The sequence below is a fragment of the Nyctibius grandis genome, chromosome 14 (genome assembly GCF_013368605.1).
Source record: "Nyctibius grandis isolate bNycGra1 chromosome 14, bNycGra1.pri, whole genome shotgun sequence".
Classification (NCBI taxonomy): domain Eukaryota; kingdom Metazoa; phylum Chordata; class Aves; order Nyctibiiformes; family Nyctibiidae; genus Nyctibius; species Nyctibius grandis.
In genome coordinates this window covers 3,625,383-3,767,270 of record NC_090671.1, presented here as the reverse complement: position 1 = coordinate 3,767,270, position 141,888 = coordinate 3,625,383, and the positions used below count along the sequence as shown (strand labels likewise).

At 54.1% G+C, this 141,888-nt stretch overlaps 1 protein-coding gene across 1 annotated transcript; it reads right to left on the bottom strand.

Annotated features, from left to right (window-relative positions):
• Nucleotides 1-42,296: 42,296 nt before the first annotated feature.
• RBM19 (RNA binding motif protein 19) lies at nucleotides 42,297-113,520 on the bottom strand. The gene is made up of 25 exons (XM_068412455.1): nucleotides 113,371-113,520; nucleotides 112,402-112,584; nucleotides 111,693-111,824; nucleotides 111,417-111,455; nucleotides 110,120-110,336; nucleotides 108,749-109,017; nucleotides 108,159-108,233; nucleotides 107,812-107,890; nucleotides 106,987-107,058; nucleotides 106,088-106,288; nucleotides 104,752-104,882; nucleotides 104,223-104,344; nucleotides 103,381-103,477; nucleotides 102,746-102,856; nucleotides 102,052-102,252; nucleotides 101,435-101,540; nucleotides 98,763-98,929; nucleotides 97,483-97,543; nucleotides 95,978-96,057; nucleotides 94,696-94,751; nucleotides 93,089-93,205; nucleotides 65,850-65,955; nucleotides 59,000-59,120; nucleotides 51,408-51,520; nucleotides 42,297-42,657 (listed from the first exon to the last, which is right to left on the bottom strand). The coding sequence occupies exons 1-24, from the start codon at nucleotides 113,404-113,406 to the stop codon at nucleotides 51,429-51,431; spliced, it is 2,871 nt and encodes a 956-aa protein (XP_068268556.1). The 5' UTR covers nucleotides 113,407-113,520; the 3' UTR covers nucleotides 42,297-42,657; nucleotides 51,408-51,428.
• Between the last annotated feature and the right edge of the window lie 28,368 nt (nucleotides 113,521-141,888).

The following is a 141,888-nucleotide window of genomic DNA, read 5'->3' as shown; positions in this document are numbered from 1 at the left end:
CCAGGGATGGGGCTGGGCAGGATGGCTGTGCAGAAGAGAGGACCAGCATGGCCCCATCCACACGTGGCCATGCCCAGCCCAACAAGGACAGGGATACAGGCTGCCCAGGAGAAAGCTGGCAGCGCTGCCTGGCCCAGGATACCCCTTGCCACAGCTGTAATGAGTTTGTTGGGTCTCAGATGGGAGTAGCTGCACGGAGCTGAAGTGGGCTCCCAGCAGTGGGAGGACAGTGCCCTCAACTCCCCCCTCAAGCATCCCTTGTTTTGACTGTGCTCTGCCCACCTTCCCCTCTGTTTTTTTTTGTGGAGTTGGGGGTTCTTGGAGCAGATTGGCGTTCAGGGCTTGCTCTGCCCACCACCCAAATTCAGCCCCTGCTGCCTGGTGCATCTCACCCACGCTGGCACCTCAGGGGACAACCAGCTGTGTGTTTGGATGGGAAAAATTACAACTTGAGAGTTTCCAGCTGGATTTGTTAATTTGAGCCAAAGGTTAAAACATGTATTGGAAAAACATGCTTTTTCAGGTTAATTTGCATTTGTTTGTTTGTTTGCATTCTGCAAAGACTGTAATTCCCTTTGGAGGCAACGAAAGTGCCAAGTTTCACACCTTTGCTGGAGGTGAAAATTTCTCACGTCGGTAGCAAACCCACAGATTGGTTTGGGGAGAGGGAGAGGAGGGGGGAGAGCAGCGGGGCTGGGTTTCCTTCCACTTTCATCTGCTTCTGCAAGGATGAAGGGGAAAAATGATTAACAGTTGCACCGGAGCTGCCCATCCTTCCTCTAAAACTGGAGGGGGCCAGAGGGATGTGGTAGGGGACAAGGTGGGACATCCAGAGCGATGGGCACAGAGAGCCTCATGGGCAGGTTCTCATCCCAACCTCTCTGTCCTGCTGTGGTGTGGGGCTGGAGGGATGCCCTGACCCCCTTGGTGCTGCCCAAAACCTCTCGCTGTTGACTTTGACGCTTGTTTCAGCCACTTGAATGCCGGAGGCAGGGAGTGGGTTAAATCTAAATAAATGTTAAATGCCAAATAAATAAATAAAAGCAGCTCTGGGGTGGGGTGCTGTGCCCGTGTCTGGCAGGCCTGCGCTCCCCCCAGCGTGTCTTGTCCCCCCCAGCACTTCGATTGCTTTTTTTGATGGCTTCTAAATAGAGGCACCCGATCGCATCTGGGAGGAAAATGAAACAGATTTCATTTTTCACACGCGGCACAATGGCCGCGCTGACAAAAGAGGAAGGCGGCCCATTGTCCCGCTCTGCATCTTCACATCCTACCTCTGTCCCCCGAATTAACCCCTTTCACCTCCGCCTTTGTGGCGACACCACTTCGGAGCTGCCGAACAAAGGCGGCAGAAAGCCCTCGCCGTGTACCGGGGGGACGGGCGGTGGGAGGGGGGGACAGCAGGCTGAGGCACGTTGGTGTCCCTCATCTCGCTCCCCAGGGCCGGTGGTGGCTGTCCCTGTCTCCTTCCCATCAGTCACTGGCCAAGCAGGACCTTCTCCATCAGGTCCTATCAGCATCCCTGGCTGGAAGGGGCGAGGAGGGGGCATTTCTTGCCCCCACACCTCCTCTTCCACCAGGACGGGGTGTTTGCAGCAGCAGGAGCAGACCCAGAGAGCAGCTTCACCCAAGGAGCCCTGGGGAGCAGGATGCTTTCAGCAGCATCATGGCCCCGATTGTGCCATGTGGTTGGATGGCTCCTGGCTCCCTGCACTCCCCCTCCACTGCCGGGTGCTGAGACCTTCTAGACCAGGACCCAGAGCTTTGGTTACCCCATTAACCACATCCTCCTTTTGCACATTAAGGGTTCATCGAGATTTTTTGTTTCTTCCATAGCTTTTCATTACCAGCTCTGGGATGATTTGACTTATCATGCTTAGATCCCAGCAGTGCAAAAATGCAAAGCTAAGGGGGGAAAAAAAAGAGCAAAGCACTTTAGAGCAAAGCTCAGAAGCATTTGAGGTTTGCTTGGGCTGGTTTTGATCTGAGCCTCGTGCCTTCGAGGAGAGCGCAGGAGGGCTGGCGCGGCTGCGGAAGCCAGGACACAGTTACACACCAGCGGGGTTTTAAGTCCATGGGAAAGTGATTTCAGAGATTTCAGCGTTTCTTGGAGCCAGGGGAAATCTTGGGATTTCTCTCCCCGACCTGTTGGTTTATCTCCTCAAGGTCTCGTTTCGGGGAGATGCCGTATTTTGTTGCGCCTGATCGTTTTGATTCCCACGCTCGCATCTATGTGACAAGCCGCTCTGTTCAAAGATGACACTGCTGTGATGAAGCCAGTGATAATTCCCTCCAGCCCCACAATCAATGCCCTCTCGCCAAAGGCTGCCTTCAGCCGCAGCGGTATTTTTAGATGAGGAGAGAAAAAAAAAAAAAATCATACCCAGAGATGTGTTTTTCCCTTGCTCAGCTCAGGGTTCGCTGCGCTCAGCGGCTCGTGGTGGGGCCCCATGGCTACTTTCTGCCTCTTTGGGCTTCCCCAGCTGGGATGGTCTCTTGCATTTGAGTAGGACGAGGGGGAAAGGTCAGGCCAGACAAATACGTCAGGAGGGATTTTGCTAGCAGTGGGATTTCCTTTCCCCAAGCTGAAGGTCACCATGTGCATTGCAGAGCGGACAAGGACCTGGCCAGCCGTGTCCCCAGTGGTACCCGGGGCTGCGCGGTCCCTCTCTGCGGCTGCCTCGTGCAGTTCCCCACTGCAGCATCCCTTTAAATAGCACGGGACTGCACTCCCGCCCGGGGCCTGCAGAAGGTTAGATAAGAGAATACAAACCACAACGCTTGCCCTTTTTTTTTTTATCTTTCCTTTTTTATTATCTTCTTATGGCTTTAGAATTATCTTCACAGACACTACATGAATTTAGTCAGGGCAGGTAAGGTCACACACAGACACAGTTGCTCATATTTATGTATATTCACCAGGCAAAGGAGATAAATGGGAAAACAGGCGCAGAGGGGGACAGGGAGGGGAGGCAGGCGGGGGGGAGGATGGGATGCACCAACCCCAGGGTAGGATGGGGAGGGGCAGCAAGCAGACATGGGCATCAAGGCCGTGACTAAGGTGGGGTTGAGCAGGGTACCATGGCGTGTGATGGGAGGGGAGCTGGACAACAGCCAGGAGGAGGGGGAACAGAACCTGGGCAACGGCAAGGCCATTTCTTGTGCTGTGGTGTTAGAGGCTGTGATGGGACAGCAGACAGGATTTCCTGGAAGGCTGGTGGAAAATCACCCTGGAAAGTCTTGGGGGTTTGGTCAACCCTTATCTCCTGCACATTTGTGACCACAGCAGTCAAGCCAACCACCTCATGGTGGGCTCATAACGTAGGTCTCAGCTAGTTCAGGCTTTGATAGCTCACTTAGGACACCAAAAAGGTAAGTGAGATGATTCTTACTCCTGGTCCTTGGCACAGAAGACTGTGATGGGTGATGTGTCTGGGCTCTGGCTTCCAGGTCAGATGACATCGTGGAGAGGTGGAGATGACCATGCCATGGCGAGGGGGGCACCTTGTGACCTCACACCGGCTGTGGCTGGAAGGCAGGTCATGGCAGAAGGGTGTGAGCAGTGGTGAGCTGCCGCGCTTGGTCTGGGTCTGGGAAGCACAGAGAGGGAGCTGATGGTGCGAGTGCTGCTCCATGCTGAATCGTGGTACACCCGGGGCATGGGAAGCCTGAGCTGGGGTCTGACAGGTGATGAGATCTAGCTGTGCGCCCTCCCCAGAGACATGGGGATGGTATACTGGGGGCTGCTGCAGCTTGGGAAGCAGCTGGGATGGAGTGAGCACAAAGCCAGCTGGAAGATCCTTCCTCCTGAACCGCTCCTTGCGTCTCCCAGGGACATGGAGCAGCACCTTCTGCCTGCTGCCCTGTGCAGGGCAGGCTGGGGGGAGCTGCGTGTGTGGGGCCTCGGAGGTGACAGAGCTGCTGCAGCAACAGGTCCCCTTCCTCAGGAAGCCCTATCGTTGCCGGGTGTGTGGAGAGGGAGCTACCTCCGTCCTGAGCAATTGCAACCTCACGTGTGGCAGAAGGGATCTCGCACGCATGGGCAGGGTGACAGAGAGGAGCTGGGGGGGCTGATTTAACCCAAGACCCAGCCACGGACATTTGTAGAGCTACTGAGGTGACCAAAACACTGACCTGAGCACAAAGTGACCCGACACCAACTTGCTGGCAACTTTTCAGGAGAAGAAAAGCAGACTGAGAGACTTAAAGGGCTGCTGAAATCAGGGTCAGCTTGTCCATCCCTTACTCACGCCGGGTGGCACCTACCCATGCAAGCCTTTTAACCATGAGTCGTGGCCTCACCCACCCCTGGTGTCCATGAGCATCCCGAGGGCTGAGCATCGTCTGTCTCCCGCAGGCAAAACTTCCCATGGGCTCCAAGCTGTGAGCCCACAAACCAGGAGGTGTTGGGCCAGCTGTCAGAGAAATACAATGACAAAGGTGACTTTGCAAAGGTCCCTTTGTAGAGACCTGGGTGGGAGGGGATGTATAGGGCAGGGACAGGGGGCTGGGGCTGGGCATCAAACCGTTAACGGCAGGAGCCTCTCTGGGAAGCTGGGCGTGATGCTCCTTCAGGGAAAATATATAATGCACCTAAAGAAATCGTACAGAAATTGCAAACAAAGCATGCACGGGAGGATATAAAATACCGAGTACAAGGGCACCCACCGATTATAACTTGATTTAAAACCACTTAATTCACTAAATAATAAATGCAGATTTACCAGAGGTGTCAGGACTAAAAGCATGCCTAACAATGCGTTTATTTAATAACTGTTTGCTCTCAATGTCAGGGCTCTGTGTCTAGAAAATACGTGTAGACAACGAAAGGCTGTGAGTTTTCTTTTTCCCAAGGCCTGGTATGTGGAGGGGAGAGGGGAAAAAATCAAGAAAGAGAAGTCAGAAATTGTAATGATCCAGCCGAGATGAAACCTGGCTTCCCTTTACCCAGGGAAAGAGCAAACCCTGATGGGAAGTGGGAAGGAGAACAAATCAACCGAGTGCGTAATTCTCTGCCGGTGTCGGAAGGCACAAAAGGAGGAGAAAGAGGTGCTGGTGTAAGCGAAGCCTTCCTAGGTGAGCATCAGCCGAGGGAAACGGTCGCATAAATGGCTTCTTGCTTCACAAATGGGAAGATGATTTGTAATATCAAATCAGATTTGGTTTTGCCCAGGAAAACTGAAGGATCTGCACGGTCTGCTGATGACTTGTAGCTGCTGTTGGGGTGGTATGAAGTTATACAAATGCTTTGTGGGACTGGTTTGTCCCCCATGGTGTTTTGAGCAGTAATTTCTAGTGGACTGGGGGACCACGGACCTGTATTGGCTCTGCACTGGCAAGATTTGGACTGCCACCCACTAGGATTTGGGGAAAAGAGAACTGGGGGGGGGGGGTGTTGACCTAGCAGAGTATTTTGCCAACACACCCAAGCTGAAGGAAGGTCTCGGGGTCTTTGGGGGGTTCAGCTCCACCTGGGGAAGCCCCATGCCACCAGCGATGTCCTGGGCTCTGGGTTTTTAGCCATTAAACAAGCACGTGGATCACTCCATGTATTGCATGATTTTTCAGCTCAGTACCATGGGGTGCTGAGACAGGTTCTTGGAGAAACATACGGACCAGATTCCACCGCTTGCCAACCTGTAGTTTAGCCTGTAGAAAATAATAAAAGCCAAGAAGACCTTGTTCAGGAAGACCTGTCTTCTGCAAAGCTTGCTGAGAGGCGTTTGATGGAGCTTCGCATCAACGTGTCTTAGTAAAACCAAAGCAAGCAACTCCCCCACCATGACCACCACCACTTGCATTCTGCTCCATGCCCAGCCCTGCTCATCATGCTTGGGAAATTCAGGCTCATTGCCTTCTCCATCCTCCTTTTTTGGTCTTTATATATAAATTCAGTTGCTACCATGCTGGTGAACGTCAGCTGCTCCCTGCCAAGGTCTTCGTCCCCCGGGTCTAGCCTCGTGGCTCTCTGAGGTTCACACAGGGCAATTTTCAACAGCTCCCCAGGTTCCCCAAGCCCTTACTCTTCAAGTTGATGTTGACAAGAGTGTCAGGCTTTGCAAAAATAGCCCCGTGGTGGTATTAGTAGGTGGTGCCCACTTCTGTGGGCAAAACCTGAAGGACTTGGCCGGGCTATGATGAGACTGGTGAGCCTGAGTCAGCGGGTGACCCTGCTTTGCTCATCTGAAGGGGGCTCAGCATTGAAGTAGGCTGTGCCAGGGCAGAAGAAGGTATATTAATGAATTTAGCCAGATGGAAACCCACAATCCTGAACCAAATGAACTTAATGAACTTTTTGTATAGAGATGAATCATAAACTAGTGATATGTGTATATATATTTGAAAATGAAAAGGTAGTGGTGATCTGAGTATGACGTGAATGGTATGGAATAAGGGGTGGAATGTCCTGGTTTGGCCCAAACCAGGCCACCTTTGAAAAGCCTAAGGCTGGTTTGTGGTTTACCGCAGGAGCTACTCCACGTGCAGGGTGGTGCATCTCCGAGGCCATCTTTGACCCTTGCTTTGGGAAAAACAGCGCATGTGAAATCTTTGCTCCCTGTAACACCTTTCTGCTCAGTGTGGTGTTGACATAAAACCTTAGGGCTGGGTGCAGCTCTGTTGTGCAAGTGTTGAAGTGGGGGGACCGGTCCCTCAAGAAGCAGAGGAGCTGTGAATGAGCTGACCCGGTGGGATGCTTTGCTGGGTGACTCTCCGGCTCTGCCTGGCTCTGCCATTGGTGATGCCGGAGGGATGTGGCATGATGTGATAAGCAGAGATGATACTTTGCTTTTGAGTGGTTAAATCAGGGAAAATGAATCTCTGAAGTCGAATCCTAACATGGCAGCGCTCCCTGGCTGCACGTGGGTTTCTCCAAGCCCACCCTTTTCCTTCCCATGGAAACATTGCTCCCACGGCGCTGGCGGCATTCGTACCTCTCCCAGCACCCCCGAGCACTGCGGGTTTGGTGGAGGGGCACGGAGACTCTGGCACACCCCTCACCGATGCCCCCCAGGGTGTCCGTCACCCCGGAGAGCTGCCCCTTCTCCAACGAGGACAGCCCCTGCCCTCCGTAGCAGTGAGGTTCAGGGAGGGGAAAGAGAAGCCCACGTTTCTTCATGCTCTTTCTTAGTGACGCATGTCCCTGGAAAGCCAGTTATCCTCCCCAAATCCTGCGCCTGTCAGGGCAGCGACGCACAAAGAGCCCCCAGCCCCTTCCAGCACTGCGTCGAACCCACGGCGGAGGTCTCTGCTGGGCTCCCCTTCCTTATTCCCTCCCTTTGCCCCCCGCCTCCCCCACCACTGTCTCCCAGCCTTATCTTCTGTTGTCTTCTTGTGGAAGAAGAGATAAAAGTAATTCTTATGGATGCTTCTCCAGCGAAGGCTTGCCTCCTTCCCCCCTCGCCTCCCCCAGCATCTCCCTGCTCCGTCCAGATAAAGGGTGAGGACCAAGCACATGTCATTTTCTTTGTGCAAAATCAATATTCAGCAAAGTTTATCTGTCCGACATAGCAGGAAGCGCTAATTTCATCCGCGTCAATTACTTTGATGAACGCTCATACTGTTCAGGGTGCGAGAACAAGATAAAAGAATTACTGAAATAAAAAGCAGACACCCACAAACGCACCCCCTCCACCCCCCTTCTGCTCTCCCCCCACCCCAAATCACCCCTCCTGGGGTTGTGTGGTGCAGAGCTGGGCTGGGGGTGGCCACCGATGCTGAGGAGCGAGGGTCTGGGATGCCAGCGGAGAGGCTCGGGCAGCGTGTGCAGCCTGCCTCTATAGGACCGAGCCTGATTTGGGTGAAAAAAGCCATGGTTTGGGTTGGGTGAGAAGTCAGAGCCCCCCCTGCTCTGGGTATATGGGCATCGCTCAGCAGCAGACACATCCCGCGGGGGCTTGCATGTTTGTACGTGCAGAGAGGAGGTCATGGGCATTTCCAAGGTTTTCTAATGTGCTGCTGCTTTCCCCTGGTGATGGTCTCAAAGCAGATTGCAGCGAGGTGCCCGTGTGCCTCGTCACGCCCGGCCGGACCCGAGCGTGGTGATAGAAATGCCAGGGCAAGTCACTGGGCAGAGCGTGGGTGGGAGGGATGGGTGGGTGGGTGGATGGATGGATGGATGGATGGGTGGGTGGATGGATGGATGGATGGGTGGGTGGATGGATGGATGGATGGCAGCCCAAATCAAGGCTTGGAGATCCACCTGGAGAGGGTGAAAGCTGTTGCTGAGGTTACCCAGGACAAAAACTGACTCTGATGCTGCTGCACATGAGAAATGACCCCAGGGCAATAAGGTGAGCCCCTTCTGCCCAAAGCCCCCGGCTTCTCCGGCTGCTGCCTCAGCCCCTGCGTGTGAATGGTGTGTGACAATCTCATAGTGGTGCTACTGCAGAACGGAATAAGCAGATCTTGGGGACCAAGTCTTTGCTTAACCAGCCAGGCTCGATTTTCCAGCAGGGCTGAACGCACTCCCATGCTGTCACGCTGACAGTGTGGCCCAGACCTCGGAGACATCCGCTCTCCCCCTCCTCTGCAAAACCTGCCTGCTCATGCCTGCAGGTGCCAGCCTGGCCCTGCCACTCATGTCCCCAAACCCGGGGTGGCAGAAGGGACACCCCAGGCTCAGGGTTCAGTCCTTGGAGGAGAAGGTGGTTGGTTTACTTAGTTCCTAGAAGCTCATCCCATCAGCTGGGCTTTGGTGGACCTCCACAGCATCTCCTTCATCCCTAGCTCAGTGGGAATGGCTCCTGGTCAAGTCGAGCGTGATCCCTCCTGTCTCCACTTGCTCAGCAGCCTGGTAGAAACGTGTACAAATGGCTCTTTCAAATATCTCTGACGCCGTCCGTCCCAGGCAATCTGTCAGCCCTTGGGCGCACGGAGCAGCACGAGCTCTGCTGCCGGGGTCCCAGGCGGGATGGACATTTTCCATGGGGATGCCTCAGGTTGTTGTCTCGGGAGACATAAGCTGGCACAGCTCTGGGGGAAGTTTCATCCTGGGTTAGAGCTGTCTGAGTTTTGCCCCATTTTCTTTTGGGAGGCATCACCCTCTGTGCCAGGAGCAGCTGCCCCAGGCAGGCAGACCTTGTCCCTGCCCAGAGCAACCTGGTAGCAAAGCTTCCCCTCCCCGAAGCACCCCACAAGCCTAAAGCAAATAAAGAGCAGGATGGGATGGGGGGGTTCTGCTCCAAAATCACTGTGCTCTACAAAGCCTTGATTAAGTCACGTGAGGCATAAAGAGATCCTAGAAAATCCCAACGCCCCCGGGGTCGGGTGAGGATGGACCCACGAAGGACAGGCTGGACCCAGCTCCCTGTGCGCTGCGAGGGGATGGGCAGAGGCTGGCAGTGGGGTGCAGCCAAGGCTGGGGGGTACCTGGAGGTGCAGGGCCATGTCCCCACTGCCAGACCCCAGCTCCCGAGGTGGGTAGCATTGGCAGGGGGGGATCGCTGATCGCCAGCCCCTGCAGCCAGGTGACCCTTTGGGCACATTGCAAGTGGCAGAGGAAAATGTGGCTTAAGCAGCACTGCTGCCTGCACGTGTGCAGGGGGCTGGGAACGTGCACTGGAGCGATTTCCAGAGCTCAGCTCGGCAGCGGGAATTTGTTAAGTCACGGCAATTTGCCAGCTCGCGGTGGTGTGATGGAGAGGCTGTCCCCATTTCCTCGCTGGCTGTGCTCGGCCCTGCCATGCCAAGGCTCCCGGAGCATCGTGCTGGCACCCACAGCGCCAGGATGGCCCCTCGCCCGCGCCGCAGGGCATTTCTAGCCCAGCTCGGTGTTGAAGCAGATCTGTTAGGTCCTGTCTGAGAGCACAAGTGTCCCCCCAGCCCACGTGTCGGTGTGGCTGTGGTCCCCCCCAGTTGCACCCTGTGCCCAGCTGGGCACAGCTCTGCTGGTTGCTCACCCCAGGGAGGATGCTCTGTGGTGGGGCAGGCGGGGGATGTCCCCAAATGAGGCTTTTGGGGACCAACGTGAACTGGCGGCATCTCAGAAGCAGGGGGACGGTACCTGGGCTGGCAGGGGACGGGGGAGCCCTGGCTCACCCGGCTGGCAGCCGGGCACCCCTCTGCTCGGGGGGCCGGGGGTGCCTCTCTCTCCACTGGCTACAGGGGGAGCCAAGACATCGAGCTAAGCTGAGATGCGCGTTTTATCCACGGCTGAAGGTAGGTGAGGCGTGTGGTGAGGACGGGATCCCGCAGGTCCCAAAGTCACCTGTGGCATAGCCAGAGGAAATATAACCCAGATGCAGGGCAGAATCCTGACCTCCTGTCCCCCCCAGCCTTCCCTCATCATCCTCCAGCCCAACCCAGCAGATGTCCTTGATGCCGTACCAAGCATCCATGTGCTTTTGTGCAGCAAAAAGAGACCCCAAATAGATGAACCGAACTAAGAACGAGCTGCGTGACTAAGTCCTCACAACCAACACAATTGCTGCAGGCTGCTGTCCTCCCCAAACAGCAAACCCACCACCAGCCAGAGGCAAACACACAAGCCGCAGCCTTAAAAAGTGCCCAGTGAGGAATGATTTAATTTTGGAGATTATTTTGAATCACCTGACTATTTACTTGGGGTTTTTTTTTCATCTGTCTTAAATTAGATGTTGTTAACTGCGCTTCAAGGGTCTTACTGTGGGTGCCAAGTGAAAAAGTCTGTCTAATGGGTAATACTTTGTTTGGGAAGAACGATGCTGTTCCATGAGTGTTTGGAACATGCAGACGGGCTGTGTGAGTGTGTGTGTGCGAGAGGGAGAGCCCAACCTGCCAGCTGAATTATGCACCTAAATAGTCCAAGGTGGATGTCAGGGCATGAGGCTCCGATTTAAGCGCGCGCATGAAGTCGGGTTTAGCTTTAATCCGGGCTGTCCGGGCGCTGCATGAGCTCGGTGCCAATTTGTCCCCCAAAAGTCTTTATCACCCCAACGGGGTGAGGAGGGACAGGGCTGTGCCAGCTCAGGATGAAGCCCCGCCGAGGAGGTGTTGGTGCAGGATACATCCCCCCACTCCGAGCCTGCCCCATCCCCCTGCCCCCCCACTCCCTCCCCACTCTCTCCTAGAGAACACAAAGCTGAGACCTGGATTATCTTCATTTCCATATGGAGAGCGATGTAAGCCCGTTCAATGCATGGCCGGTCATTTTGTTCACAACTTTACAGCAAGCGGGAGCAAAACCCGCTGGGGAAATCAGCTATTCAGCTCCTCTCACCTTGTGTGCACACACACGGATCAGGCAGCGCAGGAGCCTGGGTGAAAAAAAGCCGCCTCCCTGGGCTGGCCCTGGCCACCCTGGGGCTCTTGGGGCTTTTTTTTGGGTTAAACTCCACCCTGGGGAAGCCACCCGGGCCCCGATGGGGGACAGATATCTCTGCTGGGGACGGTGTTTCTCGGTGAGGGGTGGCATTGCTGCCATCGCATCCCTGGATGCTGCTGCCCTCCGTGCCCCTTGGCTGCATCCCAGCCTCAGGGCAGACCCAGGCCCCTGTCCCCCCTGCAGCCCTGAGCTGCTCCAGGCCTGTCCCCACTGGTGTCCCCCGCCATGTCCCCGCTCCTCCTGACCTGCAGCCCCCTCTGCCGTCCGCCGCTCCCGGGACACATCCTGCAGGCAGCACACGGCCCACCCTGCGCCACCCCTCTCCAGCAGCCCGGTGGGCTCCTGGGGGCACTGGCCCCGCTCTGTCCCCTCCGTCCCCACTTTTTCTCAGGGGATGGAGGCATGCCATGGAGCCCCAGTGCTCCCTCCCTGCGGCCAGCATCCCTCTTGCGTAGCCGGCGGTGTTGGCACACGCAGCACAGAGCTGATTTTTTGGGCCTGCGGTGTGAGGAGGGCAAGCGAAAGCGCCAAACTCCAAAGAATTCAACCCAAAACCTCTCCCTTCTGTGCTCTTTGGGGAAAGGAGGCGAGCTCAGGCAGCAGGGACCAGTCAGGCCGGTGACCAGCCCCTGCCTGGCCGCAGGGATGCTGGGGGCACAAATGGGGCTCTGTGGGGAGGCCGTGCCCCCCCTGGCCCCCTGGCTGCGGGGCAGAGCCCAGCCTGGCTCGGGACACTGTCCCCAGTCCCCAACATGGAGCCCCCGAGCGGCTCAGCCACAGCAGGGGTTGGGGTTCCAGCCCTGAGGCCAGCCCCTAAGGACACCGGGAAGGGCGTCTGCTGGCCGTGTGAGGAGTCTTGACATTTCTCTGCCACAACATTTTATATCGGGCACTAAGGCCTCATTAACGGCTGCGGGATAATTACGTGTGCTCCGGGGGGCAGGCGGAGCCCCCATCACAGCGCGCCGAGCGGTGCGGGCAGCACAGAGCCATCCCCGGGGCCACTTTGCTGCCCTCTGGTCGGTCTTGAAACCACGCTCCCCTCCCCGGGTTTTCAGTTGTTGCCTTAGACACCAAGTTTCACCCCAAACCGGAGCCCGAGCACCTGCCGGGCTGAGCCGGGGGTGAAGCCGGTGATGGGGACGTTGGCCGTGGAGGTGACGGACTTGAGGGCAAGAGGCTGCTGCTCTGCCAGGGGGTGCGGGGAGCTGGGAGCCCCGCGGTACCGGCTGGGTGCCCCGGGGGGACCGAGGGGACCGGAGCTGCTCGGCCTGGGATGGGTCATCGCCCAGGCAGTGGGACAGGCCTGCACCTCCTCCTGCTTTGGGGTTTTTCCTACTTTTTGGGGGTTTTTTTCCTCCTTTTTGTTTTTTTTTTCCTTCCTTTTTTTCCTTCTTTTTTTCCCTTCTCTTTTCCTTCTTCTTTTTTCTTCTTTTTTCTTTTATTTTCCTTCTTCTTTTTTCTTTTATTTTCCTTCTTTTTTCCTTCTTTTTCTTCCTTTTTTCCTTCCTTTTTCTTTTCTGTTTTCCTTCTTTTTTCCTTCTTTTTTTCCTCTTTCTTTTTTCTTCCTTTTCCTTTTTCTTTTTTCCCTTCACTTTTCCTCCTTTTTTCTTATTTTTCCTCCTTCCTTTCATTTTTTTCCTTCTTTTTTCTTTGTCTTTCTCCTTCTTTTTTCCTTATCCTTTTTCCTTGTTTTCCCCCCCTTTTTCCTTCCCTTTTCCCTTCCTTTTCCTTCTTCTTCTTTTCCTTCTTTTTTCCTTCTTATTTTTCTTCCTTTTTTCTTTCTTATTTTTCCTTCTTTCTTTCCTTCTTTTTTTTTATCTATTTTATTTTTCCTTATTTTTTCTTCTTTCTCCTTTTTTCTTTTTTCCTTCCTTTTTCCTTCTTTTTTCCTTGTTTTTTCCTTCTAAAAAAAGGTGAAAAAAACCTTATTTTTCCTTCTTTTTCCCTTCCTTTTCCTTCTTCTTTTTTCCTTCTTTTCCCTTCTTTTCTTCTTTTTCTTTCCTCCTCCTCCTCCTTTTTTTTTTCTTTCTTTTTTTTTTTTCCCTTTCCCATCCCTTTCCCCATTCCCCTCCCCTTCCCCGCTGCTCTCCCCTGGTGTCAATGCAGCCCGGGTGATAGGACACGGTGATAGATCTGCCTCGGCCACCCCCTACAATAGCTCTCAGACAGTCTATTAGTCAGCAATTGTCTGCCCGGCAGCCTGGCCCGGCCCGTGTGCCGCAGCTGATAATGGCAAAGAACAAAGATGGCAGCTGCTTTGGAGAGGAACAGATTTGTGGCAAATCGAGATAAAATAAAGAGGAAAGAGAAAGCAGTGTAAGGGGGAAAAAAAATCATAGAGAAAGGGAGAAAGGAGGGAAGAGGAGCAAGCGGCGGGGGCTGGGGAGGGAGGATGCTGCGTGGGAGCTGTCAGGCTGCGGGAGCATCGCTGCGCTCCGACCTGCTGCGGTTACGGGGAGGGGAGGAAGGAAAAACACCACAGGAGAAATAGAAAGGCTGGCGTACATGGAAAAAAAATCATTTTCAGGCTCCTGGTGTCAGAGGTGCAGATAAGCACAGACACGGAGGTTATCAGGCGGCGGGGCTGGGGGATAATGTCTCCGGCTGCGTATCTCTGCCTGTATCTTAGTGTGTGTCCGTGGGTGTGTGTGTGTGTGTCCCCATGAGGAGCAGGGCGATGCCCGGGCAGCAAGGACCATGGCATGGGGCATGCCAGCACTGCCTTTGCTTCCCAACGTCCGTGGGGGCAACCCCAGCAGCACTTGGTCCCTTTTGGGGCATGGAGAGCAGGGGCTTAGCTTGGCTGGGGGGGGGGTCACCACCCCACCAAGCATTGCTCCTGCGGGATGGGGTGCAGGAGGGTCACCCAGCGCTGACACGGGGCAAAGGGAGGGACATGCCTAGGGACTGCTTTACATCTCTGTACCTGGGGTGGGGGAAATAGAGATGGGGCTGAGAGCAACTCACGTGTTGGCTTTCCTGGCTGCCAAGGGTTTGCACACAGGGGTGGGCGTGCAAGGGTGCAGGAATCGCATGCAAGGGTTTGCACCCACCGATTTGCAGGCAAAGGTTCGCATGCAGGAGTTCACACGCCCAAGGCTGCCCAGGGAACTGGTGGAGTCACCATCCCCGGAGGTATTTAAAAGATGAGTAGATGTGGTGCTGAGGGACATGGGTTATTGGTTGACTTGGTAGTGTTGGGTTAATGGTTGGGATTGATGATCTTAAAGGTCCTTTCCAACCCAAACGATTCTGTGGTTCTGTGCAGAGTTTGCACGCAGGCATCTGCCAATCCAACTCTGCTGAGCCACTGGAGCTCCTCCAGCAGCTGGCAACTGCTGCTCTCCCTCGCAAATCTGGCCCATGGATGTGGGTCTAAGGGAAATGCAGTGCCCGGTGGTGAGGGATGGTGGCTTGAGGCTGGCCTGGCTCTTCCACCAGCAAGGGGTGGCTGACCCCAATGACCACAGTCACACCAGGGATGTTCAAAGACTGTTGCTTATCATTCTGAGCAAAGGGTGGACCAAAATCAATTACAAAAAAGAAATTAAAAGGTGGATGTTTTAATTAAAAAATCCGATTTTTTTTTTTTTTTTGTTGAAGCTGAATTCAAATGAAATACTTTTTGCCTTAAAAACTTAATCGAATTAAAATTAAAGTTAACATTATGGTAAACCTATGTTAAAGCCTAAATTGAGTATAATCTATTCACATTTAAATTATATATATACAATTTTATGCACATGTATAAAAAGTTAGCTGTACATATTTGCTGTTGAAGTTTTAAAGAAAGTTCCATTACTGAACCACCGAAAGTCAAGCAACTAAAAGCTTAAACCCTGAATTACTGGATTGGTTCTTGCTAACAGCAGCCCATGTGCAAAGAATGGTTTCATTTCCTTTGGGTTTTCTCAAGTGGCGCAGCTCAAAGAGTGGTTTGTCCAAGTCGGGAGAGTAATTAGAAGGTTGAAGGCAGGAAAGCATGGTTTTGTCTTCCCACTTCTGCAGGATAAACCCACCTGAGAGGTGAAGTTTGCTGAGGGTTCAGGTCCCTCGCTGCAGACAGCACCTCCAGTCTTCCAAGAGCCTGTTTAAGAGGGAAAAATAATGTATAGGAAATGCAAGACCTTCTTACGTATTCAGCTTATTTAAGGTTTTGTTAAGGTATTAAAAAAAGGTTGTGCAGTCCCATTTCCGTACGTGTTTAATTGAATTCTGGTTCCCATCTAGCTAGTGCTCGATACGATGGAAAAATCAATAATCATGGAATGGTTTGGGTTGGAAGGGACCTTAAAGATCATCTAATCACCCATGTGATCCCTTCTGCTCTCCGTGTTTGGGGAGGAAACCCCAGGTCTCCCCACAGTCACCCAGCACTGAGCTGGGGTGTCCAGCGCCGGGCGCAGCCATCACAGTGCCAGTGGGACCCCCGGGGAGCGATGCCTTGTGTGAGGGGAACCCGGTGGGGTGATGCGGGGGGGTGTGTATGGCCAGGCTGACCCATCCCAATGCCAACGGATGCTGAATTTCCCCATCCCACCAGCTTTCCCAGCATCCCATCCTGATGATGGAGGCTCCCTCCACGCCTTAGCCATCATCCTCGGAGCATCCTGAGCTGCCGTTTGGGATGGATCCCCGTCATTCCCACTTTAGCAGGAGGGAGCAGTTGGGTCACCACTGCTGGGGATGCGGACGCCGGGCATGGACCGGGTGATGTGAAAGTCCCCGGCTGACGGCAGCATCGCTCTCATCCATTTCCTTCCCCCCCACCTCGTCCCCGCTTTGTCCCGGGAGCCTCCCCCAGGGCCCGGCTCTGGGTTAGTTCAAGTCTAGCCTATTTAGATAACCTTCTGGTGGGTCTATAGAGAGCCGAATATCCCTGCTGCAGGATCTCGCTACAAATGAGCCAATCCCCCTAATCTCCTTATCGTTGTAGGCCTCAGCCTCGGGGCCTGGTTATCTATATGGATAAAAGAAAAGGGACACTGCACAGCACCTATCCCAGCAGAGACCCCTCCCCTTTAATCCTGCCAGGGTTGTTTCTCCCTTTATCCCCCTATTGCAAATCCCCAGCGAGAAGCCCCCCGCCACGTCCCGCTCCCCTCCCTTCACGCCTGAGCAAGGAGGCAGAAAGGATGCGGGAGGGCTGAGCGGCACCGGGATGCTCTTATCACCAACACCTGGAGTGGGAAAGCGGGGCTGGGGGGACACAAATCCCCCCCAGCCCCAGCCGGGAGGGAGGCTCAGAGGGGCTGGGGGCTGCTCCCGTGCCCCTCCGGAGCTCCCAACCCGATAAATACCTTAATCATTCATGGCCAGGAGTCCCCCGGGGTGAGGGCTAAGCCCTGCGCATTCCTGCCCAACACAATTAGGGCTCTTTCTCCCTCCTGCTTTCCATTTTTCCCTCGCTTTCATTCCTGCCCTCCACCCTTCGCATTAGCCCCCTCTCCCCTGCTTGGCCCCCAATGCACCCCCCCATCCCCATCCCCATTTCTTCCCAAGCCCCCTTTCCCAGATTTCCCTCTTTATCCATTTTTTTGGTCCCCCTCCACCTTTTCCCCTCTCCTTTCCCCCATCCCACCTTCTCCCCTCCCCTGTTCACATCCCTCCAGCCCTCGCTCCTCTTTCCCCCTTTCCCCTCGCCGTTTGCTCTCTGGCAGCCTGTCCCCCATCCCTCTGTCTGCCTCTAATTTCTGATTAATATGTTCTTAGCCAAGGAAAAGGGAGAGCGAGAAAGAGAGCGGGAGAGAAAAGAAGGAATCTTCTAAATAAATCATTTAGTCATGTGAGGAGCTAATCTCCAAGTGACGGCCTGTGTTTATCTAGTTTTTAGCAGTGCATGTTAAATAGTGATATGGGACTAATATTTTTTTTTTTCCGCTGGAGCTGCTGTGAAGGGATTTTTAACTTCATTTCCCAGAAAGAAAAATGGTGAAAGCAGAGATAAGGCCCCTGAGCAGCTCTCCCCCTGAACCGTTAGCCAGCGCAATTAAACAAGGCGCCGCAGAAAGGGCGGCCGAGCCCAGGTTGCCAATTACTGATGCCACCCCCCCACGCCGGCGTGCTGGGCTCAGCACCCCCGGGACCCCCTGGACCACCTCTCACCCCCTCCAGCATCCCCCTCGTGCCGGGGTCCTGCTGCCCTCTGCCACCCACCTGCTGCCTGGCCTGGGGCTGTCACCTAACACAGCTCCCCAGGGGTGGCTGGGGGCATCTCCGATGGGGTTCAGGGCTGTGCATGGAAGGTGCTGGGCTGGGATTGGGTCAGAGGCCAGTTTGGTAAAGGAAACCTCTTGTTTTGCAACAAAGCGGGCTAATATTTTCCTTGGAGAGGGCCAAACCCAAACGTTTTCACTTTTCTGGGGAAAAATATTATTTTTTTCCCCTCTCCATTGAACTCTTCGACAAATCTGACCTGAACTGTGAGCTCTTGCTGCATCCTTCCTCCTCAAGAGATGAACATATATAGTATTTTTAAACATATGTATAATTCCCTGAATATTTTTTCACCTTCTCTCATTACTTTCCCTCCTGGCTCACTTTACACTTACACCCTCCCCGGGTCACAACATCTCACTGCAGTCACTTGCAAACCCCTCATCCTTTGGCTCCTTTTCCAGACGGGAAAAATTGTTCCCGTTCGGTCCCATCTCCCTCCTTCCAGTAAGTGGTCCCACTCCCACAAGGGTTTCACAAACCCTTCCCACCTCTTTTTGAGGGAAAAAAATAGGGATACTGGGGTGACTGTTTCTCCTGTAGATAACGGAGGGAGGTGGCAGTGAACCCCCCCCCCCAGGGCAGAGAGCAGGGGGATTGATAGGAAGGTAAACGGTGGGGAAAGGAGGGTGGAAGCCATCGTCGTAGATCAACTTCTTGAAGAAGACCTCTCCTCCTTGCAACAGCTTCTCCAGATGTTCTCCAGCCCCAAACCCGTCTGCTCCCTGGGCAGCTGGAGGAAAGTATTAAAAAAACCCCATTTATAATGTTCCAGGCAGATCCCATCATAAAGGGCTTTTCCCTGGAGCCCACAAAAACCCCTGGGAGCCACCCAGACCTTCTCCCCGGACCATGTTGGAGCCCCCCGGGTCGGTTGGCTAATGAGTGGGCAGGAGAGGCGGCTAATTTCCGCCGAGAGCTCGGAGGGGGAGCCCGCAAGCGATCGCAATTAAGCCCTGAGCATTAAAAACACGGTAATAAGGGGCTACGCTGAGGGGAGGCAGGGCGGTAATTTAAATGATAGCCAGCTCAAATATGGAACGTCTAAATGTTCTCTCCGAGAGATTTATCTGTGCGCGGGCCTACCCCGCTCATTTATTTCGTTAACCAGCTCCTTATTGGTGTGTCTGCCCGCTCCGCCTGCGGGAGACCTGTAAGGAGGGATGGTGGGGCAGGGTGCGTGGTGGGCTGGGGGCTTCCTTTTGGGTGGGGAACACCCCTGGGTGTGCGTCCTGCTGAGCCCTGAAAACTCGGTGCACCCCACTGAGGGCTGGGCAATGCTCTCCATCCGCTTCCCAACGTGGGGAAACTGAGGAAGGGGGATTTGCCCCTCGTCTGCAGCTCGTTGATGCAACCAGAGCCTGAAATATTTGAGCGGTGATGGAGGGGTCTGGGCACGGAGAGGGGCTGTGGGCAGCTGCCCTTAGACGTGGCCTCACTGGTGAGACCTTCTACCCTGCTTTTCTCTGCAGCCAACAGCTTCCCACCCCGGGGAAGGGAGTCAATCAAAATAAAAGCTGGATTTGTCCAAGAAGGAGGAAAATGGGAAGGGTTTGTAAAGCACCAGGGTGAGGGTGGGAGTGGGACCACTTGCTGGAAGGAGGGAGATGGGACCAGACCAGAATAATTTTGCCTCTCCAGAAAATGAACCAAAGCATGAGGGGTTTGCAAGTGATTGCAGTGAGATGTTGTGACCCTGTTCATCAAGCCAGGAGGTAAAGTCATGAGAAAAGGTGAAAATCCTTGGGGCAGCAAACCCTCCTCATCCTCCTGTGGCAGGGATGGAGGGCTCGCGGGAAGGACGGATCCCCAAAAAAGCCAGAATGGGAATATTTTGCAGGGAAAGAAAAGTGCCGGTGCCCAAATCCTCCCTCCCCTCGCTGGCTCACCCACCCTTTGGGAGGGTGGCAACGTGGGGACCCCCTTCCCTCCCGGCCCCCCGCCACCCCCGGCTGCTCCCCCTCCGGAGCATCCCTCGGGCGGGCGGCTGGGAACAGCTGTCGGAGAGCTGAGAGCTAATGGCTGCCTGGAGAGCAGTTAGTGGATAATTAATATTTGCAGCACAGAGCTGTGATTGCTCTACATCTTCCTCCTGACAGCGGCGCGGGGAGGGAGCCTGCGCTGGCCGGGCTGGGAGAGAGCCCAAGCCCGGAGCTCTGTGCCCAGCTGGGGAGCAGGGAGCTCGACCGGTCCCATCACCCAAAATACTTGGAGATCCTGAGGGGGACTATAAAAAGCCCCTGGATGCACAAAAAGGGTGTCAAGACATGGATGTGTTAGCGAGGCTGCCAGGGCTTGGCCCCTCCATCCCATGGCAGCACCAGCAGCCCCCTGCCCTGCCCTGGAAAACACCCATGGGGAGCGTGGGAACGCGCCTCCTCGCCGCTCACTTATTTTTTACCTTTGCAGAAAAGGCAAAAAAATGTAAGTGGGAAAGTGCTGCTGAGCTCCCTTGCAAAAAAAAATCAGCTAGTTCTCTTCTGTGCCCTGCGGGTATGCAGGACAGGGATGCTCTGTGCACCCAAAAGCCTTGGGGCAGGGGGAGAGTGGGAGAACTGGGGGTACATACCCCCCGCTCCTGCTGCAAGGTCATGCTGGAGGTTGGCTGAGAGGAGATGAAAAACCCCTCCGAGCAGCTCCTGGTTCTCATAAAGTGAGGGGCTGGGCAAGCATGGTCCCCGGGGAGGGGGCAGGACCGCTGGTGCCTTGGGGACAGCACCCCACGACCAGCAAAGCCGTGTCACCCAGCTCAGCCGTGGTGGGGAACAGAGGCTGTGGGTGCTCTGCCGGGTGCGGGGAAGGGCGATGGGAGACCAGGGTCAAAAAATGGGGAGTGATGGGGAGGGAGCAGACACTGCGCGAAGCCATCGGGGAGATGCTCGGAAGCACCAGGGCACATCTGGGAGGGAATAACCGCGGCGCGGTGAGCCGAGCTCTGCCTGCCTTGGGGCAGACCCAGCTGGGCTTTGACCTTGGGCTGGGCTCCCAGCCGTGCCCGCTGTGCTCCTGCTTGCCAACGGGCTGGCAAACCCCCTCATGGGCTCCCAGGAGCAGCGAGGCACCAGCCCACAGTCCGGCCACGCCGCAGCCCCATCCCAGCCACCAAACCTCCCCCCACAGGGAGCAGCATCCTGACCACAGAGCCCTCAAACCCCCTGGAAAAGTAAGGAGGAAAGGAAAAGAAGCAATAAAAGCCTCCGTGCAGCGGGCAGGGACTTTGTTATCCTTCTTTATTAGCGTTGTTTTCCCAGGGTTTTTTGGCGAGGAGCGGATCCAGGCGGCTCTGGCCGGGTTTGCTGCAGCCCGTGGCAGGCAGTTAATTCCCCGAGCTGTTTAATTGAACAGCCTCGGAGCGTGCAGGCAGAGCGCTGGCGCTTGGCTCTGCTGAGAGCGGCCTCGGGACCCAGCCAATAAAGGAAAAACGCAAACACCGCGCTTGGGAGAGGCTCAAATCCCGCTCGAGTCCCCGTCCCTCTGCCAGCATGGACCCCCAGGGGCCTTTCATCGGGTGTTTTTGGGTTGGGAGGGGAAAGGCAGCTGGTGCTCCATCCCCGTCCCCATCCCTACAGCGATCACAGACTATCTCCAGCTGGAAGGGACCCAGAACGCTCATCAAATGCCGGTGGAGGGGCTGCTCTGAGCATCACCATCAGCAGCTTCGTGCACGTTGCTGTGCCTCAGTTTCCCCATGGCATGGCACCATAGCATTGCTTCTTGGCCACTCTGTGAGGTGGATAAAGTTATTAATATTCAGGCAGTGCAGGGGTGGACACCAAGGAAAAGCCCGTCACTGCCATCTCCCCCCGGGATATGGGTCACCTTTCCTATGTGCCCAGGGAGTGGGCACAGTGGTAATTAACGGTGGCTAATTGCAGACTCCTGGGCTCTCTGCAGCATCAGTGGAAGGAAGCAAACCCACCAAGGCAGAGGGTGTGATGTGCCAAGTCAGAGCTGAAGGGCCCAGAAAGAGGAGCCTTAGTCTTTGCTCCGCCACCACCTGCCCGCATGGCCTTGGCCATGTCCCTTCACCCAGCACCTCCCAGTTTCCACCCCTGTCGGTGCTGGGATGGGCCAGGATGGAGGTTACAGGCACCTCTCCGCCTATCACTGCTGCTTTGGGGGTTAATATGAAAAATTATCACCCCCAAAAAAACATTTTGTAACTGCCTCTTAGCCCCTCATGTCAAGGTAACAAAATTAACCCATCAGCATTTAACACTCCCCCTGCCCCACGTCACCACCTGGGGGAAAGGGACGGTTTTCAACAGGATTATTTCCCAGCAAAATCCCCAAAGTCTGGAAAATTCCTGCCAACATTTCCTATTGATTAAAAAAAAACCAAAAAAGCAGGAATTTGGCCGCCAAGAAAAATCCCTGGGTTTAGTGTAGGCACCGAAATGCCCCCGGCGGGGCCAGCACAGCCATGCAGGGACTGTCCCCAGGGTCGTGTGGGGCTGTCCCTGAGGACACACTGCAGCGACCTCGGAGGATGCTCCATGTCTGATTCCTCGGCTGGGGGGGGGCATTGCCAGGGGGGTGAAGCAGAGGGACGCTGCTCGCTCCATGGCCCCTCTGGTCGCCGGCTTTTGAGGCTGGGGACTGCAGACGTGTCACGAGTTGGGCAGGTCTCAGCATCGCCCAGAAGCTTCTGTAGGAGGACGAACCTGGAGGTGCCAGAGGGGAGAGCACAGCAGCCCCTCAACGGAGCAAACCCCCTTGTTGCACGAGGATTTGGGGGTTGTGTCTCCTCGCTGGCAGTGGGTGAGGCAGGGCACAAAGAGCTGCGTCGGGCTCCGATGTGTAGAAAGATGCAGGAGGATGCGGGAAGACTTTCAAAACGCGGTCCCAGCCCTGGGAGAGGGGAAAGGGAGAGCAAACGCTCCCACGGGGGCTGTGGGGTTACCCTGACACCCTGCTGACGTGCTGGCCGCCGGGATGCAGCAGGACAATGGGATGCAGCAGGACAGCATCCAACCAGGTCTCACCTCTGGACCCGTCCCCAGCCTTTCCTTTCGGCTCACCCAGGAGGCAGGACAGGAGCGGGGGGCTCTGGGTGCCCCCCACCCCAGCACCTGCGGTCCCCCCGACCCCGTGCCTTCCCACGGCCAAACAAGCAGAAAATCAGCCTGCTGGTGCTGTCTCTCCCCGGATTAAAAACCCTATAAATAGCGGGGCGGCTGCAAGGGGCTCCAGCCCACCCCACTGCCTGCGAGGGGGCCCTTTCGGCTCCGGCTTGATCCCCCCCTGCCTCCGGTATTATCCTTCCAATTTCTGCCGCAAACCCCCGAGTGCCTGGGCTTGCGCGCGCGGGGGTTCACACCTAGAGAACAGAGCCTTATCTCGGCGCTGTGTGCAGGACAAGGCTGGTTTACTCCTCCCTCCATAACCCTCTTAGACTTAATCCCGGCTTTAATGCCGCTTGGAAGGGGGCTTTGAGCGGCTGTGCAGCCTCCCTGGCTCTGACCTCTCCGGCTGCTCTCTCATGCCCATTTGGAGAACTCCGACTTTCAAAGAGATAAGAGAAGCCCGGTAAATCCTCGCTGGGAAGCTAAAGCGATTGTCACACTTAGGGGAAGTTTACTGGGAAAGCAAACTTAGAGCAGCTCCCCCCTCCCCGGTCCCGGCGGAGGGGGGGGTCCCTGCGGTGGGAGGGCGCGGGCGGACGCGCCGAGCGGCTTTCGGCGATGCTGGTCCCTGGGTTAGTTTTGTTCACAGAATGAAGCGGTTCAGGGATGCTGGGGGGATGCAGGATGGGTGCTCCCGGCTCTCCGAACCCATCCATGATTCTCGCCCCGCTGCAGTGCAGCACCTCACACCTTCCTCTCAGCCCATCCCCAAAATAAAGCGCCTGCAGGCTCCGAAACACCCCGCTATCACCCACAGCACCCCATCCTTGGCTGCTCTCCTCCATCCCACACTGCAGGAGCAGCCGCCCTGGTGCCCATCCCGGGGCGAAACCCCTCCCCGTGCAGCCCCGCGAGGTCCCCGGCAGCCCCGGGAATCGACACCTTTCTGTTCCGCTTTAAATTAATCAAACCCCGAGTCCCTGTATTAATACTGTGGTGGGAATTAAAATCATGCAACGCATTAAAGATGTAATTTAAAATTAATAACTCATAATTATTTATCATGGCGTATCAGCGGGGCTATGAATTTTCTCTTCTCACCCGGCATTCATTTCCTTCCCTTCCCTCCTTCTTGCGCCTCTAATAGCTGCCGGACCATTATGAATAGCAGCGAGTGATTTTTTTGGGAGATGCTGAGCTTAAGATATAACGTGTTTAATTTTTTATTTATTTTTTTTACCCCCCCCGGTATTTCACGGGGTGGATGGGAGGAGAAAGGCTTCGCCATGCTGAAGAGAAGGTGGATGCTGAGCCTGGGGGGTGCTGCTAAATGCCCAACTGAGGGTTTGCCACGTGCTGATGGCTTCGGAGGAGCCACCCAGTCCCTCCTGCTTGTGCCCGGCCACGGTGGCTGCGGAAAACCCTGGAAAGGCCTTGAGAATAGCGAGGGGTTTCCATCTCCATCCTGCTTCGGACAAGCACCAGGAGCTTCCCCTTGGTGCTTCAAAGGGAAACATCACCCTGAAGTGCGAGCTGGATGCATCCCTGATGGCCATCCTCCACCACGCTCCTGTTCCCCAGCAGCTGAGGGGGGAATTCAGACACGTTATAGGGAAAACGTGGAGAAAGCAGAGCTGAAATTGAGGGGGTGGAAGCGAGCAAAGCCCAGCATCATCCCCCCAACACCACGCAGGTCCCCTGCCCCCATCAGCGAGCCGTGCCAACATGGGGATCAAATCCCAAATAGCGGCTGGGGAAAGCCGGCAGGAGGGGGAAAAGAAAAAAAAAAAGAGGCAAGAGCAGCTCTGTCTCTTTAAAAATAAATAAATAGATAAAGACTAAAAAAATGCAATAAGTATATGCAAATGTGTTGAGCCGAACATCGCTGTCTGTGAAACAGATGAGGGAGAAAGTGCTTGAAGCTAGAGAGGAATGAGGCAGCCAGCGCTGACCTCGGGGTTAATAATTTTTACTTCTCCATCTCATTCCCTCCATAAAAAAAAAAAAAGAAAAATACAAGGCAGGAGGGAGGGAAGAGGCAGCGCGGGAGGGAAGGGCTGGGGCTGGGGAGCCGGCGGTGCCCGGAGCCCGTCCCACCCGCGGCAGCACCCATGGGTGGGAGCTGGAGGGGCTGGGAGGGGGAAAGGGGCTGATGCGGTGTGGGGCTGAGCGAGAGGTTTGCAGGAGGCATCTCCCGAGGAGGATCCAGGCTCCAGCTCTCCTCCGGGAGAGGGTGGCCACCGGGAATGAACCATCCCATTAAATACCCCGAATTCAGCAACGTCCCACGTGGGGCTCTTCAGCTTGCGAAGACGGTGGCAGGGAAACACCTCGGCGTCACCCGATGCAATGCTTTAATGAGCTGAGGAAAACTCTGCTGGGAAATTTTTCTTTTCCCTCAAATCAATGGTTCTTGATGGCAAAACCCCTCCAGCGCCAAACGTCCACCAGCTTCGGCATCCTGCATCCCGCGGCGCCCGCCGGACCCTCACGTGCTGCACCCAGAGGTGGCCTCCAAAGTGGATGCACCGAAGAGGATAAAGCCTCGACATTATTTACCGGTGTCAGTATTTCTCAGCCCCTCCGGCATTCCCGAAACGACCCTGCTCCCCATATAATGAACTAAAGGAAGGGCCCTTTCATGCCCCAAATTACCCCAAAACCTTGCCAGCCACTGCAGATGGGGGTGGGAGACCCAGCACCGGAGCAAACCCCGCTGCCCTCCACCCGCAGCCCCCCCAAATGCCTCTCCCTGCTGTGCACCACAGGGTAGACCTTGCAGCAAGGCTGCAGGGGCTGTGGGGTACCCGGGGTCTCCCTGGCTTTTATGGGTCCTCCCAAAGCTTGAGCCATTGGGATGGTAAAATTCAGGCCTTCTCCTCAGTGCTCCCCACCCCCTGCATCCCCCCGGGGTGGGACAACAGGAGCGAGGGGAGGTCCCATGACATGCTGGTGGCCAGGGCAAACCACGGAGGAGTTGGTGCTGCCTGGGGAGGACTGCAGGCCTTGAGGAGCTGCAGAGAGGAAACCCAGCTCTGCTCAGCCCTCCCTCTGGCCGGCCCCGTGGGCAAGCCCCAGGAGCTGCCTTTTGTCAAGGGGCATCTCGGTGGAAGGATGGATCCCAAACCCTGAGCCAGGCTGCCTGCACGGCCAAAATCAGCAGCAGGGCCAGAGCCTTGGCAGGAAAGATGGTGCTTGGCTCTCCCCTGGCTGTCCCCACCCTCTGCAGCCTTGTCACCCCCAGCCCTCCTCTCCTGCCTGCCCAGGGCAGCATCTTTGCTGCAACCCAGCAGCCTGTGCAAGCCTGCATCCCTCCCTGCATCCCTCCCTGCATCCTTCCCTGCATCCCTCCCTGCATCCTTCCCTGCATCCCTCCCCTTGCAAACCTGCATCCCACCCTACATCCCTCCTGTGTAAGCCTGCATCCCTCCCTGCATCCCTCCCCGCATCCCTCCCTGCATCCCACCCTGCATCCCTCCCCTTGCACACCTGCATCCCACCCCACATCCCTCCCTGCACCCTTCCCCACATCCCTCCTTCCATCCCTCCCTGCATCCCTCCCACTCAAGCCTGAGCATCCCCTTCCCAGACACCCCCACACCCCACCAATTCACACCCTCCCAAATCTCAGCCTGATCCAGACCAACACCCCTCCCACCCCACTGTCTCCATCCCGCTCAGCTGAGCCCGTGACCCGGCGCCCATCACCGAGGCGTTGCGCCAGCGATGCTCGGGGCCGCGCTGAGGAAGCGCCTCCTCCACCCCCGCGCTCGGGCGCTAAATGGAAGCGGCAGATCGATCCCGAGTGTGCCAAACTGACACGGAGGCTCATTAGGGGTTAGTTTTCATCCTCCTGCTCCCTGGCAGCCTTCACATTATCCCATAAAATTTATTTACTATTTCATGAATACATAAGCAGCAGGCAAACGCCGGCTTTTTATATATTTACACTGTATATATTTCACGGGAGAGTTATGTATGTCTCTGAGGCAGAGTGGAGGGAGCGAGAGGGGAGCAGGAGCAGAAGGAGAAAGCAGCTGCGAGGGAAGGAGGGACACGAGCCGTGGGGGGGGGGACGGGGACGGAGCAGGCGCAGCCAGCACCGGCGCGGGGCGGGAGGGGTGGCGGGAGGCGCGGAGCAGTTCGGAGCATCCTCCGCCCCAGCCCGTGTACCCGTTGGGAAGCCCCCCCTGCAGCAGGGGAGCCCCAGGGTCTGGGGATGGCTGCAGGAGGTGGGGTGGGGGGTCTGGGTTGGGGTGGGGGGGACAGGGATTGTGGGGGTTTGGGGAGGGTGAGCTGAGAGCGCGGTGAGGGCTGTGCCCCAGGGCACCTTTGGGGACCCCCTTGGCACCAGCCAGGTGGGGCCAGACCCTCCCCCGAGCCCCAAAACCCCATTTACCCCAGCAATGGAGCGGGGCTCACACATGTGTGTTGTACAAGTGGAGCATCACCCCACAGTGATCCCCAAACGGCCCCCGAGGCCACGGTGAGGGGCTCACGCCCGTGCTGGGGGACAGCACCCCTGCCACTTCGGGTGCTGTCCTCCAGCCTGCTGGCACTGGGGACAGGCACAGCTTCTGCCCCTCGCCCCGCCGAGGCAGCACTGGATTGATGGGCTGGAGTTCCCTTCAACAGCTGGCTCCCCTCTACCGCTCTCTCATTGCGTATTCAGGAATAATCAGTGAATTTGGAGGGTACTAAAGTCCCGTGGCTGTGAAGTCGATCACGGTTTGTGTTTTGGGGCAAGGGGGAGAAGGGAGAAACGGCAAACAGGGGACTTCATTCATAAAGCTTTGGCTTGGCAACACTATCTATTTCTTTAAAATCCAGCTGTGCTGTTCCTATTAACCCCACAAATTACAGGGGGGTTGATTGCAATCATCTCATCCGTTTTTCCCTTGTTTGCTCCACATTCAGCCTGGCCAGAGGAGGAAGATCTGTACGGATCTATATGGAGCAGGGCCACAGCAACGCGTGTGCCACCACCCATCGCACCCTGGGGGTGGCCTCACGCCTCAGACCCCGTCCTGTCTCCCCTGATTCCCACCCAGTCACTCCTCCAGCCCAGCCAGGAGCTGTGTTTTGGGGCAGCTCTGCCCTCCCAGGTCATGGATCTCCCCCCAGTTCCCATCACAGGCAGGACCAGGAGACCCCAGCCCCTCGCAGAAGGCAGGAGCACCGCTCACCTGTATGGGATGGGGGGGATTTCGAGTGGGATCTGCACAACCTCCTCCCTGGGGGCTCACAATTCACTTTGATTCCCCCGTTTCTGCATGAGCCAGGGCCAGGTTCCCCCAGGCAGGAGTGGTGGCCGCACGTCCCCAGCACCAGTGACAGCCCAGCTTAGCCTACAGCTTTACTTGGTGAAGACAAAGGGTTTCCTCCCTCCACCCACCCGCTTGCCACCCCCAAAGGCACGGCCTCACCCCATTTTAAGGCCTCTCTGCATTCACCAAGTGTGGTTGGAGTTCGGTCAATGGGCACAGGAGGGGACAGAGGGAAGGGGACAGGTCCGTCCCTTGGGAACCCAGCTAGAGAAGAGCAGAGATCCCCATTCCAGACTGAATGAAGGGGAAATGAAAAAAAAAAAACCACCCCAGAAAAAAAAAACAGCCCGATGGTGTTCATTTTAACTGTTCAGCCACTTGGAGCCTGATGCCATCACAGAAAATAAATAGACAAGAGCCACTCAAATGGTACGTGAGAAGAGGAGATGGGAACGGAGACAAACAAGTGCTGGAAGAGAGGAGGAGATGCTACAGCTCCGGAAAACAGCGAGGAGCCAGAGCGATGCTGCTGCCCCCTCATCCCCTGCCAGCCCGAGCCCCAGCTCCCGCCGGGCTCCGCAGAGGTGGCAGCACCCACCCCAAAACTCCCTTTCAAGGGCTGCGTGGGATGGAGCCCCCCACCACGCTGCCCCCACCCAGCCTCCATCCACCCACGCCCTGCACGGACGTGTCACCCGTGTCACCTCCCGGCCGCTGTGGCAGGGAGGGAAGGGGGAGGCAGGTTGGGGGCCACATCCTGCTGCTCCCCACGCACCCCCGAGCCCTCCCCGGCGGGGTGGTGGACGAGGAGGGGCTCACGCAGCCGGCACCGTCTCTGCCAACGCCGCTCGATCCCTCCCGGAGCGTGGCCATTTACACCCCGTGATTGATGTGGCTATCAAGGGGCTCCAGCCACCCCCTCCCCGCGCCAGGAACGGGTGTAAATTTGGCAAAACAGCTTCACTAACCTGGGGTGGTTTGTTCTCCCTGGGCTTCCCGAGCCCCTGCAGCCCTGTGCCGGCCACAGCTTGACCTCAGCCCCCTGCGCGTGGGGAACGTGGGGTGGGAGATGCTACGGGGCATCCCTCACTGGGAGGGCTGGGGAGCATGGGGCAGTAGCAAAGCTGGGCTCTCCAAACATGCCTGGCCCCGGGGGGGTTTGTCTTTGGAGGTCTCCTGCTCCCCTGGCACAACCGAGCAGCCAGAACCCCCCAAGTCCCTGTCACCTATAGCAGAGGGGCAGCAGGGTCAGTGCCTGGCAGGGAGCTGAGCTCCAAGTTCTTGTCCTGCAGATCCCACTTCAGAAATCACCCCTTGGTCCCACTCCTCACACCACCACCAGCAGTGGGGTCACCCCCCCCCCCCACCTCCTCGCACACAGCTGTCTCAGCAGGACCCGCCAGCTCTCCTGCAGTGGCAGCAGCAACACAGAGCCATCTCCTGGTTTCCCACGGAGACATGAAGGTGTTTCTTCTCCTGAGCTGTGAGGCAATTGCATAAACGGGTTTTCTTTGCGAGACACCTGCTTTTCTCCTCCTCTCTGCCCTGTATCGCTCTCCACCCCAGCCCACTGCATCCTTCGGTCCATCACTGATACCGCATGATGCTCTTGAAGCCTTGGCTAGCCCAAACCCAGGCTCCTGTGCTAAATATTCATGAGTGAGGGGGAAGATGGGGCAAAAGGCACACAGCTGGGCCAGCAAACAGCCCAGCCGGGGGAAACAGAGAGCAATTGCAGGGAGGACCCAGTGCCGGAGGGTCAGAGCGAGCAGCACGAGGCAAAGGTGGGGAAAACCCCGCCTGAAGCGGCCGAGGCTGCCGCTGGCAAGGGGTGATGGAAGAGGACTGGCCCCATCTGCTCCCCGTGTCACGCTGTCCCTCCTCCCGGGGCTCTGGGGCAGGCATGTGGCTCCTGACAGGCTGCAGAGCTATCGGTGCCATTTGCCTCTGCCCTGGAGGCTTTGTGGGGATGGAAGATGGCCCCATTAACACAAGGGAAAGCAGCAAATGTCTGGAGACAAAACCAAACAAACAGAAAAAACAAACAAAAAAAAAACCCCAACCCCAAGAACCCAGGAGGGTTTGGGAGATCGATGCACCAGCCACTGTCGCTTTGCTACTGGGGGTGCAGAAAGGGTTAACCCCAGGTTTGCTTTGGGAAATGGGCATCTGAGAGACACCTGAGCAGAAGAGCTTCAGCGGAGCAGCCAGTGAGAGGAGCGATGCTGTGAAGCCCCTTCGCTTGGTCCCTGACCATCCCGGTGTCACCTCCCTCCTGGCCATCAGTCACGGCTGCCGCTCGCCGAGCCAAACAAAGGGGAAGATGGCTGGATGGCTGATCCTCCTTCTGGAGACGTCATCAGCGAGAAGGAGCAGAGCCTTGGCGCGAGGTCACAGGCTTTGGCACCTCGCACGCCCGAGGAGATGGTCCAGTGAGACGCGGACGCTGCCAGCCCCCAGCTCCAGCAGCAGCCCCCGGCTCTCCAGAGCTGGGCCCTCTCCTCCCTGCGAGGGTGCTCGGCCGATTTGGAGGGCACAGAGCCACTTCCCCCCGCTGCGGTAGGACCGTGTGTGATAACCGAGCAAACCCTCTCCCGCAGCATCCCCATCGGTGACAGTCGCCAAGGAGCAGTTTTTCCCAAGGCCAGCCCATCCCACCCAGCAGCTCCCCTTCCCAAAGTCAAGAGGGTCGTGTTAGAAACCAAGCCACCAACTTCTCTGGCTCCCAGCACCATTATCTCCCCCTCGGGCAAGCCCTCTCCATGGCCAGCCCAGCCTTAGCAGGAGCTTCAAGCACCAGCCGAGCTGCAAACACAGATTTCCCCCCCCGTGCCAGCGTTACGTGTGTTAGGACAAGAAGAAATGGCTTCAAGTTATTCCAGGAGAGGTTCAGGCTGGATCTTAGGAAGAATTTGGGTGAGAATATGGGAGAGCTGGTGAAGAGGAACCCACCTTCCCCCGCTGTGGGGTCTCATGTCCTGCTGGGAGAATGAGAAGAGTCTCTCTAGGCAGCCCCAGGCCCACAGACCTGCACGAGCTCCCACCACCAGGCAGGCTGCGGGAGAGGGGGAGCCCATGGCATGTGGTTTGTGATGTGCCACCACAGCCCGAGATGAGGTCTGCAAGGGAAACGGGGCAGGAGCTGGGCTAGAAACCTTCCATGCCAAGTCTTCTCATGAAGGAGGGTGAATGCTGCAGGAGGAGCTGTCAGAAGCAGCCTGGAGAAGCTCTACCACGGCAGAGCATGACATGAGACCATGTGCATGTGGGTGACTCTCCCCTGGCTCTCCCCCACTCCCACCCAGCAGGTTTCACAGCCCTCTGAGTAGGCTGGAGAGCAGGAGATGGGCATGAAAGCACGAGACACCACGGCTTGTGTCCCTTGGCTGGGGACACAGCCCTGCTCCAGCCCAGCAAACCACCCCATGGTTCGGTTACACAGGGCAGGAGGACTTCCAGGAGATGGAGGGTGCAGAAGAGCATCCCTGTGTCACTGAGCATCCCTGGTCCACGCTGGCCACCACATCCACTGCGGGATCTCGGGCACCAGGGCAGGAGCCTGCCTGTCCCCCAGCACAGGGCTGGGGCTTGTCCTCCCCACCCAGCCCGGCTCCAGGGGGAAGGCAGAAAGCAGAATGCCCCGTGTTATTTGGGGAGGGGGCAAGGCAACCTGCACCAGCACGACCAAAAGGGGCAGGAAAAACCACCACAGTGAGGAGACCGAGATACTGCCCTGCCCCGAGTGCCGGGCAGCCGCGGGGCATGAGGGCTGTTGTCAGCCCCGACGCCCTGCCCAGCCAAGCGGTTTGGTTTGGAGGGAGGGGAGAGGGGGAGTGTTTCCAAACACCACTGAGGGGAGTGTCAATATTTAAGCGTCAGGCTGTTTCCCCAGGAGGATTGATGGGTGACTCTTGTCCCCACACAGAGGAGGGAGCAGCTCTCCGTGCAGCACGTCAGCAGCTGGCTCAGCACGAGTGGGGCAGAGGGCTGCATGGTATGGTGCAGTGAGGACTGCCATGCCACCATGCCCGCTGAGCCCTAACAGCTCGGGACACGGGTGAGAGGCAGCAGGGCAAGCAGCATCAGTGACAAAAGGGACCTCTTCAAACAGCAGGGAGGTTGCCTGGGGGCTGCAGCTGTAGGAGAGCAGTGGGGCCCTGCAGCAGTTGGAGTTGTCCCTGCATCCTACAAGGCTGCAAGAATGGTCACGTCATCACTCCTGGGTCCCTCGTGCCCCGTCCCGCTCCTGGTGAGGGAGCACCTGGCTGGTTACGCCGCACTGGGCAGCTCACAGCCCACGGTGGCAGGAGACTGGGGATGCCCGAGGCATTGCTGAGCCCACAGAGCACCAGGACAGTCCCCAGCGGGGGCGGCAGCGCCTGGGCATCCTTTCCCCCCTACGATGGACCCAGCCCCTGGGGCTGAGCACTCCAGAGGCAGGTTGCCCTGCCTGTCCCGATGCTCCTGCTCTGCAACGCGACCCTCAGGGTCCCCGTTTTGCAGCCAGTCCCTATTCAAACAACCCCACCCACACCCAAGCCCCACGAGCCTCCTGGGGCTGGACATCAGCAAAGCCCACCCCAGAGCCCTGCACATCCCCACCTGGGTGGTGCGAGAGGACAGCCAGCCTGTGGGGTGCCCACTGCCATAGCTGCCCTGTCGCCAACCCAATCAATCCAGCGCTAATTTAAAAAGCAACACACCCGCCGAGCCTCCAGCCGACAGCTTCGGCGTGCTCAGACCAGCCCCCGCTGCCAGCAAAGCCCCAGCGAGCGATGGGCTCCCGCACACCACCACAGGGACTCCTCTGCTGACCACCTCCATCGGGCTGGAGACCTGCAGCAGCTCGGACCCGAGGAACGTTGGGTGACGCGGGCACGCAGAGCCACAGGGGACCTTCCCCCCGCGGCGGGCACAGACCTGCCAAGGACAAGCCTGTTCCTGTAACAGGTTTGCGCTCTTCATGTGTGCCAATTAACGGGGTCTCACTGCCAACACCACAGCTGGGGCCCACGTACGGCATCTCCTGCCTCCCAGCACCACCCGCTTGCAAAGCCAAACCATCTCCTCGCCCCAAGCAGGCAGATGCACAAATGCCAGAGGATGAAAATCCAGCCCCAACAGCCCCTTGGTGCCAGCCCACTGCCCCCTCACCCTCCCAGGCTTCCTCCCAGGAGATGCTCCAAAAAGCTGAGCAAAGCACCTATTCATTAAAATAATGCTCCCACCCGGTGAGGAACAGCCCCGCTCTGCCCCTCGGGTACTCGGGGAAGCAAGCAGGGATCTTGCCCAGGGAGTTTCGAGCTTCCAAACCCCATTTCATCTGCGGAGGCAGAGCTCTGAGAGGGGGAGGACTCCAGCTGACCAGGTTTCTTGTGGTCCCGGTCCAACCCCCTGAACCCACCCAGCCACACTGGCTCTGCAGCTGTACGCAAGCACAAGACCAGCGATCTTGGTGCTGGCAAAGCTCCCAGCTTGCTCAGGTAGTTTGGGGCACAGCCCAAGTACCGCACTGCCCAGATGGCCCAGGTTGCCCAGAGAAGCTGTGGCTGCCCTCTCCCTGGCAGTGTTCAAGGCCAGGTTGGATGGGGCTTGGAGCAACCTGGTCTGGTGCAAGGTGTCCCTGCCCGTGGCAGGGAGGTTGGAACTAGATGGGCTTTAAGGTCCCTCCCAACCCAAACCAGTCTGTGATTCTATGAGACCCCTGTGGGAGCAGACCCCATGTCCACCATGCTGCTCCATTAAGGAATACCCCAACGCTGCTGCAGTATTTACCAAATAAGCCAGCAAACCCAACGCGGTGCAATGCCACAGACTCTGCTGGAGACACTGCGGATGTTCATCAGTGATTACATAGTCATGGTGAGGCTCACCAAAACCACCCAGAGGCATCAAGGAGCATCTTCCAGCCACCAAGACAAGCCCTGTGCATCCCTCACCCTGGTTAACACCACCAAGAAACCTGGAGCTCTGAGCCTCGATTCACTCTAAGTTTCTCTTCCTACCTGGTTCATCCATTCCGAGAGTCCATCTGAGATGAAAGACCACCAGAAGACGGAAAGCCTCCACCAAAGCTCAGAGCTTGCATGCAAGACCCTGCGCTCCCCTCAGCTGAACTCTTCGCCCAAAACGATGGGCAACAGTCACAGAATCACAGAATCAACCAGGTTGGAAGAGCCCTCTGGGATCATCGAGTCCAACCATTGCCCTGACACCACCATGGCAACTAGATCATGGCACTAAGTGCCATGTCCAGTCGTTCAATGTACGGGGGGATCACAGCTAAGAAACACAACGCGAAGTTGGAATATTCATGACCAAGCCGCACGCCCAAAGCAGTCAGGAAAGGTTTGTTGAATACATTCAAACAATTAATACATGTGAGAACACTGCAATTCCCTCTTTGCTGGTCCACAAACAGAAAGAAGCTAAATTCATTAGATTAATATTTGTTGAGACTTATTAGTTTAGCTCTAATTTCATGATCAGATGGCATTTTCGGGAAGTTCAAAAGCAAGCTCTAAAGATTCATTGAACCTAAACCATGGCACTAAAGAGCAAGCAATTCACAAATCTTCCAAGAAGAAAGCCTGTGCCCAGTTGCTGGTTTGCTTTTAACACCGTTCCCCCACCAACTGGGAAATCAGCCGCTTTTCTTCCTCACCCAATCTCAGGCCAGGGCTCAGCTTGTGAATATTAAAGGAAACAATCGGCTCCTCCAGCTGACTCGATGGCAGGGTGCTCGGTGGAGGGAGTCAGTACTGCATCCCTCCCCGAGGGGAGCTGGGAGCACCTCGGCCAGGCTCAGGGGGATGGAGACGCTCGGCTGATGGAGCATTTCCCAGCCTCTGTCAGTCTACTGAACCACTTGAACCAGCAACTGTCATTCAAGAAGTCCCCACTCAATGCAACCAAGCCACCTCCTGCAGGTAGCTAACGAGAGCAAGGCAGCGCAGAGCCTCCTCCAAGGAGCCAGCCTTCCTGAAATGGGGTTGCCTCCTGGCTTTGAGGGTGGCCATCTCTGCACATCACTCACGAGAGCTCAGAAGAGGGTTCAGATGCTTTTAGGTCATCTTCTAACCGAACTGGACGAGCGAGACTGGGCTAATCTAAGTGGTGTCCTCGGTGGCCGACAACCAGAGTGAACCATAACCCCTTTGCACCAGGAGGCTGCAGCAAAGGAAAGACCTTGCCCCCAAGTTGAGATTTTCCTGCATTTCATTGCCACCACCTGGAGACCTCATTCAATAAACCCAGTAACTGCGGTTTTGGCATGACAGGAACATAAACCATGGCTGCTGACCGCGTCTCAATCTCCGTTGCTCCATGCGTGAAGCCCTCCAAGCCCCTGGAGCCAGAAAAAAATATTTCATCACATGGAAGACTTCGTACAGCAAAGGGGACTTCACTGCACACATCGAGGAGCTGGAAAGAGCAAGAAGTGACCAGTGTACAGATGTCCAGCGAGATTCCTGCCCCAAACAGCTCCTCTAAACAGTGCTGGATGCTGGAGAGCTTACCTGGGCCATGGTCTGCAGGTGGTGGGGAGAACCCGGACCCATCCCTGAAGGCAACCTGGGCCCATCTCTCCTGGGAAGGGCATTCCACTCGGAGGTGATAACATGCTTCATTCCCTGCTCCTTAAGGAAACTTTTAGGGAGGCAGAATTGACTCTGAAGTGTTATTATCTTAATCAGAGCGCACATTTGCCACCGCTGAAAGAGCCAAGGGCCACGTTCTCAGCTGATGGAAACCATGGGAGGGTCTCGGTGCCTTCGCACCAGCTGGGAAACCACCAAAGCTCAGGTGCTGCTGCCACTGCCAAGACACCATCTACCTTCCCAGGGCTCGGACGCAGCATCTTCCTCCCCCGCCGTGTTTGCTTTGCCCTCAAGCTCCCTCTTCACCCGGCTGGAAAGGTCAGCACCCCCCGGCGAGGGGAGGGCAGGAGGAACCACCCCCGCCCCAGGCGCCCCCTTGCCCGCCCCGGTGCCCGCGCTGCCCAGGGCCACCGCGCGCCCCAGCCAGCTGCTGGGTGGCTGACCCCCGCGGGTCCCCGCGCTGACAAAAGGCCTATCTTCTCTCCGCCTAAATGATTTAAATTCTAATCAAACATCATTTATAGCACATCGCGGAGCCGTCTCCCGGGAGCTGGTCCCACGTGAGCCGTTGCCAGGGCAACCGGGGGGTCTCATTTCAGAAATGTCAGATTGCATTATTGTCTTCACACTTCTCTGATAACCCGGTGTCTCTCCCTCTCCCACCACCCCCCTTCCACACCAGCCGTCCCCCCCTCTCCTCACCGCCCCGCTCCCCGGAGGACATCGCCGGCTCCGTCTCGTTCCTTGCCCCGCCAGCACCACCCTCCCAACGCAGGGTCCCCCCCTTTGGGCTCCGCTGCCTGGGCCAGTGTCGTGTTATTATTGATGGAGAGGAAGAGGAGGGCTTGGTTTGTGCTGACCGCGCTGGGGTGGAGGGGGAGATGGTCCCATCATCCCCCCCATGGCATCCCCTGCCTTGGCATGGTGGTACCCGGCGTGCCAGGGGGCTGTACAGGGCTACTTGCTGTCTTCCAAAAAATAAGGCGACAAGGGTGGACAGAGCTCAGAGCAAGCTTTTGTGTCTGCCCAGGTGAGCCCTGCTCTCCTGTAGCCTTCACAGGGCACCTTCCCTCCCCAAGGGCATCTCCCAGCACATCTAAAGCAGGTTGTCCTGCACCACAGGAGGACACCATGGCTTCTCCTGCCAGGGCTTCACAGCCTGCCCCACGGCAGGGGTGAGCAGTGGGGCCCAGGGGCACCTTCTGGAGCATGGCTGCTCTTCTGCTCCATGGTGTTCCCCTTGGTGAGGCTCACCTTGATGGTGGCAGCTCAAAGCCATCGCCCTGCGCTGCGAGAGCTGCCCGTTGGTCTGTCATGGAATCAGAATCACAGAATCATCTTGGCTGGAAGGGACCTTTAAAATTATCGAGTCCAACCGTTAACCCAGCACTGCCAAGCCCACCACTAAACCATGTCCTTAAGTACCACATCTACACGGCTTTTAAACACCTCCAGGGATGGTGACTCCACCACTGCCCTGGTCAGCCTGTTCCTGTTGGAGGAAAACAAGCAGCACATGAAGGAAGAGCACCTTTGCACAGAGAAACCTGTGGCCCAAGATACCTTCCAGCTTCCCCCCCAGTTAGGCTGGGCCATGAGTGGGGCTCCTGGGCCAGCTCCAGATCCACACCTATGTGAGGAGCCTGGCCAAGTTCAACCAACAAGCCCCACTTCCAGCGGAGCTATGGAGCCCAGGTCAGCTCTCTTGCTTCACCACTGCCTTCTAAAATGACATACAAGAACCACTTGATAATGACCCACAAACCACCCAACCAAGGCAGAACCCCCTGCCCCTTGTGCAGTACCAAGGGGGAGCAGGTTGAAGCAGGTAGACATCAGCAAATCATCAGACAATTTTCACTAAGGTCACAAGCAAGTTGAGCCAAGCGCCCGTCTGGCACAGCCAGGTGAAATAACCACCAGTGGGCAAGGAGAACGGTCCCCAGAAAAAGAGCACCGACCCCTCACACAGCCTGAGCTAGATCACAGCCACCACCTACACACAAAGCCTTCAGCCCCACCTCTCCCCAACCCAGCACCTTCTCCTTGATGTAGTGGTCACTCCACTTGCTCCTGCTGCTGCCATCACAGCCAGGACATGCTGCTTCTCCTCAAAGCATTAACAACTCAACACCGGGAACCACATCTCTTTCTGGGTCTCTTTAGCTTAGAGAAGAGGAGACTGAGGGGTGACCTCATTAATGTTTATAAATATGTAAAGGGCAAGTGTCAAGAGGATGGAGCCAGGCTCTTCTCAGTGACATCCCTTGACAGGACAAGGGGCAATGGGTGCAAGCTGGAGCACAGGAGGTTCCACTTAAATTTGAGGAAAAACTTCTTTACTGTAAGGGTGACTGAACACTGGAACAGGCTGCCCAGAGAGGTTGTGGAGTCTCCTTCTCTGGAGACATTCAAAACCCGCCTGGACGCGTTCCTGTGTGATATGGTCTAGGCAATCCTGCCCCGGCAGGGGGATTGGACTAGATGATCTTTCGAGGTCCCTTCCAATCCCTAACATTCTGTGATTCTGTGATTCTGTGATTCTGTGATCTCATCCCCTCCCCTCGAGAGGAACCTATATAAGCTTCAGGTGCCTCCAATTCCCACATTTGTAGGCACTGCCAACTCATTGCAGCCAGCTGTGCTGCTTTGGCCCTCCTCCAAGCTGTGTCTACCACTAAGGTCCACCTCCACCACCCTAGAGGTCCTTGCCTCCAGCTCCCACAGACCAGGCTGGTGCATGGACACCATGGTTGGCTGATGAACCTTCAGTGAGGTCTTGCACAGCTCTGGGCTGCCAAAACCCAGCTGAGCCGGGTCCAGCACGCTGTGGTTGTCACACACCAGCAAGGATTTTGCCCTCTGAGCTGCTGCGAGTAATATCTTGGGGTAAAACAGCCCTGGGGAAGGTTTGGCTGGGAGCTGGTGATGGTCCAATGATCCTGGGGTGAAATTGGGGTGTTTTTATGATTCTTCTGCCGCAGCGTAGGGGTGCTGGGGGGCTGAGCTGTGCCCCGGGGCTGGATTTCAGGCTGTTTCCTACACACAGCACATGCTGCGCCTGCCCAGCTCACACCGTCCCAACAGCCCCAGTTCCTCTATTTTTAACCCCATTTCCCTGCATCTCACCAGAAGGTGACGAGGGACAGCCCCAAAGCACCGGGCTGGTGGCAGTGCCATCCCTGTGGTCCCCGAGCACCGGCACAAACCCACACGTGCTGTCCCGCATCCCTCCATCCCTCCCTCCATCCCTCCATCTGCCCGATAAACCCCTAATGAACCTCCCAACACCGCCTCTTCCCAAAGAATAAACCAGCCCTGGCCCAGGCGGTTAATATTTAACTGAATAAGGGCCATAAATATGGAAAATGGGACTTTTAATTAAATAAGCAGCTTTTAAAAGGGCCCTTGGGCCGAAGAGGCTTTTGTTTAAATATGATTGATTTGACATGTCCTTTCCCTCCCGCTCTCGCCCGCTCTCTCCCGCTCGGCGCAGGGATGGGAAGCAGGCTGGTGCATCGCCGTCCTGCCGCGGGACCTGCCGCCCTGCCTGCTCCCCAAAAGCCTCACCACGCAGCTCTGGGAGCATGGGAGCACTCGGGTGGGCACCCGGGCAGGGACAGCCCTTCAGCTCGTTACAGCTCGTCTGATTTTTACGATGTAAATGGGAGCAGAAGGTTTTCCCCAGCCGCTGAGCCCCCCTGCCCACCCCAGCTGGGGATACCCTGCCCTGCACCCCCCCGGGGCAGGACCTGGCCTCTCCCATCCACACAACTATGGGGTTTGCCCCACGCAGGGCACGGCGGGTCCCTTACAGAGGCGATGGAGGGGAAACTGAGGCAGGGAGCTGGGAATGGCCTGCCAGGTCGGCAGCACAGCCGGGGGAAGGGACTTCGCCCAGTGCTTCGGGGCTGGATCCATCTCTGGATTTCAGCACACACACACACAGACTTCGGCTTCAAACACGCAGTAAAAACAGGTCCCAGCAGCTTTGCTGTTCTTTGACATTTGGGTTTCACTCGCCGTAGCAAGCGGCACTAATTACTTCTTAAGTTACCCAGGCGTTGCAGTGCGACCGGAGCAGGGGGTTTATGGAGTGCCACGGGCTGCCGGTGGGCACCCGGACGTTTCCAGACCTGGGGAGGTGTCGGGGTGGGGGTGGCCCTGCCCCGACTGGCAGTGTGACCCACCGCGTCCCCCTCCACCGCCGGGAGCATCTCCAGGGCACCAGACTTGAAACAGGAGTGGGGGGAAGTAATGAGAGGCTGAAAGTCAGAAATTATTGGGAAAAGATGGGAAGAGTGGGAAGAGGACCGAGCAGGACGGTCGCTACGTCACGGGATAAACCAGAGCTGCGCCTGCGTCTGCAGGGGAGGATGCAGCGTCCGGCCCTGGCTCGGACGGGGCACAGAGAAGCTGGAAAAGGCACCGAAAGTAAAAAATGATGTCCCCAAACCTCAAAACTGAACGGCCTTGGGCTGAGGGACAACTACAGACCGGGAGAAGAGGCAGCCCGGGCTGGTGGCTGGCCCCAGCCTGGGTGAACGCCGCAGCGAGGGTCGCTCTTGGCTGGTTCCTTCTGCGTATTTTCCACCCGTGGTTCTCCCCCATCCATCCCCTGTCGACGCCACCGGCCTCAGGCTCCCTTCGCTCAGCACAGCCACGGCAGGTTTCAGGCGAGAGAGCACACAGTTAATTATCTCCACAAACAACTCGGGGGGAAAGCAAAGTATTCCCTGGACCTGGACCTGTTGCTTTGATGGGATTTCATGAGTGAAGATGCAGAGATGGGGGAAAAAAAAAGAGAGCACTAACTTGGAAAAGAGCAGGTCAGGCTTCACATCACTTCTGGGTATCCTCAGGCGTGAAAATGCCCATCCATGAAGTGCCCGGAAGGATGGTGTCCTCAGTCTGGCATCAGACTGTGCTGCTGGTGGGACCTTCTCCCCCAGAACCGGCAGTGAAACCCCCTCAGGCCAGGTGGATCCGGTGGGACCACGAACACTTGAGGCAACCACAGCTTCTCCCCGGGTCTGAGAATCCCCAGTGGTGACACAACTCAGGGATGGTGCCCAGGTCCAAAGTCTGCTCAATGCTGGGGTCACCAGAGGCCTTTGGGAGCAGGCAGGACGAGCGTCCATCGGCGGTGGCACACGGAGAGCTGCTCGCACCTTGGTGTGACGCCGGGTCCTCTGCGACACGCAAAACCCAGCGCAAAGGGACGGGCTCCTGGTTTCGGTTTGCTTGGAGATACATCGAACCCTGTGTCTTAACCTCATGCTTCCTGCAGGGCACCCTTCCCCACGGCACCCAGTCTGGGGTCCCCATCGCAGACAGCACCCCCCAGCCCATACCCCTCCTGGAGGACAGCTTTCTCCTGAGCTGCCTTCCATCTACAGCGAGGCACCCTAACTCTTCACACACATCCCCAAACACCCTGTATTTCCCCCTAAAGCGCGCAAGGCGCAGCCTAGGTTCGGCAGTGATGATCACCCCTCCCACGGCACCAGCGCAGAACAGCTCCTCTCCTCCAAAGCATCCCCAGGCCTCTCCAGCTCTGGGTGCCCTCTCTAAGACACCGCAGAGTCCTCATTTTTCTCCCTCTGAAATCCGGGCATGTCTCAGCCCCCGTGCGCAGCTTTTGAACAGTGAAACATCAGCGAATCCTCGTGTTCCCTTGATCCTCGGTGCCTAAAACCCCCTTTGCTGAGCCCTTCCCCTCTGGGTGCCAGTGCCGCCTTCCTGCTGGGAGGGCAAGGGACATTTCTGGAAGGGGCAGCTCGGGAGCTGGAGCTGGGGGACAGACCCCCTTCCTGGGCAGGGCTTTCCTGGCTCTGCCCCTCTCCTGCTGGAGCCAGCTGAGGATTTTAAGGTTTTCCTTTTAACGCCTGAAGAACCTGTTTGAAAAGCAGAGCCCACACCTTTCCCAGCTGGCTCCCAGTTAGAGGAGACAGGAGAAACCCTATAGCCCACGTTTGGGTTGGGAAGGGGTGTCCTGGATGTCCCCGAGCCACCAAGTCCATCACATGCGGTCCCTTGCTGCAGCTGCTGGCGTGAAACTCAGCGCTTGGTCCTCAGCAGCACGAGGGCATCGCTCCCCCAAGTCCTGCTCCCCTCCGCGGATGCTGATGCCGAGGGGTCCCAGGAAATCCCACCCCAAACTGCAGCCAAAACCCCAGGCCAGACCACATGAAGTGCTCAGCCCTGAGAGAATCAGCAGCATTATTGTGGATTCAGGCTCAAATGAAGCTCACATGAGATTAAACAACCTGGACACACAACCCGGAGAGATGCATCACCCCAGCAGGGCTGATGCCCCAAGCAGATCTGATGCCACGGGGCTGCTCCTGGGGACACAAGGCAAAAGGCAGAGCTCACCGTGGCAGTGCAGAGAGAGAGATTTTTTTTTTTAAAGGTATGTGGTTCTCAAAAAGAAAAAAAAAGGCAAAAGAAAAAAAAAAGGCCCTGTGTTTGCAGCCAACACGTGTAATCTGTTGCAGCCCTTGTCAGACAAAACAGTTTTGCCGTAAGACAGCGATTCCCAGAGGGGAAAGGGGCGAAGTGAAAATACTTTATCAGCTGCGTACATATGTAAAGCGGTACCCTGGTTGAAAAGCAAAGCCTCTTTCCCTTTGAAAGCCGGGAAGGGAGAGACGGGAGGCGACTGCCTGAGAGCGGGGACAGAAATGACACAGGCACAAAGCCCAATGCAGCAAACCCCAGGCCTCCCTCCGAAAACACCGTTGTCTCCCTATCAGACCAAAATAACTGATCTAGCTGTGGGGAATATGTATGAAACAAATCCAAACCAGCCTGAGATGTGACTCAGTCTGGAAAACACTTAAAATATACCTGTGGTTTTTAATGTACAGAAATCACCGTTGAATTCAGACATTACGAGCAGGTTTTGGGGTCAGCAGGGGACGTGCCCCATCTCCCCAAGGTTCTGTGCCACCAGGTTGGGTGATTTCTGAGCCGAGGGAAATCACATCCCTGCCTGGATTTAAGAAGCGAGCCTCGGGCAGGAGCCGCTGGCAGACAAGGGCTCAAGGTCTGTTTAAAAGGCTGGGAACAGCGAGACCTGGACGCACGGCGTAGATCAGCCCTCGGGTTCACAGGACGGACGGCCTCGCTGGCAACAAGTGTGCTGGCTGCCGAGTCCCTGCCGGCGGCTTCTCCCTCTCCAGCCATCAGCGAGAGACCTGAGAAGATGGAAAAAAAATATTAATGTCGCACAGCAGCTCCCTGACCCCGCTGGCAAGACAGCGAGGGGGACTGGAGCATGGGAGGGGGGACACGAGGCGCCCGGCTCCATCCCGGGCACGGCCAGCTGCCCCAGCGGGACGGAGAGCCTGGGGAGGGGATGGATGCCGGGGAGCTTCCCGAGGATACGGATACACCCAGGCAGGAGGGAGGTAAGGAACGGGATGGGGGGAGGAAGGGGAGAAAAGAAAGGGGAGAAGAAAGGGCAGGAGAAGAGGCGGCGGGGGGAGAGGGAAGGAGCACGCGCGCGTGCCCATCTGGGCGATGCAGCACATTGAAATCGTCCCGCATTAAAAATTCACCAGCCAGTGAATTTTCAAGGGATTTGTAGTAATTAGATGACAAAATGCTGGCAAATCTCAGGCTTGCCAAAGATGTTACTCAGGGGTCAAAGACTCGACACTTTTGGCTGGGTAATTTGTAAGTGTCAATCACACTCAGCCATCAGAGAGAAAGGAGAGATCTAACGGCTGAATCCTAACGAAGTCCGAGCCCTCCTGCCTGCCGCGGCCCCCCGCCGCCCCCCTCGCCCCCCGCAGCCCCACGCAGGGGCTCTGGGCACCGCAGCTGGAACACGGGGAGGTGGGTTGGGCTTTTTTTTTTTAAATTAAAAAAAAAACAAACCCACAACTTCCCAGTTTTCATTTTTCAGCCCCAATGAAAATGAAATAATTAAACCAGCTCCTGCCTGTTTCTGCCTCCCCATCAGGTGTTACGGAGCCTTTGGAGCCACCAGCAGCACATCTCCGCCTGGCTCGGCTCTGCTGAAATAACCCGGGTTAATTCAGACACCTGAGGTTACGCCTGGGCTTTGCTGCCGGGTTTCTCGGGGCAGGGTGGTCCCCGCAAAGGCAGGGGACGGCCCCACGGGGACGGCTGCCCGGAGACATAGTGTACGGCCCAGAGATCTCTCATGGCATTTGGAGAGAAGCTTTATTTTGCATTTTGGGGTCTGGTTTTTAAGCTGATGAAGTAGAAAATCTTTGGACGGGTCAGAGGGCAGCACCCAAGCACTTCTCCAGCCCCGTCAGCATCAGCGGGACGGTTGCTAACACCGACTACACTTAACTCCAGAGAGATTTTAGGTCACCAGAGGCAGGAGCACGGTTTCCTCTCCATCTCTCGTGGCTTATAAGCTGTCCTCATTACACCTGCTAAATCCCCCCTCCGGCTTTGGGCAGGGAGGGCTGGTTTAAGCTGTACGGAGGGGATGGAGGGACGGGGCGGGGGGGGCTGTGGCCACCAGCTCTGCGGTGCTGCAGGTGCTGGGGCATCAAGAGCATCCGTCATACCCCAGGGAAAGACACCCCAAAACCACCTTCCAACGTGCTTAAATAAGCTACAGGGTAAAAAGAAAAGGTTTTCTCGCTCCACGCCACAGAGCACACTAAATTTTGTGAGTGTCCTCAATGCAGCGGCACGGGGAGGGGAGAGGTGGCGAGGGGGAGCGGAGGGGCAGGAGCGAAATCGCCTTTGGCCAGAGCTGTTGTGGTTTATTTGGAATCCATGGCAATTCCTTGCTGCAGGACAGCGGGACTGTAATAGCTGGGAGCTCAAGCCAAGTGGCAGCGTGGTGCTCTCCAGCCCTTGCGCTGCCCTATATAAGGGAGCTAAGGGGACTGTAAAAGCGGCTGTAGGTTTCTCCTCAATTTAAAAAGTCATTTAGCAGCTGCAAAGCACCGCCTGGCCCCAGCCGGCCCTCGGAGGGGCATCCTTCCTTCAGCTACTCATCGCCTGCGCTTCCAGATTCTGCTCTGCATATTTAAATAGCTCAAATCACACACCGAGATCTGCAGAGGTGCTTTTCCTTTTTTTTCTTTATCTTAACTTTATCAAACATCATCTCAAGATGCTGCTAGAGGAACATTCGTGGGGAAGCAGCAGCTGCTCTGCAGCAGGGCAGGACTCTGTGAGCTCCCAGCACTGCTGCTCTGGCTGACCTGGGAGCTGCTTCCCACGAGCAGGGGGTGCCAGTGGGGTTGAAGAAGAGCGATAGCTTCATATCGGATGGAGACCGACAGCCCACCTCCCTGTGCCTGAAGGCAGCTCCTGCCACTGCCTCCCTCGCTCTCACAGGAGAAAATTAACCAGCAGACAAAGCAAAATCTGAATTTTAGTGGAGTGAACACAAAGAAAACCTTTTTTCCCCCCAAGATCACCTCCCTCTTACTTTCCTACTCTTACTCCCTCCGACAGGCAGCACCGCATGCAATCGCTGTCCCGGCAGCTTTGCTAAGCCCTGAGCTGGGGACGTCACACGTGGGGACGTGGTGACACCGGCTCCGCACCCTCCGGTCCACGTGGGCTGCAGGGCAGGACCGCGGGCTGGTCACCCACCAGCCCAGCATGGGCCCGGGGCTGGAAGAGAGAGCAGAGCCTAAAAACGTGGCACTAACGACGGGCTGTGGAGCACAGGGACCCCTGCTCCTGCGGGTCCCAGCCTGGCCACCACCGTCCCTTCCCCGGGGTCCTCCCCTGTCCCTGCTCTCCCATCTCCCCGCTCTCACGCTGGCATCGCTTTCCGTATTACACACACCCGCCTCAGCCAACGGCTGCTCATATTCTCTCTTCCTAGCTCCAGTTTGGGGTGAAAGCCTCCCTTATTAGCCAATTTGGATACCTATTTACTGTGAATTACTGAGCCTGATTATTATTCATGAATGGCTAAGTCTGAGATCTCAAGCCCTGCCATGCGATTTCTCTCCCTCTCTCCAATGCATATATTTAGGGAAAACAGGAGGCAGCGTGTCTCAGTCACACACAGCCGCGCGCTGGAGAAAGGAAAGCTGCCGGCTGCCTCCTCGCTCTCCTGTTCTATTTCCTGGCGAGGAAGGTGGTGGTGGAAGCTGGAGGGTGGTGGTGGAAGGTGGAAACTGGTGGTGGAGGGTGGTGGTGGAAGCTGGAGGGTGGTGGTGGAAGGGGGAAATTGGTGGTGGAAGGTGGTGGTAGAAGCTGGAGGGTGGTGGTGGAAGGTGGAAACTGGTGGTGGAAGGTGGTGGTGGAAGCTGGAAGGAAGGTGGTGGTACTGAACACTGGTCATGATGTGACCTGGAGTAAGGTCCAGACACGCCATAATACTTAGGAGAAGCTCATGCTCCCCAAACCTGAGCAGATCTCCAGCCAGCATCCCAGCCAACCATCCCCACGGGTGCCCACAGCCTCGGGTGATGCCAGCTTGCTGCTGTCCCCTTCCACGATGGGGTCCAGCTACCAGGAGTCACCTTGGCTGGGGCTGAGCCCGGCTGATCCGTGGCAATCGGTTCCCCAGCGGCGACTCATCTCATCCCTTCGACACAGCCAGAATATTTTATCGCTGGCTGCAGGGAAGTAAAGGAGGTTTCCATGCGAGCCGGGGGAAACGATGGGGCAGCAGCAGCGGCATCCCTTGGCTAATCCTCTGGCAAGGGAGAAGCAAATGGGGTTTGCAATTGCAAAGGGCTGGTGGAAGGAGGAAGGAAGAGAATTAGGAGCTGAAGAAAAGCAAGCCCCGCTTGCCCGTTACAACAGGAGCTTGGAGCACACCTGCACACCCCGCAGGGATGCGGGAACGGACAAGACCCAAGGCTGCTCCCACCCGCAGGTCTGCACTGGGCTTTGCAAACGGGGAAACCGAGGCAGCGAGGGAAGGTCTCTGGGGGGGAGCATCGCTCCGCCAGCCCCATGCCTGCCTTCGTGCTGCTGCTTCCAGCTCAAGGGAGCAGCGACCGCAGCCCTGTTTGTTTAAAAGCCCAAACCCCTCCTGCGTGTTTCCTGACACATCTTGCTCAGGAAGACAACTTGGAGCACCTCCAGCCACGCTTACTGCCTCTGCGGGCAGCCAAGCAGGGCTGGCAGGGCTGCCGGGGAGGAGCGGATGGCTGCCAACGCTGACAGGCAGAAAGAACGGCTGGAGATCCCCGAGCTCCTGCCTGGAGCCGGCAGCTGGGCTGGAGAGCAGCAGACATGACGCGGGGGGACACAAGCTCTTCCCGTAGCCCTGGCAAAGGGCTGGCGAACGGCACCCACGGTGCTCGCTGCGAAAAGACGGGCTGGCTCCGCCCTTCGGCCCTCCACAGAGCCCCACGCTGCGGGGCACGCCGGGGAGGGAGGCTCTGCAAAGGCAAGACGGGACTGAGGAGACGAGAAGAGCCGAAATTCGTGATCCAGCGGTGTAGGCAGGGCCAGCGCAACGGTGACGAAAAGAAACCACCTGCGGGTGGGCAGAGGGACGTTGTGATCAGCAGCAATTCAAGGCTGTAGCTCGGGGAAACACCAGCTCGCAGAGCGGGATGTGCCTGGCCTGCGCCGAGTCCCCTGCCTCCTCCCGTGGGACCGCGAGAAACCAGCACGGCTCGTGGTCAGGAGCTTTCTGAAGGTGATGGAGTCACCCTGAGCGACCCGAGAGGGTCCCAGAGCACGGCCCGGCCCGGGGGGCAGCGGGGGCCAGCCAGCCCCAGCAGCCAAGGGACGGGCCCGGCACAGCCAGGGCCCCGCGAGTGTTCTCTCCACCTCGGCCCGCTTGCCGTCCCCTTAAGTAGATAACAGCCCACACAGGCCTCTGGCAACAGGCAGCAATAAAGTACAGCTAGTTTTACATCAAAACCCATTAACTCTCTAATTCAGTAAAAAGGCTGCATTTGAATAATATCCTAATCCAATTGCAGAGCCGCCCCGGGGACAGGGATAGGGCGGGTGCCCGGGGAACAGCCGCAGCCACCACAGCTCCCGTCTCACAACCCGGCAGAAGCCCACCCGCCAGGGCAGAGCCCACGGGGACCCCGCACCGTACCCCGGGGATTGCAGGAGATGGGACTGAGTGTAAACCACCCGTTTCAGTTCTCCGATGGGGAGAGCACGTGCCTTGCATGAGCCCAGCAAGAACCCCCAGAGCTCACCCGCCCGAGTCCCAGATAACTCGTGCAGCCCCCAGGACAGTCGTTATCTCCAGCTCTCGCCTGCAGTGATGGGGGCTGAGGCTTGGAGGGGGCTGCTCCCCCTCCCAGCCTGGACACAACACCCCCACCCCAAAAAGGACACCCAGAGCAGACAAGCATCGCACCTTAAACGCGCCCAGTTCTCCCCAGGGAGCACCCGGTGCCACCGGCCCTGCGCCGGCAAAACGAGGGGACCAGGGCGACAGCCTCTCATAGCCTAATTACACCAATTAGCATGCGATCGCTCGTTATAGATACAACCTTTCTGAAGAACTGTTACTGCTAAAAGAAACTCTTACGGCTCCCGAACAAACTCAGCATCCTGCCGCGGTGCTCAGCCGCAGAAGCACCGCCGGGGTTAGGGACCGGTGGGAGGCTCCTGCTCGGGTTTAACTTGGAGTTTGCATTATTTTATCATTAGGATCGTTTTGGATTGGGGGGAAAAAAAAAAAGGCAGTGGGGAGTGATGAATTTCCTGCAGACCTACTTAGGCATTCATTTTAATTGAGGGTAATTAGCAGGTATACGGTCGTTTTCAGAAAATTCACGTTAATTTTAGGGGTGCAATATGGGGGATTGTCAATAGGTAACAAAGAAGTCGAGGCTTTGCTCATGGAGCAGGAATTAACGATCAGTACTTCCATAATTAATGTACGGGCACATATATATATCTGTATACACATACACAGCCCCCCCCGCACACATCAAACAGATTTCCTTGATACCAAATTGCCTGAAAAATTAACCAATGTCAAACTGCTCAACAAGATAAGTATCATTAAGGGAAAAAGAAAATCTTCATTATGTTTGAAGGTGCAGGGAAAGAAAAAAAAAAACCCTCATGAATGTTTTCTAGCCTGTTTCCAGACCGGGAAATAACATGTTTTAAAATATATCAAAGGGTTAAATTAATTTTCATTAAAATTTAAATTTGAGAAGGCTCCCTCTCTTCTTTCCTCCCTCCTCCCCCCTTTGAACGTTTGACTGGCAACCATTTCATATTTCAATCTCGGCAGAACAAATTGAATTAGATGTTGAAACCAAACTCGGCTCTGTTCTCTAAAGCCTACATGCTCTGCTTGCGCTAATCCTTTTCGTCGCTGCTGCAGACCTCAGAGACGCTCAGCAAGAAACCTGCCCCACCACAAAAGACAATGAAGAGGGAGGGGGGGGGAAGAAAAAACCAACCCAGGAAAAAAAGAAAAAAAAAACCCCAGGAAAATCCAACCCCAACCTGCAACGCTTCGCTCTGGTGATGTGCCTGGAAGGGACCCTGCCCAGCTCCTCCGTCCGCGGCTGCATCGAGCGCTGCCGGCTGGTCCCTCGCCCCCGGGATGCTAAAGCCCCCTTTCCCTGCGATGACCCCTCCGTGCAGAGCTGCCCCCGGGACCATCAGCAGGTTCCCACCCCCACGCCGGTGCAGCCGGCAAAGGCAGCGGGGAGCAGTGGAGGGAGCGGGGATGGGAACGCCGCTGAGCAAAAAAAAAGGCAAAATAAAGAGATTTCCCCCCTCCCTGGTGAGCTTGGCACCATTTCAGCTGACCTCCTTTGACAGTGCTGCTCTGACACCCCTGCCTCAGTTTACCCACCCATCCACCGAGCGCGTAAGGGATGAGTGCTTTACACCGCAGCCCTGCTGAAGTACCAAGGGGGCACCCCTGAACTTTGGGGGTCTGTGCCCTGAGCCCCACAGCAGGAGAGCCCGCTGCTGGGGGCCGGGAAGCCACCTGGAGTCAGCAGAAGGGCTCCCAAGCTGCGGCATGGTTTGGGGGACCGGCGTGGGGCATTACAGCTCTGGGCACTGAGCTGCAGCCTCCTCCTGGGGGTCTGCACAAAGAGCTGGGGAGCCTCAAGCTCAGCGGTGCTGAGCCCCAGGCCCCCACGGGGGGACTGGCTGCTGGAAGGGGGTTTGCAGAGGAGCTGGGACAGGACATGGCTGAAAGCACCAGGCTTGCCTGGGCTCCTCCTGTGCCACTCCATCCCTCCCCAGCTCCATCCTCGGGCTGGCTGCTGGAGAAGACGTTCCCAGCACGTGCACCTGGAGCCATCCTTAAATCAGAGCTGCTCCGAGGGAACAAACGCTACCCCGAGGCCCCAGCACTTCGCCCTGCATGGAGCACGCAGTTATTTAACCCAACCCGGATTATTCCTGCGGTCACGTAAGCACCTTCCCTTCCATCAGCAGGGCCCCAGCACTGTGCTCGTGCCCGGCTCTGCAGCAGCCTGGGAAGGCAGATGTATTAGCAGGTTATTGGTCGGCTGCGGGCCCAGACGCGCTCGCTACTCAGGCGGCCGGCGGTGTTGTGGGTTGAACAAAAGTCTGGTAATAAGTAAGGTTATGAGCATCCCACTGCTCGGTGTATTGGGCACCGCCTCGCAGCGCCAGGCAGAGATTGCCGAGAGGAAAACAGCCTCGCTGGTGGTAACACAGACACACGCCGGCGAGCGCGGTGCCGGGACACGGAGGCCAGCCCCGGCTCCCCCCTGGGCTCAGCACCGCTTCAGACGCACGCATCACAGAATCACAGAATCCCAGAATCAATCAGGTTGGAAGAGCCCTCAGGGATCATCGAGTCCAACCGTTGCCCTGACACCACCATGGCAACTAGACCAGGGCACTAAGTGCCATGTCCAGGCTTTTCTTAAACACCTCCAGAGATGGTGACTCCACCACCTCCCTGGGCAGCCCCTTCCAATGGCTAATGACCCTTGCTAAGAAGAAATGCTTCCTAACGTCCAACCTGATCCTCCCCTGGCGAAGCTTGAGGCTGTGCCCTCTTGTCCTATCGCTGGTTGCCTGGGAGAAGAGGCCGACTCCCACTTCACTACAACCTCCCTTCAGGTAGTTGTAGACTGCACTAAGGTCACCTCTGAGCCTCCTCTTCTCCAGGCTAAACACCCCCAGCATCGCACAGCCCTAGCAGCACCCTGCAAACCAGGGCCACTTGGATGAGATTTAGAAACTGGTGTCATTTCTGTGGTTGTAAAAATGGGAGCCAGAACGTGTCAAAACCATTCCCTCGGTGGTGTTGAGCAAACACAGCCTTGCTGGAGACAGCACCGCAGGGACTTCCTACCCAGCACGAGGAATTTGTCAACCCAGTGCCCCAAATCACCTCCCCGCGGGAGGAAACTCTTGGCCCTGCATGAGTTGCTCAGCACAGGATGGGGTTTCATCACCGTGGAGGTGGGTGGTGAGTGCCTCCGTGGATGGAAAAGGGCGACAGAGCGCGGTTCAAAGGGACCTACGAGCCTCCCTGGTGTTTTTCTTGCCCTCCTCTGGATGCTGTGGCTGGTGTACAGGTTTCCCTGTACACCCAGGGTCTTCACCATGGCCACAAACACACACAAAGGAGACCCATGAGCCTGTCTCACCTCTCCTGAAGCCACATTTGCCAGGCGGTCTCACAAGGAGGTGGGGGGTTGGCTGAACTGCACGGTGTTACAGCACAGGGAGCCAGTTAATCCTGGCTCCCTCCCACCAACCTCTGCCATCCCGCGCTCTCCAGCCTTGAGAGGTGCTGCTCCAAGAAGACACACGCCCAGGAGGAGCCATGCCAGCCGGTGCTCGAGATGGCACAAACCGGACCTTGGGCTGCACGGTGGCCCGGGAGGGAGCGATGCCGTGGAGGCCACAAGTGCTGGCACGGAAGAGGCGTTTCCCAGACTGTTTTGTGGTACCTCCTGGCACCACCACCTTTTCCTCCTGGCACCGCCGACCCTGCAGCAGCCCAAACCATTCTGCCCCGCCACGGCCCCACTGCCCTGGTACCCACCTCACCGATGCCCAGCAGCTGCTAGATGGCCTCGTCCTTGTTGCTCTCCTCCTCTTCCAGATGCTCCAGGATTTCATTCAAAACCTCTGAGCGTTTTCTCTTCTTCGGGGAGTCTGCCCAGGCCCGACGGCAGCGAAGGAGATGCGGGAGAAGAAAAGTAAAGATTACAACCTGTGCCCATGCACAACCACTGTCAGCTCATCTCCTGCCACCTCCAGCCCCCCTCCTGGGTAAAGTCCCTCAACTACCATTTACTCCTCCTCACCAGCCAGGCCCTGGCAGGGCACCGTGGCTGGAGCTGTGCCTCCACACCACCACGCATGCTTTGGCTCCTCAGTGATGCCAACCCTTCCCACTGACCCCAACTCACCCATCTCCTGCCCAAGAGTGGTCGCAAGACCAACCTAGACACCAGCCTTGGTTCAGCAAGGCTCTTGGCAGGACACAGACCCACCAACACCCTTGCTGAGACACAGGATCGCTGCCTGGCCCAGCAGGCCAGCTTACATAGACCCACAGACTGGTTTGGGTTGGAAGGGACCTTAAAGACCATCTAGTTCCAACCCCCTGCCACAGGCAGGGACACCTTCCACTAGACCAGGTTGCTCCAAGCCCCATCCAACCTGGCCTTGAACACTGCCAGGGAGGGGGCAGCCACAGCTTCTCTGGGCAACCTGGGCCAGTGTCTCACCACCCTCACAGCAAAGAATTTCTTCCTAATATCTGATCTAAATCTCCCCTCTTTCAGTTTAAAACTGTTCCCCCTCCTCCTCTCACTCCATGCCCTTGTCAAAAGTCCCTCTCCAGCTTTCCTGTAGCCCGTTCAGGTGCTGGAAGGTGCTAAAAGGTCTCCCTGGAGCCTTCTCTTCTCCAGGCTGAACAGCCCCAGCTCTCTCAGCCTGTCTCCATAGCAGAGGGGCTCCAGCCCTCTGAGCATCTCCGTGGCCTCCTCTGGACTCACTCCAACAGCTCCACATCCTTCCTATGCTGGGGGCCCCAGAGCTGGGGGTCAGCTCGGCTGGCAATGGGTAAAGGCAAGAGGCTGGCTCTGCCCCGACAGCCGGGGCAGCTATGTCCCTGCTTTGCTTCTCCTGTCCCACACTGACACCACCGTTCTGTGACCCCCCCTGGCATCGTCACACTCCCAGAACCGCCGTGGGACTCAGCACCGTGCGCACACCCCTCCCCACGCCGCTACAGCCTGCGGGAGGGCAAGAAACCCCCGGGGGCTGCCCGCATGCGAGCGAGCACCCCAAACCCGCACCAGCGCCCGGCACCGGGGGTGACAAAGCCGTTTGGTCCCTGTGCTGAGGCCGAATCGGCGCTGGTCCCTCTCCGCCGGGCACTCCTTGCCCTCTCGGCAGGAGCCGCGGCGCAGCCCCCTCTCCCCCCGCCCGCTCCCCAGCCAGCGGCTCTCGCTCGCTCGCAGCACATGGAGAACAGCTGTTTAAATCCTGCTTTCAGACATCAAAAGCCTCGCTGGGTTTCTCAAACAAACAAACATACCATAGGACTAAAGAAAAGGTGTAAAATAAATAAATGGAACAAGCTGTGCATTTTCTTTTAGTATTACAGCTGCTGCGGGAGATAAACAACAAGTAAATGTCACAAAACATCAATACAGAAGAAATTAACCTGACAAAAGCTCACATCCCCCCCTCCGCCTCCCCCCCAACTCCCAACAATTTTGCATTTCTGGAGTTCCCATCTAATGATTTTATTTTTCAATTAATTCCTTGACAGAGCGCCAGAACCCGCCCTCCCTCCCTGCCGGGGGCTGTGGGGATGGGGGTGCCGGCAGCCCCCACTTGCCTCCCGGTGCCCACCCCACTGAGCTCGGGGGAGCTGAGGGGGGCTGCAAGGTGCCACCCTGGGACCCTCCAGTGCCTTTTCCCGGTTCAGTCGTCCGAAGGCACTCAGGTGGTTATCCCTTCCCTTTGCTCTGCCCTCCCGGCTCGTGCTTTGGGCTCAGAAATGGCATCAAACGTGGTCTCCGCTCCCAAACCCACAGCAGGGACGTGTGTCCCCCCCACCTGTCACCCCTTCCCCACCAGACCCCACTGTGCCCCTTGCAGAGAGTCTGCACGGAGGCGACAATGGGGGATGCTGGATGCGGGGTGCAGGGTGCTAAGGAGCATCTCTAAGCAGTGCGGTGCACCCAGGGGACCTGCCGTGGGGTGGGCAGGGGGCTGGGGATGCCGAGGCGGTGCTGGGTGCTAAGGAGCATCCCTAAGCAGCGCACTGCACCCAGGGGACCTGCCGTGGGGTGGGCAGGGGGCTGGGGATGCCAAGGGGGTGCTGGGTGCTAAGGAGCATCCCTAAGCAGCGTGGTGCACCCAGGGGACCTGCCGTGGGGTGGGCAGGGGGCTGGCAGGGCAAACAGCCCCCACCGCCTGCTCCAGCTACCCCGGCTCAGCCACGGCACTACCGAGGAGCACCAGGAACATCCCCCCACCCACCTATCAACGAATAAAAAGGGGGAAAAAAAAAAAAATAATAAAACCGAGGAGGGTGGGGAAACGAATTGGTTCGACTTCCGTTGTGCTGCTCCAAGCTGGTTAAGGTTTGCCCGCTAACGATCCCATTTGCCTCCTTTAAACAATAGCCAAAGCCGGCGGGGGTGGGCCGGGAGGGGGATTACCACGGGATTAGAACGTGGCAGGGTTGCGGATGCCACGCTAATCCCGCAGGGTTTTACTCGCCGGCTACGGCATGTGTTTGCATTAGTTACAGATGCTCTCTGGAAAAAAAAAAAAAATAAAAAGAAGAAAAAGAAAGGAGAGAAAAAAGGGAACCCAAAAGGGTGGGAGGTGAGGGGGAGCACGGCGGGGCTGTAACGCAGCTGAGAGGGACGAGGAGCAGCTCAGGGGGCTGCGGCCAAGGGAGGAGCAACCTGGGCAAGGTGATGGATGGGGAAGACTCTTCCCACCCCGCCGGGGAGGGCACAAGGATGGGGTCCAGAGCGGAGCGTGCCTCCCCCTGCAGAGCCCGTGCTTCCAGCAAACAGCTGGAAATAAGCAGGGGCGAGTGGCACCGGGGCTCTGCTGCTTCACCCCCCCCAGCCCTCTGCTGAGACCGGGGTTACGCTCTCACCACTGCAACACCAGCCGGACCCCTCCTCACGCATCCTCCACTCACCCGCCCCGCAGCCTCCGCGTCCCCTCTTTCCACCCCATCCTTCATATAAAAATAAAACCCCACAAGTCATTCCTTCCCCTTTCCACGTCTCGCACAAAATTCCTCATCTGTCAATTTAATTCTTTGATCGATGAGAAAGAGCAGGGAAAAAAAGGCCCCGCGCAGCTGGTTCCCCAAGTTAGCCCCGGCAGGAGCCCGCCAGCCCCGCTGCTGACGGCCGAGCGCGGTGTTTGTGAAGCGCAGAGAACACAAGTCAATAGTAATTTAGCTGGATTGGGAGCAAGTACCTTCCCTGCACGGACCGCGAGCTCCCGGGAGAGAGGGGATCGCTGCCTCGCTCGCAAACCTCCCCCCAGCAAGGCTCGCCGGGATGGAGCCGCACCGGCTACCGGCGCCCCGTGCCAGGCGAGTGAGGGAAGAAACGGGGGATGGAGGTGTCCACAGACCTTGTGTGGGCTGCGGTTCTGGGGATGCAGGAGATGTGCAGGTCTGCGCCGGGGCTCTGGACGCGACCCCAGACTGCTGCCTCCGGCGCAGGGCACGGATCCAGAGCTGCCCCTTGCCTCAGGGCTGGCAAATTCAGCTGCAGGGCATTGGGATTCCCTCGTCACTGTTTTGGGTTCAAAGACGTCAGTGATCCTTGTTTTCCAAAGGGAGGATTTCCCCCCCAAATGAGCGCCAAGATCACAGAATCAACCAGGTTGGAAGAGACCTCTGGGATCATCGAGTCCAACCGTTGCCCTGACACCACCATGTCAACTAGACCAGGGCACTAAGTGCCATGTCCAGGCTTTTTTTAAACACCTCCAGAGATGGTGACTCCAAAGATGCTGCTGGCGGCAGGGTTTATGCATCCTGCGCTGCCCTGATGTAGCGTTTGCCACGACCCTGCTCCACGTTATGGGCTGGGTTAGAAGCCCCAAGGCCAACTGTTGGCCAACCTTTCCATGGCTTCTCCTTGCCACATTACAGTAGATAAGTCTCTTTATCCACAGCAGCATCAAATCCTCCCCTGTAGCCAGACTCTTGGACTCTCCAGCCACTTTGCAGCAGCAGGTCCCATAGATTAATAATGCATGGTGGGGTGCAATTAAAACTCCAAGTGTTTTTTTTTCCTAATATAAGACCTTCCTGCCTGAGGACAAAGAGAAGGTACACTCAGAAATGAGCAAAAGGACTTAAACCTCTTACAGACTGTGCTCAGAGGCAGCAGAGCAAGCGGGGGTGTAGAGCTGCAGTCCTGGCTGTCAGGGCTGGGCTGTGGCTTTGCTCCTGACAGCATCACTGAAACCATCTCTGGCAGCCGGTGACCACTTCTGGGGTCCTCACTTTCTGCTGGAACATTACAAAGACTCAGAACAAGCCACAAAGAATGACCTGAAAACTACATGAAATGGGAAGGAAGCCTATTCCATTTTATTGCATCTATTAGACCTATTGAAAAGATGGCTCAGAAGTGGCCTGATTGCCATGACAAACACCTGCCCGGAGACAAGACTGAGGAGACCAGATCTCTCTTTAACCTAACAAATAACAGCAGAGTGAGACCTGGGAACTGGAAGCCAAATCTCTATAAATGGTGTCTAGAAATAAGGTGCATAATTGTAGCAGAGAGAAGTCAGTGGTAGGACACGGCTCTTGCAGTCCAGGTCTAGACTTTACAAAGTCTTGCTAAAACAAAAACGATGGGGCTGACACTGGAGCTGCTGGGTGAGGGGTTTTGGCCGCTGCTACTCAAGACATCAGCCTGAAAGACCAAGGTGGCTCTTTCAAAGCTGGGGACACAGAAATGTGCTGTGATGGCAGCGAGACGGAGCAGGATGAGCTCATTGCTCAAGTCAATCTCACGGTCAGACCCAGGGGAGTGCAGGTCACCGTGTTGTCCCACTGGACCTGGGTGATAACAACCCTCCAGGCCTCAAGGCAAACTTCTCACCCTCTCTGTTAGCACCCTGCAGCCTCTCCTACGCGCAGATCCACCACGTGCTGACTGTGGAAACACCTGTGCACCACTGTTGGGCCCACAGCAAACCAGAAGCTGCACAGAAAAGAGGGAATGGAAGAAGAAAAAGGAGGAGCTTTTCAAAATACTTAAATTCAATTGCATAAAACCTGGGAGAAATGTGTCCCAAAAGCCCCATGAGATGGGCAGTCTCAGTGCTTTGTCCTGCTTTAACACCTTCTCGTCTTCTGGTACGTGCAAAGTCCTTGGCACACTCCCTGGTTGCTTTTATTTCTGTGGAATAACCAGGAAAAGGGCCGGGAGCAGCAGAGGCCACAGGTCACCCTGTACCGACGGCGCGGCACTGCCACCGCGGCTTGATATGAACGCGCGATACCACTACAGCAAGCCCAGCCACCCCAGACAGCATGGGGGGCTTGCGGTGTTGGAGCTCTCCAGGTCCAAAAGGATCACAGAAGGCTTTCAGAGAAAGAAAAAAAAAAAAAGGAAAAAAGAGTCTCCTGGGGGATGGCAATGCTCAACCCTGCAAAGAAATTTAGGGCAGGAAACAAGGAGTAAGCTGAGTTGGGTGGTGGGATAAGACCCACCCATCCACCACACTGAGCCTTTTGAAGGCATCTGCCTCCACGTCCTGCTTCTCAGACACTGCTGGCTGGGTTTGGCTTGGGAAGCAACGCGAGGACAGCAGCAGCGGTGGGTTTTGGTGGCCAAGAGCAGCTGGAGACACCAAAGATCTCAGTCTTTACTCTGTTTCCTGAGCCTTGAAGACTCAAAATTATCTTTTCTCTCCCATCCCCAGCTCAGTCCCTTCCTACCTGGAGATAAGGGACCAGAAGACCTGACCACTGCAGCCTGAAAGCTGTAGGAAGACCCTCACAAGTCACCTGCACTGAGATAGGAGAGGAAAACTCATGGGGACATCCACGAACAGCGCAGGGATGTCCGAGCTGCTCCTGCACCTTGTGGGGAGAGTGGGAAAGGGGGGGAAATGGGTATCGGCAGCAAAAAGCGAGCTCAGTTTCTGGCTGACTGAATCCAGTCTGCACCACCAGTGAACCGAGCTGTGCGGTCTCAGCCCGGCTGCTGGGCAGGCTGGAGGGGCAGGAGGAGTCAAGGAAGGGCGGCAGTGCTGTGCGTGCTCTGTGTCCTCCCCACCCCGGCTCCACGTGGGAAAACCAGCCTCCAGCGGCGCCGGGGAGGAAGCACGAAGGGGCCTCCCCATGAGGGCTACAGCGACCGGGACAGGGCACGGCTCCCTCCCCTCCTCAGGGCCGCTGGGCATCACTGCCAGAAGCCGCATGGCAAGCTCACTGAAAGCAGGAGTGAGCACTTCCCAAGGAAATAAAATCCCACCTGTGGGACTCCATCTGGCCAGCGCGGTGCGGGGAGGCTGAGACCTGGTCCCGGGCACCAGCCGGCTCCCGGGGCCCACTAGCCAAGACTATTTTTCCCCCGTAGACTGAGCAGAGCAGAAAGGGGGAAAGGAGATCTCAAGTATAAAATGGGGCGCATGAAACATCCCACCTGCTGCCTTCTCCACCCGGACGGAGACTCACATTACTGGGATCAAGCACAATGCATCCCCCTCCAGCGCTGGGCTCTGGGTGGGCACATCCACCACACGTGCCCCCAGCAGCACAGCTCTGCGCCCAGGCTACTGCACACACCCAGACACTGCCGGGCTCCTTTTGGTCTCCTTTGTGGCACCACACTGGAGGTCAGCCCATGGCTCCCAGCACATCCCACTTCGCTCCACATCTCTCCAGTCATACCCACCCTCAGCCCTTCCCCCACCAAACCGCAGCTTCCCCAGCCTGGAATAATCAGCGCTGTGCACACTATCTCACAAACACGGAGCTGGGTCCCACCGGAGTCAGGCTTGCTGCTCTGCCTTCGCCGGGGATTGCGACGTGCAGCCCCAGAACTGCTCATGCCAACCCCCCTGGGCGATAGGCACGTGTGTGATGGAGAGGGGAGGCTGGGAAGGGATGCAGGAGGAAGAGCATCGATCTCCAGCTTAGCCCTCCAGCCCAGGGGAGCCCTTCCTACATAAATATTTGCCAAGCAATGCATTTGTGCCTGTCGATGGCCATCAATAGGAGCCCGCAGTGCTGTTATCTGCGGAGCTGTCATTCTCGGGACCCTCACCCCTCTCTGCATCTCAACCAACGGCCAAATTATTCGCCCTTTTTAACCCGTGTGCTGGCTGTCCCCAGTACGGAGCACCCCGGGGTGCAGGCGGACAGAGCAAAGGCATTGCAGGTGGCAGCGAGGCGCCTCGGCAGCGCCAGCACACGGAGAGTTAACCGGCTCACATGCACCCAGAGAGCTGTCAGACAAAGCCGTGGCCTGGATGCCTCCTGCCTCCCCCTGCTCCTGCATTGTCAGGCTGCAGCATCTACCTGCCAGGGAAAGGGCTGGCATGGACCAGCAGATGGGCCGGTGCCAGCCGGGGCTGTATGGACAGGCCAGAAGGATGCTGCTACGTTACCGTGGAAATGGTCCGCTGTTTTCCGTCTCAGGGCCTCCAGCGTCTCCTCCGTGTCTGCCCACTCCAAGACCAGCCTCCGGCCGTACAAATGCGTGCTGTGGCACAGGGCGTTGAACGCTTTCTGCAGAATTAAGAGGAAAAAAACAATAAGAAGGGAGAAAATAAAAACAGGCTCACATGAGGAAAAGCAAAGATGCCTCTCCTTCTACCCTGAATCTAAAAGGCCCCCAGAGAGCATCCTACTTGGAGCACTTTGCTCTGGTGGGGCAGGATTCATCTCCATCAGTGGCTTTGACTCGACCATTTATCTTCTACACCCTTGCAGCAGAGCAGATCCCCATCACCGTTCCTGCGGGCTGCTGCCGCTCGCCAGGGAGCAGCCTGCGATCCAGCCCAGCGAGCAGCTCCAGGCTGGCTGCAGCCCTGCAGCACCCTGGGACCACACCTGAGCCGGGAAAGGCTGTCGAGGCTTGGGGCCGCACTGGGTGGGTCAGCTGCGAGGCAGGGTCCTCACGGGCAGTGTGGCAGGGCTGGGTTAGCATGGGCAGAGCGACCTCGCCACTCTCCACCCACCCTGTTCTCTGCTGAGAACAGCACAGCAACTCAGACGACTTCCAACGCCTGTAGGCAAGCAGCAGAAGCACTCGGGGAACAGCGACTTGATCCAGGGAAGGTTGACTTTGTCTTTATTTCCCCCAGACTTTCAAGGAAATTCAGGACTGAGCAGGATCGGACCCATAATGCAAATACAAAAACACACTGGTCAAAGATTTTCATCCCCAAGGGGGCCAAAAGTGCTCCACAGCAATGCAACACATGGCCGGGCACAGGGACAGAGAAAAGGAGCCCAAAATGCTCTTTTAAAAACCCCAGCTGAGGCTGGGATTAAGTCAGGTTATAAGCCCTGCAAACTCGCATCCCTGGAACAAATACAGCAGCTATAGGACCAGAGAAACACATCCCGCTGTCCAACAGGGCCGTGTCCTCCCATCTGGAGGCCCCCAAAGCAGCACCGAAGCTGTCCTGGAGAAGCCCAGACCTCTCCTCCGAGCCATTTGCTAAACAGCAATTTTGAACCACCGTAGTTGTCGCCAGATGTCCCGTCTCTGGGCAGAGGGGCTCTTCTGCAAGGGGCTTTGGCTGCCCACGACCGCTCCTCGACAGCCACGACCCTGCCTGAGCCACCTGGTTACAGAACTCAAAAAACAACCCATTTCCAATGACCAGCACTCAGCAGCCCGCGTTTTCCTCTCCTTCCGACTCTCTTTCATTCATATAATTCTCATTCAACAGAAACAAGAGAAACGAGGAGCACCAGCTCCACCTCCTCCACAGCATCGCTGAGACTCCCCACCTCCGCCAGCTCCCCAGGGCTGGCTTTTCGGGGGGCACGTTCCCCTCCGAAGGGCTGCAGGAGCCTGGCTGGTGCTTTTGCAGCTACAGCTGTTTTTATTTGCCGCTGCTGTTGTTTTAAAGGCCTATTTTCACTTGGAATGGTATCCAATTAGCAGAGCAATGTGTTGGCTTAAATAAACACTCAGGGGGAGGTGGCAGTGGGGAGTTGTGATGGCTGTTTATGTTGGCACAAAGAGCCATTTCCAAAGCCTGGCAAACGACTGCAGCTCTAATCGCCGGGTCCCATTTGTTAATTTATACTTTTTTAATTTCTCACTTCCCGCAGCACAAGGAAGAGGAAGGTTGGAAGACGGGATACAACCTCGCTGCACCCCACAGCGGGTCACGGAGGAGGCCAGACCGTGCCGAACGTGCCCACGATCACGGTGCGAAGCGTGGCGCTTGGTGGGCTCTCCTCCTCAAAGCAGCTCGCTCTGCCACGTCCTCCTCGGCGTAAGATTGCTTCCACGCCTCGCTGGTCCAGGGCGAGGCATCCTCCAGCTTTGCGGGGAGCACTGGGAAAGGTCACGGAGCACGAGGGAAGGCAGATGCTGCCATCAAGTTGTGTTGCGTGAAAGAAACCTGCTGGGAGAGACGCATCTGCCAGCAGCCTGTGAACAACGACCCTTCCCAGCGAAATGCGCTCCCAGAATGAGCTGGTTTTGCACCGAGGATGAAGCAAAGCTCGGGTGAGACCGCAGGGACCCTCCCAGCCCACCACGTGGAAAAGGTCACGCTGGGACCTGTGCTCCCCCGCAGCCCCGTCTTCCAGATGGGCTCCCAGAGCTGGGGCTGCAGAAGACAAGCCGTGTATTCCAGGTGAAAAACAACCGAATGACACTTCATTAGGAAACCAGCTAAAAAATAAAACTTAGCTCTTCATTGCTCTGAGAGGAATTAAGACCTTTTCAGGGGGAAAAAAAAAAAAAGAGAAGCCACCGATGATTTAAAAGACAAAGGGATGAAGGGAAGGAAGGCCATGCCTATACATCCACACTGCTGGAAATCTTCCAGCGAGAGGAGGAAATCTGCCACTGCTGCTATTCCAAATGAAAAGATAGGTAGGGAAGAGATATGTTTTCAATACATGAGAAATATGAAATGAGGACAAGCAGACTGGCTTGCAAAGAACGTGGGGCTGGAGGCAGGAGCTATTCTCGGGGTGCGGCTCCTTCCCGGGACACCTCCTCTGCAAAGCATCGGATGGCCAGAGGTTTCTTTAGCTGTATCCGAACTAGGGATCAAGAGAGGTGTGGTGTCCACTTATCCAAGACAGAGACTCACCGCAAAAGACCTCTAATTACCACGGCTTCGCATCACCCTACACCTTTAGGAAAAGGGGAGCCTCCACCACACAAGGCTCAGTATCTTTAAATGCCAAAAAAGGATTTAATCAAAGCTGCTGCATTTGGTAACACCCCCTTCGCCAGCTCACATCGGGAGCTGAAGAGCCCTGGCAAACCCCCTCGCAGGTCTCTTTTGCTTTCCAAATGCTTTAGGGGTTGCATGAAAACCCTATGGCCTTCTCCCCCCAGAAAACAGGATGCCGGTATGCTATAAAATGTCATTTCTGAACCCTCCTGAGTATGATTTTGCAGAGTTTGGTTCGAGCTTAATGCTGTGGCTCAGTGCAGCAGGATTTCGTTGCTAGCTCTCTGTACAGCTCTGAGTACAGGAGGTGGGTAGAGGGGCGAACAGAGCAGGGAAAAGCAGAGAGAGGAAGGGGAGAGGCTGGAACAGCAGCTTAAAAACGTTTGTGGGATTCAGAAAGGGAATTTCAAAGCTAAGGGGTGGTCAATAACCTCAGATGAAGCGCAGGCTGCCAGGACAAGACACACACTGCCTTGGAGCAGAGCCTGCTGCGCCGGAGAGGCAGAGAGCAAGAGACCGGACCATTGCATCTGCACCTCCGACTGCCACGGCTCCGTCCCTAAACGCCGTGCTAATTTGGAGGACAGTGCTGCTCTGCCTATAGATTCCCCCTTGCCCTATTAAATACTCAAGCTGAAGAGCCTCCGGGCTGGAGTCATTAGAGGGACAAAGGGTCAACAACATTAGGAGAGTGATAAATCCCCCTTCCTCGCAAGAACCAGTCCCAACTGAGGATGCTCTCTGCGACGCCAGCTGCACACAAGGATTTTTCCTTCCGTGTGCGTGCATTGTTAAAGGGTTGACTGTCTTTCCCGAATGGGCAATTTCTATTTGGAGACCAGATGTATTTTTATATCGACGGGGGAGAACAGTGGAAACTTGGCTTCCAGTTAATAGTTTAAAAATAAAAACAATCCCACAACAATTCTGCACAGGGAACATCAGGAAACATATCAAATGGTTAATGCTTCCTTAACCGGAGTTAATTTGTTATTGCCAGCAGATCCAAGTTCCCCCTTCCATCGCCCAGCTTCCAGGCACTCCCAGCTTCACCAGCGGGTGTGCAAACCCTCTCTGTGAGTACCACTTTGTCCCTCCCGCTGCTGTCTTTGACGTGGGTTCCTCCCTGTTTCCTGGCTTCGCACGGGCGCGTGCTGTGATCTGTTAAACACTCGCAACACAGAAGAGAGAGGGCTGCTAACTTCATCTGATGGCAGTGTAACACTCCCAGTCGAGGCCCATCCATCACCCTGGGAGCCGTCAAACGACCCAAGAGACAGCCCTGGCTGCAGATGTCACCGTGGGAAAGCCAGGCGTGAGACCGGGCTCTGAAGGACGAGCATCTCCATCTCTGAAGGAGAAGATGGTACCACCAGCAGCGACCCGTGCCCTGCCTGGACGTCACCTTCCCTGCAGACAAGGCTGCCTGACACGTGCAGCTCGGGCACTCACCTCTCCTACAACAGCACCTTTCAGGGCTGGCTCTCCTCGAGCACCAGCGGCGGCCGAGGGGATGAAACCCAGCCTGGCAGGACAGGTCTGGCAGGCACAGCTCCGGGGAGTTCGGAGGGACAGTCCCACATCTCTGTCCCGGCTTTGGAAAATCTCCACACGCACTCCCACAGCAGCTGTGATTGCTCAGAGGAAAAGATAAACACGGGAGGTCACAGGCTTTAAATGCCCAACAAAGCCACCCAAACTATTCTATTACAAAAACATCGCGTTTTATAAGATGCTTATAAGCGATTTCCAGATTACCACTCTGAGCAAAACCGTCATTGATAGTCACAGCTATTCAGCTCAGAGGTCTCCAGGCCCACACCCTTCCTCTCTCATTTCACTTAGCAATAAACTCTAAGCCAATTATGTCCGTGTTTACAATATTCAGGATCCTATTCATCAATACACGGCGCATCCTTTTCCAGACGGCCAACGGAGTGTACTTGATGTGCCACTTGTGAGACAATTAAATCCCTCAAAGAGACGAGGGCAGGAAAGAAAAAAAAAAGAGGAAGAAGAGCTGCTTTGCTGGAAAAGAAGAAAACCCCCCGAGCGATCTTCCACAGGGTATCTTGCTCCTCACATGCTTGCCTCCCGCGGCCTCTGCGAGCTCTGGGAGCGGTGCCCGGCCCAGCGCCCTGCCTGGCTCTCCCCCCTCCAGCTCGCTGCTGGTGCTCACCAGCGATAGATGGGTTTCCTACCCCTGAGATCTCTGTTTGTCCAACGCAGCTGGAATCAGCCATGAGGTCCCCAAGGGGCTGAAGGATGGGAGGCAGACACTGAGCCTGTGCCCTGTTTCCTCCAGAAAGCAAGCAGAAAAGTGGGTGCTGCCTCATTCACCCCCAAACCGGCGGCTGAGCGGCAGTAAAGAAACAGCCAGGTCCCTGTACGCACCTTTCCATCAAATACTTGACGTTTCCTTAGGAAAAGATCCATTCAAAAACCAGGAACGAAGCCTGCCCGACGCTGGAGTGAAGCAGAGGTTAAAGCGAAGCTGCCCAGAGCCGGGTTTGAGCAGAGCCGCCGGCCCAGCTCACCATGCAGGGAGGGGAGCCACGCTCCCGGGGGGTTCCCTGCACCCCACGCTGCCCAGCCAGCCGCCCCCCAGGGGAGGGCGAGTGCTGAGCGGGAGGAAGTTTGAATTAGGATCAATGTAGGACTAACAAAGAAATTCTATGTACTGCGTTATCCGGGAGGTCAGGCTGGAACGGATGATCTAATAGTCCCTCGTGACCCCGGATCAATGAATCCTGTCTAAAAACATAAACACAGGCTACGCTTGCTCCCCCCTCCTCTCTCCTTCATCTCTGCTCACAGCCTTGAAAATTTGGAGTCTCAGGGAGTCAGTGGAGCCATGTGGTCCCCTTCCTTCCGCAATAACATCCCTTGGCTTGTACCCACAACCATTCCTCTCCCAGACACCACGCAAATTGCCAGGAGCCAGCAGCGGGGACGAAACCCATGCTGGGAATGCCCACGCAGCAGCTCACAGCGGGGCCGAGGACCCTCTTCTGCCCAGGGCAAGAGAGACCATGCCTGGCCCAGCACGCTCCTGAACCTCCAGCAAAGGGGAATCGCACAATACTATCAGACAGGCTACAACCCCCTTGTTTCTTCTGCAAATGTGGAACTTAAACATATAGGAAAACTTAAAAAAAAAAAAAACAGTAAAGGAGAACATTTTGAACAGCAATCTATTCCGGCTTAAAACTATGAGTATTTTGCAGCATGAAGTGCATACGGATTGCAAAAATGTCAAGATACTGGAATGATGGGGGTTGCATTTTTTTGTTTAAAGCAAAACGTGCTTTCAACCTGCAGGCTTCAGGAGCTCGGTTCTTGGTGCTGAGGAAGGTGTCTCCCAGGCACAGCTGCCTGCTGCCGACATTCTCCATACTGCTGTCGAATAGCCAGTGCAGAGCACTCTGAGAAAGCCCCCTTGGCCCACCCAGCACAGCCAGGTCCCCTCTTGGGACCAAGACAATGGCTGTAGTACAGAACTCAATCTTTGTTCTCGGGCTCAGCAAGGCAAAGCACACCCAGACCTTTCTCTCTGCTCGCCCATCCTTTTGACCTATTCACAACTACTGCTCTTCTGTTACTATCTGAAACAGGGGTCTCAAAACACACAGAGGAGGTGATGAACACAGGCCTGGCACAGTTTACAAACCAGTAAAGAGCCACAACACCCAAAACTCCCCTAAAACCAAGGCAGTGGTGGAGGCGGGACATGGACTCAGGTTTCCTGATGTGTTAACATTGGTCAAAACCATCCCTTCGCACCTTGCTTCTGACAAACCTGAAAAATAAGCCCCCGTCCTCCCACATTACAAGAATTTTTAGCCATTTTATCAGTTGCACCAACCTTACGCCCGTTACGGCGTAGGTTGTGGTTTCTGTCATGTAGCCTGCAGTGGTTGCCCACATGGGGGGTTTTAGCTTCAGTGCAGATTTGCCGGTGAATGGTTACAGCCTGCCCCAAATCTGGGCTATGCCTCAGTGGGACAGAGCCTCCAGGCTCCCCTCCTCACCTTCTGCTCCGAGACCAGGCTGGGAGGGTGCCAGAGTGGGGAGGACATCTCACCTTGGCATCATGCTTGGTGAGGAAATCCACAAAGCCAAAGCCACGGTGGGATCCCGTTCCTGCCATTTTCTTGGGCAGCCGGACGGTCTTCAGCTCTCCAAAGGTGCTGTGAATTGGAGAGGGAAAAGCACAGACAGCGTGAGTTCAAGGGAAGAACCATCATTTTCTCACAAACCACAGCACTACCAGTTGCAGACCCACGCTGGCCAGCGCTGAGGACTAAGGTGAGCGGTGTCCTGCAGCCACTCTGCTTCCCTGTGAGCCCCATGTCCAAAGCACCTGGTAAAAGCTGAAAACTCAGCTTGGATTTCAAGGGTCACAAACCTTTTCTGGTCACAAACCTTAACAATGCAAAAAACTTCTTTAATATAAGTGCTATGCTTCTCCTCCCTTTAGGAGATCTGCAGAAACCAAGGACCCAGCCTGCACGCCGTGCCCTGTTCGGGGCAAGCGAAGAGCATCTCCAGGTTACCAGTAGGCAGGGCTGCTCCAAACTGCCACCCAAACAGATTTATTTGCACCCCTGAAGAGGGGCTGGAGCGCACAGGATACAGGCACGAGCCAGAGCACGGCCCCACAGGGACCTCTTGTCTTTCCAGAACAGCTCCTCCATGCCCAGAGCCTGCTGTAGGCACCACGTTCACAAAGGTGCCACCCCTCTGCTCTGTGGATGCTGGGCGTTGTTTTTAAGACTGGATTTCCTCGCTCTAACGCTTCCCTTGGGTACCTGCGTTTCCCATTCCACAGCCAGCCACCCAGTCTCTTTCAGGGGCTGGAATAAACTGGTTTTATTTAAGCTCGCTGAACGTATAAAGGGAAACAGGTGAACTCAGCAGAGCCAAGCCCTGCACAACCACCCCCAGCTCCAGCAGCGTTTCAGACGAGTCTCTGAGTGCCAAGGGCACGTGAAGGCAGAACGGGGAGATACGGGGTTCCCGTGTAGCTGGGGGGGGGTGGGGTTGGGCTGGCAGCATCCGCGCTCAGCCACGGCCCAGGGAAAACCTTGTCGTGGTGTGTCCGTCCCTGGAGAAGGAAATTGTCACTCGAGCATCAACGCACCCAGCCATCCCACCAGCCTGCACCTCGTCCCAACAGCCTGAGCACAGCCCCAACGGCAGCGCTCGCCGGCCACCCCTCTTCAGTGCCGGCCCCTGGAGAAATCCCAGGACAAAGCAAACGCTTTCTCTGCATCCGAGCTCCCGCTTCCCCTTCTCCTCCCTCCCCCTCACACCCGTTTATCAAACACATATGCACAAACTGCAGGCAATAAATATTTAACGTGGACCGGGTCTGAGTAGATGGGTTATTGTATTTGGAAACCTACACCCAGGCGCGCACACACACACGGAGCCTGGGATGCAGCAGTGCCAAAGAGCACCTGGGAATAAACACAGTAAAGGCCATAAACGCTCTCGTGAAATGATATAAGCTAAATCCTGGGAGTTAACCTGGTGCACTGGCAGCATGACCAGGCATTCATCTACCCAATTTCCTCAGGCAACGTGGTGTGTAAATGTACCATTATGAAGCCTCAAGATGAATCCGCACGTCTCCTCCTCGGCGCTTCCCCTCCCTCCTGCCCCCTCTGAGCTGGTGCTACGTAAATAAACAAACAAACCGGAGCAGAGGTGAGGGAGCAGCCTGGGCCGGCGGCGATGCTCGGCTCTGGGGGATGCTCGGCCCCGGGAGCAGCAGGAGCACAGCGTGGTTCGCAGCAGCAGGAGGGTCCTCCTGCAATGGGGTGTGGGTGACAGGGGCCCCGGGAGATCTGCTGGTGGCTCCTCTCGCTTGCAGCATCCCTGTACGATCTTGAATGCTCCAGTTGGGTTAAGGAAGAGGTAACAAGAGAGCTCTCCTGGCCCAAGGAGATGACCGTCTAGCTAGGAAAGACAGCCGGTGGGTGGCATGGGCAGGGCAGGGTTGCACCAACCTATCACTCTGTGGGAAACATCACGGGCATCGCCTGGGGGGAGCAGAATATTTGCTAAAGGAATATGAGGAGAATATTTGCTAAAAGGGAGGGGATCTCAGACAACACCCGTTCTGTGCACTAAAACACCACGTCTCCCTTTGACACCAAGACTCAACGGGCAGGATGGGCAAGGAGGTGCCCAGCAGGAGTAAGACAGTTACGCACCCCAGGCTGGGGTACCAGAGGGAAGCTGTGGTGACCCACATCAGGCTGGCCAGAGATGGGAGAAGCTGGCTCTTCCCTCCTCCCCAGCCAGAGCAGCACGAGCCACCCACACTGGGAGATGTGGGGAGGCAGTGGGGACCCAATCCGGAGCAGGGCTGCCTACAGGCACCTCCCTGGGGAGAGGGTTGGGGGGAGACAGGACAGTGGTACCCACCAAGGGCTCCCAGAGAGACAGCTCCACTGGAGGAAGCTGCAGCGCAGCTCCCAACGGGGAGCAGGCAAAGCAGGGGGGTGAGGAAAACCAAGGGGCACGGCAGAGACGGGGCCGACCCCACGGGGGCTGCGGAGTAAAACACCCTCCCTCCCACTGCGCCGCTAATTAGAAACCACAACACAGCAATTACCATCCCGGGAGCTGTGAATGAAGTGGAGAGCCCGGGCCTTTAATGTTCTCCTCTCCAGCGCCAGGCAGAGACTCACACCTCTCTTTTTCAATTATTTCCTCTGGATTTGGGGGGAGTGAGGCAGAGGGAACCCAATTACCCCCCGCAGCACCAGGCTCCCGGTACCCAGAGCGGTCAGGTGCTGCCGTGTTTACTCCCATGCCGGCTGCATCAACGCCGCAGCCTTCCTGCTCCGGGACACAGCTGTGCACGGGTCGCACCTCGGCTGCCACGGGCACAGCCACAGGAGCCAGGGTGGTGGAAGGGAAAGGGATGCAGCTCATCACCTGGGCAAAATGGGAGCAAGATGACATGGGAGGGAAGAAAATAGCTTTTATAGAGGTTGCTAAACTGCATCTTGCCTGTAAGATCCCACCGAGGGGTTCCTCCTGGAGCTGAAGTCTCTCTCCACAGCAATCTGGACGGAGACGAGGAAGCGCTGGCACCAAACCCCACTACTGGCTCCACCGTGCCAGGCTCCTTGCCCAGGGCACAACAGCTTACAGGGAAGTCCCGGGAGTCAGCGTGAGTGTGAAACCTGAACAGCTTCTGGATTCGCACCCGCCGGCATCCACGTCTTCTCCAAGCGCTCCTGAGCCCGGGCTCTGCCACAGCACGAGCGCTGAAGGACTGGGCAGCTGTGGGAGCAAAGCCCTTTCCTTCCTGAGACACCAACTTGTCTGCAGTCAGCCCGCCTCAACGCTGCAGAAGACCGTAACCTCCTTTCTGGTGAATCCTGGCCCCGCCAGACCCACGTGCCTGGCCCGGGGCTGGATTTCTGGCACGGCACCCTCACGGTTCTCAGTGGCACTGTACCAGGATGCGATTTCATCTGTAATGAGCGCAGCCAAGGTCTGCAGCAAAAAGAAATGTCTTCTGTATGCAACTGCCCCATGGAGCTGCTCATGATTCATATAGACAGTTTTGGGGGGGTGGGCAAAAGTGAAGAGCATAACTTCACCGTGGTGGGTTTCCAAAGCCCCCAGCAACCTGCCACGCACACGGCTGCTCCGTAGCCTCCCTGCTTCCTTCCCCACGTATCCACGAAAAACGGTGTCCGAACGGCAACCCTCTGAAATCCCGAGAGGGGTCAGGGCATGGAGGGGAGTGCAGAGGCATGGGGTGGGTCTGGAGGACGCGGCTCTCCCGGCCCCCCTCTGCCTGCTCTCCCCCCGTGTCGCAGGCAGCTCGCCAGCCAGGCTGGCAACATCCATCCCCATGCCTGTGCTTGCTCTCCCAGGCTTGGCATGTTCTCACACCGCTGGTGGGACGGGATGACAGCCCTGAACAAATGCTCCAACGAAGATATTTCCTAAATGAGAACCTTTACAAAGGCAGAGGGAAAACCAGCAAAAGCCTGTATCGGCCCTGGCTGGGCAACGATCCACACAGATGCAGAATACAGCCAGCCACAACCTTTTCCTTGACCAGCCACCGGCCCCAAGCTCAGCAGAAACACACGATGTTCCCAGAGACACCAGAAGGGACATCCCCTCCCTCCCATCCACGAGGGATCCAGTGTTTCTACACGGCATCGCTGGGTATCGGCCCCTCTCCCGATGCTTTGGCAGCTCTTCCAGGTGCTGCAGCCATCCCATCGCTTCACAGAGGGAAGAGAAGGAGATTTCTCCTCCATGCTGTAAGTCGTACGCTGCAAGCTGGCTGCAGGTCAGAGAAACATCACTCCTTGGGATTGTAATTATATCCTTCTGGCACAGGCCAGCTGGGAGGCAAGTCCTTTGCCTGCTAATTATAGGACATTATATTGCTACTAAAGAGACTACGCTCTAGCTTGGTACACAACAAACTGCTCGCTTGGCTTTGCCTGCTTACTAGAAGGTGCTTGCACATCCTTCATTGACACGGCCCAGCAGCGGAGGGCAGAGGAGGATGGGGATACAGGTGGTCTCCAGAAACTCCTGTCCCTCCTCTGCCAGCACAACACCCAAGTTCCCACCCTGCAGCTCCCTGCCCTGCCATCACCGCTGTCCTGCTGCAGGCATGGCCCCAAATCCACCACCGTACCGCCAGGCATGTGAGTCCCAGCACCACCTGCTGCCGCTGACTCCACCACCTCTTCTCACAGCTCCTCTTCCCATTAGGTTTTGTTTGAATTTCTGCCTCCTGCTTCCAAGTCTCTCCCCAACCTCGCTCAGCCCCCAGTGTCTAAGTCCAGCCCCACCCGCTGTCCCAGGCAGCCGTGATGGCCATTCACACACACTTGTTCATGGGACTGATACCTACAGATGAGGTTGAACAATACTCCAGCTGGGAAATGCCCCCTCCCTCTCAAACAGAAGCATTTAAACTGCAAGCTCCTTGGGACAGGCCAAGACCTGTCCAGCCCTGACTATTCTTTTCAAGACCCAAACACAAAGATGTGTTCATCACGCTCCACCTTACTGTGCCCTCAGCTACGAGCTGATCAAGGACTCTTTGGTCGCCAAGTTCTGTAGGGGAAAGCACAACCAACACGGCAAATCCGTGCACGTGGTTGGAAAGACCAACTGCTGCCCATTGCCAGAAGAGCAGATCTTAGAAAACAAACAAAAAAATCACCCTTAGGTCTCTCCAGACATGTACAGATGTCCCACTGCATGGGGCAGTCCTAAACCCCTCTCTCTGATATATATCCCTTCAAGAAAAACACACCAGCAACAACCATGTCAGGAAAACCTCTCTAGCAAGGTTGCCAACCTTCTTGTGGGTTGCCATCTACTGCCACCACCTCCTCCTCTCTCCCCTCCTCTCCTCTCGCTGTCTTCTCATCCCCAAACCCTAAATCCCCCCTTGTGACTGCTGGCAGCCCTAGGACAGAGCTCAAGCAAACGAGCCAGGCAGCGTAACCACTCATCAGAAATGGCTCTGGGCAGGGGACAGTGAGTCCAAAAGAGACTGAAGTCCTTCCCTTCCCTTGCTGCTCAACCTCTTTCCCAGCAGCAGGCTGCAGCCACGCTCCAGCCCAGCAGAATTCACTCAATCGCTTTGCAATGGTCGTCTTCATTTTATTTTCTTTTCCTCCCTCGCCCCCAAATAGGACCTTCCCTCCCCCAACAAATTACCTCCCTGCCAGTCTCTGCTCCTGCGCCGATTTGCTGATTATAGTGGGGGGGATGTGGAAATAATAATGGTCCTTTTTCTTTCTTCCTCCTTTAGGAACACGGGACCCTGGCAAATGGTTTTGCCCCTGGGCTGAGCCGTGGCCAGTTCCACCCCCTGCACGAGAGAGTTAATGAAATACGCAGCAGAAGGTCCCTCCCGCCTCCCGCTCCAGGACTTCAGCTGACTCCAGTACGGCTAATCCCATTACAAGAAAATAACGTGGATAATTCAAGCTAATGAAATCGTTACAAGAATGTGGACAGCCAGGGGTGGACATTCAGAGCCAATTTAACACTCCTTGGTGTTGTTATCCCCAGCACAGGAAATATCTGAAAGGAGGAAGGGAAAGGAGAGAGGGAGGAAAAAAAAGCCCTCCTCTCTTGTTAGCTTAAATCCTGTTAGAGAGTTCAGGAATTAATCTGCCACCTATCTCCCCTATTACCACTATCATCATCATCATCATCAATAACGTCTCCTCGGTAACCTCTGCAAATTAGCAAACGAGCGCGCAGGAGGGCAAGGCAGGAGCGGAGCCTCCCGACACACCGAACCAAGCACAAACTGCTGCTGCCTCCATCCCCGGAGGAGTCCCGGGGGCAGGAGACGATGGGTGGTGGGACTTCGCAGCAGCCCAGGGGTCCCGATGGGGAAAAGCGGGTCCTCGCCTGCCCTGGCCCCACTGCAAAGCTGATCCTTCATTCCCACAGCAGCTCCTCACCTGCACCGGACAGTCCCGCTGTGGATAAGCACATCACCTGGGACAAGCTGGCGGTACACGGGAGGAGGACAGCCACCTCTGCGCCTTGTTCTCTACTACATGGACCATCAGTTTTTCCAGCTTCCTCTCCTCTTTGCCCAGGAGCATCATCTTTGTTTGGGTTTTGCTTTACGCAATTCCTGTTCCTCAGCGCCAGCCTCATGCTGCTGCGAGAAGTGCTGCTGTCTTCAGCTGCTTCCAAGCAACGGGCCTCCTTCTTGAGGCCAGTTTTCTGGGGGAGACCTGGCCACGCTGCACCGAGCCTCCTGCAGCAGGGCTGAAGCCAGGCTTCCCCTCCTGGCCCCCTGGACCGAGGGAAGCCGAGCCCCAAGGGCACGTGTCTGAGCTCAGCCCCAGCATTTCACCATGAATCACTGTTTTTGGCATTCGCAGGCAGGAGCTGCCGGTCGTGCTGCACCCGTGGATGCGGTGGGGTACCTCCTCCACCGCACCCGAACGGAGCACAGCCCTGGTTGCTCGGGGTTGGAGCTGTGGGAAGCCTCACCGCGACGAGATTCCAGAGCTATTCAAGCCAGCATCCTCACCTCATGTGGGATCACAAGCGTTCAAACACCTCCTGCATTTTCAGCTGGTTGCCAGTGGTTCCTGCTCGTCCCTCCCCTGCACTGCTGGGGGACGGCAGGACAGGGCCCCGCACCCCCAGAGCCAGCTGCCTTCCCAGGGTGCTGCGATCTCACCCCAGACAGCATACAGCTTCCGACTCCCCCAAAACACCTGCAACTCTTCCCTGGAAGCTTTAACAAACTGCTTGACGGGGCAGTGAAACGACACAGTGAAGAGACGGGGAGAGACTCCCAGGTCTCCAAGGAACCCCAAGTTTCCCAGGAGACAGGGGTGTCCCTGAAACAAGGCTTCCCATCAGCAGCATCCTACAGCCACAAAAATCGGGAACGACGCTTTCAGCCCAGGAGGCCTCCGGGATCAGTGATGACCATCAGGTTCTGACGAGGCAGGAGCAAGCACCAAGAGATGCTGCAGCCCTTGAGCTACTGCTAAGGAGCTCAGCAGCCAGCAGTGATGCTGAGGAGCAAAGCAGGGACCGCGGGCTCCTTTCCAGCCTCAGTTTCCCCAGATGGGTGACCCTGCGAAGCCGCATCTCTCATTTTTCCAGCTCACCGTCTGCAAAGCCCCAGCTGCTGTCTACCAACCTCATGCAGACATACATGGCTTCAATCAGTCTGTGAAGGCAGCAGAGGGACTTGGGATTTAAAAAAAAAAAAAGACAGCAAAAGGTGAACATCTTTGGTACAAGAGAGAAAGCAAAAACCCCACGGCAAAAGCAGCAGAAAGGCTGGAAGTCCTGCAAAAGGCTGCCCTGGCCTTGGAGGAAAGAGAAGTCACCCAGGGACTGCTCTTTGATGGGAGAATCGGGACCGGAGAAAGGTGCACGAGAAGCACGTTGCCCTGCAGCCTGTGGCGATGGGACACGTGGTGTCCAGCCTGGGTGGCCGTCCCCTCCTTATCCCCTGTGGAGACTCTCTGACATGTCACAGAGAGCAATTCTCCACCTTTCTGCCACTACAGCACAAATAACACCCTTCCCTTTTGCTCAGGCTTGATTTCCACTAGACTTGGAGGAAATCAACACCAGCCAGACTCCCACCTCGCGTCCCCCTGAACTGAGCTGGAAGCAACCAACGCTTTCGGGAAGCAGCCGTGGCAGGGGAGGGGGAAGCGGGACGAGCCCCCCGGGATGCGCCCGGCACGGATGGCTCCGGGATGCTCTCTCACGAACGCAACTAATTACATCCAGACGGCGCTTTCGGCACACCTGCCACAGCAACTGTTTATCTTGCCGACGACTTAAAGAGCATCGTTTGCAAAGTTTGCTAGGAAGGAAAGCCAATTAGCACGTCGCCGGCTAAGCACAAAGATCCTCTCGCTTTCTCTCTACCGTGGCTGCTCGGCAGAGGACCCTTCGGTGCGAATTCCCTCTCACCGCTCCCCCCACGTCGCTTCAGCTCCGCCAGTTGGAAACACGCGTCCGCGTTTTCTCCCAAAAAAGATCCAAAAGCAAAGTGGGTTGCGAAGGGAGGGAGCAGTGGGGGCGAGCCAACCCCCGCTGCCAAGCCTGCCCGGACTGGGAGATGTTAGGAGGCAGCAGGGCAGAGCCGTGCTTGAAGGAGGAGAGCCCGAGGTCCAGGGGCAGAGGGTCTTGCAAATGAAGAGTGTGTTTTATCTATTTTTTTAACACTGTGAATCTGGGGAAGAGGCGGGCACCATGCCCATGGCAGAATAAAGTGATGCTTTGCCACAAATACATGCCAAAAAAAAAATCATCCTGGTAGACACAAGGGCCAGGGCGATGCGGTCTGGGAGCGGAGGGGAGCCTGCAACGCTCCTGCATCCCTGTCCCTATGCCGCCCTCCCGAATTCCCCTCCAGCCACCGTGCTGGCCTGGCACATCTGCCCCAGTTCTCTGGCTCAGGCTCCCCACCACAGCCCCTGCACCAGGCAGTCCTCACCGACCTCCCCTCCTTCATCCCGCTGGTTCAGGCTCCCTCCGTCCCAGCCGAAGGCTTCGCCAGGACTCTCCACTCTTCCACCCGCAGTCTTCACATCTCCCATCCCTCCTTGTCAGCTCAGCGCCCATCTCTTGCTCGCCAGGAATCACCAGTCGGTTCATTTATCTGTGCTGTTGATTTAAGTTTCACTGCGGTGTCTCCCTGACGTGCCCCCCACGCTCCCTGGATTAACGCTGGCACTGGTCCCAGCTCCAGCGAGCAGAGGAAGCCCACGAGATCCACCTAGAAACCAGTCCTGGGGAAGCTGGGCCAGCTTTCGGATTGTCCCCGCTCTCCGTGTCTTCTGCATGCGGAAAACTAAACAAAATTTAGCTCTGTTTGGATTTATGGAGTTCTAGCACAGATCTTCAAAAGTCATTTAGATGCCCAAATACCGCCAGTGCCAGAGATTACGTGGACACACACGTGCTTCTTCCAAGAAGCTGTGAATTTACCCACAAGACTCCTGCTAACCTTAAGTCCCATTTTTTTGTGGAAAAAACAAAAAAGTCCCATTTTTTTGTGGGAGCTCCCTCAGAGCTCACAGTGAAGCAGGATCAGTAACGCGACAGTTTGATCCCAAACCAACAGGCAGCCCCGGGACCTTCCCTCTCCTCAAGATTCCCGACCCCAAGGCAGTGGCTGTTTCCCGTCACTTAAACAGTTTGTTTAAAAACGCAGCAAAACATTTTACCCCTTCGCGATTTATTTTGTTTAATAGTTGCTTATGAGGGACCTTATCAAAAGCTTTCTGAAATTCCAAGTAAATTAGTCATTAGGCAGGTTTTCAGAACAGTAATTAGGCCACTCCATGCCCCTGATGTATTATTTACCTGAAAAGATATACGTAATTAGGGCTCTTCTTTAGAACTGGTATTAGGCGCACTAAATTCTACTCCAGTCTATCATGTAATTACGCAATTAGGCTGCACGCTAAACAGAAAGAAACAAATTCTGAGAACCAAGCAAAAAGAAAAAACACCAGTAATTATTATTTTTTAAATCCTCCATCACCAGCACAGTGGCAGGTCTTTAAATTTTAATATCGCTCCACTTAAGTCATTTTTAAGCAGGTGCTGCAACCAGGTTTGGTTTCTTAATTTTGCCGCGTTTAATCCTACTTTGTGAGGTTTAACGTCGTGCGAGAGGTTCAGTTCCTTAAAGAGATTTGCGTTAAAGGCCAACGCTAAAAGGGGCCTTTCCCTTCCCTGGTCAGCACAGATGGGCCGTGCTGGGGGAAGCAGCACCACGGTGCCTCGCAGCCTCCCTTCGCCGCTCCTCGGCCCCTCGCTCCTCCCAAAGCACAGAATCACAGAATCAATCAGGTTGGAAGAGCCCTCTGGGATCATCGAGTCCAACCATTGCCCTGACACCACCATGGCAACTAGACCAGGGCACTAAGTGCCATGTCCAGGCTTTTCTTAAACACCTCCAGAGATGGTGACTCCACCACCTCCCTGGGCAGCCCCTTCCAATGGCTAATGACCCTTGCTGAGAAGAAATTCTTCCTAATGTCCAACCTGAACCTCCCCTGGCGAAGCTTGAGGCTGTGTCCTCTTGTCCTATCGCTGGTTGCCCGGGAGAAGAGGCCGACTCCCACTTCACTACAACCTCCCTTCAGGTAGTTGTAGACTGCAATAAGGTCACCTCTGAGCCTCCTCTTCTCCAGGCTAAACACCCCCAGCTCCCTCAGCCGTTCCTCATAGGTCAGACCCTCCAGACCCTTCACCAGCTTGGTCGCCTTCCTCTGGACTCGCTCCAACACCTCAACATCTTTCTTGAAGTGCGGGGCCCAGAACTGGACACTGAACCGATGAGTATTTTTCAACAGTTTCCCGGCTGGCAGACAGGTACAGTTGCAATGGTACGACTGTCACAGTAATTTAGCCCTACAGAGCTGGCTCCCGCGCCTGAATGTAAGGGGGCAGCGTGGCAAAAGGAAAGGGGGGCAGTACCAGGGCGGGGGGGATGAGTGCCAGCCCTCATGCGTCCGCGGCAGGAGATGCTAACGTGCAGAAAACCACCCAGCAGCCTCCACGCGCCCGTCGGCCAAAGGGATGGACCTGGCCAGATCTCGGTTCATTCCCATCTTCCTCATGGTCTGACGGCAAAGCCAGATCTCAGCTCTCCTGCAGGTCCCTTCCTACCTGTGCCTGCCTGCAGGGTGTTGCACAAGCAGAGTCACGTCCATCCTGCCTTTGTTTCCTGGTCCTCGCTGATGAGGAGTGTGTGCCATCATGTCTAGCGTAAGGTGGGAAGTTGTTTTTAATCTACCTCTTGTTAGACACCTATTTTAGAGTTAGTGAGATCAAAGAAAAACCCCCAGGACTCCCTGGGCATGCTGACACCTCCTAGAGAAGACACCTCCCTATTATCCACATTTATTTTCATGCTTTAACGACACCGACGATTCACTACTCAGCTAAAGCATGACCAGATTTCCTTCCGGAACTTTACATCTCAATGCTTATAACTTCTAAGCCCATTCCCAAGGCACAGGGGAAGGTGCAGAGCCGGCACGAGGAATGCCATAAGCTTTAGAAAGTCCTGGGTTTAAAGAGCACTGTTGAACTCACACTGAACACTGCAAGAGAGCTGGGGGTTCAACATCTTCTGCTGGTCCCAAAGAGTGTGAGCTGGTGGCTCGGAGGACTTAAAAAGCACCACTACTGGACATTTGTGACTGAAGAGGTCACTCAAAACCAGCAGAGAGGTCGAAAATCCCACTCTAATATTAAGTTCTGCTGCTGCTTCTCTCCTCTTTTGCTGTCTTACAGAGGGGACCTCCACCCCCTGCCCTGGTCACCGCAGGCTTTTCCCCCCTCTGCTGCCACGTGCCAGCCCTGCCAAGGCTCCGTCTGGGCTCTGGCCACTCTCAAATTCTGTGATTTCACCAAACCAGTGGCCACCTTCTTGATATTACTTCTTTTTTTTTTCAGGAGGAGAGAAAAAACATTCAAGTATAGTGGATAAAAGTCCAGCTCTACCAGGACAACTGAAAGAGGACTTCTCTCGAGCCTTCCCCAGCCTCCCACCACACCTACCTCCAAGGACCATGCCAGGACCAAACTACAGCTGCTGATACCCCCTCCCACAGCGGCTCTCACCGAGACATACGAACGACCCCAGCCTTGACCCTTATATCCCAAACCTCAGGAAATCTCAATCCTTGCAGGGACTTCAACGAGATCCTCCAACGCCTGCAAAGCCGTCCGCAGAGCTCACGCTCGTAAGCCACAATTCTCCCCGCACGCAGCACCTTGCAGGACCAGGGCTTAGGAGCCACCAAGTCACCGCAGTAATCACCAGCGGGTCAGGATTTCAAAGGAACCCGCAGCCCCGACAGCGCTGAGCTTTGGGGATTTATCTCGCTGGGACTCTTTTGAAAAATCCTGATCAGAGTGCAGCTCTGGTCAAAAATAAGTTATGCTAAAAATAGTGCTCACAGGAGGGCCTGGTACAAATCTCCGCTCCTTTAGGATTGTTATGAGTCAGCTCGTTTCAAAGACAAGAGGAAATTTGTACAACTAGCAAAAGCAGTAAACACAGAAGGGAGATTGAGCCGCGCCTGGTGGGCCCCCAAAGGGGTACCCAGGGCAGCCTTTGGAGACAGCAGCCTTCCTGTTAAGATACCAGCTGCACCAACAGTCAAAAAAAAAAAAAATCTCAGATTCAACTGTAGAACCTCCTGCACTGAGCTGGAAGAGAATAAATATAGAAGCAATAAGATATTTATAGGCAGACAGCTATTTCAACGCAGCTCTGCTCTAAAGAGAATCCTTATTTAAGTCTTGTCCCTGTAAAGCTGCAGGATAGCTTAGAAAAATAACCAGATTAATTATTTTCATCAGGAGAACAGAGAAACATGTAGGGAAGATCAAATGCATGCAAATGCATTAAGAACGTGGGAGCTTGAGCAAAGTGCTTCTGTTCTGGCGACTCAAGCATAGGAAGGATGGTGAGATCTCCTGAGCGCAGGCCAGTCTCCGAAGAGCCCACCCTGACCACGTCTGAACTCTGCCAGGGATCAGAACAAGACAAAGCACTAAAAACAGGCTGGGAGCCACCACGCCATCGCGCTCCCGCTGACCAGCACTGTCCTCTCCAGACGTGATCAACAGCAAACGATTACATTTTGTCATTGCACTGCAAAAGGAATGGGAGTGGAGGAACATTTCCAGACATACTGTGTTTACTCCGATAATGGTCCGACTTGCCCACCCCATCCCCAAAACTGGAGGTGCAGCTGCGACCTGAGCAATGACAGTTGCTCTCTTCCTGCTCCCCATGTGCCTTGTCCTTTGGTCACCCTTTCCCAACCTGCAACAACAACTACAACGCTGCTAAAGCCCAGAGGCTACTTTACGCAGTGGGACACATCTTCACAGGTCACCTGGAAAACTCCTGGAAGACGAGAGGACAGTGATTGCATGGTGCAAGCATCATCGGAGCCGTCATGGGATTCAGCAATGATGTTTCTACCCTATTTCTGCAGAAAGCTTGTTGCACTCCACCCTTGCAATGTCTGGATGAAGAGGGGAGAGATTTGCAGGATAGCAAAGAGCGGCAGAGCCCAGGGTGGAAGCAAACAGCCCCAGCTGCTCCACAACCGTGGGACTTTCTGGGCAATGGAAACCACAGTGGAAGTAACTGCTTGTTGGGTTTGGAGTTTTTAATTTGCTTCCTTATTTATGTCTCAGCATGGAAGAGCATTATAGGCGCAGCAGGGCCACACCGCAGTAACAGTGCGATTGCAGGAGCATGCGTGTCCACGCGGAGGGAAGCTGAAGACCACGCTCATGGGTGCTGCCCTGGGGCCAGGCACACACTTTCCACCATGGCAGCAGAGGCAGATCCTCCTCGTGGGGACAGACCTTTGCAAGGCACAGAGCAAGCCCCCACCGGGCACTCACCACCTCCTCACTGGAGGGAGATGTCCCAGAGGTGGGGACGTGCCTCCCCACACTGTCCTCGCCCAGCATCTCGCTGTATCAGTGTGCAAACACCGGCAGCCTGAACCCTGCCAGCACAACCTGTCTAATTTAATAAAGGGCTAAGTGTCTGCTCCAGCACTCCCCATCCTCCAGCCCTGCCCACCCCCTCCCAACTCAAAGCCTCTTCAATAAAATAAATTAGACCCCCCAACAAACCCACACAGCCCGAGCGTTTCACAGCTCTGCTCTCTGGTAGGAACCAGAAAACAGCAAAAGAAGGCACAGCCGGGCAGGACAGCCCAACGGCAGCACCGAATGCTGAGTGGGGCATCTGTGCAGTGGGGTGAAAGCTCTCACCATCATCCCCCTTCTGCTGTCCCCCCCCAAAACCTTGAGGAAGGCTCATCACAACCCCCTGGGAGCTCACAATCAATTGCAGGCAACAGCAGATGCTTGTACCTTGCTGACAGATGCCGCAGGCTTGGCAAGAAGGTGAATGTGAGGTAGAAACGAGGGGCTGCGGAAGAGGAAGGGAAACCACGTTCTTCATCTGCCAGCGACGCCTGCACCAGCTGACCTGAATGAGTGGTAACGCACACACGGATACCAGGAGGAAAAAAAAAGAGAGAGGCAATGACCCATCTAAAAATAATCTGCCAGGGCCAACGGGGATCCAAAAGGGTCAGAGTTTGCCCTTCCCAGAGGGGGCATTTCCAGCAGCTTTTGGCCCCTGACTGCCTGGGCAGGGACACTTGGCTTGCAGGGAGCTGGAGGCAGAGCAGGGAACCTCATTTCTCCACGCTGCGAGGCTTCCAGGCCAGGGGCTCTCAACAGAAGATCCTAATTTTCAGAGGCAAAACACGGGTACAGAGCTCTGAGCTGGTACACAAGCTGCCATGCCCATATTGGAGTTGAAGGATTAAATGAGATGGGAGCAGGTAACGACTTCCCAATAAGAGATGCTTTGCTTGAATAGAGGCACTTGCCAAGTAACGAGCTTCCCTCCAATTCTTGCACTGATATCAAGCAACAAGGCTCGGGAAACCACCTCCCACCATCACCTGTCTGCCTCTGGATGGCCACAACATTCCACATACCTCCTACAAGCAACATCTCTGCTTCAAGTAGATGATCTCCGACGCAGGAAAGAGTAAAAGCTGATGCTAAGGAGCAGCACTGCACGCTGGTCACATACAATGTGCCGGCTGACAGCCAGATGCGGTGCTTCAGCCCTGCAAAAGGAGGCTCAGAGAGCCTTCCTGCCAGCACCCGCTGCTCGGAAGGTCAAGGCAAAGGTGGGGGAACAGACTGCACCACGGAGACGTCGATGTCTCCAGGAGATGTGGCTACGTAGGAGCTTGCTTTCAGTTCACACATCAGAGGGTGGCCTTTTTGAGGAAGAGGGGACCTCAAAAAGGAATCAGAGCCAGAAAAGCACGAGCTGAGCAGATTAAAGAAATGGAGTAATGTCTGGCTTCATAGATTCTGTAATGTTTCATAAGCATTAGAAAGCATTGATAACGCCCAGCACTCAGCTGGGGGTACCAGGGGCTGCTGCTGCTGGCACAGGATTTGCTGCTCTCATCCTCCTCTCCCAAGGGTCCAGGGCTCTGTGGGCACGAGAGCCACAGGTCCCTCGGGGCTCATGGGACACCTCTTCATGCACAGGCAGGTAATTCCCCTCCCAAGGCTTACTGCAAAGCTTTGTAGTCTCAAATACCAGCAGCCATCAGCTGCCTGCTGCAGGGAGAGACCTGTGCCTCCTCATGTGCCATCTCCTTCTCAGCTCTGCAAACAGGGAGACCCGAGCTGCTGCTGCTGCATTTTGCCAAGTGCTGGAAGAAGTGAGGCCATAAACGACATGATGAGAGAAAAGGGAGATGATCCTTCTGGCCCTAACCCACAAAAAAATTATAAGAGCACATGTGGACAAAAGCTGAGACATCTTCTAGGGATAAGAATAACAACAATGGCTGGGGATGGTGCAGAATCCCTGCCCCCTGAGAGGCTTGCAGGAGGAGCGAGCTGCCAGCCAGGACAGGCTTGGGAGCGCTGAGCCTGCGTGGGAGCTGTCAAGAGTCCCAGCCCTACCTTGTGTGATGGTGAGAAGTCCCTGCAGAGGTGACAGCTCTGGCAGATGCAGTGAGCAAACAGCCGAAAAGGGGGAGAAACGAGAGAGGAGACAACAGGAGCCAGGGAAGCAATCTTTGCAGGGAGAACCAGGCTGTGCTTGCTTATATTAAAAAAACAAAGGGAGGCAAGTGGTTAAAGACCAACTTTTAGGCATCCTTGCTGGCCACAGGTAGGGCAGGGCAGGTTGGCAGCTCCCCTCCCTCCCTCCTTCCCTCCCTGAGACCTCCCTGCTGCAGCAGACCTAATTTCATGGGGGTTTTGCACAAGCAGCGGGGTGGAAAATGATCATTGGGAGGCAGCGCATGGCAAAGCACCCCTCTTTCCCCAGATCCCCCAGCAAGGTGAGCAGCCCCAGCCTGCTCCTGCAGCAAGAACAGAGGCCAATGAGCTCTCCAAACGGCAGCAGTGGTGCGGAGGGGGGACCCACGCTCCCCCCATCGCCGTCACCCTCCTGGATGCTGACGAGACAGACAGCGCAGTCCTGCGTGACAGCGTGAAATTAATATGATTTTGGAGGAAGTTGGCAGTGAGTAATGAGCATCTGAAATACCTCGTCACCACCCCCTCGCCCTCCAAACTCTTTTAACCCTTCGGCTGCTAGCATGGCAGTGGGCTCAAAGGGTGGGAAGAGTAAGACCTGGGTTAAAGAGAACCAAAGAGGGGCCACACGCAGCCCACCTGAAGCTTGCGATCAGGCCCAGCCCACCAAGGTGCCGAGATCAGTGCTCAGGGGCTTGGAAAAGTCATTGTTGTTGCCTTTCCAAGGGAGGCTCCACAAGGAGATGTCAAGAAAAAAAAATTGGGGGCTGAAGGGGGGCCAAGCCTGTCCTCCAAACATCCTTGGGCAAGTCCCAGAAGGCCACCCATGAGGGGGACAGCCTGACGTGCACAGACCACTGATGGGCAGCCTCTCCACCAACAAGCAGGTCCGTGAGAAGTAGAACAAAGCAGACTGCTTTCCCAGGGACAGGTTCCCTGGTATCTAATAAAATGAGAACTTGGTCAGAAAAAAACATCCCATCTTCAAGAGCAGCTCACGTGAACTCCCGGATGTCTAATAAGGGTCAACCCCATAACACCACCTTCCTGGGAGGACAAGCCTCGGGAGCGTCCTCCTGTACTTACTTGCACTAAGTCCTCAAATTTAAGGTCTCCTCTGCTCTGCCAGATGCCTGGAAGTGGTCAGGATACTGCTGGGGGAGGAGGAGAGGGAGGCAAGAAGACAGATGGTCAGCCCGATCCGCCTTAGCTTGGTTTCTTTGGGAAAAGCAACGCGTGGGCAGGAGCAGACAGAAACGCTCACGGTGCCACCAGCTGCAAAAGCCAACAGGGTTCAAATGCCTTCGGCAGGGAGTCAGCCCCAGGGGAGGTAAAAGGCCGTGCAACGCAAGGTCCTTAATTGGAACCATGTCCCAAGGCTTAAAATCCACTGGATTGGAAGAGGCAGAAATGCTGTAGCTGGCCTGAGGTTAAAAAAAAAAAAATAATGCAAACAGAGATGCAAATAAAGGACATAATGTCATCCTGAGGAGAAAACTGTGATTCATTAGAGGCTCGTTCAGGACTTTCTCATGAAGTGAGACTGAAAAATACCCCCACGTATGTGCTAGTGAAAGACAGGAAGGTGGATGGGTCAATGTCACCGTGCAAGAACTCTAGTTAAAAAACGCAACAGAGACAAGAATTTTAAGATCAAGAAAATCATCATCTCCATCGCTCCTTGACTTAAAGGCTAAGACACAAGCTCAAGAGTTAGTCCAGTGTCATTTCAACACTGCAGATTCTGCAACCCCCCAAAGCAGCCTCAGTGGCAAAGGGACAGTTTTGACAATGAACAAGAACTGGCTACAACATAAAAAGGCAAAAAGGCAAAAAAGTAACGTTTTTCCTTCCTTATATATAGACACACACACACTCTTCTTAACGAGTCAGACAGAAGGAGCCCTTACGATACTAATAGCCCTGAGTGAGTTATTTACAGGTGACAGCAGCTCCTATAGGCTTTGTTTTTTGCTTCCTATCAAGGAGAAAAAGCCCACGTCTATGCACACACGTGTGCCAGTCCACCTGGCACAGAAAAATGGCAAAGACCCCAAAGCAAAATCCCAGAGTTACATTTGAATAAGACATTTCCAAAGCAGCCCTTTCTCCACCTCTCTCCGCTTCCCCAAGCCCCTCCACGCTGATGAGCAGCCGAGTCGGTGCATGAAACTAATTAAGCTCCATCGGGAGGTTCAGCTTGGTGCCCTGGCGAGAGGTGCTTCGGCACGAGTCAGGAGAAGCAGCCTAGAAACTCCCTTCATTCGCATCGGACAAGCGGGCTGCGCAAAAGCAGGCAGCCGAAAACTCCTCAGCAGAGGGTTTGGGCAAGGGACCTGTGGGTATGGAGTATGTGGAGTGCAGAAGAGGGGAAAAAAATATAAAAAATCAAGTATTGCAATGAATATTCAAGACAGGAAAAGAGATGTGCTGAAAAATCTTCCTTCTGCTCTTAGGATGATCCACCTTTTAAAGCAACCCTGCCAAGATAACACAGAGTTAAACATTTCCTTATCTATGTTAAACACCTTTATGATTCAAACTGAAAACCTATTTCACTCTCCCCCAGCCCATGGCTCATTTTGGATAGTCAAATTAAAGTGGCCAGTTACATTTCTGGTCTCTGAATATCAACCCAGCGTTGCTGTGTTTGGGCTGCCAGCAAATAAGGAAAAGGCTTGAAGAAGGACCAAAGTTTAATTTATGCTTTTTGAGACTGTAAGAGAAATAAACCAGCCCAGCAGATCCCTGTATTCTCATCCAGAGCTCTCAGCTCACGAGGCTGGTGCACATACCTGCGAGTTGCTGCCCAGAAAAGCACCTGCACCACTCCTGGGCACCTGCAATTTGGACACAGGAGCACACAAGGATTAGTAAATCCCCTGTGCTAAGCCAGGCTGTAAGGATGCCCCCGGGTTAGGCTGTGCAGAACAAGGTCACTCACAGTCCAAAGGCGTCAGAAGAGCGGACGGCATGGGGTGGTCTGGGGGTCCAGCCTAAGGGAAAAGACTTAAATCTTCCAACAGCCCCCAGCAAAGGGGGAAAATGGGGATGGTAACAGAGATCAAGGGTGGGAGGAGAGCTAGGTTATGGGGTGGGATCACAGGGGAGACCACAGCCCAACACAACCGCCCTGCAGCCAGGACCTGTTGCAAACACCAGCCCCGAGTTTGCTGGAAGGCTGCAGGGAGCAGACACTGCCGGGGACGCTGGAGGGCAGGGGAAATACGATAGAAACTCCATCTTCCCCTTGTAAACCAACAAAACCCCTAACGGCCACCAGCAGGGCAGAGATCCTCAGCCAGGAGGCGGGGAGCAATCAACCAGCCTCCTAACCACACCAAAGAAAACACGTCCAACAAAGACACAATTTTTGCAAGTGCCTTTGAATTCCGTGTCAGAGGGGCCCACGCAGCAGGCGGGTGAGGGGCCGAGCCGCGCTGGGAGCACCACGGTGGGAAGCTTCAATCCAGAGCAGCATCCTGCAGCCCCCCCATGCCAGACACGCTCCTCCTCAGACGCCCAGCAGCCCAGCGCACAGACCTCGCATCCTAATTAGGAAGCTGAAATCCAACACTGATGCAAAGCGCCACATCGTCTGCCGGCAGCATCGGAAGCCGCTTGCATTCACATCTCCTGAGGATGCAGCCTTCAGCCGGCTCGCTGGTGCTCCTTCCAACGCATGCAGCCTCGCAGTGCTCCGGGCATGGGTTTGCACCATGGTTTTGGGAAGCCACCTTTAAAATGGGAACCAGACACGATTACCCCCAGGGATAGACCAAAACAGGGCAAAAGCGCTGCCAGCATGGGAATCCACCCGTGTGCTGAAGACACCAGAGCACACACATGCACCTACGCATGCGCTTGGACGCAAACCACCACCATGAAAGCTGCCCAGGCTCTGCCTGGAACCTCAGCACACTTGATGGCCTGGAGCGGGAGCTCAGCTGCTTGCCCACAGTGGCCCAGGCCACCCCACTGGTAGCACACTCATTTGCCCGTAGCTTTGCCATCTCATCTGAGCTTGACGTGCAATTAGGAAGGCACGCCACATGAAACAAGGGCTTGATATAGCCACAGCCACTGGAGACCACCCAGGTGAACTCACATTCCCAGGTAATCACCATCCCTTCCTACCCAACAGCTCGATGCCAGGCAGAGCATGTGCTTTCAGCACAGGAGATGCACGCTGCCACCAACCTGAAAGCATCAGCCAGCTCAAACCAGGCTTCCCCGGCCAGGTGTCCAGCCTGGAGATGGCTTTGGAGATCACAAAGAAGAGCCAGTCACATTTTTAAACCACCTGTTTGTTTCCTCGTGAACATGATACATCGATCCCACTCAACACCAAACCAAACTCAGAGGCACTGTTACTGCTGTCGGAGCTCAAATGTGCCATAAGACATGTTCCAGTTCTTGCTCCTAAGCTGTTTTTGACTGGTTTCCACCTGAACACGTGCCTCTCGGCAAGACACACGTTCCACAGTCCTTCCATGGGCTGGCACCAACGTCCCAGCTCACAGGGGAAGCCAGAAAGCTGGGATCCAACACCGACCCGATGGATGGGTGCAGAGCGCCCACCGACGCCAGCTGCTTCCCCGGGGTCTTTCTGCTTGTGCAGACTCATTTTTGTGCACCCCCTCCGAGCGCAGGCTTGCAAGCACGGTACCATGGGACAAGCAGAGGTGTGAGCACTGTGGAGGAGCTGGCAGCTCAGGTCTGCACAAACACCTTCTGGCAGGGCACAGCCCCATTACTGTTGCATCTGAGCATTTCTTTTATACACTTATTCTCCCAATCCTTCTCAGGAGTTGTGTTTCTTCTCCGAGGCACCTAAGCCCCAACCCACAAAGGTCATTAAGTGAGCGATCAATACTGGCCTGAGTAACACGAGCAAAGAATTGAGCAAGGTATCCAGACTGGACCCCACAGGACCAGGCGCTCTCATCTGCAGATTGCTCCAGTACAGGAGTTTGTTCACCTGACTCCACACCAAGCAACAAGGGAGGCTGCTGGGAGGCACCAGACTGCAGAAGGCCAAGAGGCTCTTCCCTCGGCAGATGTAGCCTCCTGGGGAGAAGGGGTGGCATGTCGCTCTAGGGAACATCTCTCTATTCACTGATAAGGGAACAGAAACTATTAGCTTTAAACTACACACAGGTAGGACAAGAGACATTTAGGTGGTGGGCTTTGCTCATCACCCAAACAGCTACCCCTCTCTCTTCTGAGTCCTTCAGACTGCATCTAGCTGCACACCGACAGTTGGACCATCTTGATAAAATGACTCAGAAATGCAGCTTAATCCGGTCATGAATATAATCCAGATGAACAGGGAATGAACCCCACTCCACTTCCTTCCACCTGTACTGTAGCCCAACACCTGCACATCTAGCAACTCTGCCCTGTCCCCCTGCCCCTCAAATAATATTCTCAATATTTTATCTAAGCCAATTTAATTTTGTTTTGATTGTAAATGGCTAGGAGCATAATAAATAGGAAGTTTTACAGTCCTGTGAAGCACAATCATGTTTGCAAGGCACATGCCCTTCCCTAGGCTCTCTAGGGTGCTGCGGGGCATTTCCAGCTGTTGAACAGTGGAGAAAAATCCACACTTTGGCTTTTCACAGGAGGGCACAGCACATGCTGGGGGACATCCCCCCCAGCAGACAGTAAGGAGCTAAGCAGGAGGAGACGTCGCTCCTAGGACAGATCTGCTGATGTGGTCGGATGGCAGAAGGAACAGGCAGACCAGCGCACCCATGGATGCTGGGCACCATTGAGCTTGTCCACCGTCTCCAGACCAGACCTCCAGCGTGGGCTCAGCAGCTCCTGGGGCTTCTCCCCAACATCCCACCCACCCGCTTCATCTCCCCCGGCTGCAGTTGCGCAGCCTCTGCCCTACCCCCAGCAGACCCATACACCACGGGGAGGTGCTCACTGCAACTTCTGCAGCTTCCCCCACATTCATGGACCATTCGGGGACAGTATGGAAAGGAAAATTTTAAGCAGCTAAGAGGAAGCAGCAATGGATTTCAAAACATTTCTAGCACAACATCTAGGGTTTTAAAAGCAAAAGCATCACTTGCAGAGCAACCTGACCTTAGACTGTTCAGCGAGCGATGCTTGCAGCACGGCATCCTAGGGCTGTTTGCACTGAATATTCTAATTAATACTGCCCAGCACTTGCTTAACAAACTCACATGTTATGAAGGGACTAATTTTTTTCCTCCTCTGCCTTTCAGTAGCAAAGATTTCCACAGCTTCAACAGGGCAACATTACTCTGGGAAGGAGAAATTGTCTACAGTCATGTAGACTCCATTACTGGGAGAAAGGTGTGAACAGCAAGCATGTCTGGCAGATGGATTCATTATACCACCATGTCCTTTATAATGGGAAATGAAAAGCCCATTCTGATAACTACACTTTATTATAATAGGTCAGAAGAAGTAAAAGGCATCATCTTATAAAATTAACTTCATAAAGACTGTCCTTAAAAAAAAAATACCTCTGCCAGTTTATCCACCATATCTTTCTTCAGAGATTTTTTTTTTTCTTCTAGAAGAGACATGACTCCAAAGTCTTGTCCCACTGGCTGTCTTCACTTTTACCCTCTCTATCAGAGGGAATAGATCTGTTTTCTCCTAATCAGTCCCAGGCACTGCAATAAATGCCACGTCTTTGTCAAGACAGAGAAAATAGTCAGCAAAGTAGTTAAAATAAAGAGACACCCACCCCTGAAGGTCTTCCTAAGCAGCAGCATTACTTTCTTTATAGGAAAGTCAGAATATGGGTCTACCACAATTGGCAGAAGAGGGTTGGAAGTGATGATCTTTGGAATTTTAGGAGAATTTATAGATACGGATCCAATCATAAGTTCTCTGATATATTTTTGCAAAGAAAAGAGAAAACAACGCCAGGCCCAAAACATCTTACTTAAGATGTAACCCTAATAACTCCTTCCTTCAGTAGTACAAGCGTCAGGTACATCAAAGTCTAGGCAGACTTTCTACAGTGTCTATCCCTCAGGTTGCGTTTGATTGGGTAGAAATCTTTAAGAAGTCTTTTTCTAAATCTAATCGTTCCCCCTCTGGGGAAAATAAAACACACATCTCCTTGAAATGTTACATGCCAACTGCGAAACAGCCTTATTTTTAATATCCATGAAAGTTGGTGCAGAGAGGGGAGAGGAGGATAGAAGAGGATGCTATGAAACAAACAGTTAATTGGAACTCCCAATGAAGGCTGCATGGATCTAATGTGATAGATTTTAAAGGAGCCTAATTTTCAGAAATTGCCAGAGCTCCAATCTGTGAAAATGTGGCCTTTCACAGATCTCCAATTCAGCTTGCCACATCCTTTTGAAAAAAAAAATCTTGCCATAAAAGCCCCCCAATTTGGTAGCAAAAATTAGCAGCTTTCATGGGATATCAGTGCCTTTGTCTCTCCTCCCCTAACTATGGCTCTTTGGAAAGAACTAAGGACCATTTGTCTTTTGTTATTTTTCCAGGTAGTAAAGATAAGAGTAGAATCTAATAAAGAACAAAAATGGGGTGGGGAAAAAAAAAACAACACACCCACAAAAGCTAAATCTTCACACCTAGCCCAAAACCAGCCCCTATAATTGAAAAGCATTTCTCCCTCTGAAGAAAATAACACCTATTGGGTCTCAGGAAAAAAAGAAAGTCCCCCGAGGGTGCGAGAGAGGCTAACACCTCCAGCAGAGCATGGCAAGACACGCTCTGAACCAGCCCCACACACCCCAGCAAAGCCATCGGGTCCAGCGTGGAAGGTGGGCAGCACCTAAGGCTCATGGAGGCCCGCAACAAGACCTTTATTTTGCAGACTTGAGCTGTTAACCAGAGCATTCGTGACTCCCCTACAGAGAAAATTAAGGACCATCTTTCTCCAGCCCAAGAATTCGATACCCTCCAACTCCAAAATTAAAAGAAACACATTTGCTTTGAACCTCCTGCAAACTATGAGCCTGGGGAAAAACCAATTTGAGTTTTACACCCACTCACAGACCTTTCCCAAGGGACTGGCTGGCCTCCTTCCTCCCAGGGGTCCACCTCGCTGCCGGGGACGGGTGGGAGGAAACTCCTGGGGAAGGCGGCTCCCCAAACCCACTGGTGCTTGGGATGGAGGACATGTTGTGCGATGAGAAGCATGTGTGTCACCAACCACCTCCAGACCACAGTCCGCCTTCGACTGCTGTAAGAACATGAACGATGGCGCAGGGCGAGTCTAAGTGTTTAAGCGATGGATCCATAAACAATGGTCTTAAAAAGTGTAAAGACAACAAGGGCACGATTTCCTGAACCGCCAGTGCTGAGCAGCACAGGCACAGCAGCTTTCAAAAATTCACTATTCAAAACACCCAACTGCCTTGTTTTGCTGGGCCAGTGTCATTAACACCTACTGCAGATCCATGTGAAAAGGAAGACACAGCTCCCTGACAAAGCTCAGCACATGGGAATATCTGTTTGGGGTTATATATGTATTTTTCTGGGGTTAAACAACACACGCCATATATAAATAAATATACATACACACACTATATATAAAATAAATACACATATATACAGTATGTGCATATGTATATTTATTTATTAATTTTCCTCCTGCCCAGGCAATTGCAAAAAGAAAAAAAAAGCCAGCACAGAAGGAAGCAGGTTGGGAGACATCATCAGCTGCGGGGCTGGAAAGTGGCTTTTGAGCATGTGAAACAATAGAGGAGATGCTCGCCCTGCAAAGCCTCCCACCCTCCCCGGGCCCAGGGCTGCTGCCCTGCACGACGATGCCCAGTGGCATGGCCTGGTGGTCCCCAGGCTGGCGGTCCCTTGCTGTCCCCAAGCTGGCGGTCCCCGGCGCAGTGGTCCCCAGCCAGCCTTTCCTGGGCAAGCTAAGAGTGCCCCCTGCAGCCACGCCGTCTGTGCTGCCCCCGCTGCCAAGGAATTGTTTTCAATTTCAAATAAATAAATAACGAAACACAAATACGACAGGTTCCTAAATGCAGAAAGAGCTCAAAGCTCCAGAGCAAAGGCATCTGATTTAAAACCACCCAAAAGCAATCTAGGAGGATGAAGTGTTTCGTAGCGCTCCATCATGCCCTGTTTTAGCCGCTCTGAAGGGAAGGAGGGATGGCAGGGGTGGAGGGAGGATTGTGGGTCCCCCCCAAGCCGCTGGCTTTTGTTTTGAAGATAAAAACCACATCTCTGAATATCCCAGGTAAATGAAACGGATGTTCACGCGCCAGCCCGAGAACGCTGTCAGCGGCGCACGCGGCTGGGAGCTGCCTGCTCCCTGCAAGATTAATCAGACTGCTCCTCGCCCCCTCCTCTCCACAGCACCAAGGTGCTAGACAAGACAGGAGGAAAAAAACACACCAAAAACCCCCGCCGTCTCTGCAGGGCTTGTCTATCCTCATGATATACTTAAGCCTCCCAGCTCCTTGAACTTAACCCAGGGCCCTAGAAGGCAAATAAATCCCCCTGGTTTTGTTTGCTCCAGCTTTACAAAGGTCACGTGTGTAGCCACACAGTGTTGGGCTTGAAACTAGCAGTGCCCCATGTGCTAAGAAAACTCAGCGCAGTAACTTGGAAGCCCAGATTTTGTGCCCTGTTTCAGTAGGGCCTCTCAGGGCAGCGTGGAGGCAAAAGCATCCAAGCCACACAGCATAAGAAAGAAAAACCTTTTGCTCTTCTACAGGAATCTTCACATTGTGCCTACCATCATGCTTCCACCAACGTGCTTCTGAGAGACGAGTCATGGTCTGTGTCCAGTTAAATCCCCAGAGCTCACCCCAAAACCAGGGTTGAACACACAGCTTTTTCCCCACCACCTTACACCCTGCAAGAAAACAGCCTACTACCAGCCATGTGGGAGCCACTGTCCTTACCTGTGGTCAAGCCAGGAGAACATCACACACTAATAAAGCCGGTAGAATTCACCACGTGTGGGGAAATGTGTCATTTCCCCTGCACCCCAGGAAAAAAAAAAATCACAACCCCATGGCTCCTCACAAGGCAGTTTTCACCGCGTGGTCTGGGGAGGTTTCAAAGGGTCAAGTGATTCCTCAACTCGGTCCCTTTGGAAAGGAGCACCACAGCCCTTTGACGAAACGCCTGACTTCTGCTTCAACAGACCCACACAGGAAAGCCACCTCCTAACACAGCACCTCGCCGTGCCCTGCAGAGGTGAGCTATCACCCTTATTTTGAAGATGGAAGAATCTGATGGGCAGAGCTGGACACTAATTCCCCCAAATTCCTTCTGCACGCCAGCAGCGGAGCAGGGACCACAGCCTGGGTCAACGAGCAAGAGAGTCTTGGCCCGGGAGCAGAAAAGACGCCGTATCTTACAAAGTTTCACCTCTTTTCTGGGATGCATTACAAGGCTTAACGAGTCACTGCACAAAAGGCTGAGGACACAAAGCAAACAGAGATCAGCCAGCACACAGAAGAATGCAGGCTGGGATCCTAAAATCCCTGTTCACCGCTCAGCACTACCCAGGCAGGTGTCACAGCTGACGAGGTTATTTCTTGCTGGAAAGGGTATTACAGGCAGCAGAGTCCTGCTTCTTACGGACACAGGGCTGCCGGCCACAGGGCAACACCCCACCAACGAGGTGAGGCACACGCAGCGAAACGCTCGTGGAAGGGAAAGCAAGATGTAAGTGCTCCCTCCCTGATGGAAAGGGGTACACCATCACGCGGGCAAGACAGATGGAGGAGGGAGCCAGCCCCAGCTAAAACCTTCCACACCAGCTGCCTGCAGCGGTGCTCTTCCCCAGCCAGGTGTGCCAAGCATCAGGAAAGCTGCTGCACGCCTTTCAGGAAAGAGGGAAAAAAAATATCCAATGCTATATCATTTACTCGACAGGCGGGGAGATGTCAAAGCTCCGCCAGTGGCTGCTGCATGGTGATGGGCCACCGGGTCTGACAGCTCACAGTGGCTCTGGCCAAAATGCTGGCTTACGTGACCTCTGTCTCACCAGCAGAACTTCTATACTGGTATAACCTGCCAAGCCGTTTGTATTTACATTCAGTAAAAACCTTGTTTACTTCCACAAAGAAAACAAAACTCCTAATAGTTACAATCCAATAGCAAGATCACATATGAAAATCACACTGGAGCACTCCACAGACCCGATGGAAGGCGCTTTCCTACCTGAAGAGTTCCCTGATTTCCCTGACGGTGGCCTGGAACGGGATGTTTCGCACCAAGATCTTAGAAGTCTTCTGCTTCTTGACGATTTGTTTCTTTCGGGACGATTTCACAGCAGGCCTGTGAAGTCAACAGAAAGGGCAGGTCAGGACCACCGGGCATCAGAACACCCATCACATCCCAGCTCCCTCAAAATTAGGAATGCAGAAAAATTAGCCAGCTAGCTCACATCGACACCCTCGCTGGCATCTTACTGGCCACAATGGAAATTTCATACAGTACACACCAAGAGGGAATGAATTTAAGTGATTTCAATCCTACATCTGAAAAATCAAAGTTTCCAGCTTGCTGACTGCAACCTCAGCTGAGGTCAGGCAGCAGGCCTGGACGCACATTTACCACTAACTTTTGTTTTGACATCAAATCTTGTCCATTCAATTGCCAGGAGAACGTATTATTTGATATATTTTTAAAAAATTAGCTTAATGTAAGATTTTGATTCTTTTTCTTACTGGCTTACAAAATAGCAAATGAAATTTTTAAATAGATTACTTAACTTTTTTTTTACTTCAGAATTGTATTGCATTTGAACAAGCTAAGAATTTCCCTAACACAAAACACAGCAGCTAATTTCATAAAGCAAAGCATTCTGCATTGTAGGCTGGATACCTATTGCAGGGATTTTAAAAATTAAAATGGATAAAATGGTTTACTAAAGAATTGAAATACAAAGTGCAGACAGGGAGCTGCCAGACTGCTTCTGGTCCCCAGGGACCAGATTTTCAAACAAATTTTGACATTGCAGAGGTACCTCCTCCAGTTTCCCAAGTGTCTAAAAGACAGTTTTTAGGTGCCAACACTCACCTTCAAACATCTGGCTTAATTTTCAACTTTGCACTGCAAAGATTCTGTACTGAATAAAAACTAGGAAGGAAACCCTAAAAAGCAGGACTCAACTTCAAGTAAATTCATCCACAAGTAACCATTTCCTCAGCACCTGACAGCCCAAACAAAAGAAGTTAAATCCAAATTTTTTCCCAAGCAAGAAAAAAAAAAAAACACACCTGTATTTGTCTTGATTTGATCAGAATTGGCAGCAGACTGTTATTCTCAAGCTGATGTTCTCCCTGATAAACTAGGCTAAAAAGATTTCATTACCCAGAGAATATTTGTCTTCAAGAACTCTTTAAACCCACTGGAACTTGGGCTATCAGTTGATTTTGCAACGTTGATTGAACTGTCACCACAGCAGAGGTTTTAGAGGAGTCTTTTCCTTGAGTGTGGAAGAAAACCCAAGTGCCTGGTTCTCACTTTGGGCTCATCTTTGGGGTCCCACTGCTGCCTGCTGCTTAGGGATTTTAACTGGAAATATGTCATTCAGTGAGCGAGCACCTTCACATCAGCTATTCATCATTTTTTTTTCTCTTCAAGTAAGACTGACTAAAGTGCCTCTGAATGAAGCACAACAAAGGCTGATGTCTTCAACAGTCAGAGCGCTACTGATGACATCCCTCATGATGCAGAGATGCCAAGGTAAGGAATTAAGAACCTACCAAGCATAACTGCAGCTTAAATATAACCATGTGACAGAGGTGAGACAGAAGCTTTACCTGACAGCTCTCTCTGAGATTTTCACTTCCAGCTTATGGCCATCTACGGAGCAGCCCTAGAAGTTAAAACAAAGAAACAACAACAACAATCAAAGTCACGACAGCTTCTAAGCTTCCAGGATACAAGCACAGCATTTCACATCTTGCTCTTTCCCATATATTCTTCCCCTTCTCCCTGCCAAGGTTTTTCTCTGTTGAACGCCACTCATCCGAGGCAAGGCTTCTGGAGGCAGCTTGACTGACTGAAGCAGCAGCCAACATCCCTGATCTAGCTGTCCATCAACCTCAGCTCTGCCACTAAACTGGCAAAGCTGAGTCACTTCACTGCCCTGGGCTATGGTTTCCTTTCCCTCTAGACTGCAAACTCTTCAAGGCAGTGACCGTCTTATTATTTGTTCCAGAATGAGCCCAGGATGTCTCACTGGCCATCAGTAGCCAATACAGCAAGGAAGTCTCCTCTCTCTTGCTTCCTGCACCTCAAAGAATTTCCTGCAGTTCAGCACCAAAAACAAGCAGCCTTTCGCCTTATCAGCCCTGACAGGGCACAGGACATGCAGAGGCACTATGCCGGGATATCCTGGAGCCCTGCTGCCCACTGCCTACACAAAACACCCATTGTCCTGCCTTCTCTCTTCCCCAGGATTCTGCCTTTCCAAAGGATGGAGAATGCACATCTAGCACAAGACTACCCAGGCTGTGGAATGTGAAGTGACCACCTGTTGAAGGTGGGCCTCATGGATTGTGGTCACTGAACATGCACAGATTGCACAGAGCAATTCCTTCACAGCGCCTAGAAAGAGATCACTCACTGGTCTAGCAGCAGAGGGAATGATTTATTCCTTCGGAGTGCAGCCAAACCCTGTGGCCTGTGTCATGGGGAAGGCAGGAGAAGACTCCAAAGCAATGGCAGATTCACAGAGGGTAGATCTGAACTCTGCAGCACGAAATACTAAACAATATTTATTCTCATTGCAAGTAGGGGCCTGGGTCTTGATGACCTCTGCAAAGGGAACCTTGCAGAATAAACTCATTACATTTCAATCATTTCACATTTTCTGCCACCTCCGTATTAGATCAGTGCTAGGAAACACTGTTCTGCATGAGGTCTTCTCCCTTTACACACCTTCTTTCCTCACAAACCTGGCATTTCAGAGGCTTCTGCATCTGTACAACGTAACTCATAGCACTGGCATCCCCAGCTACATTTTGAACCTCACAGCTCATCCAAGCCTTTCCCCACCATCTCTGGAAAGAAATCTGGACCAGCAATGCTTCAGCTTACCTGGAGCCGGCGCAGGGCCTTCTGGGCACTCTCTGGCTTCTTGTACTCCACAAATCCAAAACCCATTGAAAGCAAAGTGCCTGTCGCAAGAGAAAGGGGACTCATTAAGCTAGCAGGAGACAGTGATGACATTAAGCAGAAGAATTAAAAAGAAATGGATACACAAACATTTGTTTACACATGGGACTATTTCCTCATGAAATGAAGACCGTCTTTTGGAAAATTTGCCTGCTACCCAGAACAGGTGTGACTTTTGTTGCAGGATAGCAATGTGCACGTTGCAATTTGGTCCCCAGAGGAGACACTTCTAACCTGCAACCCTTTCAGAAACTCATTCTGGCCAACACTTGACAGTCAGTCAGTTACTGACTGCGCTGGGAGCCGAGCATTTGAGATCTGCTTCAGTTTGGGCTGCCACGTGCTGCGTTCCCGTCACCACAAGCACAAGCCCTGTCTTTCATCTGAGAGACAAAGTGCCTTGGAGGTCTGCAAGGCGCAAAAGGAGCAAACACTTCTATAAACCTGGGCGGGCAGCTGCCAGTTCCACGCCAAAGGAGGAGACATCTATCACACTTCCCTGCACAGCAAAGGTTTGCAGCACCCACAGTCACACCACACTTCTGAGGAACACACTGATCATTGAGAGCCATCAATAAGGCTGGGTGAGGAAGGGAAAAATCCACGAGCAAAACCATAACACTGAGTTTCCACCTTCAAAACCTCCACGGTAGCAGGCTATAGAGATCACCCCACAGTGACAGAAGGGGCTCGCTATGGTAGGAGGTATAAGATCAGCCTAGGCTCAAGTGTTGTTGTCTGGTCATGAGCACGCCTGCAGCCAGACACATGAGCAGTACCAGAGTTTGCTTTATTTCTTTTTCTTTCAGTGGATCAGAGTTCTCAAGCATCCCATGCAAGAGGAGCACTGTTAAGGCAAAATCCCACAAAGCTGTGCAGCTCCCTAGCCTAAAATCCAGAAAGAAGACACAAGCCAGCGCTCGCCTTAAGCAAACTCTTCCCTGTCCAACCACCGAAAAAGCGAGTATAGTCAATGCAACAGGCATAACCACTCCGCAGTGCTGCTGGGTTCGAGTCTGGCAGGCAGAAGGCAAACGAAGCCCACTCAGCACAGTATTCAGCCAGGCATCCTTGAAGATCCCGGATAAAGCATATCGTGTGCTGGTTTAATCATCGCAGGGCACCGGTTCCTTTCAACTTGCATCCCGCTCTCTTCTGTGATCCTGAAGGAGCTGGCTGCTCTATCCTGATCTCAAGAGAAGGCCCCATCTCCACAAATCCCACAATCGAGCTTAACCTTCTCAACGGAACCCCAGGGTATTTTTGGTTGCTGCTTTCAGCCATTTCAACAGGCACACTTCTAGAAATATTAAGGATTTTGCCAACAAGAACACAAATGCTCAGCTAGATGAATGCTAAAGCAATGCCACACCTGAGCCCTCAGCAACCAGCCGAGGGAAGGAACTGAACAGCAACATCTAGAGTACCTGCTTTGTCTTTCTTCTTGGATATTGTGCAGCTCTTCACAGCTCCCACTTTGGAGAATGTCTGCAAGGAATTTGGACACGTGACTCAGTTCCTTTTGTCACAGGCTTACAACTCGAGTGACAATGTGGCTCTCTTCCAGAGCCTCGAGCAATGCTCGTAGGCCCGCCTCCCCCCAGCGCACACCTGACAAGCAGTCAGCGCAGCTGTGGCTTGTAAAATTATTTCTGTACAAATATACACACACACACAGAAATCAATACATACATTCCCAGAAATCTTCCACCGCCTCAGAAACTGCCCAGAGAGTTGGGATGGCTCTGGAGGAACACTACAGGTTACAAAACACCCTCACACCCAGGGGGGGACCTTGGTGGCAGGTGACTCCTGTGATACCCCTTGAATATGGGTCCTTCCAAAGCCATGCAGGAGGGGCTGCAGGGTAGCAGGGGATGCCCTACCATGACAAGCCCCAGTCCTCCTCTGAACATTTACATTTGTCCCCAGACCCAACTGGACCAGGTACCGCAGTCCCAAGGCAGAGGAGCACAGGTCCAGGATAGAATAACATTATGCCAACATTCTTGGGCCATGAAATGTGGCTTTTCACATGGCTACAAAAAGTGGCAGAAACAGGAACTCCCAGTTGCTTTTCCCTGTTTTGCTATTAATATCCCACACGGCTTTAGAAATGCTACGATCTCTCCCAAGTGGTTTGCTGAGGGAAAGCACAGACAGCTCAGTGTTGGTAGAAGCTTAGATGAAAAGCACATCTCAGTGAAACCATAATTTATTTCTTTATTGCCTTAACACACAAAGCAGTATCACAGCTGCACCAGTGCTTGTCCCAAGGAGAAGCATTACAGAAAGCGTGGGAAATGAGGAGTCTTAAAAGATTTCCCACTGCCTCCACCTGTCCTGAGGCGGAATTAAACCCCATCAGAACTGTTTCAGATAAAGTTTGTCTTAATTGACGCCTGAAACCCCAAAGCAGAGGTTCCCAGTCCCAGTACAATCCAGTGCTCCCTCACCTCCCACTAGGTCATACTGGCTTTAACTCCTTTAAACACTTTATCCTCAGCACAACAGAGGTGGAGAACAGCTTGCCCCTCACCTTCTGCAGCAGAGTAGAGCCCTTTCTTCTAGCCCATGCTGGCAGTGAGGACTTTACTCCATCGAGCATCTCGGTTTGGCCCTCAACCACACATTCAACCCCCTCCTGCTCCAGCTGAGTGGACCACGCTAAGCAAAATCCAGTCTCCCCTCCTCGCTTATGGCTCACCTCCCTCAGCGTGTCTTCCGTGGTGGCAAAGTTCAGGTTTTTGATGAACAAGGTACACCCAGGAATGCTTTCTTCTTCTTCCTCCTCCTCCTCCTCCTCTTCTTCCTCCTTTTCTTCCTGTGCTGCTGTTTCCTCTGAGCCCTTTACAGCTGTGTCAGCATCATCACCTGAAACAAAAAGAACAAGCCCCTTCGTGAGATGTAACAAAGCCAAATTTTGGAGGAGCTTGCCCTCTACTCCAGCAGGAACAGGCCACTTCTCTACTGGTTCTTTGTAGGTGGACATAGACTGCAGCGAGCTCAACACACAGTACATGAACATGTCCCCATGAAAACTAAAATATCGCCTATTCCTTGAGTGTAGGAACTCCACAAACCTGCTTCCCCAGCACTCAGACACCCTCACATCAAACCTCGCCAGACACCTACTGAACTAAGGGGCCCCAAACTTGTTTGACCATCCTTCTGCACTGCTCTGAAGCCTCATCTCCTGCCAACGTGTATCTGCAGGATGTGAAACACCATCCCCACCAGCACGTGAAGGAATAGTCTGTTAAGCCCAAACACACACTGAAGGGCAACGAAGAACTGCACCCAGCACAGAGGCCGTGGTCTTAAAGGGCTTCACTATAGCACTGACACTTCCAGAGCCATGGGGTTATACTCCGTGACCCACAAACCTCGCTCAGGTCAATAGCAACGCACACTATTTTGTACAAATCTTGCTTTGGGAGTCTGCAAAGATAAACCCGTGAAAAGAAAACCAAGTAATCAAGTTGCAATTAAGCAGTCAGCACAACAGCTTCCTCTGGGGCACCCGAGGCTCACGACGGAGCTGTGAGCGCCTGTCCACAGCTGGGAAGAAACCTGGATACCACAACAGCTGGTCAGCGGGCAAGTCTGCTGGTATTTGTGGTTGGTCTTAGCAGGGAGGGAGGCTTTGGGAACCGCATTTTGACTCTCTCCATCCGTCCATTTCCCTCTCTTCCCAACTTCTAAAACGGTTTAATAATTTCTACTGTACTTAATGTGATGAAGAGGCCTCAAAGCTACTGAGCACATGCGACAGGGGAGACCTGTTAGAGCCTGCACTGAAGTGGATACTGCAGTGGGGCTAGGCCCTTATTAGACAGCAGAGAATACACACGAGCCCTCTCGCTCTCTCTCATCCACTGACTTGCCAGCTCCTTTCCTTGCTAGGCCACTTGTCATTTAGAGCAGCTTCAACCCCTGCAGCACAGCTGATGCTGTGCTCAGAAGGGGCAAACTACACATCTCCCTTTGGCATTAACACCCCCCTCGGTGATTTTTCTAGGCTTATTTCTCCCTCATTTCATACAAGGAGAACCCGCACTGGGCCAGTGTTGTGCAGAGACCCCCCAGCTCCATCCCGAGAGCTGTCTGTCCCTACGTAGCTCCATCTGGCTGCTCCCCCTGCCCCCAGCACCACGCAGCCCACGCATTTGTGGTCAGGTGGTCTGACCCTCCTCACTACAGCCAGCAGGGTATTTGCCACCAAGGCACAGAAGAACCCATCGCCTTTGAAGGCAGCTTGTTTGAGGAAAGGGGAGGGAAGAAATCCAGTGAGACGGGGGTGGGATGAAGAGGTGCCTCCGTCTGTGGCTGGCACAACACGACCCGGCCACGCGTCACCACCCGAAGCCCTTTCATGAGCACGGAGTTCACTGCGCCTCTCCCCCCTTCCCTCTCCCAGATCCAGAGGCTGGCAGCAAAGACCATTATCAGCCCCAAGCAGCCTTCCAGGAGCTCCTCTGCTTAAAGCCCTTATCTCCAGGTGAGCGTCTCGGTTACTGGGAGATAAAGTGCCCCCCCACCTTCCCCCTGGCTCCAGCCTTCCCCTGTGACCCAGGTGCTGAATGGCAGCCTGGGAAGAGGCTTTTCATCAGCTTTTCTCCCCACTCCCAAAAGCTCAGAGTCCTCAAATATCTTCTAGCAAAACAAACCTACATGAAGTGATGCTTCTTTGGCCTCCTCTCTTTCTTTTTTAAAAGGATCTTGAAAGGTTTCAAATATATAGGCAAGATTTAATTTTTACAGCCCCTGGGATGGGGAGAAACAGGTTATACTCGGGTAGGGAGGGTCATTTCCTTGCAGTGGACATGACAAAGCATACAGCGGGGCTTGGTGCAAAAGCACAGAAGAAATATGCCCAGGGACCCAGAACCTGTCACCAGCAAGGCAGTCACTCCATCCACTGCTGACCAGTACTGCCGCTGTTGTGGCACACTGGGCTGCCCACGGGCAGGGATGGTGATCTCGCACAGTGCACAACTGCACACACACCTGGGGTATATCAGGTCCAGCTTACACAGAACAGCTACCGCTCTCCTGACAGCTGCTGCCAAGATCAGACGGGACCAAAAAGCTCTCCCCAGAGCTCCTAGTAGCCCAGTCCAAACTGGACCCATGTGCTGTGAGCAGCACTTCACTGCCCACGCCTCATCCAGAAGGTGAGGAGGGCAGGAACAGGAATGAGCACATTTGTGTGGTATGATCAACTAATACACCACAGGGCAGGTGATCCTGAGGATCATGGAGAGGACTTTGTGAGGCTGGTTCCATCACCAAAGGGTCAGGAATACCAGCATTGCTGCCTTACACATAAAGGAGCGGCAAAACAACCAGTCTCTGTCCCACGGTCAAAGTTCTTACCAGATACCAGCCTTGCTTTGCCCTCCTGAAGGGTTTTTTTCTGAGGGGCTGGGCTGAAGAAGACACCCATTGGAGCCCATTCCAGATACAATGGCACAGAATGAAACTGTAAAGAGAACACAGCAGAGACATGAAGAGTGGAGAGCAAGGCCTGAAGAAAAAGCTCTGCTCTCAGCTTTATTTTCCTCTCACTCTGTAATGGCAAACAGCAGTGGAAAAGCTGAGCAGCTTTTTCAGCTGGCTGAACTCTTTCACCAAAGGAGAGTCTGTATCCAGCCTCATGCTGGACCATAGTCTACCATGTACTGCACTCCTGTATTGTGAAAGGTAAAAGAAACCCTCTCCAGGCCATCAAGGCTTTTCTAGATGTGCCACAGCCCCCTCCTCCAGCTGTCTTCTGCAGGTTGAGAGCCTTACTCAGCCACTGCTGCACAAGGATGCACCAGCCATCTCCCTAAATCCAAGGGATAGAGGGTAACAGCAGTGGCTCTGGGATAACTCACTTCCCTCAAAAGTCCTCTGCATTTCATGTTTGTAGCAAGCACTCCTTTCTGCAGCTTCACAACTAGCCAAGATCCGCACTCTCCAGGCAGCTGCCTACCCCTCGCCACGCTCACCTTGGAGTAGGCCAGCTTAGTGAACGCCTGCTTGGCCTCCGTTGGCTCCAGGAACTCCACAATGGCTGTGATGCCTCCTTCTGGCAGCAGCACCCGGCCCAGGCTGCCGTGTTTGCCAAAGACATCCTCCAGCTCTGCTACGCTCGTGCTGGCAGGGAGGTTCTTTACCAGGATCACCGTTTTACTCCGCTCACCAGCAGCCTGCCACGTTCGGGGGAGAAGAAAGGGGAAATTGGATTTAAAAAAAACAAAACCCAGTATGTTACAAACTGAAGATTTCAGATACATGCCATGCTCTCTCACTCCACGTCACCCCTTTCCAGAATCCAAGAGGGCCGACAGCCGTTTAGTAAACGCTTTCTATAAGATCCACACCCCAATACCACCTCCTTGTTCCACAAATGCTCGTGTATGGAGGTTTCAGCTCCAGATCCACCCTGGTATAGACACAGCACTCCCTCTGTGTGCAGCAAGCTGACCATCACTCTATAAGCCATCGTACTATGTATTTCAACCATCCCAAGGACAGTGGCATTTTCAAACAGACAGAACATTTCCTAACCCATGTAAGGGTTCAATCCTGTGAGATGCTAAGGATTTCATTACTGATTTCAAAGCAAGCTGCGGACACTAGGACTAGGCCATCATATAGAAGAGGTAGGTCCACCTTGCTGCCTTCAGCTGGGCATCTCACCTGACTGAAGGAATCCAGGCTGACTCCGTTTTCAATGAGGAACTGGCGAATTTCCTGAACCAGCTCCGTTTCTCCCAGAGCGACTCTCACTGCCACGCTGTCTTTACTCTCCTGCAGGCAAGAACATCAGTTGACAATGTGACAAAGCTCAAGAGGGAAGCAAAGAGCCTGATCCAGGAAGATTCTGGGCATCTGTTGTTCCTGCTGCTCTCATAAGCTGATGCAAAGGGAATTTGCCAAAGAGCTTGAAGGTAAAATGCTCCAGCTCTTCTGAAGCTGCTGGGAGATTTGGTGTTGCAGTCAGAATGCTTCCCAAGGCAAAACGAAGTTTCCAGAAAGGATCTGAGCTTTACGGTGCAAAATCCCAACAACTAGTTATGCAGAAATGCAAAATTCAGACACAGAAAAGCAGAGTGAGCAGGGGAGTCGGGACTGTGACTTTATCTTCCAGTGAAAAAGGGATTGTTAGCTCAGATCCCACCACTGAGAGGCTACAGCACCACTGATCTCAGCCTGTGTGGTGTTCGTGGATATACAGAGGGTTTTATTGCACAAAAAGACCAGGCAGGCCCTGGGCATGAGGAAACAGATAGGAAAGTGATCTCCCATCCCAGCTGATCAATAACCCAACTCACATGATCCAGCACTTGGCTTTTGGAAGCATTGTACTTCTGAGCAATGGCATCAGCCACGGCGTTCGTCCCCACAAACAACGTGTTCCAGTTGTGAGAGCTGGAAAGAGAAAGAAGAGCCAGGTCACACAGTCCCTTCTTCCACTGGTGTGTCTCTCTGTCCAATGGTCCTGGGAAAAGAACCAGCTTTGAATGCCACCATTAGCAGCCAGGATGGAAAGGGTAGAAGATCCTTAGAGATGGGTCGGGATGAGGGAGGCATGACTGGAGAGGGACCAGAAAGGCAGCAGTGCAGGCAGCTTTGCTCTTCTTCCCTAGAGGTGACTGGCCACAGCTGGAAGTTCAGATGCTGGCTCAGAGGAACTCGTGTTTTTTTCAACTCGTTTCCTAAATGCACAAAGCCTGTGCGAGTAAGGTTGCACTCCTTTCCCTTCAAGTCTGAAAGTATTGGCTGCTTTCAAACTAATTTGTCACAGAAAGAGAGAGTTCCTACAAGTTTTGACCACCTGTATTTACAACTAAAGTAGAAAGACCCAACTGATCTGAAACCACTACCCTAAAGAATTACAGCATCAGACCAACTTTTGTCAGACAACAGAGAAATAAACTCATACACAAAGCCACTGAAAACCATGTTTCTCTCAACTGCTGCTCACTGAACTACTAGAACCACTTGGACAGAGGAATCAAGTAGATAAGAGATAAAGGAAACAGAGAGCTGCACAGCAAATGCTTTATTGACTTTGGTAATCTATGCAGCCCCTGCAAAGACCCCACAGGCATTCCTGCCCCTTGGGAATTTGGCAGGTTGTGTTGCCTTGCCCCACTACAGGACACCTCTGTACCTGGCACTGTTGGCTTTGTCCTTGGCCTCTTTCTGCTTTTTGTAGGAGGAAGACTCTTCTGCAGCTGCATCTTCGATTTTTTCCTTTTTGATTGTGGATGGTAAAAGATGCATCATTCTACCCTAGAAGGAAGGAAGAGAGAGGTCCAGCAACTCTGAAATAACCTGCAGAAGTTCATGAACTAGAACTAAGCAGCATGGAGAAAATTTTCTGGCACCTTTCCTAGTCAAGCAGCCTAGGTGGAAGGAGGAAACCTGCCTTCCCAAAGCAGACACTATTGTAAGTCAGAGTAGCCACACAATGTGAGAGACTGAGACTCAGATCTCCTTCCTCCACCTCTAGCTCAGACTTTGGTACCTGCGAGGCTGTTCAAACCAGGCTGCTCTACCAAAAGCAACTGTGTTCCCATACAGCAAGGCAGAAGACAACCTTTCCAGCAAAGCACAGAAGCACACACTTGGCCACGTCACTAACAAATATTCCCACCAGCCGCAGTCCAACAGCACAGTAGAACCATCAATCACCATACCTGGAACACTTGCCCATCCATTTCTGCGTAGGCCTTCACCGCATGCTCAGGAATCATATAGGTGATGAAAGCAAATCCTTTGGGTTTCTTGGTCAGTCTGTCTATAGGGAAATGGATTTCCGAGAGGGGTCCTGCAAAAGGCAAGGCCTTTCCGTGAGAGACGTCCTCACACAGCCACCACACGCTCTGAACTGGCACCTCCTGGCAAAGCCAGGAAGCAGGGGAGCCAGGGAGAGCAGAGCAGCTCTGGATATTGCAGAGAAGAGGAGGCTCAGAGGTGACCTTATTGCAGTCTACAACTACCTGAAGGGAGGCTGTAGTGAAGTGGGAGTCAGCCTCTTCTCCCAGGCAACTAGCGGTAGGACAAGAGGACACAGCCTCAAGCTTCGCCAGGGGAGGTTCAGGTTGGACATTAGGAAGAATTTCTTTTCAGAAAGGGTTATTAGACATTGGAACAGGCTGCCCAGGGAGGTGGTGGAGTCACCATCTCTGGATGTGTTTAAGAAAAGACTGGACATGGCACTTAGTGCCATGGTCTAGTGACATGGTGGTGTCAGGGCAACGGTTGGACTCGATGATCCCTGAGGTCTCTTCCAACCTGGTTGATTCCGTGATTCTGTGAGTGTGTGGCGAGCTGCCAGCCCGGCTGAGGAGCTGCTGGCTGCAGAATGATAAGGCAGGCCCAGAAAAGCACCCCAAGTCCAGTTGTGCACCATGCGGCAGCTCACAGGGCTCTGACACATGACACAAACCAGGCAAGCTCTGAGCAGCTGCATTTACCTTCAGTCAGGAGGAAAGATTTCCCCAACCCAACCCTCTTTCCTTCCCAGGACACTCTAAAGCCAAGACAATCTTAAATCTGTTCAACTTTGAGCTAGAAAAGGGAAGCTTCAAGCTTTCACCTGACATGCCAAACATGAAGAGGAATTTGGGGCTTATCTCAGAGACCCACTTCTTACCTACAGCACCTAGAAATCTCCTGCGTGATCAGTATTTCACGCAGCAGGTCCTTTTGGTTATCTTCTCCTCATCATCCCACTAGGACTCAGAGCCTACACTGACTGGCAAGAGCTTTTACTGTTGCATCAGAGATGCCATGAGAGGGGTGAGGGCAGATGCACACAGCAGCACATGCTTCAGTGAAGGAGCACGAAGCCAGCACCAGTTTCGAAGCCAAGCAGCCACACACACCAGGCAATAAACATGACGGGAGTCAGTCCATACCCCAGAGGTGTGGGACACAGAGCTTTGTCCATTCACACCCAGTAAGAAAACCTCTGCCTGCAGGAAGGAAAGATGTAGCCCTGCAAGTCCCAGTCCCACAGCAAATACTTACCGTACTTGGAAAAGATCTTCTCCAAGTCCTCCTCAGTGCTAGTAAAGGGAAGATTCCTGACAAAGAGCCTCCCTGATTCAGACAAGTCCTCTTCTTCCTCATCGTCCCTCTTGATTCTTTGCCATGGCTGGTTATCAGGTTTTGCCGTAACAGGTTCTTTTGGGGTATTCCTGCATCGGAACACCTCAACGCATCGTCCACCTAATCCACAAACACACCGAGGCACATCAGACACCTCCCAAGGCCACAGGCAATAAATATCAATGTGCAAAGAGCCTGGGCTTACAGCAGTGACACAAGTAATTACAATTCCACAAGCTTTGAGCAGAACTCTGATTTGCCTGATTTAAAAAAAAAAAAGGGGGGGGGGGGCCTGCAAAAGATCAGTCTTCATAAAAACCAGGATAATATTTGCTAGACACAGTCTCCCTTCCTTTCAGAGAGCTCCTGCCTGTGCCAACCTAGTCTGCAGGCTTCCAAGTAGATACTCCCATTCTGTCTAAGATATTTGCAAATATAATTCTAGCAGTTCAGCCAAGGACTAGGCCAAGAACATGTTTCAAACACAGGCTTACAAACTCATTTGTACAAATCCCCCTACACTATCCCAACCAGATTTAAACAATGTCATTTTTATACCAAGAGCAAGACACACTTGAAGCACATGATAAAAAACAAGGGCCAAAGAGTGACACGCACAGCTCAGTCACTTGCCAATTCTGTGCTGCTCCTCACAGGGCACCTGGTTTATCCCACGTCAGCTGAGCGGAGGAAACCACCCCCACCATCTGCCTGGGAAAAACTAAAACAACGGGAGACACTTCCGCAGCGAACACTTCAGCAGCTGAGCACTCTGCCCTCGCCATCAGCCAGAACGAGAAGGAACAAACAGCCCTTACCTATGTATTCTTTTTTTCGCTTCAAGGCCCTTTGCACTTCTGCTTCACTCTTCAAGTCAACAAAGATATAACCTTGGAGGAAGGAAAGGTTCAACTGAGCATCATGTGAGGAACACGCAACCACTAATTGGCTAATTAAGGGTGAATTGGACTTTCTTTAATATAGATTCCTAGAGATAAAGCATTCTGCTCCCATTAAAGTTTCAATCTAGCCTGAAAATGGCCGTGGCAGACTGTAAGGTTGCCTTTTAAAAGCTCATTCTTTACATGCAAACCAAAAAAGCCTGATTTAACAGCTGAAGAAGGCTTTCACAAGTGTCTCCAAGAGCAAATAAAAGGTACATCTGCCGTTAGGCTATGAAAGGAAAACAGCATGTAGCAAAGTTCCCTGCCAGCTCTGAGAACCTGCTCCACACTCTTTCTGATGGGTGCCTCCAGTAGCCACAGAGCCTCTCAGGAGGCCCACCTTGGCTAAAGGCTGCTCTGCAGCCAACACACACCGGTCAGCAAAGTGCCCGGGTGCTGCTGCAGCTATCCCAGAGGAAGAAACCTTCCCTTGGCATGCTTTGGGATGTTTAGGAAAGTTCTGGAGGCAGATCAATAAAAGGCTCCTGCTGCTACTCCTAAGGGAGCACAGCCAACACTGCTCTGCCCACAGCATCCTACGGACAGCAACTAGGGCAGGTGAGCTGCAAAGTCACAGAAAGGTCTGTAAGAATGGGGACACGAGCCAGCGATTTGGAACTGCAGATGAAGAGAGCAGAGGTGTGATTGTGAGGTCCTCTAACTCACAGATCCAACCCCCCTCCCACATACACCCATTACCTCTATTTTTCCCCTGGGCACTTTTTCCTATCCGCACTGCCACTGGCTTCAGAGGCAAGAAGAATTCACGAATCTTTTGCTGTGAGAAGAATTGGAATTGTTTAAGTAAGTTCTCAGATACAGGAAGTAGCAGGTTTCAGACTTCGGTTTTTTTATACACACTAGAAAAACACTACATGCAACACAGAACACCTCTGCACAAAGCCAGTTCAAAAGTTTCCCTGGCTGCCCATGTAACCCTCAAAACAGCTCCGTAAATGAAGACAGAAGCCTCTGCAAAGATCATGCCGAGTTATACACTGAAAACACCCTTGACTCTCCATTCCCAGCTTGGTAACAAAGGTTACCTCAGTGATGTTCAAGGGGGCACCACGAAGTTTCACCGTGTACGGTGTGCTGGCTTCCGCTGAGCTGCCTTGGTTCTGCACAGAAGGATGGGGAAAAAAATTAAAAAAAAAAGAAAAGAAGCTGAGTGAAAACCAGCAAAAGTCACAGCACAACAAGCTGGTCTTGTCTAACAAGCAGGAGGCTGAAGAGTGAGAGAGAATATCAAGACATTCTCGCAACTGCATCAGACTGGGCAGCAGGTGCCAGATGAGGGTGCAAGGTTTGGCTGGGATAGTCAAACCCAGTCACCAAAAACTGGGCTCTGCAGAACAGCGTTTCCTGCAGAGATGGACACAGGAAAACCAGAAAAGCCTCTGAAAAGGGCACTAACAGCACTTGTTTGGAAGCTCCGGATCCCCCCCTCCCCACCAAAGACAATGAGCACGAAGAGAAGATCCAGCAAACTTTAAATGGCTCCTGCCCCATGAGCCAAGAGAGACTGGGTCCCGCAGACTTCAAGCTTTCAGCTCATCCCTGGAGTGACTGACAGACACATACTATCCCATAAAGCTTCTGTTTTAGATAAGACAAAAGTCTAATTCAGCTATACCTCTACTGCAGATCCTTTTTTCTTCTTCTCCGCTGGTGTCTCTTGCTGTGTTTGTTGGGCTTTTGGCTTCCCCCTTTTATCTGGGTGGGTGCCCATGGTTTCTGCAATGCCTGCATCCTCCTCACTCTCACTTTCCTCTTCCATCTCCTCACTATCTGTTTCTTCCTCTGTACTGGATGAGGAGGAAGAATCCTTCACCATTTTAGATTTCAAGTAATCCATATCTGAGAGGTCTTTGCTGGTAGCTGCCTTCTTCCCTCCTTTCTTTGCTGTCAGAGAGGAGAGACCAGAGAAGTTTTGCACACAGATGCTGCTGCTCTCTCCTCAGCCAGGTAAAAGCTGAGAACAGACACAACGACAAGAATCACCTTCCTCTCCTCTACCCTTTTCAGGCTTGAGAATAGCAGAGCAATTTTATCTCAGCAATTCCAGACTGACATGTCTGGATCACTATTTTTCAAAGCAACAGTTCACATATAAAACAAATTAGAAAGGAGCTTGAGGAACTCTATGGCAGAGTATTTTGTCTCAATTTGAACTAAATACTTTGGACAGACCCCAGAGAAGGTTTTCAGTTATTCAGTTTAGTTTTGCAGGGTAAAGGACAGAGGAAGCTGTTTTGCCAAAACACTCCTCCCCACCAAAGATCAACTGATCATTTTAGTTACCCAGAGAGGTGAGAAGCAGCAGGGAAATGGCATTTGCTCCAAAAGAACAGCATAAGGAAATACCATGCAAGGAGGGAGAAAGGCTCCAAAACCACATTAATCTCTGGTGCAGGGACAGTGGAGACTGAGATAAACACCTGACTGCAGCCTATATTTCTCAGTCTTCTAAGTTACCCCACTACACCACTAGATACAGTTTTCCTTTCAGGATCCAAGCTACTGAACTCTGTCTGTTCCCATCAGCTCTGTCAGGGCCCAAGGACACACCAGCATTTCCAGAAATATCCATCAAAGGCAGAGCAGACAAGTTCACAGACATCAGCTACAGGTTACTGAATAAAAAGACACCACATCCAGCTCTGCAAATCCTGGAGATGAGAGCAGGTGTTGGCTAGGAGAGTATTTAAGGGAGAGAGGCAGATGTTTGCCCTGTTACTCTTTCCTAGGCATTGACTCAAGGGCCCACGGAAAGCACAAATGCCATCCTCTTAATACCAGGAGCTGCATTTCCCACATTTCCCCAAATTTGGGAAAACGTCCATACATCCACAGTGCACAGAATGAGTCTCATGCTTCAGAAACCACCTTCCTGATGACACCGTCTCCATTCAGAGGCAGGACTCAGAGTTAGGTCCTATCAGCACACCAACTCTCACATTCACCAAGACAAAGACAAGCAAAGGGTGATCGTTCCTTTCGGTACCTTTAGTTTCCTCCTCATCTTCAGAGGGTTCATTCCCATCCTCCTCCTCCTCACTCAGCTCCTCAGACTCATCCGAATCAAAGTTGAGATAATCAGCTGCTGCCTTTGATTTGCCCTTCTTGGGTCCCTCTGCCAAAGTGTCATTAGCCCAAGTGGCCACTTGAGACCGTTTCTGGTGAACCACCAAGAACTCCTGGAATGTTTTGTCTTCTCCCAGCTGTTAAAAAAAGAAACCAAGCAGACAAGCTGTGAAGGCAGGCACAGGAGAGCTAGTAGCGAGTTTGAATTCAAAGACACCATCACATTTCCAGTAATGTAAAAAAAGCCCACTTTACACTCACAAGGTGAGCACTTAAAAGTGACTAAAGTCTTCCCAAGACCTCTCAGTCCTACTCTTTCTTTTTTTGTAATTGATGTTTAGAAAGCACTTTAAAGAAGAAAACAAAACTCTAAAGGAAAAAATGTACAAGTTAAACGTGACAAAACTCACACATGGTTAAAAATCAGAACTGTTGAAACAGGGTTGTCCTGGATGCAGTGTGTGCTCCCACAGGAGTAGCTGAGAATTAAAAAATTGGTCCCCAGTGTTAGGCTTGTTAAAATCACAGTTTGTTACAGTGCCTCCGCTTAGCCCACACCCAGGGCTAAACAATAACCAGTTGTTCTATCACCCAATGTCCCCTGCCCAGCTGAGAAAGGGAATTGGGAAAAAGGAGGGAGGCTCGTGGGTTGAAATTTAAACAGATTTAATAAAATAAGAAAACCAATATTGACACTAATACAAAAGATACAAATTTATACTTATACCATAGAGCGGTGGCAAGTCCCTCCAGGGATAGCAACCGTTGAGATGAGAGGAGAAGGAGAAAGAGGGAGAGGAGAGCAAAGAAACCCCAGCCAACCCCCGTAGCTTTCCCATTTATAGTGAATGAGATGTTAATGTTATAGAATACACCTGTGGGCCAGCCTGGGGCAGCTGCCCTGGCTTACTGCTAATGGCCTCGATCACCATACCATGGCTGGCCACAAACTGAAACAAAATGTAACGGAAAATTGATACTATAATTTTATCCCCAAGAAACCTGGACATACAGTAAAACTGGACTGTCACGGAGTTGGTTAAATGACTTTGCCTGAATTAACAGCGCGGGAAGCAGTACAGAAAAGAGTTATTCAGCTCTTGCTCTTAATCACAGAATCACAGAATGTTAGGGATTGGAAGGGACCTCGAAAGATCATCTAGTCCAATAATACAAGCTAGCAAGAACGTAGCGATTGCAATTTCACCTCAACTTACCTCCTTTAAGTTTTCTGTTGGATCTTTCTTCTTTTTATCCTAGGAAAAAAAAAACCCAACATTTTTAGAAAGGCTTATCAGAAGCACAGCCAAGATAATTTCTCAGGTAACCCAACACTATAGTGAACATAGATCCTAGGACAGAAAATATCAGAACCAGGACTCCTACATCCACTGTCCCAGCTACTCTGTCCCCTTCTCCACACACCAGGCTACCCTTCTCTCTGCCACATCACTGACACACATCAGAGCCTCAAGGAAACACACAAGACTCACTTTCTTTGCGCCTGCAGGAGCTGCACTTGTCTCAGGTATCTCAGTCTTTTTTTCTGAGGCAGGGGCCTTCTGAGAGTGCTTACTCCATGCTTTGGGTTTTGAAGGGTCACCAAAAGACTTGCATAACTCTACCTGAAAAGAATTGGATCTTTAATTAAACATATGTCCAACAGTCCGGTGCTATAACTGCTGGATAAGCCTCACTCAGGAACTCTTCTTATAACCCTGACGCGATGGAGGGTGCGTGTGCAGGAGAAGAACAGGCAACTTCATATAGATATTAATTTTAAAAGCCCAGAGCTACATGTTCAGTCAACATGGGGAACAGTTTGTTGTGCTCATTTAAACACAGTCAAATAAGTTGTCCTGTTTATCATGAATCATGTTCTGTCCAGAACAGCAAGATGAATGACCTTAAATGAAAAATGACCTCAAGTCCTAAAGTTCAGATTATGACAGCTCAAAACCTGACACCGTTGTTACAACCAGCACTGAAAACACTGCTAGTGCACGAGCACAGCCCATCTGACTCGTGTACCTGCTCCAGACTCCAGCAATGAGACCTGGCATCAGGCTTTGCTGTTTTGCTGCAGAGGACTTAATCTCTAGGCTTTCTTGGCCCCTGGCTGCTCACCCCTAAGACTACCAAAATCTCCAACAACAAACTTTCTTAAGAATCAAAAGAAGATACTTTTAAAGATCGACTCACTGTGATTCTGGAAGTGTCTATGAAACTTCTGTTGAAATGGTTCAGTGCCGTTTGAGCTTCATCTTCAGACTTGTAGCCAATGAAGCCAAATTTCCGGAACTTGCCATCCTTGGTGAACTTCAAGCAACAATCGGTCAGCGTGCCAAAGGCGGCGAAGAGCTTCCGAAAGCGCTCTTCCTTCATCTGGGAAACAAGGACAGACAACAGGAAGGCAAATCAGCAATGCAATGAGAGACACTGCGTCCAAAGCAAAACATCTGCCATCAGAGGGCTTCTGAAGTGCTGCAGGAACCACACCGTATGGTGGCCATACTGAAAAACCCCACACATCGGCTACCACGCTGCTTTACCTGCTCCATGAATACACTATACGTACAGACCTCTCTCTGCAATATCCCCACAGCTAAAGGGTGCACCCAGCTCTCGGGGATCCCGGGGCCCCGCAGCACTGACCTGCCACAATCAAGCCCCCAGTTCAACCGCAGGCATGGTGGGACCCCGCAGGGGACCTGGAGGGCGGCAGAGCACCACAGTGCACGCCTGCACCCCAACTCCCAGGTAATAAGAGGAGGACAGTGGCCACAACCAGCTCTGCTCCCCCACCCTGGGAGGCTGCCAGCTCCCCTTCCCTGGGGCACCTCCCCAGCCCATTCCCCACAGCTGCCTCCTGCCTCCCCGGGGCATCTCCCCGCCACCCTCCTACCCCCGGGGGTGCCTCCCCGCTCCCCCACAAGGACCCCTTCCCCCAGGGCATCTCCCTGCTGCCCCACCAAGACATCTTCCTCCCCACCCCCCGAACCGACGACCCCCTCGGTCCCCGCTCATCCCCATCCCCATCACACCGAAGACCCCCTGCCTTCCCGGGGCCTCTCCCTGCCCGCGGGCCCCCGGCGTATCCCCTCAGACCCATCTCTAGGCCCCGAAGGCCCCCTCCACCCCGCAGACTCCGCAACGACGCGGCGGGCTCACCCCATTGGGGAGGTTCTTCACGATAAGCCGCGACATGGCGGCGACAGAAACCAATGAGCGACAGCAACCAGCCGCCGCAGCGCAAGGCCCCGCCGCGCTCAGCGCCGGACACGCCAGCCCCTGGGCGCCGCCATCTTCCCGCCAAGTCACGTGGGCGAGGGGCTGCAGCGCGCAGGCGCCAGCGGCGGGGCCCGGATGCTGGCAGCGCCACGGCCCCCCTTAGCAACGGGGCGGGTTGGCTGGAGCGGAGGGCCCGGGGGGACAACAGGGAGCATCAATGGGGCGCCGGGGGGCAGGAACCGCAGTGTGCGGGGGGTAGCGGCGGGGGGGGGGACGCGGAGGGGACGGGTAACCCGGCCCCGTGCGGGAAGACCCGGCAGCCCCTCCCCGGGCGTCACCCCGTGTGCCCCGGCAGCCCCTGTTAGAACCCCCCCGGTGATGCGCTGTCCCCTCCCCATCCGAGGGGACCCCGCAGCCCCCGGCCCGGCCGCGCTGCTCGGCGGGGCCGGAGGAGGGAGCCCCTCGCCCGGTGCTGCCCGCTCCCGGCGGAGGCTCCGCGCCGAGCAGCCCCGGGCCGGGCCCGGCGGAGCCCCCCGGAGCCCAGCTCCCGCGGGGGCTGTCGAGGAGGCGGGTTGGAGGCGGGGGGAAGCCGCAGCACGCCCCCCACCCTGCGCTCCCACCTCAAACCCGCGCAGCAGGAGCACGGAGGGGAGGGGAATAGGACGAAGCAAAAGCAGCTTCACACCAAGGAGCAGCTAAATAACAGCCCGGCCAGGGGATGTTGTGGTGCAGAAGCTCCCAACGGCCACAGAGGCCAAAAATCATGGAAGAAAAATCCCTTGAGGGTTATTAAACACAGCGGGTCCTCTCCTGCCCTGAACACCCACTGCTGGAGGGAGGGTGTATTTTGGGGAAGCAGCACTTTTCCCCCTCGAGCATCCCCTCTTGCTCACAGCCCTTCAGCCCAGCTCTGCCTGGCTTACCGGAGGGCCTGAGATCTGGCTGTACACCTTCATTCCCAGAGGAAAATGCTCAGGCCTCACTAGTTTTCACCCTGGTTTGGCTCCACACCTGATTTACCCCAGGGCTGGGGGCTGCCTCTGCCCAGCCCCCCTGGTACACAGGGCCCCCCCAAACAGCACGGGCAGGGGCACCATCTCCTGCCACCCCCGAGGCCGGTCCAGCCGGCTGTGCCCATCCCAGAGGCTCAAAGCAGCAGGGACCACACAGCAGCACTGTTTGGGGGAGGCAGCCCTCAGCCCAGCCACACCACTGCGACATCCCAGTGTTGGATCCCAGTGGGATGCAGGCTTGTTAACCGGAGAGCCCAGCCTGTTGTCCCGCTCTCCCCCCAGGTGAGCAGCAAGAGAAACACTTACATTTTCCAGGGAAGGAGAGCCAGGGCAATGGCCAGGCTCAGTGACAGGAGACCGGAGAGGATGGGATGCTGCTGGGACTCTGCTCAAAGGGAAAATGCACAGCAGAAACCCCTCGCACCCCGCAGCCCTGACTGGAGGCACCCAGGAGGACTTGCTGCTGCTCCCATTCACCTGGCCCTTCAAAGGGGTCTCCGTGAGGTGTCACAGTACCAGGGACCCAGCTTCCTCTCCCCCTCCCCCTCTGCTCCTGCCTTGTCCTTGGCCAGGCTGTCAGGCTGTCACCCGGGATGAAGGCTGGCACTGACAGGGCCACTCTCACATCATCACTAACACATCCAGACCTTGCCCTTGTCACTCCCATCCTCTCCAAGACACTTGCCCCCCTCTCTCCCTCCCCATCTCCTCCTCACCTGCTGCCCGCAGCCAGCAGCGATGTCCAGCTCCTGTGCACGCTGCCCAGACAACGCTGTCCTTGCTTGTTCTTTCCTCCTAACCAGGCACTGCTGTGACAAAGACGTACCCTGGCCATAGCCAGTCGTGCCGCTCTCGGTGGGTCCTCACCTCCAGCCACGACTTCACCCGGGACTGCAGTTTCCCTCCTAGTAGCCTCTCCTGCAATTGGGGTTGATCTTCCCCAGGTGAGAGCTTGGCCCCAGCACTCGGCTGCTGAGGCTGTGTCCTCTGAGGGTGCCTGGCACCAGAAAGGGCCAGTTCTCCACCGATGCTTGGGAGAGAGGCTCTGGGCCAGGTACCCAAGCTGACTCTTGATCCCAGCAAAGAAGCCTCGGTGTCCATCAGGGACATGGATTTTGCAAAGTCCATCGAGATGCTCAGCTTTGCTAATCTCGCTTCTTTGAATACAACACATTTTAGCCCTCCCCCGATGCAAAGGTTCAATACAGAAGCACAAGCTTTACAGAAACCAACTTTAGATTTGATTTCCTTTGCTGTTTCTGCTCCCCAGCATGGGACATGTTTTTAAGTTTACAAATGTGAGAGTTGGAACAACATCCTTTTTCTGGGAAAAACGGAGATTTTAGGGGCATCAGTGAGAGAAGAGAGTTGCTCCTTCAGCAGGTGGCTCTACCACGCCGTGGAAGGTCCTTCCCCAAGGCAGGCTCGTCTCTGATCAGAGATCCCAGCCCTGGGCAGACCTGAGGGAAACCGAGGCACTGTCTTGAGGAGGCTCAAAGGAGGTTTTGGAAAGCAGCTCCCAGTGCTTGAATATCTGTCCTGAAGGTCATCCTTAACCCTCCTGCTCCTGGCATACAGTGGGGGTAGGGGACAGACCGGGTGTCATACAGCCAGCTTGGATGGCTCACTGTGTGCAAGTCGAACAGCCCGTGTTCTAAAACAGAGACTGAATAAATGGTTTTGGTTTCTTTTTTCCCTGTGGAAACTATTGTCTTTGATGATGCCAGTGGGAGATACTCCTGTTCCTGTGCCACCGACTGTCCCACAGTAGTGCTGGACCTTCTGCTCCCAGGGAGGGGTCCCCAGCAGCGGATGGGATGGATACGGGTGGCCACGCTGGGAGCTGGGCAGGGAAACGAAAGAAAAAGCAACTCTGCCCAAGTTTTCTTTCTTAAACTGGCTTATAGCGACGAGAGGCAGAGGGTAACTGGGAGGTGATGTGCCTGGCAAAGGTGATGCATCAACCCACAGCCGGGGTGCTGTCCGGAGAGAGAACCAGGTTTGCCCTCCTGCCTGCCCAGTTAGCTCCGTGTTGGGGTGTCCAACGGGCCGGTGGCAGGGTCTGGGTGATGACCGTCCCTTCACCCTCACTCCTCCAAACCCCCCTGTGCTCGGCCGAGGGGGACCCAACGCTCTGCCAATCCCAGTGCTGACAGGAGGGGGAAGACGTGGTCCCTCCGCGAGCTTCATCCACTCGAGCTGTCACACGGCGTTAGGTGGTCGGCTCGTTGGCTGGCCAGACAGGGGGTTGCACAGCGCCAAAGAGCAGGGGTCACCTTGCTGTAAAAGGGTATTATGGGCTGCCTGCAGCCAAGCAGCTGAACTTTGGAAAGCAGGGTTAGGGCGAGGGATCACGGTGTCGGGGGCAGGTCTCAGCGGGGAGAGGCAGGTGTGGGTGGAGGGGTAAAGGGTCCCCAACACTGTGCTCCGGGAGGTGAACACACCGGGGATAAAGTGCTGTTGAGAAGGAAAGAAAGAAGCTGCTGCAGATCCCGTCTATCCCTAGGTGTGACAAGAGAGAGGTCAGATGCAAAATATACTGCAGTCTTTGGAGATGCTTCTCTTGGTCTACAGCCCCTGTGGTGTCCAAAGGGGCACCAGAGGTTTCTCCCCAATTTCCCCAGGTGCCACAGCACAGCCTGTCACTCCTGGCATCCCAGGCAGGCAGAGCTGTGACCCTGAGCTGGGATGGCTGCTGTGGTGACAAGCCAGCCTGGCCCGAGAAGGACAAGCGCAGCCCCGAGGAGCCCTTCATGCCTGTCTGATTGGGAGTGCCTCGGCCACCGCTGGACGCTGGTGAAGGTCAACAGGGAAGGTAAGATCCATCTGAGCCAGGGTCACCCTTGCTGGGACAGCATCCCCCTCGCAGCCTTGCCAGGCAGCTGTTCTGGTGCTCGTGGGATGCTGCTGAGCAGGTCTGGGGGTTGGGGGGGGTGGTCCTGAGTGTACCCCCACCTCTCGATGGCAGTAAGGACTAGAGGTGTTTGGCATTCAGACCTTGAGTCCCTCCCTTCTCTTTTAGAGGTGGATAATGAGCAAAATTCAGCCGCAGGGGATTACCGCAGAGGGCTGTGATCTGGCTGAGGACCTTCTTAATTAACCCACAGATAACAGCAAGGACAGGGATGAATGGGAGGCAGCAACACTCACCGCCCAGATTTGGTGGCACTGGCACCCCACCACGGCGCTCTGATGATGTGGGTGATGTTATATTAACAGCACAGCTGGAAATGATGCCTGATACACCTTGGGTTTGCTGCTGGAGATGTCAGCTTTTGGGAGCAGAGATGGCCGGACCTTCCTCGTAGGAGCAAATTGTCCTGCCTGGTCCTGGGGAAAGGAAATAAAAGGCGGCCTTTGATGGTACAGCTGGTGCTTGGAAACGCAGTGCCTGATACACCTGCCCCCGCGTGCTGCACAGCAAGACGGGCCAAGGGAGGAGCAGGAGGACAAACTGCCCTTCTGAAGGGCTTCATCCCTGGGCAGCTGGGACTCTGCCCAGCCCGGTCTGCCAGACCCTCTGCTAGAGGGAGAGGATGCTTTAGTCCTTGCCTGGGGGATGTGATCGCTGCAGTGTCACCATGGGCAGCAGAATTTGGCTTCTATCCAGAGAAACCCTCACCTGAACCTTCTGCCTCAGCTAAGGAAACGCTCTGAGAGCGAGTCCCGTGCTCCTGTTCTCTGCCCTCTTTGTGTCTGCAGTTTTGGGGTGGAGATTGTGTCTTTTCAATGCCTTAAAGCTAAACTGTAGTGAAGAGTAACAAGCAGATGGGTGTGAGGATGAGGAAGGGCAGGAGCGCTTTCCTCCATCAGGTCTCTGAGCACAAACGAGCTGCTGATGCCAGCTAGGCTTGCCATGGAGAACAATTCAGAATGGACCTGGAAACCCAGAGAGCCCTAGTCCTTTGCCTTACAGGAGCTGGGGAGCAGAAGGAAATCACGTATGAACAATAAGTCATCTGCAATCAATGGGACCACACTTACCTGGGAGAGGAGCCACCACCAGAGCAGGTCTCAGACCTCCTTCCTCTCCCTTTGAAGCAGCTGCTGCTGGTGGCTGGCAGAGCTGGAGGAGATGGTCCATGAGGTCAAACCCCTCATGGCATCGCTCTGCCCATGGGCTGGCGAGGAACATCACCACCAGCCCACATGTCTCCAGCAACATCTCTCCCCAGCAGAGCCATCCATGGTCCTCCAGAGGGGATCTTGGCATCGAACACACACAAACTGCTGGGATCGGAGTGGGATTTGAAGAAAGGTTCATCCAGTCTCCATCTTGATGCCACCTAAAGCCCCAGGAGATGTTGGCTGTGCTCTGACACAGCTGCATCTGGTCCAGGCAATTGCTGTCACCCGCCGACGACACCTTTTCCTCCAGGTGACAGACAAGGTCCAAATCCTTCCCAGGGTGCCCTGAGCCAGCCTTCAGCATCTCTCTTTAGACCCACGACAGACTCCCCACCAGCCTTCCTGAGGGCTGTGGATGGGACCCTCCGCGAGGAGACCAGCGAGAGGGGTTTGCCTGCTGCTGCCCCTTGCCCGGGTCCCTCCTCCATCCATCACCTCTTCCACCTCCTTCAGTCTCCTTTGTATTTCTGTATTTTTGGGGGGTGTAAATGGACTCAGGGGAGGGTCCAGGCAACAGCTGCCTTTGATCAGCGCAACATGTGGGAGATGGAGCACTTCAGGAATGCCGACTCCTGATCAAAGGTGGGAACACAGTGACAGCCGGGACTTGGCAAAAACCCACCCCTGCTAATCCCTGCCAGGGACCTGGGGGGTCGGATCAGCGACCTACACAGGCAAGCTGGTCCTCAGCCCATCGAAGGCAGCAATCCGTGCCCTGACACAGGGTGAGGGGCAGGAGGGTCGCTCCCATCTGCCTCATGGGTCAAGGCGTTACCCTCTCTGCAACAAGGCAAGCGATGGGATTTCCACCTCTTCTTTTGCCCCTCCGTGGTTTCATCCCTGCTCCTGCATGCTGAGCAACCCTGCCTGTCCCTGCCAGCGCCTCTGCCAGCCCAGCACGCACAAACCCCGCAAACCCCTCGGAGGGGATGCCCAAGGGAAAGCAAGTCAGGGACACCCCAACATCTGTAAAGATGAGGCGAGGATTGAAAAGTCGCTTGCTATAAAAAGAGCTGGGAGGAAAAGGGAAGACAAATTAGCCCCCTCCTGAGAGGCAGCCGGGGTTTGGGGACAGCAAGGACATGGCTCGCAGCCTCCCATCCCAGGCACACAGGAGGCAGCGTGCGGGACAGCCTGATTTGTGGGCTTGGCCTCAACGCCGAGCCTGTCCCATGTCACCTTCCCCCATGAACACCCTTATCTCCCGCTAACTGTGGTGGGAAGCTGGGGAGCCCGTCTGCGCAGAGCAGGTGGACTCAGGCAAGGTGTTGGGTGAGTGAGCTCAGCCCCCCCACCCGCAGCCAGCCCCGCTCCACCACAATGCTCAGCTCTTCCCATGGGAACTGTGTTCATATTTTCACCCCGGCAGAGGCTCTTCCCACCCTCAGCGAACACCCTCCACACTCTGCCAGCAGAAATAAACCCACCTCGTGTGCCCGATGCTTCCTGCACCCCCTTGTCCTCACCCCCCATGCACCTTCCTCCACTCCATTGCTGTTTAGGCATTGCTGGGCTTGGCCAGGGCTCCTCTGTCCTGTTAAAAAGGGAAGCTTTTAAAAAGGGCCGATAAGGGTTGTTCCCGCGGGGTCACCTCGTCTCCCCAGGCAGGGTCACAGGTCGCTTCCTTGCCGCGCGTTGCCTGATAATGAGTCAATCAAGGCGGGAGTTATGGAGACAGGATTTATCAGCAAACCCTGGGAAAATAAAGACCTGAAGATGTCTGCTCACTCACCAGGCTGGGGGAGCTGGCAGGGATGAGCCTTTTCTGCGTGGATGGAGGGCTTCAGGCCTGAGAGCTGATGGGGCCAGCAGAGAAGGCGGCGGGGGATTCGGGAGGCAAAGAGCAGCAGGAACAGACCAACAGCTCAAGGGTTATGGTCCCAGAGCAGCGATGCTCTGTGCCATGATGCTGCTGACCACGTCTGCAGCAAGCCATGGGCCCATGGAGGGGCTGCCGTGGCAAGCAGGGACATCTGAGATGTCCCACTCCGGACCAGGATGAGCAGCAGCCAGGGAGAGGGGAGCCCAGCCTCAATTCTGCACTGCTGGGACAAGGGGGTGCTGTGCCCCATGTGATACCCTGTGCCAGACCCCGCTTTATTCTCTCTGCTGGTGCTGGCATGGTGCAGGGCTGGAGGGTGCTGGGTGTCCCCAGGGAGCGAGTGAAGCTGGAGACACCTGGGAAAGGTTTGCAAGAAAAATGAGATCCCAGTAAGGGGAAGTAAGGCAGGAGGGATGCCCTGATCAGCACCGCCACGTCCCCACGGACATAGTCACATCACACAAGTCCCAGCCCAAAGGATTTACCTGCCAAAATACCCCCCCAGGCCACAAAGTGCTTTTTTCCCCACCTGGTAACAAACCAAATACCCACAGCCTCCATCTACAGCCATGCCTGCACAGAGTCCTGCATCTCAGCACTCGGAAACTGAGCATGAAAACCAACGAGCAGAAAGGGAAACTGAGGCAAGGGGAGGGGAAAGCCTGGTGACACAGCCAGGGATGCAACCGCAGCCTCCTCTTGGCATGCCAGGCTTATTTTAGCTTCAGCTCTAGGAGCAACCCAAGGACCATCCCAAGATGCTCACTGTTGGTGGGTTATGGAGGTGGCCGGAGGCTTCCCCAGCTGCAGAAACAGCCCTCGGCCCAGGGACACAGCTGCCCCATCCTGTCCTGATGGGCAAACCAGAGCCAGCATCCGGGCACGGAGGGAGGATTCAGGAGAGCAGAGAGAGGCAGCAACAAGGGGCAGGGATGGGAAAGCATCGGGCACTGCTTGAGCTGCTCCGAGGCAGCACGGGGTGACAGGCCACCTCCAGCACCTCGGGAGAGCAGCACACAGCAAACACATTTACCGGCAGCACGGGAAGGGCAAGACGCAACAAGGGACGGCTGCGACGTGAGGCCTTGGGGCAGCCCGGACCAAGAACTTGCCACTTACCCAGGCTGAACGCCCTCCTCGGCCTCTCCTCCACCATATGCATCTCGCAAACACTTTTCCCTCTCAGAGAGGCTTAGCAGGGCGAATATTGAAAGCACCTGCCTCCCTTGGACGGGAATCAAAGGCCCCGGCGCTGGGATCCTGCCGCTTGCACAGCACAATTATCCCCGACCAAATGCCGCGTGCAGGAATATAGGGCACCCTCTCTTCTCACCGACCCTCCATCGGGGCACAGTGCAATTAAAATAAGCAATGCCAGATGGTTTATTAACAACTACAGAGCTGGGAGCCGACACTCGTTTTCTTGTTCCAGCACAGAGGCATCAGAAGCGGGTCCATCACAGACGTGTTTCCCCCGCTAACACAAACACTCCCCTGCAACAGGGTGAGGGGGGTCGGATTTATTTGGGAACGCGGCACTCTGATACCACAGTAATCATAGACTCACAGACTGGTTTGGGTTGGGAGGGACCTTAAAGGCCATCTAGTTCCAACCCCCTGCCACAGGCAGGGGCACCTTCCACTAGACCAGGTTGCTCCAAGCCCCATCCAACCTGGCCTTGAACACTGCCAGGGAGGGGGCAGCCACAGCTTCTCTGGGCAACCTGGGCCAGGGTCTCACCAGCCTCACAGCAAAGAATTTCTTCCTAATATCTAATCTAAATCTCCCCTCTTTCAGTTTAAAACTGTTCCCCCTTGTCCTATCACTCCATGCCCTTGTAAAAAGCCCCTCTCCAGCTTTCCTGTAGCCCCTTCAGGTACTGGGAGGTGCTAGAAGGTCTCCCCAGAGCCTTCTCTTCTCCAGACTGAACAGCCCCAACTCTCAGCCTGTCTCCATAGGAGAGGTTCTCCAGCCCTCTGAGCATCTTTGTGGCCTCCTCTGGACTCACTCCAACAGGTCACAGACTCACAGACTGGCTGGGGTCAGAAGGGACCTCTGGAGATCACCCAGCCCAACCACTGCCAACGCAGGGTCACCCAGAGCACGTTGCACAGGGTTGCGTCCAGGCGGGTTTGAATATCTCCAGAGAAGGAGACTCCCCACCCTCCCTGGGCAGCCTGTGCCAGGGCTCTGGCACCCTCAAAGTAAAGAAGTTTTTTCTCATATTTAGATGGAGCTTCCCATGGTTCAGTTTGTGCCCAAAGGTCCATGTCCTTCTTCTGTTGGGAGCCCCAGAGCTGGATGCAGCACTGCAGGTGAGGTCTCACGAGAATCTCCTTCCTCAACCTGCTGTAATGCGTTCAGCAAGTGGAGAGATGGGCTTAGATTAGGTTGTGGCATTGAGGAGGCAGATAAAGGAGAATTGGAAATTGTCACCTGGTTAATAGTTGCTTGTAGCATTAAAGGTGAAGCAAGGTGCTGCCCCAGCCCCACCACTCACCCTCCTCACCGAGCAGAGCATCAGAGCTTGATGCAAAGACCACAAGTGATGTCAGCTCCGCTGCATCCCAGGGTCATTTCTTCCTCCTGTCCCATCCCTGGGGAGCCAGCCTCCCTCCAGCAGCCTGACGAGACACCTCGAACCGCCGGCTTCTCAATAGGCTTGTGGCGGAGCCAAACATCCTCACAAACCCCAAAAGTATTCTGTTCCCTCACGCTTTTTGCAAAGCAAATTCTGTAATTTCAGCAGTGGGTGGGCTCTGCTAGACCAGTGTGGTCAGGCACCACCTTGCATCTCTCTTGGCATCAGCTTGGTGGGAGCAAACAGGGCTTCAACAGCAGGTGTCCCAGTGGAGGAGGAGCCTTCGTTAGTGTAACACCACCTGGCCTGAAAACATGCAAATCTGAAGCATAAAAGAGAAACATGAGAATCCTATGAGAGGATTTTCACACTGAATATAAAAACATTTAGGGGGTATTTCATGTTTAAGGCCGTTAGCTTGTCTCCCCACACCAGCTCCTCTGCTGCAGCTTCAGACCTGTTGGGCTTTGCAGAGATTCAGAAATCTCACATTTTTGCCAGGGATTTCACTCCCATGTGTGCCTTTTGTACAGCCCCAACAGCTTATGTCGTGTGTCAAGATGTGCATCCCAACCATTCCTTACAAACAGGAAAGTTACTTCCTACCCTTTGATGCTGAGAAAGCCAGAACCCCCAGCTCTCCTGTCAGGCTGCTGCTGAACTAGCCCAGCTCCCTGGAGGGGTTCACCAGGTCCCCAGAGCTGGCAGCAGATTTGAATTCTCTGCATTTATTTGCCTGTTGCTCTCACATCACTGTGACAGTGCCCCCAGCACTGGGATGCTGCGGTCCCACACAGGGTCAACCCTGAGCAGCCCCACCAAGCTGGAGAGAGCAGCAAGGCACAGCCCTGCCCACAGAGCACTCACAAACTTCAGCTCATCTTCTGTCAACACACAGCTGAGGCCATAACTCTTCTTAGGAGAGCATGCTGCATCTCCTGGGTATGAGGACATGCAGGAACCGGTGCAGGAGTGGCCATCCAATGCTTTCATCTGCAGAGCCCCTGCCTCTGCCTTACCATGCACACCTGCAGGGATATTTTGGATGGAAGGAGCAGTTTCATCCTGCCTGGGAGGTGTTAATACCCTCTGGGCAGAGCAAAACACCGCTTTGCTCCCTCCTTTCCCTGCAGCTTGGTCCTCAGCATCCCCAGCACCGTGCCATGGTGCCCACCCGAGCTGCTGCAGCCCCAGGGCTGCCCTCCGCAGCGCTCCAGCCTCGCTGGTGTTTACAGCCCTGTAAGCCACCGCACAAACCGCTCACAGGACACCTCGGGCAGTTTATACACCGCGCTGGGCTTCCCTGCCCCTGGGAGGGGGGATTTCAATGCCCTTTTAAGTCGGATGAAGTGTTGCAGCAGAGCAAGCTGGCGAGGGGATGGGAACAAGCTGTTCCAATACGGGAGAGCGCTGCAGCCCTCCTTCTCCTCCAGCACAAGGGCTTGGTGGGCTCCCTGCACAGCATCCATCCCAGCATCCATCCCCAGATGCTGACAAGAGGTACCGACCTTCACACCGAGCACGACAGCCAGGTGGGCTGCAGAGGGGAGCACAGGCTCCCCGAACTCCACAGACACCCTAACCCTAATATTTTGTATTCTTTTTTTTTTTTTCTTTTCAGAACAGAGAGATCTATTTGGTGGGGGTTTGGTACAAGTGGTTTGATCCAAGCTGGAGAGGATGCTCCACACAGGTGTATCAGCCCATGGGTCCCAGCAGGCTCCCGTGCTCCCCAGCCTCCTGCCTAGAGGGGGTTTGGGGTCCCCCAAACAGCAAATTCTGTAATTTCAGCAGTGTGTGGCCAGGCACCACATTGCATCTCACTTTGCATCGGTTTGGCAGGAGCAAATAGAAACTTCAGCACCAGGTGCCCCAGTGAAGGAGGAGCCTTCATTAGGGCAACAGAGCCTGAAAACACACAGAGATGCTAAATCTCACCTTTTTTTTTGCAGGGTGATGCTGCAACTGCAACTTTGTCCCCTGCAAAGCCATCTCATGTAGTTTATTTTTCTGCTGGCAAGGCTGGATGTTCGAAGCTGCCAGGCAAGGGGCTCTCCGAGTAAGTAACTACAAAGAGGGCTGACACCTCTAATGAATTACAGTAATACCAGCTCGGGGTGAACTCTAAAGTGCCTGTTTACACAATCACTGACCTCCCTTCACCCGCTCTCTGGTGCGAGTTCCCCCCCAGCCGTGATGGATCACAGCTGAATGGAGGCAGACCCCAGTGTTTATCATCTCCCAGCTTTGGGAAGGGAAGAAATAACAGTATTTCCTGGGACACTGGCCACCACCAGCGATAAAATGCCCACCCAACACTTGCTCTGGGAAATACCCTCTGTATCTTCTTCGTTTAGTAAATCTCTTTTTCCTGGGGAGAGCCCCACACATGGGAGGTGCCTTTTGCAGCATCAGGTGCTGGGACCCACAGGCAAGCCCCTCACATGGGGCAGGGTTGGGTGCTGGGGTGGGGAGCAAGGGCAACCAGGCCACAGTGCCCCACGGAGATGCCACAGGACAGCCTGCTTTTGGCCAGGAGACACCCTTGGGGGGGTTATTCTGATTTTTTTCCCGCTTTGGTACAGGATTTCCCTGTGTCCTAGTGCTCAAGGGCTGTGCCAGCTTCTGGGTCTCATGGCTTGGGGATTGCTGGCACAGCCCCTCTGCCTGGCTCAGCACCAAGCTGGTGGTAACAACTTCTTCAAGAAGCTCTGAGCTCAGTGTAAGGGTGGGACCCTGGTGTTAGATCAAGGGGGAGGGAAAAGAAAAAAAAAATGCAAACATAGCAGCAAGTTCCTCCTTCCACCACCTGTAACGCCTCCAGCCAGAGCTCCCCCACAGCCAGACTCGCTCTGTCTGAATCAAACCCTGCTCTGTCAAGGGGAGCTGGAGGTTGGTCCCAGCTAAGGGAATGGCAGATGTCCTCATGCCTCTGCTTGGGTTCATGCACAGCAGACCCCAATCTTTCTCCCTCCCTGCTGATCTCCCCTCCAGTGTGGGCAGAGCCTGGTGAAACGCCGCAAGCTTTTCCATCCTCTGGGCAACCCCATCCTGTTCCACCTTCATCTCCCAGCCAGCCAGCCCTGTGCCTGGGCACAGACCAGCACATGCATGGCTGAGGGACCAGCAGAGCAGAGGAGCCCCTGGGTCCCCCCTCCTGCCCCGTGCCACCGCTGCCGTGGCAGTCCTGGGGCTGGGAAGCAGCAGCATCACCCTGCAAAACCTGGAGACCCGGGCAATGAGGGATCCCACCAGCAGAGACACTGCCAACACCATGATGCCACCCCTGCCCTGTCTGGCTATGCCATGACCCACTGTGTCCCGGCTGTGCACGGAGGAGAGAAATTTGGTTAGAGGATGGGCTGGAGGTGGGGAACAGGGGCAGTAAGATGCTCTGTGCCACAGTCACCCGCTGCTCTCACACGTGCCATGACTTGTTTTAGCCCTGGCAGCGGGGGACAGTCTTTAATATAGCCGAGCTTTCCTTCCTCGGGCACTCAGAGGATGAAAACTTCAGTGCTGGCCCCTGGGGAAGGTACTTCTCCATTTCTCTGCTCACCCTCCGACCTCTTCATTTTGTTCCAGAGTTATTTTTGGAAGTAAAAGCTTTTTTCTTCACCCTTCCCCTGGCCTCCATCTTTCTGCCAGCCAAAGTGGCATTTTAAGCCTTCTGCCCACCCGACCAGAAAAATGGTGGCTGAGGCAGGGTAGAGTTAAACCTTTCCATCCAGGAGGCCTTCTTGACTCATTAACCCTCCATCAACCCAGCCGCCCAAAGAGGGGCTCTCCAAAGACACTCTGGGAAGTACCTGCCCCCGACATGGGTCCATGGGGGGAGAGGAGAGCCATGACCCCCAAAATAGGGGCTCACCCCATGTCTCCTTCACTGCAGCACTACAAAATCCACTTGTTTAATGACAGTGTTGAAGTACCTACAGCCCCCCCCATCATATACAAAATCCCAGCTGCACCCCGAGTCCTGCTTCCACTCGGAGCTGTATGAACAGTGAAGGTCCTACCCCAAAAAGCTGTGGGGTCTCAAACCAGGGACCTTGTACCACTAAAAATAAACATGCAGAGCAGGAGGTGGACTCTGCTTCACACTGCTGACAGTCAGGGAAGGGATGTCAGAGCCAAAGAGCAGGTATCCAGTGACCTACAGGTACCGAAACCCCCAGGGTCACTTCATTCCTTCCTTGCTACTGCTGGAGCTGCTCTGCAGCACCCGGTGCCTGGAGGCACAAACACACCAGGGACACGCTGGGCATCGCTGGCTGCAAAGGTCAAGGCTGCTCCCATGGCAGCTAGGAGGAGGCAGGTCCCTGTCACTCATGGGGACAGTGGCAGGAGGGTGCTGGGAGCCAGGGGACAAACCACGCTCAAGGGGAATAAGAAAATCCTGAAGCTGCTCAGCAGCAGCACAGTCCGAGCCATCACCCCTGCCCAGGGATTAACCTTTTCCTCCACAGAATAAGCAGTAAGAGCAAAGCCCTAAAGAGCCAGATGCTTTTAAACCCTCCTCATCTCTCAGGAAAGCAGGGTGCTTGTCCCTCCTCCACATGCTGGAGCAGGACAGGCACTGGCTGCAGTTTGGGGTGTGATGAATTTTCAGACTTCTGCCCCCATGTTATATCTCAACATCTGGGACTGAAAGAGATTCCCAAAAGACACAAAGTCCATAAAAACCAGCAACAAGGGGCCAGTCCAGACACCCAGCTGGCTCAGCATCCCCCTCCTCACACCAGCTAGCACTGGGCACTCAGGCAAAGACAACACATATGCATGGAGTTACTCCTGCCTCAGCTGCCAGTGGTCTAGAGACACCCCAAGTTACCTCCAAACCCTGGTGTTTAACATCCCCTGACAGCCAGCCCTCTTCTTTCTGAAGGTTTCCAGCCCCTTTTGAGCTCACAGATATTTCTGGCTTCCACGGCACCCCACTGCAGTGAGTTCACATGTGATTACAGACTCTCTGCTGGGTTTTACTCCACTGGGTAGGACAAGACCTCACTGTGGAGCATCAGGATGGACTAAACCGAGCACCTTGTGCCCCCATCAAGGCACGAACCTGGAAAGCCTGGCCACATCTGTGCTTACTAGGACAGCTGAAATTTTCACTTGCTGGCACAGATGCTGACTGGTAAAGGGGAAAAAAAAGAATTTTAGCCTTTAACCAGGGCTGTCTCACCATCAGCTTCATCCTCACACCCCGGCCAAGCCCGAGCTTCGGGAAGGAGCCAGCGGCAAAGCCCCCGGGCCAGGCTGCAGCCCGGGGCAGACAGGAGCTCTCCCCATCCCAGGCTCTGGGGTTGGAGCCGCAATGGCCGAGCCGCCGCTGTTGGCAGCCGCGTCCCTGCGCAGCCCGGGCCAGGAGCCGCCACCACAAGGTGTCACCCGCACCCTTCGCCCGCAGCCCCCCGAAAGCCCCCGCAGGGCTGGGGGCAGCCTGCCCCGAGGGGACCCACTGGGGTGCTCCGGCCGTGCCGCCTCGTCCCCTGCAACACTAACGGGGAACAAACGGCAGCTCAGACTCAGCATCTTCCCGTTTCCATGGAAACCCCGCGGCTGCAGCATCCCCCGGTGACGGGCTCTGGACCACGGGATGCTGAGCACAGTCCTTGCGGTCCCAGCCCTGAACCCCCTCATGGACTGGAATCATTTGGCCTTGAATTTTTCATCCATGCAGAGACCTGCAGCCCAGACTTTTTAGATCAAAAAGCAGCAGAATAAATTGCTTTCAAACTAATAATTACAGGCTTTCTGGCTCCAGAGTACTGTAGTAGGTATCTGCGCAAGAAAATGTTCAGCTAAATTAGTACAGAGGGGGTTTGAGGAGTATTATCCCAATTCAGACCAGAACACTCTGTTTCTGCAAGTAACTAAATTGAAAATTTCTTTAAAGTACAGACTCATCAAGATATTTTGCTCTAATGTAATTCATTTTGAACAAGAACCTCAAAATCAAAGCTGGAAGGAAAGATTGCTCCAAACCAGACAAACAACTGGACTATTCTGCAAACACAAAGTTTTGGCTTGAGGGGAAACTGAGTTTCCTACAGCAATATACCAGAGCACCTGGTACTCCCACAACATTCCCATAGTGTCACGCCTGTATTTTTTCCAACTAAAAATATTGTTGAAAAGTGCAACCAATGCCAACCTCAGTGTCAGCACACAGACCTGCAGCAAGCCGTGAGGGTTTTCTGTAGTGCCCCCTCTTCCTCCACAGCCCTGGTAGGGAGTAGAAGACCTGCCAACAGGTAAAAGCCCCAGGCTCGAATACTAAAAGCACTTAGGAAGGACAAGAGGGCAGAGGTCTTTCCTCGCTGCCTACAGCCTCCTTGGCTGGCACGACACTGCTCAGCTCTGCTCAAACCACAGCAAGTGACAGCAGCTGGGGACCAAGGGCAGCCGTCGCAGAGAAAGGACACCAGTGGGGTTTAGAAATGCCAAATTTAAGGTCAAAATTATTGGCTTGTTTCTTTTTTCCCCGTCCCCAGTTTAAGTCCACCCTGAGTTTTGCTGCAGCCAGGCGATCCCCGAGCCCTGCACACAGCAGGCTGGGCACCCCAGGATTTCCACCCTGCTGCCTGCGAGGGGAAGGAAGAAAGCTTAAGTGCTCTTAGATGGCTTTTTCTCGAGAAAGTGTCAGCAGACTTGGAAAGGGAGCAACGCAGTGAGTGCCTGCGCCCTTCGCACGCAGCCAGGGCACCCGGGGGGCTGTGCTTGCGGGGGCTCCACCCAGCAACGGCTTCTCCTGGCTGCTGTGAAAGGAGAGTGCTTGATCCCTTCTTCTCCCCTTTGTCTGCAGCAAAAAACAGACAGGCAGGAGAGAGCAGACGGGGCAGGGATGCTGGGTGGTTACCTCCCACCTCAACCACTGAGCCTGGTTTCACAGCTCAGCATTCAAACCCAGAGCCCAACCCCTCCTCTGGTCCCCAGCTTTCAGAGTGCCACATCTGCACCCAGAGCTGCTCCTGCTGTTCATCCAGATGCAGCAGTCCCACATCCAGCTGTGGTGTGGGCAGCCAGGCTCTGGGCAGAGGGAGCAGATGGGGCACCCGCTCATCCTTTCTCAGTTCAAGAATAGGACCTCGAGGTGCTGATCAGGTGGCAGATTTTAAACAGGAAAGAGAGATTTTTCCCTTTAAGCCTGTAACCCAGTTGGAGAACACCCTGCCACAAGCCACGGAGACCAACTGAGAGCTCAGAAGGACGTGAGAAGCTCAGGGAATAGGAACATGCAGGTGGCTGCAGAGCACAATGGGTTGGCTGTCCTCCCTGGCTTAGGACATCCCTCAGCCCATGTCCCCAAGCAAGTGCCACCAGGGTCTGCAGAGACTGGCCACAGAGCCATCTCATGCTGCCAGCTGTGGTCCCTGCCCAGATTGGGTGCACAGCCTCTTTTCCATGACCCCCCCCTCGGGCAGGTGAGTCCCCATCCAGAACACAGCTTACCCCAGTGCCCCACACAGCTACAGCTTTCCTTTAGCAGCAGCTGCTCTTCCAAAGAGTCACAGGCTTTGCCTCATGGCCAAAGCCCACCCGGGCAGAAGCAGGAGCCCACGTGGAGACTGTACCAGGACCAACAGGAACACCCAAGAGCGATGGGATTTCAGAGGAGCTTGAGCCAGGGAACAGGACTCATGCAATCCCCGGCAGGGCTGCGCTCAGGACCATCGCTGCCCACTGCACCAGGGGCTTGTGGGCAGCGAGGGGCAGAGGAGGCTGAGCTCAGTAACATGCTGGGTTAGTGGTTGGACTCAATGATCTTAGAGGTCCTTTCCAACCAAAATGATTCTATGATTCTGTGCTCGGTAGTGCCAACTACAAACGATACATGAAATGCCCTCCCTCTCTCCTTCCCCTTCTGCTCAGGAGCCACCGACTGCTACAAGACACATGGACAGCAGCAAGCTTTGGGCTTTCTCAGTCTCCTCAGTCCAAACAAGACCACGGAGACTTTTGGCTTGAATATTTTAGACTGCATTCTCAGAACCGAATTTGTCATCCAAACCACACGGCAGCATCATGCTAGCCCCTGCTCTCACCCATGCTGTTTGAGTGAGCATCCAGAAACCTTCCCTGGGCCGGCAGAGACCCTGACCATCGCTGCCTGAGCTCCTGTGCCACCACACTCACTGCAGGCGAACAGCACTGGGGAGTGCAAATCCTGCACTTAATAGTGAAAAGCAACAGGTTCTTCCTTCTCTTGCATGCCAAGAGAAAAATAATTTATCATCAAAATTCATGCTGGCTCCGTTTGAGGCAGTTTCCAGGAAATGCTTCTGTCCCTGAAATTGTAACGCAGAGCTACCTGGAGTGCCCAGAGCCACCGCAGCCATGCCGTGTCCAGCAAGAGATGGGAACATGAAGCTACAACAAATGGTCCATGGTCCCCTGGCAGGTAGGGGACCATTGCCTGGCACACAGCCACTTCTGGGCTGCAGACCCATGGAATACCCACAAGCTCACACCAACTCTTGGAGAGGGAAACAGGGATGCCAGAAGCCTCGAAGCACCACCAGCAATAAACCCACACAGACCAGCAGCATTTTGACCAACTGACCCCGTAGCAACAACCAAACGCTTTGGAAAAATCCCATCCTGGGGCTTTTCATCCTTGACCTTCTCTGCAGCAACACATTAGCCTCTCTGTGTAGGCTCTTTGCTGCCTGAGCCCTAAGTGGGATGCTGCTGGGTTTATTACAGAAGCAGAGGGGTCGGCTCGGCAAGGTCCCCGGGGGCTCCGTCCCCCACCGCTCTTTAGCTCAGGTTGTGGTGTTTAATGGACTGGTTTACAAAAAGCACGTCTGTTGTAAGCCCCCCCAGCGTCTTATAAAAGTCAGCACCGACAAGGAACCGCGAGCTTGGCCGTGTGGCTTCGCTCCTCTGCTTCGCAAACAGGTTATTGCTTGTAAAAACCCCTGGCTGGAAGGAGCAGCGCTCTACGAGGGCGAGTCAATGATGGCTTTTGATATGTTAAATGAAAAGGTCCCCACACTTGATTTCTTTCCCAAGGAATATTTGATATTCGTTGCTCTGGGGTGTCCAGAATGGAAGAAAATTACTGGCCCATTAACAGCTGCCCCTTGGCCTGTTTTTCCGGATTTAAAACAATGTACTCAGAATTGGCAGGCGAGTTCGCCTTCGACATTTGTTTTGCCTCAGATTATTTGCAACACCCTGTAAACTCGGTGGCTTTTCACTCCCTCGCTAAGGGGATTTCTCCTGTGCGTTTTTCCATGTGTGTCCAACATATGGAGCAATAAAAAAAATCTAGCTCGTAGCTGGTGTCACGAAATATTTTGGGGGTGGGGGGACCTTGGGGAGGAGGTGTGGGACTCGGATCAGTACGACCTGGCGGAGACCCGGGCCTGAAGGAAGCTCATGTTTTTATGAGCCAGGAAATTGCAGGCTCAGCTTGGGCCGTGCCAGTTGTCCGTACGTGTCCAAGTTTCACATCATAACTTGGGTCTCGGTGGAGTCGTGGAGGTGGTGGGAGACTCATACGGGGACAGATGGCAGCTGCATGGGAGGGTCACCCCCACCAAGAGGTGGGCACCAATGGCTCAGCAACCAGGGGGCAGAAGGATGGCCAGGAGGAGACAAGTTGGTGGTTGGGGAAAGCATCTAAGAGCCAGTCAAGGGAGAAGAAGAATTCATCTGATTTCTACCCCTCACCCCACAACTGCCAAAAAGCTGATGAGTTGGGAACAAGTTGCCAAGACTCCCTATTCCCTGGGAGCATGAATGAGCCTGTAACGCTTCCCTGTGCCATTTAGCAGCAAAGACAACCATCATCCTGCAAGGTACCAGCTCTCCATGAAGCCAGTCTACGCAGGCGTTCTCTATCCGACAGGATTTACGTTAAAGGTAGGGAGAGAGAGCTGGCAGAGGAGGTGGTGTGCAGGAGAAGGAGCCTAGAAGCACACAGGAAGGTGGGACTGAAAGATGGAGAACCATAGAGTTAAGGAAGAGAAGAAAACCAACACACACTAACCTATAGAGCAGGGATAGGGGCGAAGGAGATACCCGAGGACCACTTAGAGCATTGTCCTCTATACATCACCAGGAGAAGAGCTCAGCTATGCCTGAGTTTCCCAAATACATTTTTTCTGCCTCTGTCTGAAAATTTTACCAGGGTCAGGGATTTCTGGATACCTCATGGCTGCCCTGAGGTCTCAAATACCCACGTGGCACTGCACATGAACCACAACATCCCTGGCAGCAGTGATCCGAGCACACTGTTGTGCGCAAGACACATTAGGCTGAAGCACACTGGGCACAGGCAGCGAAGCTGGTATTTCCCAGAGAGCCGCATTCAGCAGGTACTCACCGTGCTGCCCACACTCACACGCTGCTCTCTAGGAAATTCTGCTGAGCAATAAGGGAAACTTTGGCGAGACACTCGAAAGCTTGAATGCCTTTTCTTCACTGGACCACAGAAGACAATGAAGACCCCGACAAGCCCAGCTGGCACCCAGCCTTCCCATGTGCTCCCTCTGCTCCTACCCAGAGACTATTCCCCTTGAATTACGGGGCTGTGGTTGAAGTTTCCCAGCCCACTACCATTTCAGCAGCAGGTGGGCATCCAAAAGCACAGGCAGGCTGCCACGGTATCTCAGCTGCTTCCCCCACCTCCTCCCAGAGGAGCTGCAAACAGCCCATGCCCAGTAAGCACAACATGCCTGCGCTGCCTGCACACACGTCACCTCAGCACCATTGGGCATCTGTCAGGGAAACTCTCAACAGGGCACCCCAATCTAAGGAAATGGGTGCATTTGGTCTCCTACTTAAATAAATGGCAGAAGATCACTCAAGCAACCTGAATTCTGGTGTTTCTTGTCTTTCTTGATTTGTCATTTCAATAATGTTCACAGAATATCACAGAATCAATCAGGTTGGAAGAGACCTCTGAGATCATCAAGTCCAACCTTTGACCTAACACCACCGTGTCAACTAGACCATAGCACTAAGTGCCATATCCAGTCTTTTCTTAAACACATCTAGAGATGGTGACTCCACCACCTCCCTGGGCAGCCCCTTCCAATGGCTAATGACCCTTTCTGAGAAGAAAGGCTTCCTAATGTCCAAGCTGAACCTCCCCTGGCACAGCTTGAGGCTATGTCCTCTAGTCCTGTTGCTAGTTGCCTGGGAGAAGAGGCTGGCCCCCACCCTGCACTGTTGTTTCACTGCAGGTTTCTAGAGTGATTTGTGCAGCCCAGTAATTCTCCAGCAACAGCCCAAGGGCTTTTGCCCAGGCTTAGCAGAGCAGGGAGTTAATTCCCTTCCACCTCCTCTGCTCAGCTGTGTGGTCACCAGGAGCCTCAGCCCTGTCTCCTCTTGCCCAGGCTGTCTCAGGTCTTCAGCACAGTGCCTAGAGCAACACCATCAAGCCAGACAAGTCCCTTTGGGCATGAGAATGGTATCTCTCCTTGGCAAAAAAACACATCTAAGGACAGGTTTTGAGGCAAGCACTGGCAGAGTCAAAGAGTCCAGGAGCCTCAGACAGAAGTTTTCAGCCAAACCTTCCCACACAGCGAGAAGATGACTGGTTTCTCTGCCTGGCTTCACTCCTTGCACCACGCAAACGTTAGAGGGTGACAAAACCCCATCATCCTTTTGGGAAAATCCCCATCTACCTGCTCGCTGCCTTCAGCTGCCCTGTTTGGTGGTCCTCCGTGCACCGTGGTTGTGGTGGGGTCTGGGCACATGTCCCAGGGGAGGCAGCCAAGGTCCCAACAGACCTCAGCCCATGGCTGCAGACTCCGAGAGGACACTACATACAAATCTCTCCACAAGGCAAAGGGGAGCACAGGTCTCCTCCCTCACCTCTCTTGGGGCGGGCAAGCTGCAAGCATGGCTAGAGCAAGGGCGGGCAGAAGGCTGGAGTTTGTAAAGTGGCGTCCAGCTGTCATCACTGGCATTTGTCAAATGAAGTGACCACTCTCGGGACAGGTACTATTTCAAAAGTGGACATCACTTTAAAAAAGTGCTAATGTACAAGGCTGTCAGGTCCTGGCCTCAGGAGCAAGATCGGTTCTCTGATGTTTGGGGGAAAGATAAGGCGACGGCGCGATCGCCGGCCGCGGCCGCTCCCCGGGAGGGATGGCAGCCTGGGCTGTTTCTGCGAGTCACTCAGCAAAGCACACACAAATCTGGTCTTCCAGAAATGTTTGATCAACAGCCTCCTCCTCACGTTGCTGCTACAAGCAAGTCACCCTGGGCTGGGAGGTGAGCTCAACGCTGCTGGTCCCCAGCATCTCCCAAAGACTTCGCCTTCCATCTGCACCCCACGTGTGGGGCTGTGCAGTACAGCACGGGGTGTTGGACAGACAGGATTAGAGACAACAAACCCTCAGTTAAAAACAAGGGGATGAAGCACACAGCAAAAACTTTACAGAGTTAAAACTTCACATACTTCAAGTCACTCTCCAAGAAATCTGCAGTGGAGGACTCATTTTTATAGAGCAGGCATAGCTTCCACTCCTGCTCCTAACTCCAAGTGCTCTGCTCACCAAGGGCTGCTTCATGTAAAGCACTTGAGAGCTTTCCCCAAAACCAATATCCCTCTGGAGGCCAGGAGGGAAGGTGCAAGCCTTTACCCCTGTGTCCATCAGCCCCTGCCCCCAGCCAGGGCACAAGGCACCCAGGAACCACAGCATGACCTACACCAGGCTCAGCTGAGCCCTCACCTTTTCTTATTTAAGATCATTCCAGCAGAGAAGTTGCCTTACCCCTCACTTCTCCAGTAAGACCACCTGAAAGCTGTCTACCCATCTCATTTTAGAAGAAAAAAAGAAAAAAAAGAAGACACCAAACCAGAACTAACCACATCCATTTCTCCTTCCTACTTTCACTTCTGGAGGCAGCCAAGCCCCAGGCTAGAGGCTCTTAGGATTTTTCCAGATTATCCACCTGGTTTACTCTGTTAGCTCCAGAACTGTCCCAACTGCAACAGGAGCTCTTCCCTTTGAAAAGCATGAAGCAGCATCTGTCTGGTGAGAGGACTCAATGCCATCATCTTCTCTAGAGGACAGGGAGAGATTTAATCCTACCCCTCAGTCCCCCAGGGCTCCACACCCGAGTACTCGCCCACTGCCACATCCTGGACCATCATATCTGCATAGCAGGACAGCCCCTCCAAACACCACGCCCTGAACACCAGCAGCACCCAGAGCAGGCTATTTACACCCCCAAAAATAACACAAATAAGCAAACGACACCTTCCCACCCTACATACCCTTCTCCCCAGATGAAAAACCCCACGTACCTTGCGGAAAGCACATCCTGCCGTCACCCAAACACCATCGGCATTGCTGCAACCACTCTGGTGCTGGAGCTTATATAGGGTTTGCCACCCCAGGGAGGGAAAGTCCTGCCCTTTCTCTAATTACCAGCAGGTTGTTCAGCTAATTAGCTAGCTTTGCTTCCCTCCTGGGTCTTCACCAGCTGTGCTGACAAGGACATCCCATTCCTTGTTAAAATCAGAGTGGAGGTTGTCTTATTTGTGTGTCTGCAGTGTGGAGCCCTACAGCTTGTCTGCGGTGCATTGCTGGAAACAAAATGATACTTGAAAAGTATTTCCTTAAGTGAGGTAGTGTTTATCATATATAGCATAGCATATTACACTTAAATAGCATAGACGAATGAAAACCAAAGAACCGAAGTGATGCTGTGAAAACACAGAGGGCACCTTACTTATTGTGCAACCTTTTGATTGTTGTTTGCAAAGGAATATTTTAGGGGAATTTAGTGGGGAAAAAAATGCATGCTAACTCAGAACATTTTTTTAAATGTAAAATATTTCCTATCCGTGGATAAGGAAATATATCTTTTTACTTGTAATACAAAAATAATTGTTTATTCCTCATTAGTATAAGGAGAATACAATGGGAGGACAGAGCTTGGTACTGAGCTATAGAAAAAAGTGAATTAATAAAGCAGCCCAGATAGCAAGCCCGGAAAAGCTGTCCATGTCCTTCACCAGGTGCTGCAAACCCGCCGTGCACAGGATGTGGAAGGGTCTGTGGTTCTGCGAGGAAAAGCGAAAGACGACTCGAAAGCTGAAGCCCTGCAAATTCCAGTGAGAAACGAGGCACGCATATTTAAGTGAGGGTGATTAACCGCTGGCACAGCACACCATGGGAAGTGATGGATTCACCAGCTCTGGATGTCTTCAAACCGCAGCTGGATGCTCCCTGGAAGCTCTGTCCCGAAACCCAGCCCAGGGGCTGGATGTGACCTTCCCTGGCACTGCGATTGCTACTGTTCACCTCACAGCCTCCAAGAAACCACTTCAGGGATGTGCATGAGCTCCTGATTATTCTATATGCAAATGCATAATTATCAGAGGCAGGTTTCTCATCAAGAGCCATTAGTGACATAGGCTGGACTGGCATCGTAGCAGGTTTGAAAAGAAACACAAACTTTGAGAGACCCGATTTCTCCTCCCAGCTCTGCCTCCAACCCACTCTGTGACTTTATCAGAGTTATTTCATCTCTCTCTGCTTTTGGCTGTCAGTTCTTCATTAGGGTAGGAATGTCCTGCACGATGGGTTGTATCACGCTCAGTGTGGTGGGCAGGTTGGATTTTAGGGCTTTAAGACATTGTTTATATAGGAATTGTTAAGGGTTACATACCTTTTGGTGGGAATAAGAGGTCTGGAGGCGTTTTATTGCCAGCAGACTTCATGAACATATTGGCTGTACAAGAAGTCTTAAAATTCTTCCATGAAAAATCTTAGTTTCATCTGGAACAGAAATAGAAAGAATATAAAGAAAAGGATTAGAGGATAGAGAAGTAGATAGTAAGCAGGTTATTGGAGAAACCAGACCTCTCTATCAAGGTAAAAAACCAGCTTCAAATATGTATCAACAAGAGTAGAGCAGGAATTTTTAAGGTAACCTCGTCCAGGAGAAGGATGAGTTCACTCAGGGCCAAGGAACCCAAAGGGGGAGGTTGTCATTACTGAGACATCTCCAGGGGATGGAAAATCAGGAGTGATCAACTAGGACAGCACTACGGGCACAAAGAAACAAAGAGGGGAAAAAAATTCTGACCAAGGAGCTGGGCTGGATCTGTGGGCTTGAATCAGACAGAAAGTCATGTGTTTCACTGTGATTTTTACAGAAATTGTTAATATTAAATGTAACATGGAAGGAAACGTTTTAACCAGCTGGGCTGGGAGAGAGGAGATGTCAAAGCAGGATTGTAAGGCTTCTTTTAATGGACCTTTTAACAGTCCAATGGTGAAGATACTGTATAAGTTTTGGCTTCAAGCCATGGAAAACTTTTGATGCATCAAGCCAGGGGTCTGTCCCACCGCCAGCGGAAGAATGGGACAGCGGAGGACAGATGGAACAGGCAGGGACGGCGCCGGGAGGGTTGTTACACAGCACCTCACTGGTGTCTTTTTGCAGGGAGAAGGTGGTGGTCTACAAAAGGTCCATGGTACAGTTTTGATGGATTTTCAAAGTGTTATCAAGCATGGAGAGTCAAAAAAGCAGGGATTTTTAAAGACATCTTCATCTGGGCACTGAAACAGAAGTGTCCCAAGTCGGTCACTTGTGCTGACCTTTGCTGCGACTTGGACCCTTTCTAGGACCCAAAGTTCAGAGCTGATCTGAGCACAAGCTGCAGGCGAGCAACATTTTGGTGTTACTCCTCTCTCGTCTCCTCGGAAGGGTCAGCCCAGTGCTTCTGCAAGCCCCAGGGAGGAGGAAACCCACCGCCTCCCACCACAGCTCCCTGCTCATCCCCTGCAGCGGGCTGTTACCCCTCCCATGCCACCGTCCCGACTCGGACCATTTCCACTCTGCTCTGCTTCCAAAAACCCATCTTTATTATGTTTTTTTGGCAATGCTGCAGGGAAATATCAGAGGCACCCATGTGGCCTCCGCTGGCTCAGAAAGGAGGGACTGGCTGTGGAAGAAACACCCAATTATTTAGCAGCTGTCAAGGTTAAGCTAAATAACCCCGGGATGGGGAAGGTTGGGCTTTGTGTGTGTGTGTGTATGAGCAGGAGGAGGCAGAAAGCATCTTCCCCAAGGCAGCCGAGGAAAGCACAACCCGCGAACCAAATATATTGCCCAAGGCTGCCTGGCAGGACACCGCGTTTGGAAGAATGAAAAGAAGCTGGGGATGTCCTGGCAGACGCCGGGGCAGGGCTACGGGCAGACGAGCTCTGCCCATTCATCAGGGCCCGTCAGGCTCCCCGAGCCGGCCGTGGGATAAATCAAACCGCAAAAAGGGAAGGGGGGAAAAAGTGTCCGAGGGGGAGGTGGGGGGGCTGTGGGCTGGGGGGAGAAGAGGGAACGAAAAGGCAGCGCGAGGGAGAGGAAAAACTAGATCAAAGGCAGAAATTCATCAGAGATAACGGAATTATTTATTTTTCCTGCTGCTAGTGGGGATTTTTTTTTTTTCTTTTCCCCTTTGAGGCCCCCCAGGCCTTCTGGGCTCCTACGTCTCCAGCCAGTCTGTTATTCTCCGGCATCCCATCACCCCACCCCAGCCACAAAGCAACATGTTCACTTCATCACACGGCTCTGCTCGGCACAGCGAGACCTTTTGATCTCCGTCTCTGCAGTGTTTATACATGACAGTGCAAGAAATGTATTTACAGTACACGGGGCTCTGTTAGACACTGCCTGCCTTCATTTGAACATTAATATTGGGAGCAGGGGAGGGGGGGAGCAGCTCTCCTTTAATTCACCCATCATTTATTAAAATGTTTATTTGGAAATCCGCAGGCCCATTTATCTGGTTATTACTCAGAGCAGGATCAAATAATAACTCAGGTTCTCTGTGTCACACAAGACAAACCAAATATACGCTGGATGAGGTCTTTCAATGGCCCGCATATCCATCCTCGCGCCTGGCGCTTGGCCGGCTGGAGGGCCCTGGGTGGGCTCCCTGGACCTGTAATGCAGCTTTTCATCTCTTGGTTCACAGGCTCAGATCCAGCCTGAGCCAGTTGCTACCGCTGGCGGTGCCCCCAAAAGCCCCCCGATAGCAGTGGCTGCCTGGCTGGGCAAGGGGGACCCTGCTTAGAGCTTTTCCTCAGCTCTGAGTGACTCACACTCTGCTTTTAAAACTGTCTCCTTCCATCTTCATCGCCTTTCCCAGGAGCCAATGGGTGCCTCCAAGGGAACCAAGCCATGGAGGTCCACGTCAGCACAGCCAGTTAGCTATTGCATGTCGGTAGCAGCCGGAGAACTTGGAGTCACCACAAAGCTCCTGTTCTCAGACCCTGAGGCCAGGAGAACAGCCCTAACTCTGGGGTATTCTGGGATGAATCTTGTATTTCTGGAGATGAAGATAGTCAATGGCCACCCAGTGCTGGTGGCCTCCTCCGTCTCTGTCTGCCCCACCATCTCCTTCTGCCATTCACTTCCCTCTCTCATGTTTTCTACTTTAGTTTGGGTTGCCCAACACAACCACGTGATGAACAATAAGGTTTTGAAAAGTGCTAATTTCAAACTCTCAGCAGCTCTAGGCTGACTTGTAAGGCCACATTTGGATGGTGTCAGAGCCCCTGCACACATTTCCTGGTGGCCAGATGTTGGTCTTCAGAGGCTAAGAAAACACTGAAGACACTTTCAACTGGACCATGGTGCCAAACAAGTTTTGCCCAAACAGCCTTTGGCAGTGAAATGGCAAAGGAAAGATAAATGTACACACCTAGCTCTATGCATTTCACACCCCTCCTGCATTACTCTTGACTACAAAGGATGAACAACCAGCAATCCTAGTTCTTCTTCAGTGCTTGACATCATGAAGTATTTTCCATCAGCAGCTGCTTGCAAATTCTGTTTTAGAACAATGTTGTGTTCCAGAAGATGTTGTAGCAGGGATTATCTCAAACCCAGCTTGCGTGGGATCGCCAAAGAAGTGCTGAGATTAGCACTGGGAATGAGGAATGAAGGAACGAAGCACTGAGCCTGGACCTAGAATGACAGGTAATGTACTTGACCAGCACGTTGGGCAATAACACGAGCCTCTCCCAGCACAGTTGCGCTACAGCACAGGCAAAAGCGTAAAGATGCAAAGGTACTAAACTGTGCTGCCACAGCCTCTGCGATCCAGCCACCTCCTGACAGCATGGCTCCACCGTGGCCCCGCTGCCACACGCAGCCCCACTGGGGTCCTTGGTGGTGTTATAAGGTGGTGTTTAACCACAGGATCACTCTGCCTTGAGGGCTCTCATGTGCTCCCAGTGCAGGGTGGTCCCAATGGGCGCCTCAGAGCATGCTGGGTGCACAGACACCCGTGGGACCCACACCACACTCTCACCAGCAACATCACCCTACTCCCCATCTCCAAAGCCAACGGGACAAAGCCTGCAGAGAGTTGGGCTTGCCCCATCCTGGAGCACGATGGTTTAAAATAAATGGAGCTGGAAGCTGGCACCAGCCCACAGAGCATGGCGAGTCCTGCCCTACTTCCGAGCGGGGACTGCCCGTAGGAAACATCCCATCCGCTGGTAGCATCCTGCCACTGACCCAGAGACAGCACTGGCGCTCCTCAGTCGGTTACAAATGTTCATTTTTAATTCCTGCTTTCTCTACATGTGGATTTAAGATGCATACGATAAGGTGTCATAAAAATATCTGACAACAGAGGAAACATTGAGCTGCTACACGCATATTCTTTTGACACTATTTGTAGAGTTGTCTTGGTTAAAGCCTGGGTTTCTGTAACAGAAGCCAGCGGCAGGAGCTCAGCACCCTGCTACCTCCTGGGGGGCACGGGGCTTCATAATCCTGGTCCATGCTGGTCCAGGGCATCAGGCCCAGAAAATACAGACTGGTTCCCACTTGGGTGGTACGTTGGGTGCAATCATACCAATAAAAAAGGCATTTGGAAGAAAAGATCTTTTTGGTAAAAATATATAAATAGGGGTAACTT

What these genes read in the sequence shown, in the direction of transcription:
- RBM19 (XM_068412455.1), bottom strand. Translation starts at nt 113,406, where the DNA reads ATGTCGCGGCTTATCGTGAAGAACCTCCCCAATGGG. An exon ending in CAACAGAAAACTTAAAGGAG is followed by an intron (nt 110,337 to 111,416) that starts GTAAGTTGAGGT and finishes TTTTTTTAACAG; the next exon opens with CTGGGAGAAGACAAAACATT. An exon ending in GACAAAGCCAACAGTGCCAG is followed by an intron (nt 103,478 to 104,222) that starts GTACAGAGGTGT and finishes TTCTCTTTCCAG; the next exon opens with CTCTCACAACTGGAACACGT.